This window comes from Biomphalaria glabrata, chromosome 8 (genome assembly GCF_947242115.1).
Source record: "Biomphalaria glabrata chromosome 8, xgBioGlab47.1, whole genome shotgun sequence".
In the NCBI taxonomy this organism is placed as follows: domain Eukaryota; kingdom Metazoa; phylum Mollusca; class Gastropoda; family Planorbidae; genus Biomphalaria; species Biomphalaria glabrata.
The window spans coordinates 31,203,708-31,325,603 of NC_074718.1; the positions used below are offsets into that span (position 1 = coordinate 31,203,708).

The 121,896-nt window shown below is 36.3% G+C and overlaps 2 protein-coding genes across 2 annotated transcripts; both read left to right on the plus strand.

The window, feature by feature from the left end:
* The first annotated feature begins 61,204 nt into the window (after positions 1 to 61,204).
* On the plus strand, positions 61,205 to 118,833 carry LOC106079811 (uncharacterized). Its single transcript, XM_056039351.1, has 4 exons — positions 61,205 to 61,504; positions 75,293 to 79,802; positions 84,911 to 89,381; positions 118,697 to 118,833. The coding sequence occupies exons 2-3, from the start codon at positions 75,504 to 75,506 to the stop codon at positions 89,336 to 89,338; spliced, it is 8,727 nt and encodes a 2,908-aa protein (XP_055895326.1). The 5' UTR covers positions 61,205 to 61,504; positions 75,293 to 75,503; the 3' UTR covers positions 89,339 to 89,381; positions 118,697 to 118,833.
* Positions 115,900 to 119,169, plus strand: LOC106067332 (homeobox protein Hox-A2-like). Its single transcript, XM_013226503.2, has 2 exons — positions 115,900 to 115,945; positions 118,697 to 119,169. The coding sequence occupies exons 1-2, from the start codon at positions 115,900 to 115,902 to the stop codon at positions 119,167 to 119,169; spliced, it is 519 nt and encodes a 172-aa protein (XP_013081957.2).
* Positions 119,170 to 121,896: the final 2,727 nt, after the last annotated feature.

Genomic DNA, 121,896 nt, shown 5'->3' on the forward strand with positions numbered 1-121,896 from the left:
TCAAGTGGGGTTCGGGGCGAAGCCCCGACGACAAAAGCGTTTTCTTGCTTTTTTCACTGCAGAAAAGTATTCTCCTGACATCTACAACTCATTATTTATCAATGGAGTTCGGGGCGAAGCCCCGACGCCAAAAGCGTTTTCTTGCTTTTTTCACTGCAGAAAAGTATTCTCCTGACATTTACAGCTCATTATTCATCAGTGGAGTTCGGGGCGAAGCCCGGCCACCAAAAGCATTTTCTTGCATTCTTCACAGTAAAAACGCATTCTCCTGACATCTACAACTCATTATTTATCAATGGAGTTCGGGGCGAAGCCCCGACGCCAAAAGCGTTTTCTTGCTTTTTTCACTGCAGAAAAGTATTCTCCTGACATTTACAGCTCATTATTCATCAGTGGAGTTCGGGGCGAAGCCCCGACGCCAAAAGCGTTTTTTTGCATTCTTCACTGTAGAAACGCATTCTCCTGACATCTACAACTCATTATTCATCAATGGAGTTCGGGGCGAAGCCCCGCCGCCAAAAGAGTTTTCTTGCATACTTCACAGAAGAAACGTATTCTCCTGACCTAAAACTCATTATTCATACTATTAAAAAAGGACCTTTTGAATAATGTTGTACTGGAAAAATATTCTAATATGAATTTATAGGCCCTTAATACATTGCAAAAAATCCGATTTGTTCCTTGAAAAGATAAGATACCCCACATATTTAGATTTTGGCTTTGAGGATCTCCGCCGAAAAAAAAATTATTCGATAAATAATATTCAATAAAATCAAAGTATAAATTGTGAGCATATAGACTGGCCGATTAAAGAGTCTTATGAAACGAACATTTGTGACTTGCAATTTTGTGTACTTTATTATACAGCATTTATGAGCAGTATAAAAGTTAAGGATTCATATCTATTTCAGTCATAACCTATATAAGTAGTACAATATGTTCACTGGTGTTTTGTTTAATCTCTAAGAATGAAGATCGTGCAATTTTTCATAATTCGGAAATCCGAATACAATAGATATACATGTTTTCAAGCTACATGAAGTTACTTCCTTCGGCCAGTCTATATTTATATATGTCTATGATTGTGAGTTATAGTCCCAAATTTATTTAACTAGAAAAATATCAGATTGAGTAAAGGTTAGAAAAAGGCGACTATGAAAAAATGATTTGGGTTTAGAACTCATCTCAATCGTGACTCTTATACTGAAAAATTTCGTTTGAATTCTAATTTTTTGAATGCAAAGTCTTTCTTAAAATAGTTATGATAAATTCATGTGAAATTACATAATCTCTGTCTGGAAAGGGGAGGGGCGGTAGAGTGAAAACGATTAATCCTCGCTCCTTTAATAATTTCTGCTAAAGATTGTATTTGGCATTAAAGAATAGGGATATAAGAATTTATTTATAGTATATATAAATTATATTAATGACAGATGTTTTTGTTTTGTAATTTCCTAACTGTAATACAAAAAGAAAAAGTATTGGTTTGTCCGATGGGGGAAAGGCGATTGCATGAATCGCCCCTCCCACCTGGTACAACCCTTTTTCATTTAAATTTTACTAATGATATAATTTGAGATTAGAGTCTGGTACGACATAATATACAATGAGTTCACATATCAATATATAGTTTATATTATATAGATATTCAACTAATTTTGTTCACAAACTATGATTTTCCATAAAAATAGGACCGCCCCCCCCCCCACTCAGAGGGCTAGAGTGGGAAGGGCAGTACATGCAATTTCCCACTCCCCCAACCTCACCGAAACGGCCAAGATACAAGAAGGCGAGCGACATAATATAAATCTATATATTAATTCAACTAATTTTGTTCAAAAACTATGATTTCTCCATTAAAGTAGGACCGCCCCCCCCTCAAAAGGTTTAGGTGGGAAGGGCAGTAGAGATAAATTGGCAAACAGGGAACGACATAATACAAAGATCGGTTAAAATATCAATAACAAGTTTTAATCACATAGATATTTAATTGATTCTGTTAGCAAGCTGTGATTTCTACTAATAAATTGGACCGCCCCCCCCCACTCGAAAGTTTATGGTGGGGGGGGCGGGATTGATACCATCGCCCCCTCCCGACCCCACCAAATCGGCCAACATACTAGAGGGGGGGGGGCGAAATAATCTAAAAATAGGTTGAAATATAAATAATTAGTATATATTATTAACATAAGTAATGAATTCGTATACAAATTGTGTGAATTCTATACTAAAATTCGTCCGCCTCCCCCCTTCGGGGGGGGGGGGTCAGCCGAGTGGGGGGGGGGCGATCGCCCCTACCGCCCCCCCCCTGGATCCGCCAGTGATATATATATATATATATATAAAGGCTTGTCTTCGAGTCCGAAGGTTAGTGAGGAATGCAGTATTTCCCTTGGCAACGCAGCCCCAGCCTTGATCTACATATTTTGCCACATGTAGGGCAAGCATAACCATTGTCCGTACCGGTGGTCGATTAAGATTTTATTTTCGCCGACTGCGTCTTTTTCCTCGGCAGCGGATTCTCTTTGGTCTCAAATGTGTATATATATGTAAACGATAGTACTACTTTGCTTAAAATGAGATAACGTTAATTTGTGTCTTTGATCTGTTTTTATGGGTTCAGCGTCGACACCATTCTTGCCTGGGTTTGGGGGGGGGGGGGGGGTTTGGCTGAGTGGTAAATCGTGGGGCTTCCGAATCGAAATTCTCGAATTGGAATACTGAGATTTTTTGATTTTTTTTTTACTTTTAGGACTTTCCTGAGTCCATATAACTCAAATGGGTGCCTGACACTTGTTGGGGAAAGTAAGGGCGGATGGTCGTCGTGCTGGTCACATGACACCCTGCTCGTTAACCCTCTGCCAAGGATACTGATGGTCTTAACATTGTCTGCCCCGTGAACCACAAGGTCTTTAAAGGGGTACTTTACATTTTTTAGCGGCCCCCCAAAGGGGAAAAGACGCTATTAGTTTTGTGTGAAATGTCTGTCCGTCTATCCGTCGCATTTAGATCTCGTAAACTATAAAAGATATTGAAAATCCGACATCATAATATTTTAGTTCATTCAAAGTTCTTATGCAACGGCTACTTTTTTCTTTTCTAAAAGCGAGGTTCACATTTAACTTCACATTCACTTTCACCTATCCTTTGGTTTGCTGGACCGCTGGGGCACCACACTAGATCTGTTAACCTTCTTTTCCATTCTTCTCTGTTGTCTTTGATAGAATTAATTCTCATGTTCTCTCTGAAAATATTGATACCTGCCTTTTTACCTGCCTGGGTGGACAGGGGGCCGATTTTGATTCTATGCCTCCACACAGATTGTCTTTTAGCCTTGTTTGTATTTTACTAAGTTTTTCTAATATTTAAAACTAGTCTGTGTACATAAAACTTATTTCTACCAAATGCGAACTAAAAACTTGCCGCATAAATGTTTCAGATAGAAAACAATCTGTGTATAGAGGATAAAATACTTCATTAGCTTTCTGCAAGAAAAAAAATTGTACGCAAACTTGGTGTATGGCTGTTTTCAAACCCCGAATTCATAATTGATGTCTACTTAGCTAACAAGTCAAAGTAGACAAAGAACAACTACAGAATTTATGTGAGTTTCCAACTGCGTAGCCGTAGAAGATTTAATTGTGTTTTCAAAGTTCATTAAAATCGCACAAGTTTGAAATGTCTAGATCGTAACTCCCAGAATGTCCAATGTTAAAAACGAGCAAAATAAATTTAAAAAAAAACAATTTAAAACACAAAAAGCTTATATAAGGGAAAGAACCACATATTTACGGCTATATATATATATATATATATTATATATATATATATATATATATATATATATATCAATTCTGTAATATTTTCTTCCTTTTTCTATTTAAAACATAATTAATTACCACTAATTAATTAACTAATTGATAAATTAATAATTTTTGTATTTATTCATGTGTTGTCATCGACAACAAATAATTGTGCAAAGTTTCAACTTGATTTGAGAAAGCGAACAAGGAGAAATAACGTGTACAAGATTTGTACCAGACAGATAGACAGACGAAGCGAATTGCGAGCTTCCTATTTTGCCACGTTTGATGAAGACAAAGCCGTTGTCCATAGGGGTCTATGCAAGTTTTCGTCTTCTGTTCCTGTCTTCCGCAAGAACTTGTCTTTAGGTCTCAAAAAGTCTGTTCCGCGACGTTTGTTTGAGCTCTCCAGATGTCTCTTTAAGAAGCCATATACTGCCACCTGTTTTCCTTTATACTGGGGATCGCATAATGGCGCCTGATTTGATCTTGATAGCGCTTTCGTGTACAACTCTGATACGCCTGAACAGCTTTCGTCGCCTACCAACAAAACATAAATGTCTTGAAAGGAATGGTTTTCAGTTTTGTACACTCTACTTTTGTATGGCTCTAAAATCTAGGTACTGTATAGAAGGCATCTCAGATTCCTCGAACGCTTCTACTAAAGGTGCTGTCTCTCCATAAAGGGAATACACTGGCAAGCCTACTGTCGCTACCTGGTTTTTCGTGTAGGTGTAGCGGCGTGGGTGCGTCCGTGTGTTGTAGGTACCTCTTCTGGTACGGCTATGATACTCCTCTTAATGATGTACTTTATTAGACGCACTAGATTTGCGAGTGCGCAACATTACTAGTATATTAAAGTCTCCAATGACACATATAGAATTACTGGTGAACACAGTGGTAGCAGACGTGGAATTTATTATGTATATAGATAAATTACAGAAAATACTGGCGACTTCAGCCGTCACAAAATATACACCAATAAATACTGGCTGTTCATGCCATGTGGAATAAGTAGTCACATCTATGAAATGTTCAAAATACAAGTCCAAAGAAAACTCTCAAGTTAACATTAAATCAAATTCATTAATATTCATTCATATTACAGACAGAGAAAATCGTACATCCACTCTCTGCTGGAGTTCTTCACTAACTAACTTTGACCCTTATTTCAGAGTCCTTTAACTTATTTACATAACCTCGTGCTTGCACGGAATGTTACAATAGGTGACTGCGTGTCACTTCATGTCACAGAGGTTCTAAAACTGGACTGTGACATACGCCCCACACTCCAAAAAGATTTTTGACCAAAAATCTTTGACAAATATATTTTACATTAATATCACTGTACAAATATATATGAGCTTAGTCCATTATTCTATCAAGTGCTGTAAGTTCACTCCAATTGCTCATATCATCTTATATAATCTTGGTAATTATGTATAACATCATATAAATTACTGAGTCCAAAAAATCATTTATATACTTAATTCACTGAGAGCAAAATCACTGAAATGTAACATTAATTGTAATGAAAAGTACCTCCATCAAGTGTTAACAAACTTTATGCATACATTTGTACTTAAAAAAATATTTGTACATGCAATCACATGCTAATGAATATAAAAAAGAGAAAAATATACAAGTTATTCCACATCCAATGTTTTACTATAATTGTAGATGCACAACATTATCAATGTGTATCATTTGACACACTGAGTAAATTTACTCAAAATGATTACAGAAAAAAATTTCATATTTATTTACAACTGTGATGTGCTGTGTCAAAATATTATCCTAAGTTTTGTCATCATCAAGAAAAATAAAAAAAAAGTTTTCAGATACATGTCAATCCAGTTCAAGGTTGACCTTGCATAAGACTACTATAAATAGTCTGAGTGTAGTATTGAAGTACAATAGTAAACAAATTTCCATGTTTACAAACATTCATTGTAGTATTCAGGTGTGTAAAAAATTTTAGACAATATTTACATCTGTGAGTTGTTATGAAAAAAAAGATTCAGGTCAACAGTTCAAGTAGTTCACTGTTGTTTACATCTCATTGTTTACATTGCTGTGCACAATCAGTAATGAAATACAATATATACACACAAAATAAACACATCTGGTACTTGTCATATTACAAGTTGACAATAAAATACAATGAGTAGAAAATAGATGATCTGTTATTGATCATAAGCATAAATGTCATCATGATCCAAAAGAAAAGTGTAACAATAAAGTGTCATGACCTATTTGAATCATGGCAAGAAAAAAATGTCAGGTTGACCTGATTGAAAATGGTTGTTTCTAATTACATTGTGAAGTTAAACATTTTCATATTTCACATTAATATATCTTCCTCTAAATAACTTATTATTGAATGCTTTAATAATTCTATAACAATCTTCTATTGTGTTTAAGTGTACAAATGCAATTTTATGTGATCTATCTTGAGTTCTTATATCTACCCATTTAACATGTGCTACATTGCTGAATTCTCCCATAATTGTTTGCCATCTAGTGTATCTTGATAGATTCTCTACTCTAATAATGTTATCATTAGTTAAGAGGTTTGTAGTGGGACTTGTATCTACTTCACAAATTTCACCCTTTTTTGCTGCCCATTCTATAATTTCTTTTTTACTTAAATCATTTACACCATTAACATTACCAATTATTAAATCTTGTGCTGGTGTATCTAAAATAATAACATCTACTTCTCCAGTTATCCATGGGGTATCTAGGTGTATTCTGGCTGTATCACAAATATCAAATTTCTTTTGATTAGCATATGTAAGTTTGATCTTTTCTGGCAGTTTTTGATCTGGTTTTACTAGTTTTGAATTTATTAATATGGCACTGCTTCCTGTATCTCTGAGGGCTTCTACTTTAATTCCATTTACGTATGCGGGGTATAGGTTCAATTTTGGCTTATTGTAATGCATGTAGGCTGTTAATTCTTCTCTATTGTCATGACTATTATTATTTCTGTGTAGATGGTTATTAGACTGATTGTTGTATGTGTCCCTCCTAGATTGCCTGTTTCTGTTATAGCTATTGTGTTGGTAACTGTTTGCAAAACTTCTTCTTTCATTGGGACTTGCACTCTGGTGTAGTCTATGTGGTCTATTATTGTAGTTATTGTTGTTTTGTTTGTAGCTGTTTGGGTTGTAGAAACTAGTGTAGCTTCTGTATCTGTAATTGTTATTGTAGTTTATAGGAGCTTTGCATTGGTTTTTTACATGACCTTTTCTCCCACAATTGAAACAAGTCTTGGTGTTGGACCATTTGAATTTGTCATTGTTGTTGTTGTTGAATGTTGTTGCTGTGGCTACTAGTTGGTGTAGGTCTCTTTTGTCAATCGTGTGTCCAGGGTGACTGTCTTTAAATAGATTTAGATTCGTTATCAGTTCAGTCTCTGTCTTGATCTTCTTTTCTTTCAGGAAAGTAAAAACTAAGTCTGTCACGTTGTTGAGGACATTGTCAATAAGTAGCATGTCTAGGATTTGTGTCGGGTCCTTGATGTCACATTTTGCTAGCTCTAACCATTTTATCATGTTAGTCCTCATGTCGAATATTATCCTGTTGAAGTCCCCATCTTTTTTCAATTTAGTGTCCCTGAACAACTTACGATAGAAATCTGAATTTTTTCCAAAGTGTTCTAATAATCTAGTCTTTACTGCTGCATAGTCTTTCTTTTGGTCTACAGTTAAAGTGGAAATGATGTTGAGGGGTTCTCCGGACAAATTTGCTAGTAGGTGTTTGGCCATGTCCTCATTGTTAAGACTATAGGTTGAGGCTATATGCTCAAATTGGACTAAATAGTTTTCAAGTGTTTCATCTTTTGCATTATATTTGTGGAATTTAGAGATGAATGGCTTTGTTGTAGCCTGTTGGGTATTGATGTTGGGATTTGTTTTGGCAGCTTCTAGTTCTAGTTCTTTTTGTCTAGTTTCTAGTTCTTTTAATGTTTTCTGATGAGCTCTTTCAGCAGCTCTTTCTTCCCTATCTTTATCCTTTTCAGCCCTATCACTAATTTGTTTCTTTTCTTCCCTTTCTTCCCTTTCTTTCCTTTCTATTCTATCTTTTTCTTTTTCCTCCCTATCTCTTTCTTCCCTTTCTTTCTTTTCTATTTTTGCTAGCTCTCTTTCTATGAATTCCCTCTTTTTATCCCCCTCTAGTTCCATGACTTTCACTAGCTCTAGAATTTTGTCATAGGAAGACATGTTTAATGCTTTGTGTAGTTAATTAAGTGAGAAAGGAATGTACTGTGTTATACTTGTCAATACAGTGTGTGTCAATTATTTAACATGTGTATATTACACAATAATATAAAAATTCAATCAATGGTTACAATGTAATGAAAGAATGTAGTGATAATTGTCCAATGTATAGATCTAGATCAAAATTTACTCAGTTGCTCAATTATAAACTATTCAAATTCAATATTCACAAATATCAATATATGTTATACATGTGTGCTGTTGTGCCAGAGTAAAATAGTAAAAAATGTAAATTAGTAAGAGAAAGAAAAATATATGTACAGTATAAGTAAAAAGGACAAACACAGAAACAATATAGAGAACAACACAGTCTGCTTTTAAAGAAATTAATAAAAAGTAGAAATGTGACAGGAGAAATACAGATATATGGATACAGGACTTTTAAACAAACAACAATATAGATACAGATTAAGTACACTGACAGAAATACAAACAAGACTCAACAGCTAAATAAATATTTTCCCACTATATTCTATGACCTCCGTACCAACAAGGAGAGCCTCAAACGCATTGGGCCTTATAGAGGTTAGAGAACAAATAGGATAGACCCTAATAGATCCTATTGTTATGATAGTTCATACAATAGTCCCTCTCCAGCCACCCTTAAAAAAACACTTAGAAAAATGAAATCAAAATATGGCTCCAAAATGCCAAGAGTTATCAATTACTAACTCTACTAACAACCAAGTTTAATTACTGCTACATCAAGGCAAAATCCATGTACTTTATAATCATATGCATGTATTTAATTTGTTAATAGTGACTTACAGACTCTTTTCTTGTCGACTAGTGTAGTTTAATCCTCTTATAGCTTGGGTGGTTCGATAATAATCCATGTATAGGTAATCCAATTTAAGAATGATAATCCATGTCCATGTATACTATAAGTAATCCAATTTAAGAATAATAATCCATGTATAAGTAATCCAATTTAAGAATACACGTTACTATGAGCATTAAAGTGGTAGAAGAAAAATAATCCAGTTCAATGCCATAAGATGGCTCAAATGCTCAAATGCTCTGTCAAGTAATCCAAAATAATAATCCACGATGATTGGGAAGATCACAAGTAGGTACCATATCAAGGTGCGAGTGTGCCAATGATGAATAGTGGCGAGCACTAGTGATGAAGCGGTGTATCTGTGATTAGTGTCATCAAGCGATGTCTTGACTGGTATGGCTCTTTCTTTCAGACGACATCTGTAGCTCTAGATAGGAATCGAGTCGTCTTCTGTTTCACACCGGACAGGTGTCAGAGGTAGATCTAGGAACAGGGTTGGCGTTGAATGGATCTCAGGATGCAGGTGTTACTTGAATGGATCTTGTGGGCTGGCTGGATTTCGTACTTGTTTAGTTAGCCGCCATCTTGAGAAAAAAGTACCGGTCTAACGTGTAGTCTTGCGCTGTTTACTATAGATGCGATTGAGATCCTTTTAAGACTCCTCTACTGGTCACCAAAGGCCAAATGTCACCTATGTTGTAGGTCCATACTGTTAGTTAACAGCCATACTGGCCACCAAATGTCGCTACCTGGTTTTTCGTGTAGGTGTAGCGGCGTGGGTGCGTCCGTGTGTTGTAGGTACCTCTTCTGGTACGGCTATGATACTCCTCTTAATGATGTACTTTATTAGACGCACTAGATTTGCGAGTGCGCAACATTACTAGTATATTAAAGTCTCCAATGACACATATAGAATTACTGGTGAACACAGTGGTAGCAGACGTGGAATTTATTATGTATATAGATAAATTACAGAAAATACTGGCGACTTCAGCCGTCACAAAATATACACCAATAAATACTGGCTGTTCATGCCATGTGGAATAAGTAGTCACATCTATGAAATGTTCAAAATACAAGTCCAAAGAAAACTCTCAAGTTAACATTAAATCAAATTCATTAATATTCATTCATATTACAGACAGAGAAAATCGTACATCCACTCTCTGCTGGAGTTCTTCACTAACTAACTTTGACCCTTATTTCAGAGTCCTTTAACTTATTTACATAACCTCGTGCTTGCACGGAATGTTACAATAGGTGACTGCGTGTCACTTCATGTCACAGAGGTTCTAAAACTGGACTGTGACACCTACCATGGAAAAAAACCAAGTTCTGCTGGAGGCCAGTGTAGACTGTATAGAAGCCCTACATGCATACAATGTGTCTGACATCTATCTTGCATGGGGGATGACCGCATGCCAAAGGCGTTTTTTTTTTAAGGAAACCTATGCATAATTTTAAATATATTAAATGAGTTTGTTTTTTTTTCTCAACGCTTAAATCAATTGTCTGTCTGGGTGGAATCTTGAAGTGGTCGAAACTTATTTACACACTTTCTGTTACTGTCAAAATGCCATGTGGTATAATAATTTATTTTTTTTTACAAATCTCTGTCTGTTTGTCTGTCTGGTAAAAAGTTTGAACATATTTTTTCCCATGTCCTATCTCGGATCAAGTTGAAACTTTGTACAATTATTTATTGTACCTGAAAGGACATGAATCAAGAAAGAAAATAACCAATAAGCTAATTAATTACTGGTGATTAATTGTTTTGTTTCATATCTAAATAAGCAAATGACTGCTACATAATGAGAGAAGTGGATGTATATAAGTATTAAATCTTTTTTATTACACCTTTTTATTCTCCGTTGAAGTTGAAAATTTGCATTATTATTTATAATCGATGACAATATGGACCAATCGATCCAAAAATTAACCAATTAGTTAATCAATTAGTACTAATTCTTTTATATGGAAGAAAAGAAGCTGAATCTTTACATTTTCATATAAATTGCAGTAATTAGCAGTTCCTTCTCTTAGATAAGCTTATGCTTTTTATTTATTTTCTGCCATTGGGTGTACATTATTCATCACAAATCCATACCACAGTTAAGAGAGTGTAAACGTGATCATTAATAGGTTTAGGAAATGTGTTTATATAATTTAGAAAAAAAATCACGAATAAACAGTATTAGTTATAGAATACTATTCAACATAAGAGGTCCTGCTAATTACGTAATAACTCACTATCCTCACTGGCATTGTTTTTAAATGTCTTAGCTAATGTGTCTTAGATATGTCTTAGCTAATGTGTCATAGATATGTCTTAGCTAATGTGTCATAGATGGTCCTTTCAACAGTGCTTTCATTTTTGAAGTTCATTATTATTATTTTTTTTGTTTTACATTAAATGAAAGATGCACATGCGATTCAGAACTAGCCAGAAAGACACCAACGAATAGAATGCTATATAACAAACAGAGACAGACAGACATCTCATTAAGACACAAGTGTACAGATTAAGACCACAGATCAGGTGGACCCGAATATATTGCATTAACGTACTTAAGGAAGTATGTATAAAATCCACTCTCACTTTGATAGGCTCTCTCTCCTCTCTCTCTTCTCTCTCTTCTCTCTCTCTTCTCTCTCTTCTCTCTCTTCTCCCTCTCTCTTCTGTCTCTCTCACTCTTTCTCTCTTCTCTCTCTCTTCTCTCTTCTCTCTCTCTTCTCTCTCTATCTCTTCTGTCTCTCTCTTCTCTTTCTCTCCTCTCTCTCTCTTCTCTCTCTTCTCTCTCTTCTCTCTCTCTTCTCTCTCCTCTCTCTCTTCTCTCTTCTCTCTCTTCTCTCTCTCTTCTCTCTTCTCTCTCTCTTCTCTCTTCTCTCTCTCTTCTCTCTTTTGTCAGTCTCTCTCTTCTCTCCCGTTCTTCTCTCTCTCTCTTCTCTCTCTCTTCTCTCTCTTCTCTCTCTTTCTTATCTCTCTCCTCTCTCTTTTCTCTGTCTCTTCTCTCTCTTCTCTCTCTTCTCTCTCTCTCTCTCTCTTCTCTCTCTTCTCTCTTTTTCTTATCTCTCTCTCTCTTCTCTCTCTATTTTCTCTCTCTTCTCTCTCTTGTCTCTCTCTTCTCTCTTTTCTCTCTCTCTTCTCTCTCTTCTCAGTCTCTCTCTCTCTTCTCTCTCTCTCTTCTCTCTCTCTTCTCTCTCTCTCTTCTCTCTTCTCTCAATCTCCTCTCTCTCTTCTCTCTTTTTCTCTTCTCATTCTCTCTCTCTTTCTCTTCTCTCTCTCTTTCTTCTCTCTCTCTCTTTTCTCTCTCTTCTATCTCTTTCTTCTCTCTCTCTCTTCTCTCTCTTTTCTCTCTCTCTTCTCTCTCTTCTCTCTCTCTTATCTCTCTTCTCAGTTTCTCTCACTTCTCTCTCTTCTCTCTCTCTCTTCTCTCTCTTCTCTCAATCTCCTCTCTCTCTTCTCTCTTTTTCTCTTCTCAGTATCTCTCTCTTTCTCTTCTCTCTCTCTTCTCTCTCTCTTCTCTCTCTTCTTAGTCTGTCTCTTCACTCTCTCTTTCTATTCTTTATCTCTTCTCAGTTTCTCTCTCTTTTTCTCTTCTCTCTCTCTTCTTCTTTTTCTCTCTCTCTTCTCGCTCTTTCTCTTCTCTCTCTCTTCTCGCTCTTTCTCTTCTCTCTCTCTTCTCTCTCTCTTCTCTTTCTCTTCTCTCTCTTCTCTCTCTTCTCTCTCTCCTCTGCCTTCTCTCTCTCTCCATACATACATAATTAGACAGAGAGACTTGAACAGATGATAGAAAAAGCTTTCTTCTTGGTCGTCTATACTTTCCGAAACAAAATTATATAAACAAGGATATAGAGCTGAATAGAGCGACGCTATGTGTGTTGTTATGGTCTCTGTGTGACGCTGCGAAACTGTAAGTTGCTGTCTCCCTGTGCCGTTACACTAGAGCAGTGTTAACCAAACTGTGTTTAGCGAAACCCTAGTGCTCCGCTAAATACTCAGAATGAGCGAAGTGTTCCGCCAAGGAAAAAGTTTGGGAAACACTGCACTAGAGAATCATTCAAACCACAGATACCCCCTTCCAAGTGACTCGATTCTAGGCAGCTTCACTTAAAGCTATGATTATTTTCTTCACGGTCTCACGAGGTCACTGGTTGGCGAGCATCCATTTTTCCCCCCTTCAGTGGCTTAGCATCCATGGCGCGAAGGGGTTCAATTGAACCCGGGCCCACGACCATTAGGGGCCCACGGCCACAGCAACAATGGCGCAAAGGGACTCTTTGCCCATGGGTCATGAACAGCCGGGACCACCATGAAAACTTGGAGATGACACCAAAGTGAAAAAATAGGCCGAAATGCATTTTAGTAAAAAAAACTATAATAAATAGATTTTAAAAAGCTCTCTTAAAATATACTGAAAGTTGTAGCAAAATGTATATTAATTTCAAAACATTTACCTGTGTTTGAAGCTCTAGTGTAAGGAACTGCTTTCTGTCAGGTGTATTGTAAATTGTAATAGTGGCGAGTCCTAATAGTGCTTCTAATGAGACAATCGCTTCCATATCGTCACATTGTTTTCTTCTCCTTTGTGTTCATAAAAACATTGACAGTAGGCTATTACAGGAATGGGGGAGGGGGGAGAGTTTGGTAAAGAAAATATTACTGTAATGTAAAGGGACAATAATAATTAGGTCAATAGGGATAGTCCTGATAGTCACGAATTCAAATTTAGACACAGCTGCTAATTATTCAATTTTCTCAAAGCATTATCATTTTTATTTTATTTTGTATTTAAAACATGTAAAATCAGTATCTTATATACATGATCGGCAGTTTTAAATCTAATGCTAATGCTAATAAGAGTGAATTCGTAACTGAATTAATAATATGTACAGTAGGCATTGTAAAATAGTGTGTCCTCGGAAATCTTCATCACATTGTTATGTTGTCTTCTGCATTGCGTAAAAATGTTAATGTAATTATTAGAACAGAATTTAAAAAAAAGAAGGTGAAATCTAAATTTAAAAAAAAAAAATGAAACTAACATTAAATATTTAACAAGGCAAAGAAACATCCGAGTGTTACATAGGACTAGTTAAAATTAAACATGCTTGTGCTATAGCAATGAATGAGGAAACCGAACAAAATCTAGAAGATAGACAGATGACTAAATGAATGGAATAGTCATTGTTTCATCTAATGACTTATTTTGGTGTTTGATTGAAACTTGGTTCATGGCTTTTAAAGAAAGTTAGCACCATTATATTTATACAAAAACCTCAGAAATGTGCTAGGAATATTGAAATGTGTCAGGAAAACAAAGCCCCAACATATATTCAATACGAAATAATAGACCTGATGGGCAATGCAGTTCTGGCAAAAGTACCACTACCATAGGATGTCCATTCCGCGCCAATTTTCTCTTTCATTGGTGACAAGACAAATAAAAAGTTGATCAAATTAGTTTTACTTTTTTAAATACTGTTTAGTGATCTCCGATGACAAAACATCCACACACAAAAATAGCAATTCGATTGTCATTTCTATGTTTCCATATTTGTGAGACGCAGACGTCTGCAGAATTTCCTGATCAAATACTCCAAGTAATTAAAAATCCCCATTTATCCTTAAATAAACTTTGAGGCTAAACCAATGATGATGCTTCCAATATGATTGAATACTAGAATAACCTTCGAGCATTGTTTCGTCAAAAGAAGCCGCTTTCGCATTTAGAAATAGATGCACAGGTTTCTTACTTTGCTACTTAGAAGGCCAGAAAAATGTTAGTAAATAAATATTCCATCTATTTACTGTTAAATTATACACAAAGAATTAGATACTAGTTTGTATCCATGTTTCAAAGTTAAAGAACTAGAATTGTTTTAGGAATGTCAATGTGTAGAATGGGAACTATAACTCATAAAACATTTCTTTATACATTTTTTCAATTCTGTTGAAGAATGTGTGCAAACACTGACTTTTAATTTGTGTTGGAGTTTGTATTCCAACATAATAAGATTATTCCATCCTACTTGCATTGGAATGTCTCTCGATAAATATACCGACACATTCAGATTACTCGATGATTTTGTCACACATTACATTTGTCTTATTGGGGGAGGGGGCCCACCAATATATTCTTGAACCCGGGCCCACAGGTACCTTGCTACGCCACTGCGCCCCCCCCCCCCCCATTTTTCCAAGCCTGCCTTTAAAAAAAAACATCCATTCATCTTTGCATAAATTATGTAAAGAAATATTTTGAAATGCAACAAAAGTGTTTTTTAAAAAATCATAGAAAATATTTATATCGTGTCTGCATCTTTCAAAATTCAAGGTCAATATTTTCTAAACAGTCTCTTCTGTCGTGACTAGGCATGAAGTTTCAAGGCGACGTCACTTGTAAGAAAGTTAACATTGAGATGTGACCTTCAACTGTAGGCTTTTTTTTTCTCGGCACGCGGCGATCATTAATTATGCTATTAAATAGATATATGGCTGGATTCTGACTTCTGATGACAGATTGACCTTGATCTTAGGAAACCGTTGGGCGTTCTGGAGATGTTTGGGCGCCTTGACAAAACAAACGAAATTTACAAATGGTTCGCGTGTTTGCTTTTGTTGTTGTTGTTGTTGTTTGTTTCTAAATCCTGTATAAAAAATGAATGAAGAGAGACGGCCAACAGATAATAGGAAGTGCCTCATCGATCCAACAGACTAAGGGATAGGTTAGTGGAAGTGGTTTTAATAAAGGATGAAAAAGCCTAAGCTTCTTAGGATGCTTATGTCTTGTACATTTCTTTCTGTCTTGTTTATCTAGGTCTAGTCATTCAAGGATTTCTATCTTATCTTATCTTATCTTATCTCATATAATACAAACGTTAATTCAAAAAAGAAGATTATTACGTCCTAGGCGTCATGTCTAGTCATGCATGTTAACCAATGATTTAAATTCTGCCAGTTCACTGGTTTTCCTGGCTGACTCGTACAACCTATTACATGCTCTTATAGCACTAGGGAAGAAGGAGCATTTGTAAAACATATGTCTTATTTATCTAGGTCTAGCCATTCAAGGCTTTCTTTCTGTCTTGTTTATCTAGGTCTAGCCATTCAAGGCTTTCTTTCTGTCTTGTTTATCTAGGTCTAGCCATTCAAGGCTTTCTTTCTGTCTTGTTTATCTAGGTCTAGCCATTCAAGGCTTTCTTTCTGTCTTGTTTATCTATGTCTAGCCATTCAAGGCTTTCTTTCTGTCTTGTTTATCTAGGTCTCGTCACTAAACGATTTCTACTTGATTTGCAAAAAGCTCCTTTTGTTCTTATATTTTTTTGTTCTTAAATAGATTTTTTGTTATTTTAGTTTAACGATACACAATTTTATGATAATTATTTTTCGTTAAATATATACAAACTGAATTTTAAAAATGTAAATTTAATATAAACAAGAAAAACATTAAAAATATTTAAAACAACAAAAGAAGTATATATAGTAAGTGTAATAGTATCAATTATTCTTTTCTGTTTTTTTTTCAGTGGAAAAAAGGGGGGAAGTATAATTTTATTATTTTGACTTATTATTGAATAGCACACGAGAAAATTAGTATACAAATTAATATAAAATATAAACTTTTCGTTTTGTTTCTTCGCCATTAAAATTCTAATGACTAAGGACAAATATATTTCTTAACAATAAACTTTGAGAATAAAATTAATTTGGCCACAGTCTTGTAATTGAATGTGACTACAATCTTTAAATAATAAATCTGTGCTATTCTTGGTATTTTTACAATTTCAAATTGTTTCTATATAGGTTTTAGCTGTGACAATTTCAAGATATTTTAAGGTTGGGTGTGAGATAATTTTGTATACAAATCTTTTACATTACAGAGTAACACAAACACGCTTTCAGACTTCTCTTTTGCTTAATAAGGAATATTAACTCTTAGCCTCAAAAGAGCTCTTACAAAGGCAGCAGGGGCACAATTGAAAGGTCAGAAGGCAAACAGAAAATTTCAATCGACCCCCGACTGGGCAAAAGCATTGTTTGAAGACAAATATTCAAACCGCACACTTCGGTAGCAGCAAAATAATTTCTTACTACTAGACATCTTCTACAATGACCATTTCATTTATAATAAAGTATATGTAGATTTTTAAAAAATGCAAATTTAAGAATGCTCTTTGAGGCGGGGTAGTAGCATGGAAATTATGGAAGAAGTTAGGAGGAATTTCCGAGGAAAGTACCTTGTGTATATTTCCAGATAATGCTGACGACTTCTTTTACAGCTGAATACATTGCAGATTCGTCACACACTGCACACAGTGTTATGATTGAACAGTATTATGAAAGATAAACTAATAGTTGTGGACTAGAAGATTAGTTTAAAAACACACACACACACACAAGGCTCAATAATGTCTATCTAGACAATACATTCATAGTTTGAACAAGAGACATAGAAGTAAGTAAAGTTCCCCTTTCAGACCTTGTGGTCTATAGGGCAGATGATGTAAAGGGCATCTGTTTCTGTGGCCTACAGTTAACGAGTTACGGTTACCAATGTCAGGTACCCATTAGATTTGGGAGGACTCAGGGGCACCTAAGGACCCGATATTAAAAATCCCAGTCTCCACCAGGAGGTGCGTTAGCTGTGCGGTAAAGTGCTTGACTTCCGAACCGGTGTTCAGGGTTCGAATCCTGGCCGCTAAAAAAGACTGAATTGAAAGCTTCCTGTTCTGTAACTCATTGCGCAATTAATCTCAGACATAGGATTTCACCTTCACCTTTACCTATCCCTTTGTCCGTTGAACAGTTTGGGCAACTTAAAGAAATGTCAACCGTCTTTCTCCATTTCTATCTGCCCTTTGCCTTGGATAGAATTCCATTCACTGACAAGCCTGTCCATTCTTTGATGTTGTCTTCCCATCGCTTTCTCTGTCTTCCTCTTCTACTTCTTCCTGGTACTGTTCCCTGAAGGAAGGTCTTTGCGAGCCCTGAGGAGTTTGTGATGTAGCCTTAGAGTTTGAGTTAACGTTTTTGGACCGTGGTTAGCATGTCATCGTGGGTTTCCAATAGCCGTATTAATACTGTAGTCCATGGCACAATGCACTTCGGATATAAGACTATTTATATGAATCTCTTGCACCTGAGACACAAAAGAGGTCTATTATACCGAGTCAAGTGAAATAGAGAAAAATCAGCAAATGAGGAAATCATCACAACCCACGCCAACCATCTCGAGTATAAATAAGTCATCCCTCAATGACTTCAACTCGACTCTATGCCTTTCTTCGGAGGTTCATATTTTTGTATTTCCTCATAGTCTTGACCGTAAAGATGTCGAGGTCCAAGCCTAAGTCTGAAGTAAGAATCAAGGAAAACGTGTTAATGACATGTTTTTTTTTTAAATCTCACATTTCTTTTTTTTTTTCTAATGGAGTCTAAAATGCTCCCAAAATTTACGATGCCCGTGACGTCAGAGCACATCGTCTTGTTGGAGTCTGATGCAAAGGTCAAGGAAGTATGTCAGATCTAAGTAAGAGTCACTCCCCCCTGATAAGAGAGAACAATTGTGTCCGAGATATTTTTTCCCCCCTCAGTCATGATGTGCAAGACCTCGAGTTCTATTTCTAGTCAAGTATTTACCAGTATGGAAAAGATGTTCAGCTGTCTTGTCTTTCAACAGCTTTCTTTTAACTTTTTTTTTTTTGTCAGAGGGAACAAAAATGTCTACATAACAGGGGACGTTACTAGGTTTAAGGAAAACCTGACATCTCGTGTTACGATTATTACTTCCCTTGCTTAAACATGGAACAGAAAATCTAAGTGGGACAAAAATAAAGGAAAATAAGATATGCATAGAATGATTTTGTTATTTTATTTATAACACTAAAGTCATGATATCCTCCTCATGATTGAAAATTTGCGGACATTTTATTTTGATGTAAGATTTTCTAACACTAGATAGGTAAATAGGAGTGCTTGTGTAGAGTCGAATTTCTGTCTAGATGGGTCACTGTTATTACATAATGTAAATCTTTACCACTTTAATTGATTGTTCGGCCCCCACGAAAACACAGCCTTTAATAATTGCCTTGGCTGTTAAATCCTACAACTTCTTGCTGTACACTATGTATGCTCTGTATTTATTATTAACTGGGTTGTTTTGTTCCCTCCCCCTACCTCGTATTGCTTTATATTGCTTTCTCTTTTTTTTTTTCTTTTTCCCTCTATATTATTGCTTAACGAATGTAAACCGGATTTCAATTCAAAATGAAAACAAAAAGCAGATTACCATGAATAACTTCCAGCAGGAATATTCCTTACTTAGACTTCAATACTCCCTTCCTTATGGAATTGAAAAAAAATCAACTGTAGTTTTATTTTTAAGCTACACGAAATGCTTGCCAGACCTCGATAGTGACCTAATCCAGGATTCATTGGAGAATTTATTAGGCCCGAGCTTAGGTCAGGTTTAGGGCGCCTTTGAGTCTACCCAGCTCTAATAGGTACCAGACATTAGTTGGGGGAAAAGTAAAGGTGGTTGGTCGTTGTGTTGGCCACATGACACCCTTGTTAACTGTGGGCCACAGAGACAATGACCTATACATTATCTGCCCCATAGACCGCATTGTCTGAGAGGGGGGAACTTACTTCTACCTGTTCTCATCATGATTGTGTGTGAATAACATTTTAATAGCCAAGGGAAACACACAAATATAGGCCCTATGTCTTAGATTAAATTTAAAAAATAACTCATTCTTTTGTGACAATGAAAAAAACATCTAATTTTTTGGGTATTTTTTTTTTAAAGAAGGTCCTTTACAAAGCTTAAGTCTACTTACTTTGTCTGTCTGTCTGTCTGGGGCACAATTTTTCGTACTTGTTATTTCTTCCAACTTTCCATTCTGAAACTTGGTATAATTAATCACTGTCCCTAATAAAGTATGAATAAATAAAACAAATAAGCATTTTATTAATTAATTAGTGTTCATTACTTAATTTTGTTTTATATTGGAAAGGAAAAAAAAATCTTACAGTATTGAGAGGCTTTTTTATATAGCATTTTTAGTGTAATATGGTTGTTTAGAATTATAAAATGAGAACTTCTAAAACTTAAGCTGTAACATACGTCTTGTGTTTCTCAACGTCTAACCTTGTCTCGATGCACATACTGTCATCAAGTTTCATATGTGATTGTGTGTGCGTGCTTGTGCTTGCATATGAATAGTACTAGGCCAGCTGAGTTCCTTTTACTATTAAAACAATATGACCTAATTTTTTAAAATGTAATTGTAATTCGCTTATATTTTAAAGTATTTTCCCTCTAGACACTTCATGAACGCAGCCTAGTGCGATGGGTAGGTTCTCCTGTCGTTACAGTATAAACATTTAAAGACCGCATCTCAAACCAAGAGATTTAAGGGTTATTGCAGCGATTGGACCACATGATGACCTGCTAACTATCGTAAAAAAACGCAGGCTAAAAATCTATGGCTATATTACAAGGTCTTCGGGGCTCGCAAAGACCTTCGTTCGGGGAACAGTACCAGGAAAAAGAAGAACAGGCAGAAAGTGAAAGCGATGGGAAGACAACATAAAAGGATGGACGGGTCTGTCATTGAAAGAGGTTCTAATTAAGAAAAAAGACAGAGAGGAATGGAGAAAGACGTCGACTAGTCTTGCATGGTGCCCCAACGGTCCAACAGACTAAGGGATAGGTAAGGGTAAAGGTGATACAGTATAAACGCGGCTTAAAAGTTTGGTCTCGTATCCTGGGCAGATTGTATGTGAACACGCCTTCGTGAACCCTTGACCGTCTTGTGGTCCACAAAATATACAATATTTAAGTCGGTTCATGTTCCTTCCATTACAATATGAACAGGGGTCACGACTATAGTGTCCAGCGGCAATGTTTATTGGCTGGTTGTATTGATCTCCGCTCTTGATAAACCAGAAATGAGGAATCGAATGACAGATTGACATTTGAAAGACAGGGATTTTTCACTCTCTTGTTCCACCAGTCGCCATTTCTGGATGTCTTGCGAAACATTTAGTTCAGCCATTTGATGGCTTTCTCACATTCAAGAATACAACAGTTGAACAAGTATAGCCCTATGTTCACTACACAGAGGTACTGCTATATATGACTTTCAAAATATTTTTTAAGAATGGTTTAATTAAATAAAACTAGTTTGCATGCGACATTATATATATATATATATATATATATATATATATATATATATATATATATATATATATATATATATAAATCACTTTCAGATACATATCAGAAGGGCAATGGTATCTCGATACAGGCCATTGTGAAATAGGATATTCATAAGCCCATTTCGTTTTTTTTTTAACCTTTACGCTATACTGATGACAGGAACATTGACAAATGGCGTCAGTAAATTATAAGATAAGGTAAACATTTGCAGATTTGGTGATTTGAAAAAAATTGATACTAAATAAACCATCGTCTTTTACGTTTGCGTTTTTCTTGCTGGAAATTCAAACTCCATGCGCCCCAGTGGGCCAGTGCAGAAGAAACAAATGATATGAACGAAAAGGTTGCATAGTGTTGACATCTTGGTATTTCGTACAAAATTAGCGATGGCCGTAAGTGCACTATTCATCTCCCTTGCAAACTGTGTGCTGTTTCTAAATTACTAGTTGTTTCCCCTACATGTTCCAGGCAATGTATATCTTGTGTTACTTGTTAATACAGCCTACCGACAAGAAATAAACGTTCTTTCCTTAACAACACGTTCACTTCGGTCACCGTGTGACATACGTTTAAAACTTAAGCCTGGGTTGAGAGAACCTATTCCCTAAGCAAGGTATACTTGGTCTATGATCTGAAAATCCAGTTCTATGTCTCCAATTTGTTTGCTGTTTACTTGAGGGCCTACTCTTTTTTTCTCCTTCACTTAAAGTTGAGACCTTTTCTTGCATATCCTGTAGTCTGTGTGATAATAAGGCTATGTCATCAGAAAACTAACAAGAGACCGTGGAGAGTGGCATGTTTTTACTGAGGCCTTATGTTCCATGAGGAACTAGCAAGAGACCGTGGAGAGTGGCATGTTTTTACTGAGGCCTTATGTTCCATGAGGAACTAGCAAAAGACCGTGGAGAGTGGCATGTTTTTACTGAGGCCTTATGTTCCATGAGGAACGCAAAGGAAAGATGATGAGATGATGATGATGATTTTGTAAATAAATATCCACATCGTCTCTGATTCCATTTTATTGATCTTTTCATAGATTGTGAATAGCTTGTGAGTTTAACCTTATACACTGACTATTAATCTTATTAATCGCATTGTTAGATGTTCACTTAAAAGCCTACTTTTACAAAACCTCTATTCAAGTCACTCCTTCATGGAGGGTGTGCGAACGCTGATGTCAAAAAATGGCTCTAATGATTATCCTAGAAATATAACAGTTGATATATATCGCTGAGAAAAGAATTACTGGCCACATGGGGAAATCTTTAGTTTGACCGTTATAAGACTGAAACTAGGTCTAGATCAGTGATGCTCAAATTACGGCCCGCGGGCCAGATCCGGCCCGCGACGTGGTTCCATCCGGCCCGCCGAACTGTTGGCATAAAGTGTAGAAAATCCGTCATCCAAAAAAATGTTGACTTGTGTATCTTTACCTACGTTTGGGCCTCAATTTTTCTTTAATTAATTGGTACCATGACCTTTAATATTTGTACGCTTATTAAATGTAGGCCTAGAATCTACCAGAAAAAGTTAACAGACCTTTACTTTTTGTGGAACATGATAATAAGCCAACATATTTGATTTGTAAAAAAAAAATGCGTCTGTTTTAAAAAAAACAACATGAAGACCGAGTTAGAAAACAAATATGGCGACAATCTTGATTTAAGCAGCGAATAAAAGATAGTTTAACTACGCCTACAGATCGGAGGATCGATGGGAATATTTGCTCAAAAGAGAAAATGAGTCTTTGTTAAGCTCGTGAAAAAAAGATAACTTCAAATATCCAATTCATTAATGTTAGTACTAGATCCAATGGTTTCAAATCAAATATTTTCAAATTCAAGTCAATTTCCATTCGTTACGTTTTCGTTCATGTGGCCCGCGAAACGAGTGTCGGGAATTAAAATGGCCCGCAGGGCGAATTAGTTTGAGCATCACTGGTCTAGATCCTTCATCAGTTTTGAAAGTCTAGATCTAAATGCTTATCATTTCGAATATTAAAAGGTGTAACTAGATGTATACATTCTGTCTCTCTCTCTGTCACTCTGTCTCTATTTCTCTGTAACTCTATGTCTCTCTCTCTGTCTCTCAATCTGTCTCTCTCTCTGTGTCTCTCTCTGTGTCTCTAGGTAGTTGTGTTTCTCTCTGTCTCTTTCTGTCTCTGTCTCTCTCTGTCTCTCTCTCTCTGTCTCTGTGTTTCTCTCTCTGTCTCTCTCTCTGTCTCCCTATCTCTGTAACTCTCTGTCTCTGTCTCTCTGTAACTCTCAGTCTCTCTCTGTCTCTCTGTAACTCTCAGTCTCTCTCTGTCTCTCTTTCTGTCTCTCTCTGTCTCTCTATGTGTTTCTCTCTGTCTTTCTCTCTCCCTGTCTCTGTGTGTGTCTCTCTGTCTCTCTCTGTGTCTCTAGGTAGCTGTGTTTCTCTTTGTCTCTCTCTCTGTCTCTCTCTATCTCTCTCTGTGTCTCTCTGTGTTTCTCTCTGTCTCTCTCTGTCTCTCTTTCTCTGTAACTCTCTGTCTCTCTCTCTCTGTCTCTCTTTCTGTCTCTCTATCTCTGTCTCACTCTTTGTCTCTCTCTCTCTCTCTGTGTCTGTGTTTCTCCGTGTCTTTCTCTCTCTGTCTCTCTCTGTATCTCTCTCTGTGTCTCTCTGTCTGTCTCTGTCCCTCTCTGTCTCTCTGTCTCTCTCTGTGTTTCTCTCTGTCCCACTCTGTCTCTCTGTCTCTCTCTGTGTCTATCTCTGTGTCTCTCTCTGTGTCTCTCTCTGTGTCTCTCACTCTCTCTCTGTCTCTCTTCAAATTTTTTACTTATTTAGGCTCCTAGTACCGTCAAACAAATAAAACGACCTTGTAGAACATAACTCTATGTCATGCTGCTGTAAACTTCTGTAATTAATTTCTACTTTTAAAATTTTACTTAAACTTTTTTTTCCCCTTCAAAAGGTAAAAAGCTACTAGAGGATTGGGCATGCGGCAGTGGAGGGTCTGAAACATATGTGTTTGTGGGGTGGTGATGGCGGAGATAGCAGAAATATAGGAGAGGAGGGGTGAGGACCAGGAGGGGGAGGGGCGGAACACACGCATGAAGTATAAATGATTTCGGTGATTAATGGGCAGGACTGGCCCACATGTCCCGGTAATTGTGGCGCACGGGTTGGCGAAGATGTTGGAACGTAAGCAAGAGGACAATAACCCCATGCAACCTTAGGTAACAGTTTCTTTGGTCAAATATTTTTAGCCCATTATGTTTTTCTTTTACGTTTATACATTGTTTGGCTGCTTGTTTTCAACACAAGTAGCCTTATGTTCGGTAACTCCACGGGTTTTTTATTATGATTGTCTGCCCCTAGGCAACACAGTGCTATACCCGGACTAGGCATTAAATAGAGAACATGATAAGTTTGATAACTTTGTAACAAAACATATGACCATATGCAGGGCCGGTCCTACAGATTGCGAGGCTCTATGCGAAACGGATTGCGCGGGGCCTATTCTGAGTTGTGATAAGAATAATAAATGAAAATTAAGATTTTGTATTAGCAAATAAATTCGTCTTTGCATTTTATTCATACTTTACTAAGTACAAAATCACTGTCAAATTAGCTTTACGAGCCATCTACATTAGATAGTAATTTTCCAAAAAACTACTAATAAACATTCAGATTTGGCTTTATAGATTTTCTATCGACTATCAAAATATCGCTTTTTTTATTTAAGAGGTCGAGATAGATTTAGATCTATATTTGTATGCCAGTGACTATTAAAGTAAATTAAGTATTTGAACTTCTTGTTTTGGTTAAAATTCGCCTTATTATAACATTGTTATTAAATGAAAACTGACAATGCCGTGTTTTTTTTTATTGCTAGTAGGATCATATTGACTGACACCCAGAAATAACAAATTTTGTCTGTTTTTAAGGAGAATCGCATCAGTTTTCAGAAGATTTTAATAATTTCAGGAGATTTTCTTGACTTTTCGTATATTTTACAATTTCAGGAGAATTCCAGAAACCCTTTAATAATAAGTTAAAATGGTTTATTTTAATAATTTACACCTAGAATTCGCGCGGGGGCCTATGAAAGTGCAGGGCCCACTGCGGCCGCATAGATTGCAGTGGCCTAAGACTGGCCCTGACCATATGCATCATACTATAAGTTTTTGTTTGTGGGGTGGGGGGTGGAGGGTAATAGTTATCATGAAGTCAACAACATCATCAGGATGGGTGCCTGGTCGTGCGGTATGCGTGTTGGACTGTCGTTCGGTTTTCTTGAAGGTCCCTGGTTCATACCGCTGCCATCCCCCGAGGTTTGGACTAGGAAGTAGATAAGCTTCATCTCTGAAGAAGGAACATCCGAAATATATAAAATAAAAATACAAACAAATATTCTTATTTTTTCCTTGAGGCGCTTGAGGGCCTTAAGCCTTTGGTATGTTTCAAAGTCTTCGAGACAAACCAAAGCTAATAGGGACCGAAAATTAAATTGGAAGGTTAAGAAACCGGCAACAAGCATTTAGAGCCCTAATAGGGGCAGGGTGGCCGAGTGGCCAGTAGCTTGGCTTACGAACCAAAGGTTTTCAAGTTCGCTTCATTCCAATAGGTACGTGACATAAGTTGGGCAAAGGAAAGACAGTTTGTTGTTGGCCTGACCACATGATAGCCACGTCCCTATGACAACGCCAGCTTAGAAACAGAGGCGTTTCCCATCATCTGCTCCATGGATAGCAAGGTCTGAGATAAAATGTTAAGCTTGTCTGCCTCTGTTGTGTCTTGACACTGTTTAAATATATGCAGACTGGGAGATATTTCAAGAAAAGCAAGATTACTATAAGAACGAGACATATGACCATATATAGCACACTAAGAATTTTTTTGATGAGGGGAAGTAAGTCTTTTTTTATTATTACGTCTGACCTTTCAGACCTTACGGTTTATAGGGCAGACGATGTAAAGTTTCTACGGCCGACGATTTACGAGGACGTCTACCAACCGGCTTTACTTCCCCCAACTAATGTCAGGTACGCATTAGAGTTGGGAGGACTTCAACTTATTTTTACAATTCTTTGAATTGCAAATTCCAGTCTTAGATGAGATTCAAACCTGAGATAATTCGGTTCCAAAGCCAAGCACTTTACCACTTAGCCTCTCCTACCTTCTGAAGAAATTTGAAGAAATTCATTTTTGTAATTATTCTTTTTTATTCGTAGAAAACAACAAACAGGTATGGGTCCAAAGTTCCAAACATTGTCACTTCTCTTCATGGCTTGAATTTTATTTGCACGAAGGTAGAGAGGAATGTGTCCATCAACAGGAAATGACGTCATGAGCCTACGTCTTCCTGGTCCGCAAGCTGAAATTTGAATGAAAATGTTGGCTGTCGTTTGGTCTCTCTGAACCTTGAACCCTTAGATTGAATATGTTTGACGGTCCTACTTTCACTTTCATCAGTTATATCTAACGTTTGAACGTTTCTGAGAACCTTTTTTTGTTACATTGTCCCTTCCGTTTCTTACTGTAATACTGGACACATAAATACATGTCCTATAATGTACTGTAATACTGGACACATAAATACATGTCCTATAATGTACTGTAATACTGGACACATAAATACATGTCCTATAATGTACTGTAATACTGAACACATAAATACATGTCCTCTAATGTACTAATATTGTTAAATCTGTCCAATCAAATTATGATTTACGACTCGGTTGAAAGCAATTTTCTTTATACAATTACAACAGGTTAAGGTGACATGCGCTTTTAAGTTAGAGGAGCCAACCATTTTTTGTTTCGCACTCTTTTCTTCCAGAGCTGAGGCCAAACCTTTTTCGCTGTCCCTATCTTTCTTGGTCACCATTTCTCTCCAAGAAGTGCGGTCTGGGGCTGTGTCTTCCCAGTAGTCTTCATTAATGTCCAGCCGTTTGATTACATCCACGTATCGAAGGTGGGGGCGACTAGTTTTTCTTGAATCTGTCGCGAGTTGTCCATAAACGATGACTTACATCATGTGATCGTCCTCCATCCTGCGGACATGATCAAGCTAGCGCAGACCCGGCGTTGTCTGAGGTTCTAAAGATGTTGGGAAAACCTGTTCGAACCAGTTTCTCAGTGTTAATAGTCTTTCTTGCCATGTGATTGTCAGGATCTTTGAAGGTAGCGCAAGGAAAATGAATTTAGTTTAGTTTTCTCTCTTGCTTTGCTTAGGTAGTCCATGACTCACAGCCATACAGTATGTACATACAATACAGACATTTACTTATACAAAGAAACAAAGGACCACATAACAATAAACACATACAAACTTGCATATATATGAATACAAAAAATCCCAATTTTATATATTGGTCATTTGTAACAAAAATATGTTTCTTGATGTTGTTATGCATTGACGTTTGCATAAAAAAAGGTCATGGAAGTAAAGAGGTCACAGGTCAAAGTGGACACATGTTGACAGGAAAGGAGGGATTGCCAAAGGGGTTGTTTTGTTTTCTCCAGACGTCAGAAATGGATGATTTTTTCACTGATATCAAACAAAAACAGAGGCAGATATACAGACATCGAGAGAGAAAGAGAGAGAGCGAGAGAGAGAGAGAGAGAGCGAAAGACCAGAAAGAAGAAATATAAAGTGAAAAAGTGCGCACATTTTAAGAGAGAGAAAAAAGAAATGGTGAAATAGAAAGAGAGATAAAAAGAATAAGTAAGTGAGAAACAGAAAGAAAGAGATAATGGGATAGACAGAGAGATAGAAAACGTTGGGCTGGAAGAGCTTCAACTAAATATAGACTCTGTATATCGGAAGTGATACAGTACAGCTATTTACAAGTGTTAAATCGGTCATTGTGTACAGGAACAAAACAAAGTTAATTAACAGGCGAGCAGCAAATAGTTGACTTTTACGACTTCTAAAAGACATGAAGAAATCAAGGAACAACCTGACCCCTACAGTCACGTGATACAAGCAGTTGTTTATTTACCCTACCACTGCATCTTCTAAAAAGAAAAGAAAATATTCTGTGATATTTCTCAACATAGATTTTCGTAATATATATGTCACCGGAAAAGTGTGAGATCCGGCATTCTAAAGAATACCTAGGCATTCCTTGAAGGGAACTTGGAAAGCATCTTTGTGGCTTATGTGCTGGCCTCGCAGAAAGAAAAGTAGTGTATGGAGTCATCAGACTATTGATGTATATAAATAAAGTTATACGTTTTTTAGGAAAGAGAGCTTTTGTTTTTCTTTTAAGGAGTTAGTTCGAACCCAGAGTTTTCTACTTTATATTTGACAATTGTTCTCCATTCTAGAACATATTTCAAATCCCTTAAGCCTTGTTAGAGTAAATAAAATTTGAAAGCCCATTTCTAAAAGGCTCCGCCATAGTGTAATCCCATTGCGTGAAATATAAGGCACTTTTTTGAATTCGATCACTCAAACTCCACACAATGTTCTGCTATTTCACAGCACACGCATGAGTGTGAGTAATACTACTCACGTATATGACTCACTCCAGTCGGTTGACTTTTATATATTACAATATTCGTACTTTAGAATGTGGCCAAGAAAACATATTTATATGAAAAAAACCTGCCGCACGAGTTTTGTAAACAAAATGTGTCATCTGAAACATGTTTAGGAATTAATGCTTTGTCCCCCGAGTGCAAAAAGAATACTGACTCGTTTTAGACTTGTATAATTAATTTGAGATTTTGGCTATTTGTCCAAATACAGTCAGCCCATTTTTAACTGTTGTCGCTTCTAAGTATAAATGATTGTTTCTATAAAGATGATTAAAGAGGCACATGACAATTTTTTTTATTTTTTTTTCCAGTTCTTTAAGAGACTTTAAATTCCTAGATACTTAAATTTTATAAATTTTAAAATTAATAGTCCATTTGTTTTTTATTAAGAACTGACAAACAGCTTTTAATTTACCATTAGGCTTAATTAATCATCAGAATAATAAAAAAATTAATTAGAATATATGAAATATGTCACCAGAGAATGAAGTCTTTGATGTCGCAAGAGAATGAAAGAGTTTTCATCAGAAACAAGTTAAAAAGATCTGGAGAAAGATGGAGGTCCTTAGACTTTTTCCGATTTGGTTGTTTAGAAGTATTAAGTTATCTGTTAAAGGGCTTTGATAACATCAATTATGTTTTTATCTATGTAGAGTCCCGTCATCATTGGCCATTATGTCAAACCCAGTCAAAAGCTTTTTTAGTTTGCTTTTGTTTTAGTTATTCCAAAGAATAAATTGACCACTCTCTTGCTTACATTGGGAAGAATAAATTGACCACTCTTTTGCTTACATTGGAAGAATAAATTGACCAGTCTCTTGCTTATATTGAAAAAATAAATTGACCACTCTCTTGCTTACATTGGAAGGTGTGGTGTGGGGAATGAGTAGTTCAGCGCTCGGTTTCCAAACCTGGAGTCATGAGTTTGAATCACGGTTAAGACTGAAATTTTTAGAGTCCACCCAAATCTAATGGGTACCTGCCTTTAGTTGGGGAAAGTTGTGCTGGCCACATGATAACCTGCTCGTTAACCATTTGCCATAGAAACAAATGACCTTAATATTATCGCAAGGTCTGAAAGGGAAACTTTTCACATTCCACAGACGTCCTTTTTTTCCTATTTAGACATATTTGTATTTAGTAAGGCTGCAACGACTAAACTTTATCAAATTTAATCTATTTCAAACAAACAAAAAAAAGGTTTCGGGGCAGTATTTTCCCTAGTTGCGATTCAGGTTAGCGCCTTTACCTTACTTCTTTAAGTTGACTTGAAACAAAATGCATTTGGCATGCGTCCATCCTGAGAGTGGAGAAAAAACAACAAATGGAGATAATTAACTAGCTCAGACTTCAGCTTACTCTTATTGGTATAGAGCCGAGACCATTCATTATAGAAGGCCTCACCATTGACCTATGACGTCACAACCTGTGAGCTGGGAGACCAATAGCTCATTATCTCTTCGTACAGGCCTGTAACGTGGCAACACGCTATTGGTGTAAACTGCCCACAGGTCGCGACGTTGCAAGTCAGTGTTTAGACCTTCTATGACGATTGGTTTTGATAGAGCAGGGATGCACAACCTTTTTGGACCTTGGGGCCAAATAAATGCTCAAAACACACGCCTTATTACCACAACAAGATGGTCGAATCCAATGGAACCAAACCACTGCTGACATTATGTGGACAGACATATCAAGGAGCCTGGTAGCACCACCACACTGACTGGAAACAGCTATTCTTTCATAGTGAAAATCCCCTGTCAGCGATTGGTCTCAGAAACATAAAGAGGGAGAACGTTTATAAAGACCTCAGAACGAATTCAAAAGATTCAACAGAAAGCTTGCCTCCGTCGAAAAAATTGCGCAAAAGACGCTTTAAAAAAAAATTGATTTCGACCTAGGCGAACTACGTCATCTTGTGTATCGGATGTGACAAAATATATAGGTCACAGATGGGTCTACGTATCCATATCGCACACTTATTTAACCTTGAACTAGAAAACATTATTATTATTACGAGGCCTCTATAGTTTGCTCAGTACGCTATGTCTAAACTCTTTTGATAACATCTAGTAGGAAGGGGGTATATAGGTATAGGTTTCTGTGCTGCGTTGATGCGCTCAAAAGATTACGGCTCAACTCGACTAAAACATTTCTATTCCTCTATCGCGATTCAAACTCAAGCCTCCTCGTATAGGTAACTAAGTGTTTTCATCATCATAGCCCTCATGGGCTCATGAAAATTCAATGTACGGGTGGCGTGGGACGCAATGGGTATCACATGATGAGGAGCATCAACCCCCTACCCTCCCCCAGTGTCTAGTAACCCGAGATCAACATTTTTCGGTCTGCGTGTAGAGAGACTATTCCCAATTTTTATCGCTCTCCATAAATGGTTACTTATTGAAAAATCTTGCACCCCGTGGCTTTGGCAGCACTTGTGGTTAAAAAAGAATTAGAATCATGGAAAAGTCTTGAGTTGGTGAAATTACTAAATTATTACCCACTGAAATTAATAAGTAATTACCCACTGAAATTTATAAGTAATTACCCACTGAAATTAATAAGTAATTACCCACTGAAATTATTAAGTAATTACCCACTGAAATTATTAAGTAATTACCCACTGAAATTAATAAGTAATTACCCACTGAAATTAATAAGTAATTACCCACTGAAATTAATAAGTAATTACCCACTGAAATTACTAAGTAATTACCCACTGAAACACTGAAATTACTAAGTAATTACCCACTGAAATTACTAAGTTATTACCCACTAAAATTACCAAGTAATTACCCACTGAAATTACTAAGTAATTACCCACTGAAATTAATAAGTAATTACCCACTGAAATTACTAAGTAATTACCCACTGAAATTACTAAGTAATTACCCACTGAAATTAATAAGTAATTACCCACTGAAATCAATAAGTAATTACCCACTGAATATAATAAGTAATAACCCAATGGTAGATTGGAAAGAGAGAAACACTAATAACTATTTATTTGTACGGGAGTGTCACCAGTAAATGTTGAAGAAGCCCTGTAGTGCGAAAAACAGGTTGTTTTAACTGGAAAAAAATGTCTCAAGGAGCTGTCACACTGAATATCAAATACCATAGGTACGCCACTGTTCAGATATGCCCCCACATAAAAAGTTTGAATATATACCTATTAGTGTACACTTATCTCCCTTGATTAAAACTTTGCTTACCCGCATCATTCCAGTTATTTATAGCTTAAAGTGCAAATCTGGAAAATAGGCTTAAAACCTTTCCTCTTTTTAAATATCTATTATGATAATTATTTCCATGACAAGTCAGTGTCTGCTTCCTTTAATGACATTGCCGTGCAGTCAAACATGAATTTGTTCCACTGACCTTATGACTAGTTCAATGACCATTACCAGACTTCGATCTATTTTTTTTTTAATTCAACAAAATCACTCCCACTCTTTCTCCCTCTCTCTCTCTCTCTCGCTCGCTCTCTCTCTCTGGCCTCTAGATAAACACGTTTATTCCACTATTGATTTTTTTTTTCAAATTATCCCTTAAAGAGAGCATAGTTTTTTTGTTTTAATGGAACCTACAGTACATCCACTTTTAGTGACGGTGAATTAACTGATGTGGAACGGAGTTTTGTTGTTTTTTTTTCCCTTGATTTGCTGTGTTTTTTTGTTTTTTAATGCGCATGCTAATTGAGGTCAAATAAAGACAAACATTTTTTTGTCATGCAATAACCAGACATAGAGATGATGTCTATATGTGATGTCTAGATTCTGTACAGATGTTCTAGTTGATGTGTGCATGTCAAGATGATGTCTAGATGACTCATGATGATTTGATAACGAGTACTTATCTATCTTATCTTATAAATTAATGACGTTTCGTCAAAAGAGAAGATACGTCGTAGGCGTGTATATCTAGACGTTCATGCCAATTAAGACTTTACCTCTGTTTAGTCATTGGTTTGCCTGGCTAATTCAAGCAACCCGTTCCATGCTTCAATGGCACCAAGAAAGAATGAGAACTTGTTTGGCACAAGAAATGTACCAGTAACATTGTATTTCTTTGAGAATTATTGTATGTCATGCTATGGATCTGTGGTATTGCTATTTAATTTTTTGTCTTTTCTTAATGATACGTTAATAAATTTAGTGAATTGATTAATGGTCTTACTCTAGTGACAGTGGTCAAATGTGAACATTCGTTTGTTTTATATAAATATCACGGCTTTATTTTGTGTCTGTTCTAATGTGTTTATGTTCTCTTGAGGTAAGGGGTACCCTAACAGAGGTTCAATATTCTAATATTTGTACTTATAGAATTTGATTTATCTAGTCCCCAAAAAGGGTGCACGGTGGCTGACGTTTCTCGAGCGGCACTTTTCATTTGACGTTTGACACCTCTGATCAGGGTCGGATTCAATGGAGGGCAGGTGGGGCTACAACTCCACGGCTTCTACAAGAAAGAAGCCTTCACAAAAGAGATAAAAATATAACGGAATTTCTACTGGTCAGAAAATGTTAATTCTTTTTCTAACATTTTTTTTTTCGTATTTTTACGTCTGGCAAAAATGTTGTGATTAAAGAAGTGTACTCTGTTAGCGTGGTCAGAATAAGTAAATACAACTCCGTGTTAATGGCAGTGTCTACCAAGAGCCTTACCCTCCACAAACTAAAACATATACACTTTTTAAAATTAAAGTATGCATATTAAATATGTTTTTAAATATCAAAGTCAGTTAAATTAACAAGAATTCTATTTCTTTCTTATAAAATATCGCATGCATTTAGATCTAAGTATTTTCATTCATAAGTGGATCTTTATTATAGCTTTCGAAAAAGTGTAGGGGCCTCCAAACAAAATAAACTGCCCCGGGCCTCCACATATTTAAATCCTGCCCTGCCTATGCTTTAGAGACCATCCAGTCAAATCCAGTCCACTTACAACGCAGATGTCATTTCATTTGGTGGTTGAGGAATAGTCATTTTTCTTTAGGCTCTCTATTCTTTCAGACCTGAGCTTGTTAAATAAGATCAAGGTTCACAAGAAATCAACAACTCCCATTAGCGTCAGGGTGGATAACAAATTTATTCTCCTGAAGGAGTGCACCTTTGCGCACCATATCAATATATCATTCCTTTTTCGCTCTCCAATGCACCTGAGATGAACTTCAATTGGGAACAGAGTGGGAAGGGCTAATCCTTCCGTAGTACTCTGTCAAGAAAATGGGCCGTACGGCGTAATGCCTCGTAGCCACCATTTCTCCTCTGATGTAGTTCTGTTATTTAAAACAACAACTTTGGTTTTAGATATTTGTGGCTGTGTTTGGAGGTGGTTGAAGACTGTAAACGTACCATAGTTTTATACACACAAATTGTACGCTATTCTAAACTATATACGAGACGAATTATTCATTTTCAAGAACAGACCACGATATTACGAAATCTCGACAGACAGCACCATCTTCCATCACAACTTCGAGGTGTCCATTATTTCACCCTCGTTCTGGTTGTAGCTTATTTACGGAGTTATGGTTGTCGTGAACTGACTTCATGAACAGTCTTGACATACACACACGCACAAATTATACTTTCACATATACACTAACTTACAATTTCTTTTTGTTTTATTAACATGTGTGAAATAAGATAACCTTTAAATTATGCAACCAAGAAGTTATATTTAACTCACATACTTTATAGGCAATCTTTTATTATCGCGTGTCAGGCTGAGACTAGGTAACGAGTGTGAGGCCATACATTAAGTCAAGAATATAGCACACTTAACGTCAGGACCTCACAGATCTTTGGTCTTTCTTAGAGCAGATTTGCTCTTTTTACACTCCAGGTCTGGGTTGTCTAGTAAACATTCCCGATGTGGTCTGAGAATTTAGGGTTGTCTTTTTGAAACTTCCGATTTGACCTTTGCCTTAAAGTAAATCCTGCAAACCCAATGTGGCCATTTCCTTAAAGTAAATGTTGCAAACCCGATGTGACCTTTGCCTTAAAGTATATGTTGCAAACCCGATGTGACCTTTGCCTTAAAGTATATGTTGCAAACCCGATGTGGCCTTAACTCAATCAGTGCGGAGCGTCTATCCCATAGACGGTCTGTCTACCCTAAACTCACGGAACGTCTATCCCATAGAAGAGTTCTTACCCTACCTTTGTTTTGTTGCATTTTTAAATTAAATTTTTTAACTAACAACAGTGGAACTATTTTTACTTTATAAAAGAGTTCTTCGTCCTTTGTTTACATAGAAATAAGAAGGTTAGAAGCTTTTGGCTTTATTTAGACATTTATTTATTACTTTTTTTACAATGTAAAAAAATGTCGCCATGACTACACTAGTCCAAGACACACCCACAATGTTTACTACTGAAGAAACTTTATAATTATTCTAAAATTTATCACAAATAAATAGTAGTAATGAGGAATTTGATATAGATATATACATTAGATCCAGGTAGGTCTAAATTTAGCGGATCTAGATCTAAATCTATTATTGTCAGTAGGCTAGGTGTAGAGTGTAGTCTGTAGATCGAGATTGACTAGATCTAGATCTAAGCTTTTATCTCTAGACTTGGACTCTAGATCTAGATAAAAGATATATCTCTAGATTTAAGCTTATGATAAATAAAAAGAAAGGAAATGTTAGATATCTAGTATAATAATCTAGATGTAGGCCTACATCAAATAATCATCCACTTTTTTGCCCATTTTTTTTTTTAGTATTGTTTATTTGTAAAAATCTAAAACATGGCTATGCTTGTCCAAGACACACCCACAATGGACAATGTTTACTACTGAAGAAGCTTTATTATTGTTTTATTTATACTTCTATGAATTGTAATGATTAAGATTTAGATTTTGATCAAGATTTAGCATAGAATGAAGCAGACTTGGACATTATTAGCATTTAGATTTAGATCTAGTATTGCCTTATGCTTAGGCCTTAGCCTTAGACTAGGGCTAGGTCTTGAATGTAGATCAAGGTTGACTAGATCTATGCTTTTATCTTTACACCTGGGTAGATTCCTATAGATCTAAGCCTAAGATAAATGAAAAAAACAGAAATAGCAGATCTAAATCCAATATTCATCCACCGTGCTGGGCCTTTTCTTGTTATATTTTCTAGCAATTTTTTTAGTTTTGTTTTTTGGTAATAATCATCACCATCACTATACTGGTGGTTCAAGTTGCACTCCAAAAGGTTTACTACTACATAAAAGTAAAATATAAAACTATTCTAAATCCATAATTTATCACAAAGGAACAGTAATAATGATCTATTTGATGTCTAAATCTTAGGTAAAATGAATTAGGATTTTTATTGTCCTTCAGCTAGTTAGAGATTTAGGCTTTGATCTCTCGCTAGTCTATATCTTGCACTGGTCTAGTATTAGAATGAAAGATGTTCTAGGCAAATAAAAAGAAGACAAATCTAGATCTAGATCTATATCCCATATATTCAAATGTACATAATATTTGAGTCTATTTGTTTGATAGATTTAGTACTGGTATCTATTGTTATTGGTAGTAATGAAAAGCGCTATAATTTTCACTTTTTTCTGACTAAAAAGCCAGGTAAAAATAATAATATAATCAATAATTCATCATCTTTTATTGACTGTTTTATCACTTTTCTTTTTGAAAATGCTGTAAATAGTCTAAATATGCTGTTTCAACAGTAATGCAAAGAACAAAATCTATATTTAGGTCTCAGAAGTTCTAAAGCTGGCAACCATTTTTTTTTTCTGAGGGTCATATTATTTAGATTATAATTTGTATCTTATATTTAAATAGAAAGCTGTTTACATTTTCACATTCTCCATTCATTTACCTTTACTTTGATACCTAATATGTTACTGTCGCATCATTGGTACTTTAATAATAAATTTTTGTTTTAGCCATGTTTGGAAATTTTCTTTTTTTTTTTTAAAGTAGCATTTAAAAAAAAAACAAACACCGCAGTTAAAGGAAATATTGCAAACCCAATGTGGCCTTTGCTTTAAAGTGAATGTTGTAAACCCAACATGGGCTGGGTCTTTAAATAAATGCTGTATTTTAAAAAGTTTCATGTGGGCTGATTGTTAACGATAGTTTTTTACTTTCCATATGCTGTTTGGGCCCTAAATGTTTTCTTTGCACTTCAAGCATGGGCTGGACTCTGAAAGTTGCTTTGGTATCCTCCATATGTTATCCGAACCTTAAAGGTTGTCATTCTGCACTCTAAGTCTGGGCTGGCCTTTTAAAAGTGTCTTTTTGCACTTATGATGAGGGTTGAATCCTGAAGTTTTATTTCTTCTTTACTTTACTACATCACCTCTGACGTCAATGTGTTTCAATTGTATTAGGTTAACCTAATGTAAATAAACAAACCATTTGTGTCCCAAAATGCGAATTGAAATTTCTGTTGTGTAGGTTTACAAGAATTTGCACATAATATGAGATATTTGTACATGATTTGTTCAGCTTGGCATTTTCTGGATTTTGAATTTTTGACACGGTGGGCACATACGTGAATAATATATGATCAGTTCTCCCTTCTTGATCAGCAGCAGATAAAGCTTCGAATGTAATTTGATGTACTACATGTTTTGGATGTTCCTTTAGAATGGAAAATAATTGCTTTATTGTCAAAACCTACCGGTGGGGGATGGCGGTGGGCAGAGTTCAAATCCGGGACCATTGAGACGGAGCGCATATCACACGTTGGGGCAGCCTTCTAGCCACTGCCTAACTCCACACCTTGCTATTTTTTTTTCTCATAAGTTAAATGTGAAATATAATGAGATAGTAGCTTTTTTTTTTCTGAAATGGAATCAATGCCCGTGTGATATCCAAGAAATTTCATTGTATCACACCTTTTATACTAATGACGTTCCATCAAAAGAGAGGATTACGTCCTACGCGCATCTATGTGTTAATCTAGTCGTCCATGTGAATCAGAGTCATTGGTTTTCCTGGCTTATTCAGGCAACCCAAGCCATGCTCTATTGGCACTAGGGAAGAAGGAGCACTTATACAAATTTGTTTTAACATATATAATAAGAAATATGTCTTTACCTTTTTGTCTTTTATTGTAAGTTATACTTTTTTTATTTGTAAGTTATGTTTTAGTGTTTCATGTATTTATTCTTGTTTGTATTCGTGATGTTTGAATTTAGTGAATTTATTAATGACGTTATTCCAAATTTAGTGATTATAGTAATGGTTTTGTAAAAGTGAATATTTGTTTGTTATTTTGCTTTTCATCTAATTTCTTAATATTTTTAATTCAAGACAAGACTATTAAAAATGTGTCATTTCCAACGTTTTAAACGTTAGTCGTGGCATCCAGACACACTTTGTAAATGTATTCCTCAATCTCTAACTGCTCCTCTGTTATTAACGTATCGAAGGAAGGAATTTCTAATGCAAATAAAATAATTGAATTAATTAATTCATTTTATAATCGTATATTACGTGAAATATGCCCAAGGTTAATGTGTTGCCAAATGTTTATTTACTTAAACAAAGAAAGGAAGTGTGTATACGCGAAGCGGGTGCCTTTAATTTCCTTAACATTTTACACCTTTACGCCCCTGACTGTCATAAATCATGAACAAAACTTTGATGTTTTTTTTTCTTTGTTAAGTTAAAAAGTTGTTACAGGGAAGGGGGAATGCTAAGGGAGCAGCGAGAACAAAAAGTGCTTGGTGAAAATTCAGTTGTGATGTCACTAATGTCGCTCAAAGTCGTTGTTGTTACGATGTTCTATTTGATATCAACATTTGTAACCAGCCACGCCTACAGGTGAAACAATGTCAATAAAGCAGGTCAAGGTGGCTTTTTTGTCTCGACCATTGAACTCACCTCGTCTGCTCCCCAAACAAACGTGTCAGCTAACGTGCAGAAGTACTTGATGAAAAGTTTCTATCTATTTATCTATCTAGCTAGCTAGCTATCTATGTATCTCTCTCTCTCTTTATATATATATATATATATATATATATTCCTCTGTCTCTCTGTGTCTAATGTGTGTGTGTGTGTGTGTGATAGATAGACAGAGAAAGACAGAGAGAAAGACAGAGAGAAAGATAGAGAGAGAGAGAGAGAAAGCTTGTTTTCAAACCCAAACATAAAGATGGGTAAAGTATTTCACGTGGCTACGCCAATCTACTGAATCTTCATTGTTTCCTAAATAAACTCTGACGCTGGTCAATGCCCAGAGTCCTTTCAACAATAAGCGACCATAAAATGTTAGAAGGGGAAAGTGTACTTCTGAATATATGCTGATATTCCTCTTCCTGCCTAAATAAGTGATAAGATCATTTCCCTAATGTGTTAGAACCTTTCCAAGTTGACATCAAACATTTCCTTGGTGACTTTATAAAATAGACCTTTGAAAAATTGTCTCGAGCATCATTGAAAATTAAATGAAAAGGTTTTAAACGAGAAGTCTGAAGGTTTTTGTATAATGATGAAATAATAAAAAGTATGTAATTTTGTAATAGCTTCATGTTCAACACATTTGTTTATTTCAATAGTGTTGTTTATTGTAGCCTTGATCAGACTTGATGTCAGAAGTGAAAGGATTTTTTGGGGGACTTGATTCAGAAGTGGGAGAATATTTTTTTAGCCTTAATTTAAAGGTGGAAAACTATTTTTAGCCTTAATTCAGAAGTGGTGGCTGAGCGGTAAACCACATGGTTTTTGAACCGGGGTCCGGGGTTCGAATCCTGGTGAAGACTTGATTTTTAAGTTCGTGCTCTTCTGGCACTTCTGAGTCCATCCAGTTCTATCGGTTACATGACATTAGTTGGGGAAAAGTAAAGGCGGGTGGTCGTTGTGCTGGCCACAGGACTCCGTTAACCGTGAGCCACAGAAACAGATGACCTTTACATCATCTGCCCTATAGACCACAAGGTCTGAAAGGAAAACTTTCCTTTATTTAGAAGTGGAATGATATTTGTTAGCCTTGATGACTGAATGGGTAGAAAAATTGTATTTTTTTTAACCTTGAAAAATTGTTTTTAATTCCTATGAAACTAGGAAATAGCGTGATGGTCAAACGAGCTTACTGGTGTAATGTTACTACTGCAATTGACGAAAACACAAATTACATAGTTGAAGGTCTTCGGCTCATAGAAGAAGCCCTACTGTTTGTTCAGGAAACCCCTGTACGTAACAATGGCAAGCTAAATGTTTTAAGAGTGACCAATAGTTAGTAACTACGATTCGAGGCCATTAACTTCTTTTTAACAGGGTTGATTTTCATCACACTATATGTACCTTTCAGAAGTTTTATAACTGGCTTATTATTATTATTATTATTATTGTAATATTGTTTATAAAATAGCATTTGTATATATTTCAAAGCGTATAAGTAAGTTTAAAAAATACGTGCCTGACAAGTTTTATAGGCACACGCAATTGTGTGTAACAGTGCCGGAGATAAGTAAAATGAGGCGCAGGGCAGTATTTTTGTGGAAGTCCAAACCTTTTTCAAAAGGCAAAATAAATACACTCAAATATACTAATAAATCTCATAGTATGTCATATTTGTGAAGAAAGATGGAATACTTATTCATTGAATGTCAGTCCCATTTTTTTTTTTAATTTTAATAATGCAAATTTTCTTTTAAATAAATCTATATTTGAAATGTGGAGGCCATTTAAAAGAATCATGGGCAACTGTGCTGACATAATCTAGTCCTTGTGTGCAATTAGCCAGTTTTAGACTACACTGATGGCTACCTGACATGGTTACGTTAAATTTATGAAAAGCTCTAGTTCCCTATACATTAATACTTCTTAGTCTGCCCAATATTTGTTGCTTTATCTCTTCGGATGATTGAGTAAAATATATGTTACATGACTTACTCCAGACTCAAACGACTCAGTGAACGCCTCAGTGAACAAGATCACTTGCTTACAAGAGATTACAGGTTCTTCTATGGGGCCTATATTCTTGACCACATTCGTCTTCTAACAGTTATCTTCTCACTGTCCCTTGGATACCTTCAGTTCAACCGTTAGTTGATCACTGTTTGCCGAACAAATCATTAACATTTCCATTCTGTATTGATTTCATTCATTTGCTTAGTTCGGCGCCATTATTTCTTTTCAAACAGGAGAACGAGACAGAAATCAAACTGGAAAGAAGACAAAGAAAAAAAAAAAAAAGGAAACATCAGGTGTTTGAGTAGTTTTTTACTCTGGGTTTTAAAACTTAAAAGCTAGGTTTTCTTATTCATTCATACTTTTCTTTTATATGTACAGATAGTTCACAATGTATAATTCATTGCTTATAATGCATAAGTCATTGTTTAGACATGGAGTCTATGCAGTGAATTAGTGGCGGGACATTCAAAATTAAAGTTTGTTTATTACAAAGTTGATATCAACTTACTCTTGTCTGTTTGTCTGGTCCAATATTTGTACTCGTCATTTCTTCCTCACCCAACTTTGGATCAAGCTGAAAGTTTGGCACAATTATTTCTTTTACTTGACAACACAAGAATCGATATAAAAAAATAACCCATTAGTTTATTAATTAATTGTAGTTAATTATTTTGTTTGGTATCTCAAACAAGGGAAAGAATTTTAACTTGACTGGAGTGTGGTATAAGCTGAATTAGTCCACTATAAAGCCCGTAGTCTGAGTCTTAGTGAACACAACATGAGAAATAGAACGAGACTAGAGAAACTCTACTTTCTTTCGTGTTCATAGGTTTTCCACTAGCAGAGTGGTTATGGTGTTGGCTTTAGAAGCCTGAGAAATCTTGAGTCAGGAGTTCCCCTCTTTTTTTTTTTCATTTTCTAAATTGCTTTTTCATTATTAGACTATCTCTTTAACAAATTTAATCACATGACTGATCCAAACTAATTGATATAAGCTTTGTTTTTTTTTTCTAAAGTATTTTTATGTTGTTTCTTTTTTTTTTTGTTGTTAAAAGTATTTAATCCTTAAACAAAGCAATAATTACATTTGAATGACGTAGTTCTTGAGTGTCAACACAACATGTCAGACTCAGTTAAATACTATACACTATTCAGTTCCTTTCTGTAACGAACGTCTCAACAGAAGAGGCTATTATGTTATGTATAAAATGTTATGTATAAAATGTTATGTATGAAATGTTATGTATGAAATGTTATGTATGAAATGTTATATATAAAAAGTTATGTATGAAATTTTATGTATAAAATGTTATGTATGAAATAGTATGTATAAAATGTTATGTATAAAGTGTTATGTTTAAAATGGTCCTTAGAGTATGTAGACATTACGCATTATTTACCCTCCGTTCCAGTTCCAGTCAGAGCGATTCCATATCTGGTGGGTCATTGCAGTCCAGCCAATACTTTTACAACGGAGTCTTGGTTCTATGGGAACAAAAGCTGCAGACCGTGACGCCACTGCTAAGAAACATTCGATCTCCCCCCCCCCTTCCCATTGATCGCTTTGATTCTCACATTGCTGTCTCTGACCTGCACTGAGCCCATTGTGTGGTTATTGCTTTCTGACGTCATGCAAACACATTAAAACAAAACGGAAAAGAAACAAAAAAAAAACCCACCTGAGCCATTTTAAGATATCCCGGCATGATGCTGAGATACTGTAAGATGTGAGTAGCTCCACCTTTACAGCTTAGACACGTGAAACTTGTAATAGAGATGTCATTTTCAGAAGTTTCGAAAGGGAGATAATGCAATGTGTTCACAAATAGTTTCTGCCCAGTTACTTAAGGTAACACTTGATTGACTTTTGAAACAATAGGATTTAAAATGTTTGTATATGTTTTCAATGTCTCTTTTTGTTTAGGTTGTTTTAAAGAAGCAAATCATTTCGTAATCCTATACTCTTAAGTGAGCAATTCCTGTATGTATGTATATATATTTATATATATATATATATATATATATATATATATAAATTTTATTTCAGAAACTTCCATAGCGGTAATCTTTAAAATTTCAAGGTATGTGCATATTAGTGAGAAAAAAATTCTCAACTCATTGGCCACATCGGGAAAACTCGAGGTCGACCGTTATATCGGTTTGAAAATGCCTCATTATCGAAAAATTAATTTTGGCTAGAATGTTTTATGAATGAAAAATTTCCATGACGTAAACGGGAAAAACGCTGCTTACGTCACTAGGCTTACCGCAGTATACTAAAATATTTCTTTGCAAACAAGAACAAGTTTTAAAGAACCATTAGACCTAATGATACATTTGCGAACCATCTTACTGTAGATTGATTTATTATAGAACTATGAAAGAAAAGTAATGAAATTAAATGTGCCGATATATGATTAGTTATTGTGTTTTAAGTGCTTGATAAGTTGTTTACACTTTAATTGTGTAGAGCGGTGTACATACCTTTTACTTTTTTTTTTTTTTTTGCTGGTGACCTCCAGCTGTCTCGTCCTGAGGCCCCATGCAATCAGGTGCTCTCTTCTATGTCAGCTAAGTCAAGTTTGCGCCATAAGCTGGTCTTTTAAGGGTTTCGGTGTTACGTCGACCACTTTTTAGCTCACCAAAAAAGACTGCCTTTGGCATGCGTTCGTCTGAGATTCGTCTCCCATACAGGATACTGCTCTGTCCAGCGTAACTGTCGGACTTAAAGAATTCCCTCTATACAAAGGCCGCGGATACACATTTGAGACCAAAAGAAAATTTGCTGCCGAGGACAGACGCAGACGCTAAAAGAAAATCTTAATCGAGCACCGCGGACAATGGTTATGCTTGCCCTGGATGTGGCAAGATATGTAGATCACAGCTGCAATCCTCATTAATTTTCGGACTCTAAGACAAGCCTTATTATTATTATTATTTTGCTGGTGAATTATTACCATGTGTTCATGCTTCAGTGTCTACCTCTCCTGTACCAAAACAAAGGAAATGGTCATAACACAGCTTCTTTACGCCTTACTTGCTCACACTAAACATGATATCTAGCGAGCGGTCAACGAGTTTGCGTACACTGCAGCCTCTTTTGATTTAACTATAAACCTCGGTAAAAAGCTTGGAGTTAGGGCCAGGAGAGATCTGAATGGATGGATGTGTAAAAGCAGGCCATAGCACCACTAGGAGGGATGGATGGTAAAAGCCGGTATGAACTTCCTTTAGTCCGACAGTCAGGCTGGGCAGGGCACGTATCCCGTATGGGTAACGAGCATATTGTTTGGCGTAACAGAGGTTCCCCACGGAAACGTTTCTTTAGAAAACTAATGCCATGATTTAAGTCTAATAAGAAAAAATGAGCCATTTTACTTTGTCACTAAGTGCATGTTTTACCATATAACGTAGAGAAGTTACATTGCAAAGACTTTCTTCCAAGCCAATAATAGTAAGCCTACAATAGTTTTACGCAAAAGATGGATTGTAAAACTATAAGACGGACGTGAGCTGTAGTTTGTCTAGACTGTAGGAGGACTTAAAAGACTTTAAATTTAATCGACATGTACAATTAGGCCTACAATTAGAACTAACAGAACAGATTAGTAGTCTTTATCCGATCGTTCATTTTCGTAATTACAAGAATATTCCCAAAATGATTTCGGGTATATAACCTTCCAAAATTATTTAACAGAGCGAGGTTCGGACACCTGGTACAAAAATATTCTCAAAATGACTTCGGGTATATATCCTTCCTTAACAAATTATTCATCCGAGCGAGGCTCGGTCACCTGATATTTTAAATGAACATGCTTAACATTCTCTTTATATCTAGATAGAAATGCAATTTAAGGATAGGAATCGCTAAAATTCCCGATATGCATCTATTCAATAGGAGATTACGGATTCCTACCGTAGAGATATCTCTAGCGTTATTGCCTATCTAACTTTGTTCATGTACTGTTATAGTAGCCTGTTTGAGATGACTAACCTTTATGAACATAATTTATGTAGTCAAAAAATCTTGATGTATCGGACCGGGTTGTGAGAGGTAGCAAGAACTGAAAACCTAGAAACAAACCCAGTGAGATCTGGTACGCCGTATGTCATGCTAACCTTTTGATCATTTATATCTGTCATTGAAACCCAAGTCTGTTTTTTAGTTTTCTTGAAATTAATTGTGTGTCAACTGTCTAATTAAATGTGTCTTTCTTAAATAATTTTTTTTTTAGGTTGTTAATAATGTAACGAAAAAAAAAGTGTAAATCAATTTCTACTTTATGAAGCTGTTAGTGGTCTTTGAGTTCTTATTGTAGTCATTTTTTTTCATGATAGCTGCACGCTTTCTGCAGCAAACTTCGCACAATAATTAAATAATAATCTCTATCTAGTGCAGCATTTTATATTTGTGTATTTTAAAGCATTCTTACACTTCAATACGACGATGCGCAAAAAGTCCAGGCACGTCTATTTCTTTCTTCCACTCCATATTGAGTACAAATAAACATTCGAGTCGTGTGCGGGAATTCCCGCTGAAGCCGTGTGACATAATCAGTCCAGTGTAAATATATTTCGTATAGAAGTATGTGAAATTTTATTTGAAGATGATTAAATTATTCGGAAACATTGTAAAGGTTAAACTGGAGTTTTTAATTGTGGCTAATCCGTGTGACATAATCAGTCCAGAGCAAACATTTTTGTATAGAAGTATGTGAAATTTTATTTGAAGATGATTAAATAATTCGAAAACATTGTAAAGGTTAAACTGGAGTTTTTAATTGTGGCTAATAACTTTTTTTTTCCAAAAAGATAGAAATGAACTGTAAATGTTTAGGAATAGCGTTAAAGATATTTTCCACATACAAGAATTTGTTTTTTGTCTTTTTCCTTTCAAAAGTTTCTTTTCCGTTTTTAGTCCACAAATCCATGAAAGGAGTCCAGGAATAGAGAGAGAGAGAAAAAAGAGAGAGAGAGAAAGGAAGAGAGAGAAAGATAGAAAGATAGATATAGAGAAAGAAAGAGAGAAAAAAAACAGAGAAAGAAAGAGAATGAGAGAGAGAATAAAGAGAGAAAGAGAGAGAAGGGAAAAAATAAAGAAACCAGTTGGAGAAAGAGAGTTAATCAATGGTTTCTTATCCACTACCATAAGTCGTCCAATATAATATCCTGTCAATTTTTATTCAATGTTAACAAAGTGCTAACCACGCGATAATCTCTTCTGACCATCGTACCACAGTTGTTTTATTTTTGAAAAAATACGTCAATTATTAAACATTACACGCAGGCTTCAATATTTTCAGAAAGAACATCCAAATGAAATTATATCAAAGACAAATGAGAGATAAGAATGGAGAAAGAAGGTTAACAGATCTTGTGTAGTGCCCAAACGGTACAGCAGATCAAAGGATAGGTGCAAGTGAATGCAAAGTTAGATGTGAACCTGGCCTAACTAGTTCCCCTTTCAGACCTTGTGGTCTATAGGGCAGATAATGTAAAGTTCATCTGTTTTTGTGGCCTACGGTTAACGAGGGTGTCATGTAGCCAGCACAACGACCAACCGCCTTTACTTTTCCCCAACTAATATCAGGTACCCATTGGAGCTGGTTGGACTCAGAGGCACCTAAAGATTCCGAAGTTGAAAATCCCAGTCTTCACCAGGATTCGAACCCGGGGCCCCCGGTTTGAAGCCAAGCGCTTTACCGCTCAGCCACCGCGCCTCTCCTGGCCTAACTGAAGTCTTATAATAGATTTAATTGTTTTGAAAAAGGATCAATCTCTTATTCGAATGCTCAAAAAAAAAAAAAAGGAACTATTTCCGCAATAAAAAAAAGTTCACGAAAATGACGTTTACAAGATTACTATTCTTTTTAATTTAGGTCTAACTTATGCATACTAATTAGCTTTTTCTCTTTAAAAAACTGCTTGCATAACTGATTTTAAAAATTAGATTTTTTCGCTTTCAGAAAAAAAAAGTAGCCGTTGCATCAGAACTTTGAATGGTCTAAAATATTGTGATTTCGGATTTTCAATATCTTTTCTAGTTTACAGGATCTAAATGGGACAGACGTACAGACATTTCGCACAAAACTAATAGCGTCTTTTCCCCTTTCGGGGGCCGCTAAAAAACAGATGTCATTTGTAATTTGATTCATGAGGTGTGGACAATAAAAGGATTCGAGATTCAAACTCATTTCCAATAACTGGTCAGTAGTGTCATAAGTACATATCAAGATTTATTTACCACAGGTAAGAAGATTATAGACTAGATTTGAAACCACATTTTACACCAGGATTAAAGCCCAGGGCTTAGACAAAACCTTGATTTTTCAGAACTGAATCACGAATACTACTCTGTGTGCGTCTTTTTGTATTTATTCAAATACTTTCCTGCAGTTGCAAGCATCAATAAGATCAGGTACCTCATTACTAGAATCAATTCATCAGAAATCAATACGTTTCTTGTACATCAGCCCACACGATCTTCCAGGCTGTAATTCTGGTTTTGAGTAGCTCAACTTCGGAGCCACCAAGTTTTCTTTTTTTTTTTTTTGTCATCCTCTTCAAGCGTCACGCTGTGGGGTCAGGTCACGTGACCATAATAATCCCACTGACAATCAATAGTCTGCTGTTTCCGCTGACCTGGTACTTCCACCCCCCTCCCCTTTTATTCCCTCACTTTTTACACACACAAACCTTAAAAAAAAAGCACAAGATATTATGTATGTGTTTTAAACGCAGCTTTTATTTTCTAAGCACTTAATTTCTTTTAACTTTTTTTTTCATTTCTTGCTTTACCCTACACACACACACACAATACCCCACCACGCCTGTCAATCATCAATGTCGTTCGGTGATGCAATGAATTATCGAACTATTGATTGCATCTATTTTTACCACCAAATAATTTTAAAAGGTAGTCGGAATGTAGAATTTCTAAAAAGTAGGTTCTTCATTTATATTTTATAAAATATATGAGTGTGTTATTTAGGTTGGATAGAAATGTCCTTATTTCTAATCATGCTATATATTAAATAATTTAGTTGACCACTCTACAATGTACTCGTTATGTTCTGGCAATCGACTCGGGGATAGATCTAGTGAACTGTGTCTTTCTCTCATATTGCAGTTAACTGTCTCTGTTTCACACTCAAAATTAACTTGGTTTTAGTTAGATCATTTGAAAGGTGTATTTCTATTATACGATGTGAACTACTGTTTGTGTTTTTAGGTATTTTGATGCAACTTTAACTTTGAAGCTACTCCGGGTTGTTTACTATAAAATGTCTTTGGTAACCGTAATGGAGTCGCCTGTATTTGATCTGGACGTTCGTCGGTGTGTTACGAATGACCAGTCTCTACATTACGAAATACAAATATTCAAACCTTTTTAGGACCTAATCTAGACTTATTGCTATAAGTAGTCTGAGAATAGAAAGTCCAAATATTCAACCCTCTTTATGACCTAATCTAGACTTATTGCTATAAGTAGTCTGAGAATAGAAAGTCCAAATATTCAAACCTCTTTAGGGCCTAATCTAGACTTGGTTCCATAAGTTGTTTGAAATTATCTCTCACCCTTGGTCTGACTCTTATTCCCACTCCTCAAAGACTCTGAGAAAACTATGAGCAGGCAAGCTGCAATCAGATTAATGTGGTTGATCTTTGGTCTAGAAACAGCGGCACTCATGCCTTTACTTACTCTTGCTGAGGATGGGACACTGATACTGAGACGTCAATGATGAATAAATGTTTCAGGGAATCTTTAAGTTCAAGGATTGGACCATTTGAAATCTCTCATCATTAATACATGAAGTATGTATTGGAAGATTATTTAGATAGATAGATAGATAGATAGATAGATAGATAGATAGACAGACAGACAGACAGACAGACAGACAGACAGACAGACAGAAAGATAGATAGATAGATAGATAGATAGATAGATAGATAGATAGATAGATAGATAGATAGATAGATAGATAGATAGATAGATAGAAAGACAGATAGATACATACATACATACATACATACATACATAATGGTAATAAATGTGACAACACAAATAGTATAGTACCTAGATCTAGACTACTTGGAAGTAATCTGTCTGTATAAATTATGTAACACATATCATCATTTTAAGAAAACTAGGTCACATTTTATTTCTGAGATTAAATGACATAAGATGACATGACTGACTTCATGGTCTACTAGATTTTACGTAACTTTGGTCGTAAGGTGTGACAAGAAAAAAACAAAACTTTGTGGCCCAGATTTCAATCACATTTTAGTGACACACAAGTGATAGGTCAGTGCAAGCAAAGGGGGAGGGCAGAACGGGGGGGGGGGGGGGGAGGGGGGGTAAAATTCAAATATTTGATACAGTGCACAGGTCTCTAGCGCTCATTGCTGACAATGCTGAGGTGAGAAACTTTTATTTTTATTTTTTGCTTTGTAAATATTGTCTATATTACTGACGATCATTAGATTGAAACAAATGTCTACGATCAGAAAGTTTGCCATCTTGAGACTGGCACTATTGCATACTATTGTATATCTTTCTAGATCTCAAATAGATAAGTCAGTCTGTAAATGTCTGATTTGAAACATTAAGTTAGTCAATTACTATTTTCATTGAATTAAAAATGGTATTAATTTTTTTCGCTACTTTTATTTTTTCTAAAGCCAGTAATTTAAAAAAAAAATGTATTTTTTAAATTTTTGCCCGCTTTGAATCGACGTGGCTGACATTAATTAGTGTTTAAGTTTGTTTTGTTTCCGATTCTATTTTTAATAACTACTTTTTTTTTGTATCTTCTTTGTCCATAACTCACAATGCCGGCTGGTCCTTTGAGAAGGGGAGATATTAGAAACACAAAATTATGTCGTATACAAAAATTATTATTATTTTAAAAATTCTTATTAACTATACTATTTCTCAGGAATTTAATGAAGACTTTTATTACAACGATGCTCTTAAATACTATATCAGCATCAGTTCCTTCTTCCCACTCAAAAAGAGAAAAATAAATTCCAATTTTATGGGAGAGTGTGTCTGTTTAGTTAGGGGGAGATGGTAGCTCTCGTTTGACTATAACAACTCTCCTCTGGCGAAAACAACAAAGAAAAACAAAAACCTTTATTCTTGTTATTATATATGTTACTCCTTACATTATTTGGGAAGGTCAAGGCGGTTGGTCGTTTTGCTGGTCACATAACACCACCGTAAACCGTCGGACATAGAAACAGACCTTTATATCATCTGAGGTAAAGATGGCAATGTGTGAAATGGGTGCTTAGCTTTTACAAGTCAATCGGTTTTGTATCTGAAAAATGATCGGGGCAGCAAGCTGGTCTTTTGGACTTGTTCTTTTCATTTCACTACATCCCTGTTGAAACCTGGCTGTAACAAATGGTATTTGCAGTGGCGCCACGTTCCGGTACAGTTCGTGTCCCTCTCATTCCGAATGTTAAGTAGCCTTGAAAGCCCCACCCATCCATCCACCTCCACCCCCCACCGTACAACCCAGCCACGATTTAACTTAAAACAATCTCGATGCAGTGCGTAGCACGTGCATACAAAGAACGTCACTCACTCGGACGAAATAAAAAAAAAAAAAAGGTCCGCCCTAACCATATGTCCGTATGACATCACAACGTTGCTGGGACCTGCTCTGTGTATTAATTAATCATATTTTAATGTCATAATGACTCAACACGAGAAGAGTTTAGGGTTAGAGTGCACTCTGGGGGGAATGGGGGGGGGAGAGTTGGTTTCGAAATGAGCGCCCCAAGTATGAGGTGTTTGAAAGGATAGATGCACATTTTATACAGACCCATTTTCGCACCCTAGAGGGCTTTTAGAGATATCAGGGAAAAAACACGTTTACATCTGGCGATTGCTCCCCCCCCCTTTCCCCCCCCCCCCCAATTCTTGTTTCTCCTCTTGTTTTGTTTTTTCCCTCATAATTTTCTCAAACTTTCATTTTCATCCACCCACTCTCTCTCTCTCTCTCTCATTCTCTCTCATTCTCTCTCATACTGACAGTAATTCTCTTCTCACTAATCTATAAAGTTCTTTTGCTTTTGTTGTTCCAAGTTGGATCAATATTTGAACCAGTCGAGTCGCTGTCTATGTTGGACTTTGCTTCTCTGGGTGAGTGCTTTCTTTAAGTGCTATTAACTTTAATATGTGATTCATAGGCAGTAATTGAACTGAAAAAGATTTAACAAATACACCGTATCGGTGCATCATTTTAGCCAATATCCAGTCTTTTGAAAAAAATCGATGATATGTTTTTATTTTCAAACGAAACAAACCTATGTATATACGCATCGGGTATTTCTAGGTAATGTCATCGATCAGTATAACATAGCGGCCTCTATTCCAGGCACTGAGCCAAGATTGCAGACTTAGGAAAATCGGTTAGAAATATAAATTTAGATCGCTTTTACACGATACTTCCACAGTTCTCGTGTTGCTCTTATTAAAAATATAACACTTGAATAAGGATTGCATTGTTTGAGATCCTAACTAAAAGTAAAGAATCAAATACAAAGTATAGAGGAACATATTGCACATACATTTACGAATAACCGAATAGATGTTTTCAGTTGATATAACAGAGCAATCAATTATTGGATAAAGAGAAAGCTGCAACGTAGATACAGCTTTATATACAAGTACATATATATATATATATATATATATATATATATAATAATATTATAGATATATAAACAGTGCTTTTTTTAAAAAAAAATAGGTGCCGGTACTCAGTGATGGATTGCCTACCTTTTAACTACTAATAAATTAATAAAACACAATAAAAGTAATAATTGTTTTCCCCACATTAAAAAAGGTGCTGGTACGCCGTGCCGGTGTCAACCGTCACAAAAAGCACTATATATATATATTGTGATAGACCATCATCATGGGCCTGAGTCTCTGTCCGTAATATAAAGTGACCCCTTCGAAGTCCTAACACCAACTGACAATAATAATATAAATAATCTAGAACCCTACGAATCTGTGACGTCATTAAATGTAGCGCTAGACATTTAATTAGTATTGTTAGACTAGTACTAAGCATAAAGACGCACAATAGTTGACAGACTTTGAACGCGACATTTAGTGGCGTCACAGATTAGTTGGGTTCTAGAGAGATGAATTCACGTGGTGGCCTAATAGCAGTAGTTCGTGGAACACCTATGGTTCAGCGGTGTATATATATCTATAGGAAGAAAGAAAAATACCATGGTTCAGCGGTGTGTATATATCTATAGGAAGAGAGAAAAATACTATGGTTCAGCGGTGTATATATATAGGAAGAGAGAAAAATACTATGGTTCAGCGGTGTATATATATAGGAAGAGAGAAAAATACTATGGTTCAGCGGTGTATATATATAGGAAGAGAGAAAAATACTATTGTTCAGCGGTGTATATATATAGGAAGAGAGAAAAATACCATGGTTCAGCGGTGTATATATATCTATAGGAAGAGAGAAAAATACTATGGTTCAGCGGTGTGTATATATATAGGAAGAGAGAAAAATACTATGGTTCAGCGGTGTATATATATCTATATATATAGGAGGAGAAAAGGACAGAGAGAGAAAAAAAAGAAGAAATAGGAAGAGAAAAGGGCAAACGTGGGGAAGTATAGAAGACTATTTCTTGCAGTCACATAGTACCCGTGGTCCAGGGGTTCAAAAATAGGCTGCCCTCAACCGCTTTCTCCAGTGAAACTAGAAGAATGATGTCTCCGAAGATTGAATCATCCTATTTGTATCAGTGCATTTAGAAAACCCAGTCTAATGTATTTACTATCTTTAATAATGTCAAGACACTCAAATCTTGGGGGTCTTCTTTAAAAAGTAAGAATTCACTTTCAACGGCCCCTGAGAAACCCTTATAGTCATTGGCCCGCTCGCAATGAACCCCTTCTCCGCACAGTGGATGCTACATCACTGAGCTCTTGGTACACGATTGAGCGTTTCCACTCGAATTGATAGTTCAACACTTCGTGTCGCCCGTTCTATCTTATCTTATCTTATCTTATCTTATCTATTACAGGCGTTACCTAAAAAAAAAGAAGATTGTTACGTTCTAAAATTTATTCGGCATTAATTTTAAACCATTATAGTCAAATATGTTGACAATGTTTGTTCAATTTTTATACTTCGACATCTATTTGTTATAATTAGTAAAATAAAGAACTTAATTTTTTTTTTAACAAAGGTTGTATCAACTCACTCTATCTGTCTGGGTGGAAACTTGTACATGTTATTTCTCCCACTTCCCATTCTCAGATCAAGTTGAAACTTTGCACAATTAGTCATTCTCGATGGCAACACATGTATCAATTAAAATTATTCAAATAGTTAATCAATTAGTTGTAATCATTTTTTTATATTATTTTTATTTTTATTTTTGAGTGATAGATAGATAGATAGATGGATAGATAGATAGATAGATAGATAGATAGATAGATAGATAGATAGATAGATAGATAGATAGATAGATAGATAGAGATAGATTGATAGATAGATAGATAGATAGATAGATAGATAGATAGATAGATAGATAGATAGATAGATAGATAGATAGATAGATAGATAGATAGATAGATTTAGATATATAGGGTGTGATCAACTTGGGGTTTACTAGAGTTAGCGTTTTTAAAGTATAGCGCTCCACACTCATCAATTCTGGATCCGCCCCTGGAATGGACCAGGGAAGAGGAAAGAAAAAAAGTGGGAGTTTGAGAGTGAAAGTGTGTCAAGAGGTTAAACTTATGATTTATGCTTTAAAATGTCATGCAAATGAGGGCAATGTTTTCTTTCTAGACCGCTTGAAGACCCAGTTACTGAATGCATCTATCTGTTTTGTATTGGTAGCAGCTTTCTCTATGTAAACATTTTATAATAAGAAGACTTCAACTATCGCCCGGTGGGATGCACTTTTTATTCTCCGTACCAAAAATAAAAGTACAGATTGACATCCCTACGATGTTGAAGTATATCATCTGTCAATCAAAGTGAAGTTGAAGACACGCCTTGACCAGGGGTGAAGTCTGTCACATCAATTCCACAACAAATGATGGGGTGGTGGTGAGTGTTGAAAGGAAATACTTTTTTGTCGGTATCTTCAAACGGATACAAGCAAGCCTGGTTAAGCCTGGCCAACTTGGTCATCCTGGTCAAGCCTGGTCAGCCTTTTAGTTCGTGCGATGTTGGAGTCGATTAGAACAGATGCTGCCCTCTCGCAAAGGAATCATTAATGTCGCTGTAATTGTAGCCAATCAAAAGCAAGACAACCACTCCTGAGACATCCATACTTAAGATAACCACAATTCAGGGATAAAAAAATTAGAGATGGGAAACGAACCGAACCCGAACCGAACGAACCGAAACTCAAACATCAATTACGACCTAACCGAACCGAACCCGAACTTTAAAAGTTGGGTCCGATTCCCATCTCTAACAAAAATCCTCTTTTATTTTTTTAAATCTAACATTCATTAGTTATTAACACAAAAAAAATCGCTCTATAAGTTCTATAAAAGAGATTGTCTTTAAAAAATATTTTTTTAAAAGTATTTTTAGCGGCCCCCGTAAGGGGAAAAAGCCGCTATTAGGTTTGTGCAAAATGTCCGTCTGTCCGTCTGTCAGTCTGTCCGTCTGTCACACTCAGATCTCGAAAACTAGAAGAGATATGAAAAATATTATTTCATCATTAAATCCGGCTTGAAAAGTTTAGGTGCAACGGCTACTTTTGGTTTTCTAAAAGCAAACCGTTTAATTTATAAAATTAATTATGCAAGCGATTTTTTCATAAAAATACACCAATTCTAAAACAATTACGTAAATTTAAGGGAGGCAATGTTACAATATGCTAACAAAGATGGACAATTTATGTGTATTTTCAGTATCACTAAGTCAAATATATTTTTAAAATGTACAGGAAATGTTTACAACAAATACAAATAATAGTTAAAGACGTTTTTTCTGGTCAACTAGCTGCTAAAATTAAAAGAAAACATTTCTGTTTGTTTATAAAGGCTAATAATGCACTTTGTATGTAAATATCACGCACATTTTTTTTAATGGACTTTTTATGCAGCGATTTTCGTGCAGTAGCGTAACGTCGCAACATGATCAGGTGCTAAACCAATTCCTTAAACTTTTTTTAAAAATCAGATTTTATTTATTTTTTGTTTAGTGCCCCCATCCGAATAAAAGAAGCTTATTTTTGTGCGTTTTGTCTGTTAATCGGTCTGTCCGTCACGATTAGATTTAAAAAACTAGAACTCTAAAAGCTATTGAAAATCTGATTTACCCTTTAATGTTCCTCCCATAACATCTCAATAGTTTTAAGTATCTAAAATTGATTGTTCCGGATTTTTTTGTGCAAAACTAATCAACGCCAACAAATGTTTGTTTGCTCTTCTAACTTATATTACATTCAATTTCCATGCTTAAACGTTGCAAAAACACATTATCAATAATATGTTGTTCCGTTTTTTATGTAAATAGCATATTAATGCTAAATCATAATCTCTATACTGACTTATATTTCATTAAGTGTAAAAATGTTCCGGATATTGTTTTATAAAACATGAATTATGCCTAATGATTGTTTGAAATCGCATAAAACTTTTAAAAAAAGTAATTTACTATAATTGATTACTGAAAATTACTTTTTAGACATTTAATTTTCTTGTAAAACATAACATAGAAGTTTTGTAATCGATAAAGAAAGTTACGGATTTTGTTTCTTAGAAATCGTCGCCAGAAATTTCCGAATTTATTTAAAAATCTACTAACGCCAAATAATTGTTTGAACTCCCTCTTCTAATTAATAAACAAATAATCTTCTCATTTACGAAATAATGTTTTTACGGATTTTTATGAAAAATATTTTAACTCACTACTCTCTTACAGTACATTTAACTTTCTACCTAAAACATTAAAAAAATCTAATTATCGTTAATATTATGTTCCGATTTTTAAGGAAAACAGAATCCAAACACCAAAGTAAGGTATGAAAATCTCTCCACGTGGCTGTAGTACATCTAATTTTTATACGAGACCATCCAAAAAATTTAATTAACGGTATTACATTTATCTGAAATTCTCTTTTTCTTTTACTATTTATACAAACATCCGGAACAATCTATTATATAAACTTTTCAATTGTGTTCATACCTAAAAATTATTGCGATGTTTTGAAACGTAAAATAAAGGTTAATCAATTTTTAATAACTTTTAGTTGTTTTTTTTATATCAAGATAACGGACAGACCGACTGACAGACAAAACGCAAAAACAATGTGGCTTTGATCCTTTTTAAATAATATCTATTAGAACTCAGTGCACAAATGTCTATGAACCCTCGTTAAATATCTCGTGTAAATAAAGACATTTTTTTTTATGGTACCGGTACTAGCCTATTGTGAGGTAATGGAATTTTTTTTCTTTGACGTCATATGAATGGACTCTTTAAATATAATGTTAAAAGAACGCACTCGGTGCACCAATGTCTATTAACCCTCGAAAAAATTGCTTGTATTAAATAAAACATATTTTAGTCTAACTAAGCCGTGTGACGTAGTGTTTTTTTTTTTCCTTTGACGTCACATGGAATGAATTCTTTAAATGAAATGCTAAAAGAACGCACTCGGTGCACCAATGTCTATGAACACTCGATAAAAGGCTCGTAATGATGAAGGCGATTTTTATTCTAGCTAGGCCGTGTGACGTAGTGTTTTTTTTTCCTTTGACGTCATATGGAATGAATTCTTTAAATGAAATGTTAAAAGAACGCACTCGGTGCACCAATGTCTATTAACCCTCGAAAAAATTGCTTGTATTAAATAAAACATATTTTAGTCTAACTAAGCCGTGTGACGTAGTGTTGTTTTTTTTTCCTTTGACGTCACATGGAATGAATTCTTTAAATGAAATGCTAAAAGAACGCACTCGGTGCACCAATGTCTATGAACACTCGAGAAATGGCTCGTGTTGATAAAGGTGATTTTTAGTCTAGCTAGGCCTTGTGACGTAGTGTTTTTTTTTCCTTTGACGTCATATGGAATGAATTCTTTAAATGTAATGTTAAAAGAACGCACTCGGTGCACCAATGTCTATTAACCCTCGAAAAAATTGCTTGTATTAAATAAAACATATTTTAGTCTAACTAAGCCGTGTGACGTAGTGTTGTTTTTTTTTCCTTTGACGTCACATGGAATGAATTCTTTAAATGAAATGCTAAAAGAACGCACTCGGTGCACCAATGTCTATGAACACTCGAGAAATGGCTCGTGTTGATAAAGGTGATTTTTAGTCTAGCTAGGCCTTGTGACGTAGTGTTTTTTTTTCCTTTGACGTCATATGGAATGAATTCTTTAAATGAAATGCTTAAAGAACGCACTCGGTGCACCAAAGTATATGAACACTCGATAAATGGCTCTTATAGATGAAGGCGATTTTTAGTCTAGCTAGGCCGTGTGACGTAGTGTTTTTTTTTTCCCTCTGACGTTATATGGAATTAATTCTTCAAATGAAATGAAAAAAGAACTCGGTATAGTAATGTTTATTAAGCCTCGTTATGTGACTCGCGTTTAAAAAAGGAATGATATCTTGATTTAGATCTAATCTAGATTTTTTAAACTAGATCTAGATTTTTATTACAGTATATCTAGATCTGGATTTATATTCTAATTAAAATTATTTTGGAGTCTAGATCTAGAATTTCTAGATCTAGTTTAGACTAAAATAGACTAGATTAAGATGTAGAATTTCAATTTCTAAACTTAAAGTGTAAAAAAAAAGTGTAGATTTTCATTTCCAAACGTTTTGATCAATATTGTAATATTTTAATATACTAAAACTAATCTACTATTTTTTTTATTAAATTTAAATTTAAATTTACGGCAAATGAATCTTTGAAACATTATTACTTTTGACCATCGGATGGCTGCCTGGTCGTGCGGTTTGCGCGCTGGACTGTCGTTCAGATTTATGGATGGCCCAGGGTTCAAACCCTGCCCGCTCCCATCCCCCGTCGTCCTGCGGGAGGTTTGGACTAGGAAGTAATTATCTTCAACTCTGAAGGAACATCCGAAACGTGTAAAACATTTTACATCAAAATTAAATCACCTCTTGAATATTATTTGCGAATATGCAGATCCGACAGGGATCCGACTTCGACGGGGGACGCCTCTGAGTTTGTGTAACACAAACTCTCTTTGTAATCTTGTTTAAAGTTTCTCTTGTTCTGTAAATGCAAGTAAAGTGAAAGAAAGTTCTTTCATTCTAGTCTAATTTGGTGTAAAGATAAAACAAGAGAAACATAAAAGGGAAAGAACTCCGCACTTACAAACTATATCTTAATAATGAAGAAGTTATATCCCTTTTTCGATATCACCGAAATAATTAATTAACAATAATTAATTGGCTTATTGGTTAATTTTTTCATTGATTCATGTTTTAAGGTACAATAAATAAATGATTAATGTTTAACACTTGATCCCACAAGTTCAGTCATGTAACGGGACGAAACCCTAAATATTTATACGTATCTGAAGGATTAATTTACTTTGTTGATATGAAACAAAATAATTATTTACCAGTAACTATTAGACAATTTTTTTTTATTAATTCGTGTCTTGTCTATGCCAATGAATAATTGTGCAACATTTTATTTTGATCCGAAAATGGGTGTGGGAGAAATAATGTGTACAAACGTTGACCAGAGAGACAGACATATAGACAGACAGACTGATTGAGTTAATATAAGCTTGTTTGTTTCTAAAATGTTTTAATTGTTTCGGATGTTCCTTCAGAGCTGAAGAGAATTTACTTCCTAGTCCAAACATCCCACTGGACCTCGGGGGATGGGAGCGGGCAGGATTTGAACTCTGGACCATCGATAAGTCCAAACGACAGTCCAGCGCACAAACCGCACAACCAGGCAGCCATCTTTGTAATAATTAAAGACAATAGCTCCTTTAAGATACTGATGACTTTTCGTAAGAGTGATTATTTAACTCTTAATAACGAACGATAGATAGAGCAATGTTTATCTAGAACATTCTAGGTCACACACACGTCGGAGGGTATTCCTTCTTGTTCAATAAATAAATACACTTTCAGAAACATTTTGCGCACCATCTTCTAAGTCTGCCACGCTCAGATCTAAATCTGATTCCATGATGCTTTGCAGCTCGTAGCAACGGCTACTTTTTGGTTTCTGTAATAGAAACATTTTTGCATTTTGAAATTATTTATGCATGCCGGTTTTATATATATAATATATATCTCTAAACATATATATATGAAAACAAATTACCCTGTAATATTGAAATACGCCAATGAAAATAAAATATCCTGCTGATAAAATACAAATTCCGTTTACTTTAGAAAAAATTACCTCCCTTTCACCGGATAGTCTTGTTTTCTACTTTTTTTTATTTTTTTTTCAACGTCAAATAACAATTAAATCTTCTTGATAACTTTTGTATTTTAAAGGCTTATTTTTGTTTCTAAGAGAGAAGCTGCATTTTTGTTTCTATTATTTTCAAACGTTGTGTGATTTGTTTCAGAAATACAAGCAAAGTTTGGGGGCTATTCTGTACTTGTATTTTCTCTTCTCAATTGTAACATGACGGCTCCTTTGAAGGGGCGACCCGGTGATAACCTTTCCTCGATCAATGAGTGCACGTGACGTGTCATGTGTCATGTATTATTCAACGTTACACGCCATCTATAGTGAATGTATTGTTGACCTTTCAAGTATATAGTAATAGTATGTAGGAGTAGTGGTTTCGACAAGCATCAGAGTAGGGCAGAAAATACCACCATTCGATCATACAGCTTTCACGCAGCAGCGTCGCTAGGGTCGGTGTCACTCGGTCCGGTAAGATCATGGGGTCCACCTATTTCTCTGCCGTCCCAAAATATTAAACTTGTTCATTTCTTGCTTTTTATCGTATTACATTTTTTTCAGCAATAATTGAAAATAATGACCTATTGACCTACATTACATTTTTTTTTTCAAAAATTGTAATTTGAGTTGATTTTATAAACGTTTGCTATTTGTGATAGTAAATTAACAGTAATTATTAAAATTTAGTTTATTAAATCTATAAAAATGTTTGTTGGTTTAGAAAAGCACCTTCTCCAAACCACTTTAAATTAATGTGCCACCAGTTTAAGAAAGAAAAGGGTTATCTGGGTGGATTTTACTGTAATTAGGCTTTAGAAGCATTTACAACAAAAGAAGGGAACAACCTGAATTTCAACTGTGGCTCACTCTTCCTAGGGCCGACGTGCTAACCACTCTGCTATTGAGGTACTTATGACTAGCAAGGATTGTTTAATTGTATATTGTTTGTTCAAATTTAAAGCGCCGACCTACAAAGGGGACTAATTCAGCTTATATCACCACTTCAGTCAAGTACGATTTCTTTCCCTTGTTTCGAGATACCAAACAATATAATTAATTACCAATAGTTAGTAAACTAATTGTTTTTTGTTTTTTTTTTATTGATTCTTGTGTTGTCAGATGAAAGATATGATTGTGCAAAATTTCAGCTAATCCGAGATTGGGTGTCTTGTTTTATAATAAAGATCTAAAAAATCAGCCACTGTCAGAATAAATAACATATTTTAGAGGCCCATCTAAAAAGCCCATGTCATAATAAACCCATTTTATTTTCAAATGCCTACTCCAAATAAGATCGTATCAAGTTTATTTTTAAAAGCCGTCTTTAAAAAAAAACCAAGACATAAAAACCCAACTTGTAAAAACCTTTCTCAAAATAAGCCCATGCCATAATGAACCCATGGATACCTTGATAGAATTAACAAACACCCTTCAAATTAATAACATCGGACGCTGTAATGTTTTTCTCAAATTCAAAACTTTAAAACATGTTGACTCTATTCATTGTTTTAAGCGCACCTACGGAGCGGCAATCATTCACCATAAAGCTTTCTGTTCTGATATTTTGACTTTGTAGATCTTGCCAGGAAAGCATTTTTTTTTCATATGCCGTATAGATCTAGATAGCTATACTTTAGTTCAGTTTTATATGTTCTTTGGACAAAGTAATTGGAGACAGTTCATATACTGTCTATGTCTATTATCGCGTTTGTGCGCGTTGACCTGGTCCATTATTAAAACTAGATCTAGCATCAGTGTTGAAATAGGTACCCCGGATTCAAGTCAGAGCAAGCAGCGGTCAAAGATGGCGGCGCCCCTATTGTCACCATGAAAGCTACACGCACGCTTGGCCGTCCGCCCCGCCTACCCATCTATATCTCTTTACCTACAGCGTTCCGCTTCCCTTAAAAGTATCTACCATTGTCACGGCGGGCTTACTATTTGAGACTCAGTAAATAAGAAGACACGCTCAGCTTGGCGAAGACGTCGCCGGTAATCGTCACTACTGCTACCTCTCTACATCGCTCTCTCTTTTTCTCCCTCTCTTTCTTTCTCTCCCCCCTCCCTCCCTCCCTTTGTCTCAGTATCTCTCACTACCTCTTTCCCTCTCTCCCTCTCCCTCCTTCCCATATACTTTCTTTCACCCTCCTGGCAAATTACTTATTTTTGAAATGTACAGTAAATCTTCTAACATATTCCACATTAAATAAATGAGAGCTAATAACAGGAGGGTTACCGTAACTCTCACAGCGAGAGATGTTAGACAATAGTGTATTTTTTTTTTCCTCACTAGACATTATTTTAAAAGCAGTTGACAGGACTATCTTAGCTTCCACCAGCTTTGTTTTAGCCAACTCAATCATATGTGTGTCCGTGTGCGTCGCGAAAAAAAATTTATATATATATATATGTAAACGTTTACAGTATTAATTTGGTTCGGGAAAAAGTCTGTTTCATTTATTTTTAAAACAGTGCTTTGATTGAATTGTGTGATATTGTGAATTTCAGACGATACTCTTGAACAAAGTGTTTCGAGATGAAGGTTAGCTGGACATAGAACATAGATTGTAGATGTCTTCATTTCTCTTTCTCTCTCTCTCTCTCCGTCAACCTGTCCCTTTCTCTCTCTCTCTCGCTCTCTCTCTCTCCCTCTATCTTTCTGTCTTTCAATACATTTCTTTCTCTCTTTCGTTGTTTCTCCTTCCCTCCGTTTCTCTCTCTCTCTCTCTCTCTCTCTCTCTCTCTCTCTCTCTCTCCCTAATGATGTCTCACATACACTCTGTTCAACCCCAGGGGGTCCAGCGTTTCGAGGATCTAAAATATTTTTGTAGCCAGCCTGCCTTAATCCAAGCGACCTTATAATCTTTCTCAATAAGCCTTTCTCACTCTCTCTCTTTTTCTGTTCGGCTATTGCTAGATACGTCATTGATGGCTTAAAACCAGTTTGCTAAGGGGATTGGAGTCCAGGGGCCGTAGCTTGGCATCACCAAGTAAATACGAAATAATCTGTCAATGATTACTTTTGTTTTGTTTTTGTTTTGCTTTTATTTTCTGTGGTCATGTAGGAAGATATACTATATCCGTTCTTAGAACTCCTGCTCTGCTATAAAACAGCAGTGTGTAGTAGAATGGAAGGTTGCGTTCCTAATGGTGCAATAACAAAAAAGAAAGACGGACACACGATCAGAAAAAAACCAATAGCAGCTTTCACAACTAATAAACAATAGAATAAAAAAAAATATATTCTCTCTTTCTCCTTCCCCCTCTCTCTCTCTCTCTCTCTCTCTAATATTATTGTGACGACATCTTAATGTCTAGTTTTACTTGATTTCGTTCATTTATTTTAATTTTAGCACCGAATCTTTTTATATTTTTATTGTAAAATATATTTCTACCAAAGTTTTTCATTAAGACCATTCCTCCTCTAAAATCTTATATTCTTCCTTCGGCTTGTTTTCCCTATTACAAAGCTTGGTGGCTGAGTAGTACAGCGCTTGGCTTCTCAACCAAGGGGTCTCGGGTTTGGTAAAGACTGGGATTCGCCATATCTTTAGGACGTCTCCGAGTCCACACAATTCTGACGGGGTACCTGACATTAACTGGGAAAATGTAAAGGCTGTTGGTTGATGTGCTGGCCACATGACACTCTCGTTAACCGTGGGCTACAGAAACAGATGACCTTTACATCATCTGCCCTAGAAATTGTAAGGTCTGTTACGGTGAAATGGGAATTTTACTTTTTACCTTTTTTTTAAATTTTTTTTTAAATTATTCACTCAGTTGACTCGTAAATGTAGCTATTAACATTACTAGTACATAAACCCGTCGTTTTATAAATTGATCAGTTTTTATTGGCACAATTCCAGATTTCACATGTTGGTAACTTAAATAAACCTTCTTAAATGTTTTAGATTTTAAGTTCAGCTCCTTAGAGAAAAAAAGTTGCTGTGGAGATTTTCTTACATAGCAGAAAAACTATAAATAGCTAGTTTTTTTGGTGTATCCGGTCATTCCGGTGTACAAAAAAGAAAAAGTAATAATCAGACCTTAATTCTGTTTGATTTAGTTGGCAGCGGTGAAGCGTCTTTCACACTATTTAGTTCAGCGTGAACAACTCCAAAGTCATGACTAATATAAATAGAAAAATTTTCGCTGTTTCCAAGGTACTAAATACTCTCTGTTTTTAAAAATTACATGGTCATTTTTTTTTTTTGCAATTTTAGCACAGAAGATTATCTTTTAAAGCTACTCCCATACTAGTTTTTTTTTTTTTTTTTTTTAATAGTTGGCATTTTTGAAGCTCAGTAAAGTGATCACAGACCTATATATATATATTATATCTAGACTGGACATGGAGATCACAGACCTATATATATTATATCTAGACTGGACATGGAGATCACAGACCTATATATATTATATCTAGACTGGAGATGGAGATCACAGACCTATATATATTATATCTAGACTGGACATGGAGTTCTTTCAACTTTACAAAAAAAATGTAGTGGAAAGCTTTTTAAAAAGTTGAAACAAGGCGTTATTTTGTAAAGTATTTATAAGAAATAAAGTTTTTTTTTTCAACCTTAACCTATGTAATATATAATTTAATGTATAGATCTAGATCTAGTAGGCTAATTAAACATAGAAAATAAGATTACTCTCGTCTCATAATTATTATTTTACAATTTTTAGCTACATAAAAACAAAATCAATCTATTTAAATGTACATAAGATGACTAAAATCAATAGACATGAATTACTTCGATCTAGGATTTCAAAACATTATCTTAATGGAAACTAACAGGAAATGACTTTATTTCATGAATTTGCGTGAATATATAGTTCTGTGATTAATACATAACAATCTCTCTATATATAGGTCTGTGTTTCCGTTTTACAGTCTAAATATAATATATATATATAGGTCCGTGAGAGTGATATTTTTTTAGTTTAGTTGCAGATCAGTACTTCATTCGATGATCGCAAATTGCGTTAATTTCATCTTTATACACCAAGTTTCTCAAAAAAAACAAAACAACAACAACATTCTAATTCAGCTGTGTCATTGTTTGTATTACATTCGAACATCCATTGTCTCTGCACAAAGCTTCATGTTTGTAACCGTTAACCGTAAGTAGTTGATACATGGAACAATGTTTGCTAACAGCCATCGTTACCAACTCCTATAGAGACCAGAACCCCCCCCCCCCCCCAATAGAAAAAAAAAGAAAGAAAAAAAAACTGTTGATTAATGTGCGTAGTTAAGGACATAGAAAGTTAGATTATGTCAGATGATTAATTGCTGGGCTATTTAAGTGATCAGCTGTTTTGCTTCGTTGTTACTTTGTTTCTCTTGTTTTTTTTTATTTAAATCACTGTTTGGTTGTGGTTCGGAAATAACAAATATTTAGGTCAAAGGATGAACTAAGGATATCCATTTTAAACACAGTTTTCTATTCTATCTATCTATCTATCTATCTATCTATCTATCTATCTATCTATCTATCTATCTATCTATCTATCTATCTATCTATCTATCTATCTATCTATCCATCCATCCATCCATCCATCCATCCATCCATCCATCCATCCATCCTTCTTTCTATCTATCTATCTATCTATCTATCTATCTATCTATCTATCTATCTATCTATCTATCTATCTATCTATCTATCTATCTATCTATCTATCTATCTATCTATCTATCTATCTGTCAGTCTGTCTGTCTGTCAGTCTATCTGTCTGTCTTTTTCAATTAACTGATTGTCTAATCAACTATTTGAGATATACTTTGACACTATAATGCTGAAATCGTTTACAAAATAATAAAATGTGTGTGTGGTACCGCATTCAGTCTCTGTTCACTCACACTCCAATGTACACACATTCTTACTCTCTCTTCAATCTTCCTACCTCCTCTCTTCATCTATTTTGTACCTCTCTCTCTCTCTCTCTCTCTCCCTCTCTCTCTCTCTCTCACTCCCCTCACTCAGTTTAGTTGATTTATTCTCCGAATGGGATGGAGATATTCTAAGATATGCATAGCCGTGGGTATAAAGTATTGTAGTATGACCTACTATTTTTTAAGTTTGTAAGTCAACATGTTTGACTAATGCAATTATTTCCAGAACAGAACTTTATCGGGTAGTAACAGTAAAACATGAATATCTCTCATTCAAGTGTGTAACCTGTACATTAAAGTTGGGTCAGGGCTGGCCTTAGATAATTGGAGGCCCTACGAAGCTACCTAGTTTGCCTATGCTTAAGGCCGGCCTTGATTTCTATCCTTTAATTATTATATAGCTTTCTATCTAAGTTGTTTGTAATTTTTCAAAATTGTTATTTTTTTTAAGCGATGAATGTTTAAATTGAAAGAAACAAAAAATAAAACTTGCATTTTATTCGGGCCATAGACTTAAAGATCTACTACTAGACTGGAAACAGGAAATACATTCTTATCCGCGACTGATCGCTCGTGAACATTGTGTAGAAAGTTGGATCAAGGCGTTGTTTTGTCAAGTAGTTCAAAGAAGTCAAGTTGTTGTGTTTTTTTTTCAACCCTAACCTATGTAACATTTTATTTTTTAGATCTAGATCTAGTAATTGATTATCAAAAATACACAAAAAATCACAATTGTTGCATTCAGTCTTTTGATAAAGAAGATTATGTATCTAAAAATTGCAAAATAATAATTATGAGACGAGAGTACTCTTGATTTCGATGTTCATTTACTACATCTAGATTTAAAAATTAAATTATATGTTGCAAAGGTTAGGGTTGAAAAAACTAACCTATACTTCTTTTAACTACTTTACAAAACAACGCCTTGATCCAACTTTCTACAAAATTTTCGCGACATTTTTTGTAGTGTTAAAAAGTCTTCATGTCCAGTCTAGATATAGTATATATAAGTCTATGATTCGCGCATTAAAAAAACAACTCTTGCAACAAAATGTTTGCGGCTAGTCTCCCATGGAAACTGTTTTTATTTCTCATAGAACATAGTGTCGTGTTTAACGTCCAACTCTACATTGATTCATCTCATAGATTAAAATGACTTCCTCTGTAAGCTCTACATAGTGGAACTAATGTGTCTAAACAACAGATGAAAGCAACAAAGATTTAATGTCATAAAACTTGGATTAGATCGAAATATAAAAATGGAAGTTTGGACAAAATTGGGTTTAGACTAGAGAGAAGTTCAAATTAATCTTTTTTTTATCATAAGTATCGACTGTCACCCGGTGACTCTGTGTCATTAGTGCTGCTATTTTCTTTTCTTCCTATTGATTGTGTGTTTTTTGTGTTTAGTGTATCTGTCGTATGAATGGCAGACATGTGACAAGTGTTTAGGGAAGTCATGATTCTTGTCCATGTCTTGAGATGAATGGTCATTTATGCTCATCTTTTGTGTTCATCAATTTCTGTCTTTCATTGCTTCTTGTCCTAATGATTTTTATCTTCCTCTTTAGTTTTGTAATATTTTTTTTTTTGTTCCCGCGCTCTCTTTCACTCTCTCACTGCTCTCTATCTCTCTCTCACTGCTCTCTTTCACTCTCTCACTGCTCTCTATCTCTCTCTCACTGCTCTCTATCTCTCTCTCACTGCTCTCTTTCACTCTCTCACTGCTCTCTATCTCTCTCTCACTGCTCTCTATCTCTCTCATTCTTCTCCCCCCATGTTTCTCACTCAGGTTTTCATTTTTTCTCTTTCTCTTTCTCTCTTTCTCTCTCTCTTTCTTGCTTTTCTTTACACTTCTTCTCTTCTTATCTCTCTATTTCACTCTCTACCTTTTCGTTTATCTCTCATTTACATTTAAAAAAAGGTGAACGTCCTGAATTCGAATACGAGGGCTAAAGCCTTCTTAGCCTCTTCAAGCCAATATACTAACCACTGTGCCAGGAAAGTGCTTATGAAAAGCGAAGGTTTTATACTAATCTATTATTTGTTCAAACCATTTTTTTTCTCTAAAACAAATATAAAGGGGACTAATTCAACATCTAGCTAAACATCTAGCTTAACATCTAGCTAAACATCTAGCTTAACATCTAGCTAAACATCTAGCTAAACATCTAGCCAAACATCTACCTAAACATCTAGCTAAACATGTAGTTAAACATCTAGCTGAACATCTAGCCAAAAATCTATCTAAACATCTAGCTAAACATCTAGCTAAACATCTAGCTAAAATTTCGTTTTACTTAAAGAATTTTAAACTCAGAAAACTTGAAGCCTATATTGTTGAAGAAAGTCGTTATTAGAACACGTTTTCAATGACTTTTAGCACTGCAGAAGAACAGAACACCAGTACATATGTATCGACTGTCTGAGCACTATACAATTTAATAACAGAACACCAGTACATATGTATCGACTGTCTGAACACTATACAATTTAACAAAAAGGACTTTCCTGGCCTAAAAAATCCATTTTCGTTTCGGAGACCATTGGATTTTTTTAAAATTTTCTTTCATCATATGTCATGGATGTATCAACACTGTTGTTTTGTTTACAAGTGAGGCATTGGGATGTAGTGCTTATGAACGACACGGTGACACTGCTAATGAGACAGGCTTGTTTATTGCAATTTGAATTCTATGTTTCAAAACATATTGAAAACTTGAATTTCGTCATTGTATATGAATTTGTTATTTTAAATTATTATTGCAAAACATGTGGCGGGCAGGATAAAACTTCTTCGTTGGGTCGGACTTCGCTGGCGTATACCTCCCCAGCAGAGGCGTAGTGAGCAAAACGTGCGCCCTGGGCAAGGCACATTATTGGCTTCCCCCACCCATTTTTCCCATGAAAATAACAAAAATTAATATAGGTTGCGTGTGGCGCCCCCCTGAAAGTGGCGCCCGGGGTATCGTGCCCCCCTCACTGCGCCTCTGCTTTACAGTAGTCATAATCGATGTTTATATATATATATAAGTCAAAGCCCAGACGAACGTATTTCTCACTGCCACTTGAATTTTCTTACTTGCCCTTTGAACTAATTATCTTGCAAGTAAAACCACTCTCTACACACGCATCATAATAATACTATCTAGTACATTCTAGTCACAATGAACAGTATAGCACCGTTTGGCAAATCTCAATGTTCTAACCAAACGACCCTGAAACGGGAGGCTCGAACTAACAGCACTCAAACTCTGTGACACTCGGGTGATTAAGGGCGGTCTGGACTTTGTCTGTGTGGGATGGGAAAACAGGGAGGTGGCGCCCTTCGATTACGCTGTATATTAAATACCTATATGATAATGCCTAACAACAGGTCTGAATATGTTTTGGTCTATTGTAGTCACTTAACATAAAACACTAGAACACGTAAATGTGTGTACATATATATAGTTTGTTTGCTGCGTATTGTACGATATTGTGTTTGTTTGGAATCTCTACTTATAGAGCCAGTCAGTATCAGCTCACCGTGAGACATTACGTCACTTCCTGTTACCTGCACACGTCTGCATCACACACATGCATATACACACACAAACACATACATGCACACACACTCACGGGCACACATACACACACCCACATTCAAAGGATGTTATATAAACTTGAAGATTAAATAAAGAGAACTACATCCGACAAGTTTAAAAAAAAAGAAATATGAAGATAGAGAAGTGTCAGACTTATGTCTTGTGCGGCACTCAATGTTCAACACCCGACACACAGACAATATATGCTCAGCTTTGTGCAGGGAGGGAAATAATCTCTTGAAATGTTTCGTGTCTCAGGTAAAATAACATTTCTTGACTTGATACAAATCAGTCTTAGTGTACTATTTTAACCAATATAATGCTACATAGAATCGAATGATTGAAGCGGGAAAAAAATTCATTGTAGGCGACAGCTTATCCAACCGGCAATGTTCTTTCTGTGTAACATTTACTAGGTTTCATTTTGATTCTCCCGTGTGTTCAATACCCAATCACATGCTTTGATAACCTGGGCCCCACGTGATTCTTCACTACTGTCATAACGAACGAATTTTTAAAGCCTGCCAATGTAAAAGACACTTCCACCCCATAATCGATCTTTTGCACTTAACAATTAATCAACAGTACGATACCATCGATACACCCAAACACCGATGGTATCGGATGTGTTCTTTTTTGTCAGTTACATTCCACGCACAGTTGCACATCGTGACCAGATCTAAGGCTTAAACTCAAGGTCAGTTCAATACCTCTCTTCCCCTGCACACTATTACACCGCTTTCTCAAAGGCATTGGCCGTTTCTCTTTTCCCTCGACCTCCTCTTCCAGACAAGATAGTTTGCTATTGATTGTACATACCCGAGGATGGCGCCGGAACCATTGATTCAGTCTGGAGATAAGTGCCCCTCTCCCAAGGCGTTAGTTAGAACATAGATAAAATATTGATGCTGTCTTAAGTAAGGTCAATCTATTCGCCTGTTACAGAGAGTCACTATGAGTTTCACCAAAATCCGGATTACTCTAATTCAATAATTGTATAAGTGTATTGTCAAAGATTTGTATTATCGCTGTCAAGAATATATATATATATATATTTTTTTGGATTGGGATTAGTTGTGGATATCGTATCTGTCGTAATAGAGCATGTCCACTTTGGTCCAATCTCTTTTGTTGAAATGTGGGGGAAGGAGGTATCTGGACGTTTCAGGCGCTGTCCTTAGACGATCAGCAAATACAGGACAGCCTTAGTCGGGACTCGAACTCAAGCTCGCTTTATAGGTAGCAAATCGGTTTACCTCACTCAGCCTAACTGTTGGCTTGTGTTATCGTGTTGGTTTGTATTCAACAAACACAAGTCTCTCGTAACCTTCACCTCTGACATTATGAGTGTTGTTTTTTTTACATTAAATATTAAATATTAATCAAAATGCAGGGGCTCCCAAAGAAGTCAAGCCCTCTGGGCCCCCAAATGATGGCAAATTCCTAGCTACGCCACTGGTTTGTGGGTGATCTGCTCCTGGAGTCTATAACAAAGGTTATACTCCTATTGGACCTTGTCTATAAGTTATACAAATTGTGTGTTCCAATATTGATGCTTATTACAGAGCATGTAGAAAGGTAGCGGGAATATAAATAGATTCCCACCTCCCCGGACGGACGACGGCTTTGTCTGCATAATTTGTGTCAAAATATGTAGAGCGCAGCTGGGTCTGAGTATTCGACTCTAATACTGCACTCATCCTTAATCTTTTTACTTGAATTCAATGCCTATTATTAATTTGTATTCTTATTATTCTTTATTCTTGTTATTATAAAGCTTATATCAACTCACTCTGTCTGTCTGTCTGGTTAAAGGTTTCTTTGCGTTATTTATCCGACATCTAATCTCGTATCAATATGAAGTTTTGCACTATTATTTCTTTTACCTCACAGCACAAGAATCAATAAATCAAAACTTAAACGATTAGTTAACTAACTATTGGCAATTGATTATTCTGTTTGGTATCTCGAACAAGGGAAAGAAATAGTACTTGACTGAAGTGGTGGTATAAGCTGAGGTAGTCTCCTTTATATGTCGCCGCTCTAATTTGAAAGTTATTAAAGCCAATTACGGTAAAATGCACCCAGATCTCCCTTTCTTTCTACCCTCTCCCCCCTCCATTTTCTCAACTGGTCCAGACAAGTGATAGGATCATAGCGTAGTGAGAAATCTAAAAGCATGAAATAGCGCTAGTCAAAATAGAAATATGAAAAAATACAGATTAAATTGTCCTCGGTCTTGCGCTAAATGTTTCAAAAAATTTACATGACTAAACTGATTCGATGTATACACAATGAATGTCGTATGTTGTTTTGGTCTTCTTCTGACTATTATTATGTTAGAAACAAACGAATATTCATTCTCTTATTATTATTATTGATTCATGTTCTTTTGCTAGAAAACTTTAAAATGTGATGAATCTTTTTTGTCTTATGTGCTTATTTTTTTTCTTTCTTGTCCTGGTTGTTTTGGAAAGTTGAGATGCAATAGGGGGGGGGGGGCTCTAAGAGGTCGTTTTCATTAAATTTGATAGGGTTTAAGAATGACTCCATCAATAGTTTAAAACCAGGTCTCTATTTTGAACCACGTGCTATTGTTGCAAACGTAAAAGAAAAAGAATGCTGCCCCTCATTTTTTAAAAACTTTTTCTTTTCGCCACTCATTGGGTCTCCTTTGCCGCCCCAGAATTTTATCCCTCCAGTGGGCGGACACCCAGTGCTACGCGACAGTAAGAAAAACGTAAAGTTCACCCTTCAGACTTTGCGATCTATAAGGCAGATGATGTTTCTTTGGTCAGCAGGGTGTCATGTGGATAGCACAATGACTAACAACCTTTACTTTCCCCTACATTAAAGTTGGGTGGGGCCCTAAAAATCCAGAAATTCAAAATCTCAGTCTTCACTGAGATTTGAACCTAAGACCTCTGGATCAGAAGCCAACTGCGTAACCACTCAGCCACTATCCCCCGTTACGTAGAATTTGAAAGAAATTTATAGCACTATTAGTTCATTAATGATGTATTAATAATTAATCTGACTATTCTCCTCTAGTAAGCACTTGTAACTTTCAGTTTATATCAAAGATCAATGAATACATACGATGTGGAGGGGGTGTTTGGGTGTTATGAGTTTGTGTGTAAGGTCTATGAGTGTGTGGGTGTCTGAAGAGAGTGTGAATGTAAATGGAGAGTTTGTCGGAAGGGTGCGTGCGTACGTGTGTGAGGTAGGTATATGTATGTCTGTTGATTTGAAATGAATGATATGTGTTTGAGTTTGTATAGTATTACAGCGTATGAAGATATCTTGGTAGAAAAGTTTCTCTTACATGTAATCAACTCTAAAATGGTTTGTTTCAGTTCTATGTATTCTCCCATTGAGCTGGGCAAGCAGTCAGCAAACTCTGAATCAATTGTTTCTAACTATAAGAGGAGTACCAATCATTGTCAACATTCAGTTGAAGTTTTATTGTTGTAGCTTGTGATAGAGTTACGGGCACTTATTCCAGTTGAAGTACGGTGCATACGAGAGCCATGAGTAAACATTAGGAGCGATAGAAAAATGGTATTTTCAGTTGTTAATAAAATATACTTTACATTTGTTTCTAGTTTCTACACACTACAGATTCTAGACTCTTAAGTTTTTAATTCGCAGTCATGTTATGGATATGATTTGAAATTGGCATATAAAAGGAATATGTCCCATTTATAACAAAATATTTTAGGATTTCAGTTGCTCTGTCTGTTAAAGATTCATATCAGAAAACTAAACTAAATAATCATTCATTTCTTATTGGAACATCCCTTTTGATCACTCGTGAGTTTTAAAAAATGTTTACATTTGTAAAGGACTTAGGATGGCTAATGACATTTCCATAAAGAAGTACTTAAAACATTTCCCTTTACTTCATGTGTATAATCCTAGTTGTTGGACCGTACAAACTTGTAAATATAAATCCTGGAGTATCTACACTACTTACTTCTATCGTTTAGCTGAGAAATATTTAACTCTCTCTGGACGCATCAATGAACGTGTGTAGACCGGGGGGCTGGGACGATATCTTTCAAATTTTGATATATTTAAGTTCCGACTTGTCTTCCATGTATCCACTTATATTGGCTCAAACATTTTGTTGTCTCTCTTAGTGGCGCTCAAGTGTAACCAACACCAACTATCTTCTGTGTTCATTGATTAGTCTGCTGTCTAAACTGTTTGATTCTCAACGTTTTAAAGTGTTCTAAGATTGATATAGATGTTGACATCATGTTGTACTATTCAGTTTTTGGATCCTCTGTTGGAAACACAACAAAGCTTTCTAGCATGCACTTGATTTATCGGTCAGCTTGGAGTGCACATCTTTCTGCAATGTTACAGATTGCGTAAAACCATAGCCAGTAAAACATTAATTTTGGCAAGAGAAGGTCAGTTGAGACTTAGACAAGGCAAATGTACATCTCTCTTTGCAACTGGACAGCTTCAACGTGTTATGATCTGTGTCATATATATATATATATATATATATATATATATATATATATATATATATATATATATATATATATATATGTTGACCAGAGCCATAAAACTTGTTAACTTAGTTAACTTACCCTATTTCAGAAATAGGTGCGACAAAATGACAGGTAGACTTACCTTAGTTCTAGACTCGGTTCCTCTCACACGTTTGGATGCAGGTAGACTTACCTTAGTTCTAGACTCGGTTCCTCTCACACGTTTGGATGCAGGTAGACTTACCTTAGTTCTAGACTCGGTTCCTCTCACACGTTTGGATGCAGGTAGACTTATTTTAGTTCTAGACTCGGTTCCTCTCACAATTTGGATGCATTGAGCGACAAGGTGCCTCCTAAGAACTCAGAGTCTCCAGCAGTGTCCGCCTCCTCTTTGCATCTGCTAGCCACTGTCCAGAGGTCCTCCATGAAAGCGCGGTCTCAAGATAACTAATAACAGAATAGCGAAAGTGCAACCAGTACAATAATAAATTGAAAATTGCATTCTCTACTTCACTAGAAAACTAATAAAAGGTTTATAATAATTTGAATGAGTCAACGTCTGTGACGTTTTAGATCATCTATTGTATTTATTTATGTGGGAAGCGTGGTCGAGAGGTTAAGTGCGAGCTTGGCTTGGCTTGGCTACCTAGAAGGGGGCTCGGGCAGAGTTGTGTTTACCGAGCGCCTAAAGGCAGCACGGAAAACCAACTCCTAGATACCCTCTCCCCCACTGGTCCACAAATGAGATTGGACCAAAGCGCTCTGAGCATGCTATAAGCATGAAAGTAGCGCTATATAAAAGTTATACATAAATATATATATATATATATATATATATATATATCCCTTTGTTCTTGCCAACGTCATTTTCCTAAGTTTGAAATACTAATTGAGTTTTTACTTACTATACGCTTCAGTCTTAAGTCAATCTTTGTACTGAATACCCTGAAATGTTGCCAATTTTTGATTGAATGCTCACATTATGTCAATACTTGCATTATGTCAATACTTGCATTATGTCAATACTTGCATTATGTCAATACTTGCATTATGTCAATACTTGCATTATGTCAATGCTCACATTATGTCGACATAATGCATTACCTGCCAACCATTGTGTTGACAAACGTGTGTCTCAAACCAGATTCCCTAAACTCTAGCAGAACTCCAATGTTGGTCTTACAATGTCTCAGAATAGTCCCTGAAGGTTTTGACTGTGATGATGGATTGGAGCAAAGATTCCAACATATCTCAAGCATTTACATCTCAGCGCAAGTCTAAGAATTTCTCGTGAATTATTTCATTGAAATAGTGATAATCACGTAACCATGTAGACATATAATTTTATGTAAGATATTGTCTGTTTGTGGTATTTTACATATTCTATAATTAATAAATCCCTTTGCAAGAGGTTAATCATTGATACACCTCCATGATCATTGGTAATCACCAGAAGCTGCAGGTGTATCAGATATCACTACTTTGCAAACCCCTCGTGCCACAGTAACACTCTGTCGCCTCGTGCCACATATTCTTTTCGATTGCTCCAGATTTGAAGTCGTTCTGGACATGTCTGGGAAGTCACAACTTCTTGACCTGTACGATGACATTAAGAACAACAACAGGGCTTCCGCCCAGGTCTTTTGCAAAAGGGGATTTGAACCTCACTCAAACGGAGTTTACGATTAAGATGTTGGTGACGTATCACTAAGTACGCACTTCCTCGTCGTAAATTATTGGTCAACAATTTGGCTGTTGTGCTTTGTCTTTGACGTAAATATTCTTTGTTGTTTGTTTTCTTATGCTTCCTTCAGGTTGAAATATTAATACATTCTAGCCAAAACTTACGCAGGACTGTATGGAATGGCGGCTGGCGGGGTTCGAACCCGGATGGTTTAGAGCACATACCACACGACCATGCAGTCATATGCTCTCTTAAGAAACATAACATAATATCATTTTTCTGAAAACTTTTGAATGCTGGTAAAGATTTCAACATGCCTAACCCATGTCTTAACCCATGTCTTAACACATGTCTTAACTAACACACACGAACATCAACGTTCCGAATTGTGTATTCGCCCGAATATTTATAGTCATTGATAAAAAAAAATTACTTGATTTAAAAACTACATGCAGCCATTTAGCTAACACTAAGCGAATCCGTAATCTTTACAGCCAATCAGTGCAAACTCTTCACCGTTTAGTCTATCATTAACTGAGCGATTTACATTGACACACTATGATTATAGATTATCTCAATTTCTAGTTGTTGTTCTCTTGTTTACTTGTAGTGTTTTTATGGTGGAAGCTAAGATTTGGTCTTTTGTTAGATTTTTTACAAAGCTATCAAGCTGCAAAAAGATATTTCCTTCATGTTTGATAGGATTCGATAAACGATCTATTTAAAAGAAAACAAAAAAACAACATGATAACAGTGTTAGATGAAGTCGTTAATTCTTACACAAAACTTGACTAGACAGCCAATAAGACAATCAAGGAAAATGGCATCACGTTCTATAAAGGCAAGACTTATCCACTAAAATGTTTCAATTGCGGTGTTACATCAGCGTCGTGGTTTTTATTGTTATTTCAATCTTCGGACCAGGAGACTCCTCACAAGGATTGGAGAAAACTTATTTTCAGAACAACCCACTCAATACGCCCAAAGCCCACCAAAACAGAATAAAAAAGGGGCTTACATCTAGGCCAGAAGGCTTCACTCGGCGACCCAATTTGGTTGAAAATGATTTGAAATTGAGGAATCCTGCTGGAAACCAAGTGACCCCCAAAGAAACACTCTTTTCCTATAATAGAAGTTTTCAAGATTCAATTTGGCGCTATGTCGACGAATTCACTCCAACATTGACAAAGAATGATTACATCTCCATTACAGTTCAGCCAGGGGGAGCTTATCAATGTCTAGGCATGACTTCATTCATGTATCAAGCCCAAAGATCAATTGTCACAAAAACCATTCCAACCCTTCAGGAAACGAGGACAAATGTTTCTATAAGTATTGACCACAGAGCGTCGTGCAACAACGTATCGCTAATACACGTCTCGAGAATAACTTTTCTAAACATTTCTGTGGAAACTTGCTGCATTACGAAATGTCTACACACAAGTGAAATCACTGTCAGAGAAAACCAGCATATACTTCTGAATTTCACCTCCTTCAACATCCCAGGTTTGAACCTGCTGGTCAATGAGACCTCCGAGGAGTGCTCAGAGTCACTAGACGTCGAGGTGGATGTCCCGGACAAGAATACCCCCAACAGATCTATTACTCATAAGATGGGAAGCTTCTGTGGGATGAAGGAGCCGAAGGCCATATTCATTGACTACAGCAAAGTCAAGCTAAAGCTGCGGCTTCGTGACAATAAACAGTGTATTGACAAAATGAGCTTTGCGGTAAACATAATACCTTGTGAGGTTCTGGAATACAAGTCTTGCAATGCTTCGGAATATGTTCACTTCGGGAAAACGAGCGGATTCATTATATCACCAGGTAGAGACAAGCAACAGAATTATCCTAACAATTTAGACTGTAAGTGGAGCATTCAAGTGCCCGACGAAAAGCTAATACTATTGGATGTAGACATTTATGAACCACTCGGAGAAGGAGACTTCATTGAAATCCGTATAGATGAAGGACACGGGTTAGAATTTCCTAACGTATTAAGATCCACTAGTTTCCATTTTAGGTGGCCTGTTGTTTTGCCACGTAATTACTGCACAGTCGAATTTCATTCCGACAGTATAAAATCAGGAGCTGGATTTAACATATCCTACAAAGCAGTTGACAAACAGAATTTCATAGAGCTGTATTCCAACTTCACTATGAACTGTACTAACATAACAGTCATCCCCCGAACAACTAAATGCAACTTTTATGAAGAATGCGCAGGTGGTGAAGATGAGATCAATTGCAAGTATAAGGATGACAAATGTTGGCCCAGTGGAGTCTACTTCGAGAAGTCATGCTACTATCCTGTAAGAGACAAGTCCCGAATGTCGTGGACCATGGCTCAAGAATACTGCGAGCGTACGTTTAATGCGCATCTTTTAACTATAAAGATAGAGAAAGTAGAAGATTTTGTGAACAAATTTAGGACGTTTTTGGGGAAAAAATTCGACGTGTCCTTTTTGGGACTACGAAGAATGCGTATGCAGCAGGTCAGTCAACTATATCGACGCATGTGGCAGTGGATTGATGGACATACGGCGTTTTACCTGCCCAAAGAATATCGATTCCAGGATTGGTCAAGGTGCTCTTTACTCCACTTGGATTACTTTCACTCTACGGAATGCGGCAGGAAAATGGACAATGTCTCGTTTATTTGCGAAAAGCAAATTGAACCACTGCACGTTATGCTGGCCAATATTAGCATAGGCAAAGACCGCCATAAAGAAACATTCCCTATGTTCAAATGCACAAGTGAGGAGTTGATCTTTGAAGAACAGAGGTGTGACAAGGTGGATAACTGTTTCGATCACAGCGATGAGATGAACTGTGACTATGCGAAGAACGAACACACGATGTTCACCTGCGGAACTTCCGCGCTTTTACCTTATTCCTTCGTGTGTGACGGAGTTAGCGGATGCCCGGATGAGAGTGATGAGAACCACTGCAAAATTCCATCAAAAAGTAGTTTAGGTGCATCGTTGTCTGTCTGCAATGACGGTATGGTTTTAGATCGAAACAAGGTCTGCGATGGCAGAGAGGATTGCCTCGATGGCTCGGACGAGATGGACTGCACGGAATGTTTCGGAGATATGTACCTATGCCCAATGATAGCGTGCCTACCAAAACATTGGATCACTGATTCTGAGATTGACTGCCCCATTCGTGATTTAAAAGGTAGAGAAGCGGGTGAAATATTTAAAGAGAATGTGTTTAAATACCCCAATACCCCAGGTGTTGTCTATCCTGACGGTTTTGGAAAATTTAACATAACTAAAAGAGATAAATGTCCTGAAACTCATTTCAGATGTACTCATGGGTATTGCATTCCCTTATACATGTGGTGCAACGGTATGATCGACTGTCCGTTCGGAGAAGACGAGAACTGGGCCAATTGTAAACAACTTTGTAAAGGATTGTATAAGTGCAAATACTCTCGTGTTTGCGTACACAACGATAACATCTGCGACAATGTCTACCACTGCCCTTACCACGATGACGAACTTCTGTGCAGCGCCAGAAACATCACCTGCCCCGAACACTGCGAGTGTAAAAGGATGGAATACACCTGCACTGCAGTGCCCGTCTTCAACTCCTCCACTCTTCAACCTCTTCGCTACCTGCGTCTCTTTAATGCCATCCTGCCCAACCTACAGCTCAACGGAATAGCCACCTATAGCCTAATATATCTCAACGTGTCGCACTCCAACGTTCAGTTTATATTTGAGGAGAACTTTCGTTACTTAAATCTTCGAATACTTGACGCCAGCTTCAATCAGATAGAATTTCTCAACAACGAGACCTTTAAATCATGCCCGGTATTGAAAACTTTGATCCTGGCCAATAATAAATTCCATAACGCCATTTTTGGATTTTTACAACACACAAGAGAACTTTCCAGACTTGACCTTTCCTACAACACAAAGAACGAACTGGAGGCTGACTGCTTCCACGGGGCCTCAAATCTGCAGGATTTGATTCTGCGTTCTATGAACATACTAAAAATTAATAAAAACGCGTTTATCAACCTTACTGGGCTTAAAACTATAGACCTTCAAGGGAACGTTTTCTTGGATGTGTCCGATCCAATCTTCCACTCACAGTTAAACCTGAGAGAAATCGCCACTGACAACTATCGACTGTGTTGTGATCTTATTAAGCCCGCCTCTGTGACGTACACGAACTGCAAAGCTCCCTACGATGAAATATCATCTTGCGCGGACATTTTGCGGACCTTGCTTCTGAGAGCGGCGTTGTGGATCATGGCTATACTGACGGTCTTTGGCAACACTGGCGTTATCTTTTACAGAATAGTCGTGGATCGTGGGATGAAACAAAGCTTTAGAATCATCATTACCTCTCTCAGTATCTCTGACCTTCTCATGGGCGTCTACCTTGTCATTATAGGCATTGCGGACGCACATTACCGCGGAAATTATCAGCTGTACGAAAAGGAATGGACGAACAGTGTGTTCTGTCAAATGGCTGGATTTTTGTGCCTTTTGTCCAGCGAAACATCTGCCCTATTCATACTTCTGGTGACGCTGGACAGACTCCTGGCTATAGCGCTTCCAATGAATAAACATTTCCATTTTAACGGAAGATCGGCGGCGAAAGCTTGTGGTCTGGTCTGGGTCATAGGCTTTTGTATGGCTTCAATTCCTTTGTTGCCTCCATTTCAACACTGGCGGCTCTATTCACAGAACGCTTTGGGGGTACCACTTCCCATAACCAGGTCGTCAATCCCCGGAAACGATTACGCCTTTGCGATTTTCATCGTTTTTAACCTGGTCGTGTTCATTTTGGTAGGCCTGGGTCAGCTGATGATCTACTTATCCGTTCGGCTGATGACCTACCCAAAAGCTTCCAAAGTGAGGGTTCGCCAAGACACCGCCATAGCCAAACGACTCATTCTCGTCGTGCTTACAGACTGCCTGTGCTGGTTCCCTATCACTGTGATGGGGATGGCAGCCAGGGCCGGGCTCCCCGTGCCCGGGGAGATGAACGTGGTGGCCACAGTCTTTCTTCTGCCTGCCAACTCGGCCTTCAACCCATTCCTCTACACCGCCAACGCCATTCTGATGGCCAGGAAATTGCGACGGAAAAAGAAGTCTTTTGACTCGGACGCAGCGGCCATGAGGCCACTTTCGTCCTCTTAAATGTTTCATGATGAGACACCAGGACAGTGATGTAAGTTCTATTTTAAAATCATTTGACACTTTCTCTAATTTGGAAACTAGCTGTGCTAACTCTGTTTAATAATGAGTCTCCTACTAAGTCATGTTTCTAGTTTCTTTTTTTTTTCTTTATTTATTACGCAAATCAAAAGGTGCATCAAATAATCATTTTTGTAACACATCATTGATATCAAATTATCTAACTAGTATTTTGTTTTTGCGCTAATTATTATCCTTGTTATGTAACACTGGTACTTTCTACCTACGGCTATGTCGCTGAGGAGTGACCCTAAAAGAGTTCAATTGTATATTATAAGCAAACCATCATAATCCACATAAGTACAGTGACTTTTAGAACATACTTGTCTTGAAATAGACCTGGTTCTTCTTTTATGTTCCTGAACGATGTAGGTTAGTATAGTACAATTCCTCTTGTTAGCTTGCAAATTCATGGGTGGAACTTGGAGTGGTCCTGTAGCCTCTAGCTGGGTGGACACGGATCTCGAAAACGGATTTAAAGCTTTTCCTTGAAATTTTAAGAAAAAAAAATTCTAAGTTGTTTGATCTTTATTATTTTTTAAATTAATAGTCTTCGTAAAATTAAATTTACTTCTATTTGGAAAACACGCCAGTGGGAAATCCCGAATGTTTTCAGGAAAGAGGTAACAACAATGGACGCTTAAGAACATTTGGCGCCGTCTTGTGTAGAAATTCAAAGCGCGACTGCTAGAATCAATGTCTGAGAATATCTATATCTATTTAATACTTATAAAATTTTTCAATACATAAATCAATACTCTATCACCGAACTATAATCGCATATGTAATATCCTCAGTCATTATCATAGTCTAGACTACAGTCTTCTGTTTGTAAGTCTGATTCTATATCGACGAACTAGAATATTCAATACTCTGGGTGGATTTATACTTGAGTGCAAAGTGGATTTTCATCTACTTGGAGGGGAGATAAGGCGGGCTAAGGCTAAAAGTGTTTGTTTTTTCCCTGTTTTTTTAATTTATTGTAATAAGTTATGAATTAGTTATTAAGAGCGAAGTAATCGCTCTTACAAAAATATAACAGCTTCGGTAAAAAGAAATTTGTTTACTGTGTTTGTTGTTGTTTTTATGTTACTTGGTTCAATACTGTAGTAGTGTAGTTCATTGAATGTTTGAGAATAGAGAATGGAGAACAAGATATTTGAATTACTAGAATTTGATATCTTAAATACTGAAATGCATTTATTGTTCTTACTAAGAAATCTTGAATCTTGATGCTGATCTAAGCGAGGCCAGTCGTTATAGAAGCCCTCAACACTAGCCAGCGACGTCGCAACCTGTGGGCAATGGAGACTAACAGCTCGTTGCCACGTCGTACAGACCTCTGACTGGCTCTGACTTGGCAACGAGCTATTGGTCTAAACTGCCCACAGGTTGTGACGTTGCAGATCAGTGTTCAGGCCTCCTATGGCGATTGGTCACGATCCAGGCGAGTGTGGATGTTGGGGGCCCGTATGTACATACTTTGTGTGAACAATAAATAGTTATATCTCAATCATACATGCTCCCCATTGCACGTGTCTTTAATTGTCAATGTTAGATTCAATCATTAGTAAATATAAAATGAAGAAAGGGCGTTACTTGTTTAAGAATTGTTAATAAACCGCCTCCCTTTGTATTCCTGTCGCGAAGAAAAAGAAAATGGAGATAGACAATTCAAGCTGATTCGTTTTGGGAGGGATGGGAAACTCTCAAACTCAATTGTTCATTTAGCAGATAGAAGGTTTTTATTTTTCGGGATTAATTTTAAAAAATTGACAAGATAACAATTTTGACTTTTACAAAGCCAAGTTATAAAAACAAAAACAAACAAATATTAATAACCAGGATTGATGATAGTTTTATCCTAGCCCTAATTTTCCTCAGGGTGGTGGGGGATAGCGGCAGGTAGGGTTCGAACCTTGGATTATCGAACGTCTATTGTGCATACCACACGACCAGGCAGCCACACAAAAGTTACCTAAATAATGTAACAACTGAATGCAACGCTAACATTTTTGTTATACATCGGAAACCATTAAAACTTTAAGGGAAGAATGGTTTGTTAATCCAATTGTTGGATATCAAGTCTGTGGTTAGAATGACTTTAATGATTATGTACAAATGATGTTAGTTTTTCTTTTTAAAGTCTTACAATTAAGTTCACATTTTTTTTCATAGTCAAACTTAAATAAAAGAGAAAAAACACAAAGAAAAACGTTTGGGCCAATTTTCATTATCCCATTAAGCTGAAATGTCTCACATAAAATTGTGCTGCGTGAAAACACATTTTATTAACATTTCAGTAAGATCATTTCATTAATGAGCTCATGAAAATTACTTTTTTACATTATGTGTATAATTGTAAAAAAAAATAATTAATAAAATTGGCGGCCATATTACTTTCCTCGTCATTTACTATCTGGATATGACCCGCTGCCTGCGGACCTTAGTTTGGGTATTACTGATCTAATGGATTGATTTTAGATCTTTGTCAAACTTGGAGAATGTTCCTTTCACAATTATTTTTTTTTTTTTTTGCCACGGAAATAAAAGTAGAGTGTGAAAACGGGTTTACCCCATTTGTTAAAAAGTTTCGATTTTTCATAGAGATACAATTAAGTACTTCTATTTTTAGAGCCCTCCGGTTGTAGGAGAGACCATTAAACCTAAACCACAGTCTCAGCCATGATCTAAGGAACATTTATGCCAAGTTTTATCAAGATTGGTCAAACGGTTTTGATTTCTATGCGGGACATACATACATACGCCTTACTTTGTGCTTTATAGTATAGATTTATAGATATAGTTCTATATATAAGTTTGACCTTTTGAAGTATGACCGGATTGGTAGATTTTAGAGCTTTGTGCTAATATAGAGAATGTCGTGGGATTGATCCTCATGCTGACCATTAGTTTTTTTTCTCTTTAGTTTTCAATGACAAATAAAACATGACTAGTCTAGTAGTTAAATATAAAATAGGAATTTTTCTTTGTAATGCAAAAAGCTGTAGTTTTCCTTCACCCATGATTAGTTTGTTTTGTTGACGATAAATTAGAAAGGGGGGGGGAGGTGCGGCCAACCGTAATTCTTACGTTTTCTGTTTAAGTAGAAAAACAAATGAACGTGATGTGAATGACTAGAGATCAAAACCTGTCTCCCCTCAAACAGACACGTCTTGTAATGGTTCAGGAAGAACGATGTATTTTGACATTCCTCTTTGCAACCTAGCAAACAAGATACGAAATGATGTTTCTGTTGTTGAAAGTGGACGAGAATGTCATGTGACCAGAACGAAATACGTTGTTGTTGTTTTCTATGTAAATGAAAATATCTATGCACCCCTTAAATTTTCTATTTCTTTTTCTTCTTCTTCTCTCTGTCTGTCTGTCTCTCTCTGTCTCTGTCTGTCATTCCAGGAGTGCTGCCTGGTCGTGCCGTATGCGCGCTTGACTGTCGTTCGGACTTCCTCGATGGTCCCGAGTTCATACCCTGCTCTTAGCTGCTATCTCCCGTCGCCCTGAAGGAACATTCGAAACATATAAAACATTTTTACAAACAAACATTTTTACTAACAAACATTCTGTTTTTCCCCTTTCTCTCTCTCTCTCTCTCTCTCTCCGTTCCCTATATATCTATTTAGTTCAACAATATCTATTTTCCTTTATCCGAATATATTATCGATTTACTATATTACGTTCCGTGTAAACGAAAGTCAAGCTGCAGGTATACATTGTTTAGACTCACATTCACCTTGACCTTTGAATCATCCTGATTTAAATAATCCTGCTCTCCCCAGGACTCGAACTAGCTGTCCTTTCTCACCTATCCAGGTTATTCATTGTAGCCTTATTTGAAACAGATCATGTGACCCAGTTGATTCCCAATGCTCGCTTGTGGTAGAAACAACGCGTTGTCCCAGATAGTGTTTGTATATTTATATAGATTTAAAAAGACGCAATACCTAATAGATACATATCAATGACTGTGTAAAATGACACGAGACAAGGCTTTTATACCTGACTTTTATACCTGACTTTTCTCTCACCTGTCTCATATCTTGCTTTGAGCTGTATTAATCAAATATTAATAAGTCTTATTAAACTTTTGAAAGTGCTTGGTTTTGCTGTAGCTTAATTTTCTGAATTTATTCCTGTCTTTATATTCTTTAGTTTTATTCTTTATGGAGATGGGGGGGGGCGACTACTTGACCTACATTTGCTCAGAAACTAGAGATTTGTGACTAAGAAAAAATTATTCGTTACCATATATGTTCATACAAAATGTTCAGGACTTGAGGTCGATGGGTCAGAAGTTCATGCGTTTATGGCCGGCAGTTAAGTAGGATGTCATGTAACCAGCACAGCGCACAACCATGTTTGATTTCCCAAACCATTAAGGTTGGAATGACATATGGATCCCTAAATTTTCAATTCTTTGCCGCCACTTGGATTTCCACTCGTGATCCACACTACGAATGCCAAGATACTAACCTCTCGGTCACCTCGCACCCTTAAAATATGAGCACTTATACAAGTGGAACAAAAAATGATACTACCTACCTACAAAAAGTTTCATAATTAATGGTCAATTATCTGATTGACAATAAATAACACTAAGGTAATGAAGATAGAAAAAGTTGCTTTAAAACTTGCAAAAACTTTTCCAATCTTAGAATATATTTTACAACGTTGACTTATAAAGGGAAAACTGATTAGGATCTACGCATGTCCATGATTTAAAATAGTTGATCACGTTGGAAATCGATTGGACTAGTTCTAAAGTAGTGCTTTACCTGGCTTATGTAGTCCCTCAGATCACGTACTACTTGGAATATATACTTGGCTCAGTTGCGTGAGAAGTTTTATAGTATGTAACATTTGTTAGTTATATGTTTTAGATGTGACTAATGCATTTTTGTATCTTATCTAGGTACGCATAATATAACTGACTAATTAAATATATGGAGACTCTTGTTGGTTATCTCATGAAAACGTGGCAAGATATTTAGCCTAATGAGTTAAACAGGATGTTTAGCCCAATCAGTTGAACAGGAAGTTTAGTCCAGTCAGTTAAACAGGATGAGTTAAACAACGCAAAGACGTATCCATTTCATCAGAAAATGAGGATTTCTGATGTATCATGTATGTGCATCATCACAGCAATATTGCATCTATGTCCCATTGATGCTGTTTCGTTGAAGGATTCAGAAGTATTGGAACATAAACTTGTGAATGATGAATCATATAATGGAGAAAAGCTTCCAACGGAAGTAGATGTTAGGACTCCCGATGATGACGTCAATATTTATCACGTGCTGCACAAGAAATCTACGGCGCAATCTACGATACCAAAGAAGAAAAATGGCTATCACCCGAAGAGCACGGCGCGAGCCCATATCATTAACCGGACTCCTCGCATGACGCACAAGTCTTATGGGACTTTGGTATTTGACGAGTCCGAAGAATCGAACGGCAGGTCACTGCAGCCCATACAGAACGCATCCGTGAAAGCTCGTGAAGATGGGAGCTACGAGTGCTTCGGAATGACCCGTTTCATGTATGAAGCAAAGAAGCCTTTCCATTCGGAAACTATCCCTCCATTTAACGCTACCAGAGTGAACGCGTCGGTCGTAATAGAGAACAAGGCTGCCTGTAACAACGTGTCCTATTTTAATGTAAAACAGGTCACTGTTCTCAACGTCACAGTTGAAACTTGCTGCATCACCAACTGCGTTCACGTCATAGATGTCACCGTCTCCAAGAGTGACCATATACTTCTCAACTTTCTGAAATTCAACGTACCCGGTCTGAGCCTTCTGCGTAACGAGGCTTTCGGTGAATGCGTCGAGTCTTTGGATGTCAACGTGGAAATCCCGGACAAGAAACGCCCTGACCTCAAAACTTCCTACAGGCTGGGCCACTTTTGCGGCATTAAGGCGCCCACAGACGTGTTTGTCGAATACAACAAAGTAAAGCTGATGTTGAGACTGTTGGACAATAAGCAGTGCGTTGACAAGATGAATTACGTTGTGGAGATTGTTCCTTGCCGGAAGATTCCGTATAAAACATGCAGTTCTTCCGACTACGTCAGCTTTAAGGAGGATCACGGCTACATCTCTTCCCCGGGGATGAACAATGGTCTGAATTATCCCAATGAATTAGAATGTGAATGGAAAATCTCCGTCCCAGAAGGGAAGTTCATACTTCTGAAAGCTGAAAGGATACTTCTGAAAGAAGGGGATAAGATTGAGATTTATCCCGAGCATCACAACACGACTCAGTTTCCCAAAACCTTGAATTTCTCTGATTTTGAATTTCGACGTCCGGTCGTGTTGCCTAGTAACAAATGCACGGTTAAGTTCCACTCTGACAGTCTGAAGTCTGGGATAGGGTTCAACATCTCCTACCTCGCCGTCAGCAAGAACAACTTCATTCCGATGTTTTCAAACAATTCTCTCGACTGCTCGGGTATCACCGCCTTGCCGGAAGCTATTCGCTGCGACTATTATAAGGATTGTGTTGGGGAGGAGGACGAGGTGGATTGCTCGTACATACAAAAAGAATGCCCTGGGGGATACGTGTACAAAGGTCATTGCTACCAGTTGATACCCAACCAGGTCAACATATCATGGACGAAAGCGGAAGAGCTCTGCGAGCGGAACCTGGGAGCTCACCTTGTCACTATCAACACGGTCGAGGAGAGCAACTTTTTAAAGTACTTCCGGAAGTACAAAGAGATGGATGAGTCGACGACGTTTCTGGGACTTAGGCGCATGCGCATGCAGCAGGTAAAACAGGTGTACAAGCGCATGTGGCAGTGGACGGACGGAAGTACCGCCTTTTATCTGCCAAGTGAATACAGATACGAAGCATGGGCCAGGTGCACATTGTTTCATTCGGATTATTTCTACTCCACTGAGTGTGGGGCTGTCATGGAGAACATTTCCTTCATTTGCGAGAAAACAATAAGCGAAGAAGAAAACACAAAGATATCTGACAGCGCTCTAGATAATCGACATTTGACCTGGACCCACAAGATTGAGGTGTTCAAGTGTCAAAGTGGTGAGTATATTTCCTACGAACAGAAGTGCGACGGGGTTGAGCAGTGCTTCGACCACAGCGACGAGTCACAGTGCAAACCCGTCGACAAAAACGACTCCATATTTCTTTGCGGTGGGACCGGGCCACTTCCGTATTCGTTTGTTTGCGACGGGATAGAGGACTGCCCAGATTCCTCCGACGAAACAGGCTGTAGGATTCCTGACAAAGAGATTTTAGGGTCAAGCGTGTCCATTTGTACGGATGGCATGTATCTAAGCACGTCAAGGGTCTGTGATGGGCTAGAAGACTGTCGCGATGCTTCAGATGAGGAGGACTGCACCGAATGCTTTTCGGGAAGCACCCTTTGTCCCTTGATTGCTTGCCTACCCCAGAAGTGGATTAACGATTCAGAGATAGACTGCCCCATTCGAGATCTCAAAGGCATTCAAGCTCTGGAGTCCGAATTCAAAGAAAACTATTTTAAAACCAAACCCCCTCCTGGAATCATATACCCTGACGGCTACGGGAAGTTTGAGATTAAGAAAATCTCCAAGAATGACAGTTGTCCAGATACTCACGCGCAGTGCTACAAGGGCTACTGTATCCCTGTCTATCTATGGTGTAACCACATCCGAGATTGTCCTTACGGCGAGGACGAGGATTCGGTCAGGTGCGAGAAACTTTGCAAAGGCTTATATAAATGCAAGCACTCGTCTGTCTGCGTCCACGAGGATCACCTGTGCGATGGTCACTATCACTGCCCGTACCACGACGACGAAACGCTGTGCGTCTTCAACAGCATCACTTGTCCTCACAACTGTCAGTGCAAGAGGTACGAGTTTATCTGCTCCTCCCCGCCTGTCTTCAACTCCTCCACGCCACTGCCAGTGCGCTCGCTGGAGCTACGCAACTACACCGATTTAGAGCATCTCCAGTTCAGCGGCATCGCCTACTACAGCCTTATCTATCTCAACGTATCTCACAGCGGGGTCAAGCACATCTCGGACGACTTCTTGCGTTTTTCTAACCTTCGCATACTAGATGCCAGTCATAACCAAATTGAGAATCTCGGCAACGATACGTTTAAAAACTGCCCCGTCCTGAAAACACTAGATCTGTCCAGCAATAAACTTCACAACAAAAACTACGCCTTCTTGTTAAATACCAAAGAACTTTCCAGACTCGACTTATCGTACAACATCAAATTTAGATTGGAAGATGATTGCTTTCAAGGGGCATCAGACTTGGAATGTTTAATTTTGGAATACATGAATATTAAAGTTATTGAAGAAAATGCCTTCAGGAACCTTGTCGCCCTCAAACAGATTTACCTGAGAGGAAATGATGTTTTGATTTTCTCGGATAAAATATTTCATTTCCAGCATACTCTAAGAGCTATTTACACGGATAATTATCGCCTGTGCTGCGATTCTGTTAAACCACCTTCTGTGCAGCACACGATGTGCGATGCTCCTTTTGACGAAATATCTTCGTGTTCGGATATTTTGCGAACACTGTTACTCAGAGCAGCGCTTTGGATCATGGCTATCCTGACTTTAACAGGGAACCTTAGTGTTATCATCTACAGAATTTTTATAGACAGGGGTCTGAAGGAAAGTTTTCGGATCATTATCACGTGCCTAAGCACGTCAGATCTCCTTATGGGAATCTACTTGGTCATCATAGGCGCAGCGGACGCTAAGTACCGAGACCGCTATCAGTTGAACGAAACGGAATGGAAAAGCAGCGCCCCTTGCCAAGCGGCTGGATTTCTGTGTCTCCTCTCCAGCGAAACGTCGGCTCTTTTCATTCTGCTGGTCACCATAGACCGACTCTTGGCCATAGCGTTCCCGCTAAATTCGCACCTTCACTTCAACGCTAAGTCAGCTGCGCTGGCGTGCGTCATCGTTTGGGTCATCGGCATAGTCATGGCTTCGATTCCTCTGCTGCCCCCATTTCAAGACTGGCAGCTCTACACGCAAAAAGCTGTAGGCGTTCCTTTGCCCATCACCAGGTCTGTATTTCCAGGATACGAGTATGCCTTCGCGATATTGATAGTTTTCAATATGGTGGTTTTTATACTTGTAGCCGTCGGGCAGCTTCTGATCTACCTGTCCGTCCGGCTCCAGAATGTACCGCAAGTGTCGGAGCTGAGACTCCGACAGGACACAATCATTGCCAAGCGCCTGGCCTTGGTGATCATAACCGACTGCCTCTGCTGGTTCCCCATTACAGTGATGGGCCTGGCCGCGCGCTCTGGATACCCAGTCCCGGGTGAGATGTACGTCGTTGCCACTGTCTTTCTGTTGCCAGCCAACTCTGCCTTTAACCCTTTCCTGTACACCGCCAACGCCATTCTGCTAGCCAGGAGAATGAGAAAAAAGAAACAATGCATTGAAATAGATATAGGACTCCGACAGCTCTCTACGACATAAAATCTTCATAGGAACTAAACCGGTGTCTAGCTCTTGAAAACATGTAAGTTATTTTCATATATTGTTAACACTGATTTCATTTTTGTTAGTAACCAATCTAGAGCATACCATAACTACTTGTTCGTTTAAAACAAATTTGTTTGATCTTATATCTTTAGCTTCTCAAGCTGTAGACACTCTGGATAGATTTCTAGTATTGAAACTCAGGTCTCCCTTGTTTTTAAATCATATTTCTCTTATATACAATAGTAGTACCTACTTTAAACAGAGACCGATACACCGAATGTGAAATTCACTGATAAAATAAGCTAAAAATAGTTTCCCATTGTGACCCGAGAATTATGTTTTAGAATATGTGCAGACCCCAACCCATTGAATGTCTACAGATCCAGCCCTTGTAATGTAAGCAGACTCCAACAATAAAAATGTTTGAAGACCCAGTCCTTGGACTGTAATAGAAATCTAACAACTAGCATACTGGCATATACAAATAGGATCAGTTGGAATATAGGCACTTAAACAGAAACCATTTAACTTCTATGAATATGCTTAAAAATTGAGCATTAAATTTATAGTTATATTATATTATATATATATGTATGCATTGCTTTAAGAGAAGTTTACTTCGAGGTAAATTGTAAGTATAATGAACTTCTTTTTTTTAGAAGCTACACATATCGCTATTGACGTCATCAGTTTAAAATGCTATCTTGCAATATTTCATAACTACATTTCATCTTCTCGTTCGTCAGCCTCTACCTAGCCTCTCTGCTACTTTATCTTTTAATGAATTATACAATATATAACAGTTTAACATTTTGTACGAGCCTTTATGTAATACAAGCATTACCCACCGGATAAGCCCGTTGATTTGTTCCCAGGTTATTGTTAATTTTGCCGTGAAACCCTTTCTTTTTATAAAGCTTATATAAACTCTCATTCTGTTTGGTAAAAAGTTTCTACACATTATTTCTCCCACACCCAATCTCGGATCAAACTGAAATTATATTTCTTTTACTTGACAAAACAAAATTCGATTAAAAAAAATAACCAATGTTTTGTTAATTCAGTTATTTTGTTTGATATTGAAGATATTGAACAAGGGAAAGAAATTGTACTTGACAGGTGTGGCGGTACAAGTTAAATTAGTACCATTGTACTTTGTAGAGAGAAATAGGTTGTGCTTAAAAGTTTAAATCTAGCAATAGATAACTCTGAAACCTTCTATTCTCCATAAGCACTTCCCTGGCAAAGTGATTGGTATATGTACTCAAGGAGGTTTGAGGAAGGCTCGAGCCATTTGATGAAAGACTTATGAAAAGGTTTTATAGTTATATATTGTTAGATTCAAATTTTTAGGTGACAACCTAATTCTAAACACAATGCTTTTATTCCTTTGGCTAGTATGGTTACTCATATCTATATTATTAATTAATTACGACTAATTGGTAAAATAACTGGTTTAGATTGATTAATGTGGTGTTAGGGACAATGAATAATTGTGCAAAGTTTTAACTTGATTCAGAATTGAAGTGGGAGAAATACATTTTACAAAATTGCACCAGCGTTAGTTATATCAGCTTATTAAATAAGAAAAAAACAGTTTAAAATACTTTTAAAAAAAACATATACGAAGCGTAATCGTATCAATTAGTTTGAACCAGTCATGTCATTCAATTAGTAATAGATCTAGACCAACAACAATACATCTTTGCGATGAATATTTTTACCAATTGTTTTTTGTTTAGCGCTACTTCATGCTTTTTAGCTTTCTTAATACGCTATGATCCTATCACTTGTCTGGACTAGTTAAGAAAATGGGGGTGGGAGGGATATCTGGTTGGATTTTTACCGTAATTTGTTTTTAAAAGCATTTACCAAAAAAGAAAAGTGAACGACCTGAGCTCGAGCTCCTGACTCACGCCTCCTCGGGCCGACATGCTACCCCCCCCCCTTTCTAGTGCGTTACTTATAATTACAGTAGATTGTATAGTTATATATTGTTTGTTTTCAATTTAGTGCGACCTATAACGGGGACTAATTCAGCTTATACCACCACTTCAGTCAATATGCAGAGGCAGAAGGTCAAACGCAACAGGTGCCAGTGGGTTAATGAAACTTACGTCTATTCACTAAATATGTCAATCCTTTATCTAACCAGACATCTTTAAAAGCCTGTGACAAGAGCCATGACTGATACTAATATCATCATCATCATCATCATCTTTCCTTTGAGTTCCTCATGGAGCATATGGCCTCCGTAAAAAAAACAAAACATTCCACTCTCCACGGTGTCTTGCTAGTTCCTCATGGAACATAGGGCCTCCGTAAAAAAACACGACACTCTCCTGCTAGTCTCTTGCTAGTTCCTCATGGAACATAGGGCCTCCTTAAAAAAAAACACGACACTCTCCACGGCCACTCTCCACGGCCACTCTCCACGGCCACTCTCCACGGCCACTCTCCTGCTAGTCTCTTGCTAGTTTTTTAATGTTTTCCTTGCTCGTTCCAATCCTCTCGGCTTCCTCTAGAATACTGCGTCGCCATGTTCTTTTTGGTTTTCCTCTACGTCCTGTTCCCTTGGGGGTTCTACTCTAAGGCCTGCCTAGCTCTGTTACTGGTATCTTTTCTCAGGATGTGACCAACATAGCTCCACTTCCTCTCTAATATCTGCACCTCTATATTTTTCTGCCCACTCATCTCCCACAGTTTGGTGTTTTCTACTTTGTTGTACCAGTGTATTTTTAGGATATTTCTCAGACATCTGTTGATGAAGGTCTACTGATACGCTTAATGTAAATTGAGTGGCCCCTGCCCAATTTGGAGCAATCGGTTAAATCTATCTAAGGCGGCCCTGTATATTCATTCATTATGAATTACCACCCAATCTTCCTTTTTAAAAAATGTTCTTATGTTTATTTTTCTTCTTTAGTTTCCCTTATATCCCCATATCCCAATTCTATACATCCCTCTCTTTCTTTTCTTATTCTATTATGCTACATATAATGAGGCCTGATGTTATATTACTGTGCTTAAAATGTATCCTAGAAATTTCCACCATCGGGTAAAAAATAGAGTAAATTCCTTGTCTGGAAAATTAATTTTATGCTAACTCCCCTCGACACCTACGCGTGCCCCTCATTTGGTCATCCCTTTTGTTTACATTGCATATTTTAAGGCACATAAACGCCTTCATAAAACTATAGTGTCAGTATTACACCGATGTGTCCATAAACTTGAGTTGTATTAAAGTACAGTCTTGTTTGCTGCGATCTTTTTTCGCGTGCCTATACATGAAAATATTTTTTTTTAATGTAAATTTATGAAATATAAATCATCCCAAGTGTCTAGTATGACAACATAGGCCTATTCTATTTCCATTCTTGCAGATAAAAAACGTTATAGCTTATAGTTATTAAAACGCTCACGAAGGAATTGAAACGAATTGCTCCCTGTCCAACTATGCACTCTTTGTTATATTTGGCCTGAGATCGCCCTGGTTAGAGTGCATTCTCGGATACATTTTAGACAATTTCTTGGCTTAAACTTAACCTAATTCAAAAAAAAAAAAATATGCTTGTTTCTTTTGGAGGAAAAAAAATTATAATGTTTTTAATCAATGTGTTTTACAAATACTGCTATTCCGTTGGACACATACATTTAAGATGAGTGGCTATAACTACAAGCCAGTAATGCCACGGCCCGCGTGCCAAGTCTGACCCTTCGGAACGTCTGTCCACAGTGTAAATTGAAGTCGATGTTGCTCGTTTTCATTGGTTTTGACGACTTTTTCTTTTTGGCGGTGTTGAATCTTACAATGTCTTTGTTCGAAATGTATATGGCTCCCCTAAACAAGAAAAAAAATTTGCACCATTTTATGTGGATAATAGAGCCGGTCTTAGGTAATTGGAGACCCTAGCCGAAAAAAAATATATGGCTAATTTCTGAGTCGTGTGCGAGGCCATCACCAATCGCAGGCCTTAGGCGGCTGCCTAGTTTGCATATTCAAAAGGCCGTCCTTAGGTGGTAGATCATTTTTCAGTGTAGTTATCAATGAAGCATGCTGAATGCAAATCAGTCAGCAAATGTTAGCTATGCTATTGCTGCTTTGTAAAACGATTATAGAAGAATTAGTCTCTTGATCAACCGACAGAGTCAATGCCTCTATTGGGTAGTGCATTTCACAAATTTTCGACAAGGAAGTGAAGTCCAAACTACTATTTGGCCACTCGACACTTCTGGAAAAAGTTCATAATGACCTTTAAAGACCGAATGACAAACGAAGAAAATAGAAACAGAATCACAATAGTAATGGGGTCCCACGATGACCTGCTAGTCACTGTCAAAAAACGCAAAGGGTCCTCAAAGCGATAGTAAGGCAAGATTAAAGAATGGACGGGCCTGTCAATGAAAGAGATTCTATCCAATGCAAAAGACAGAGAGCAATGCATATAGACGGTTGCCAGATCATGTGTGGTACCCCAACAGTTCAACAGACTAAGGGATAGGTGAAAGTGGTAAAGGTGAAGACGCTAGATTTCATTATCAAATTCACGATTTCTTGGTCCAGGTCCAAAACAGCTTTAAGTTTTTTGAACCATGCAGCACAAGGTCCTGAAAATACACTTTACTTACTTTGCACTAAAAAAAAAGCATAATTTGTATTTCTTCTTCACAAACTAAATAGTACATTTTGTTTTCTCTGAATTTTGGCTTGTAATATCAAATCAAAACAAATATTTGATAAGTATTTATTCCTAATGATAATAATAGGCACAAACGTTTGAAGACTCTGCTTTCAATATCCTATTAAAAGTCCACAATGTTCAATAGGAAGACTGCACTATCCAAAGCGAAAATATTAGACATAGAGGCCTATGAGACCCTCAAGGGAGCTAATTACTCTAGAAACTCCAGCCCAATGCCATAAGCACGACGGATGGTTCCAGAAATGCGAACCAACTTTATTGATCTTTTCTTGATTATTGCTGACTGGTCTTGAAGAACTACATCTTTCTTGTGTTAGTAAGGGGCTATGAAGTCAAGTGGAAAGCAAGTCTAGAGTTAACTACGTCCTACAACAGTTGAGTTTTGAGATCCAATATTTTGAATAAGTGACTGTTTGAGGACCATTTGTAAACAAAAAATTGAGCTAGTGTCTGCATGGAGTGGTGTGAAATCAACACTTTTCTTGCTTAGCATCCTTAAGATGACCACTGACCATAAAAGACGTGACAAGAGAGTGTCAAGGATTTGAGCATACATAAGGAAGAAAAAAAGGCAATGAATTTTGAAATGTAATACTAGAAATATTCCCCTTGTCTCCCCAATCTCTTCATTGTATTATCCCTGTAAACTGCTAACATATATCTAGGAGTATAGTTGTTACCGGCAAAATAGGAAATCCTGCAACATATGCACCCTTAAGATTCCATTAGATACGTTGTGGGTTGTTGTTTTTAAAACAAATTATCTTTTCTTGTGGGTGATTTTTTTTTTCACAATTAAAGATTGTTTAGGTCTTTAGTATATAATTATATGCTTGGTTGAGCGAGCATGCGTGTTTTATTTTTTATTATTATTTTTTTACATAATAATCATTTATTGGTTAAATGTGTTTCCTTTGCATTCAATAATTATTTGACTAACGTCAATTTAGCGGTGGTTAGAGTCAGTACAAGATTCAACAAGTTTTAAGCGTGTTTTTTTTTAGTGAAATAAAAAATAAACAGAATACGTCGCTTGGGTAACGCTAAGAAAGTAAAAACAGGATTTTAAACTAAACAAAACTAGAAAAGATTTCAGTTCGTTTTGAATTAGTCACACACACTGAACGGCGAACGTCCAATGATCTCACAGCAACCAACAACTAGATCTATATTAACAAGTCGCAATCAAAAATAGACCTTTTTTAAGCATTCTCTTGTCCTCGCAGTGTTATGAAAAAACTCTTAAATTATACTTTTATAAATAGATAAAGTTGTGTTCTGTTAGGAGCAGACAGCCATCAAGACATAAGTCTTTCCTGTCTCATCCCGGTCTCTCAAAGTATTTATCACTCCATCCTGACAATTCGCCTCAACCGACTTTTTTTTAGGTGTGTACACAGGAGTTGGCCCGCGGGTCGAAAATAGCCCGTCTGTCATCCGAACATTCCTGCACGGTTGACTTGCTTCAAAATGTGTCCGCATTAGTCTTACGTAAAAACTAAAAAAAAACGACAATTAATAAAGGTGAGTGTGTGACACAGAACGTGTACTGAGTTGTGGGCTGCACGGCCTGTAACCGTAGACCAGGTCATCAGCCTTTTGACAGTCGAGGAATACAAAAAGTCTCCTGAGAGAGAGAGAGAGAGAGAGAGAGAAAGAGAGAGCGAGAGAGAGAACGAGAGAGAGGAAAAATGTGTATACAGTTGCTTACCGAGGGTGCCAAACGCAAGTTCTGTCTGGCGCCCTCTCCTTTTCCACCACTAATATATGTAATCTGTATTTGAATTACAAGTAAGCAATAGAAAACGAAGTTATATAATATGGCTTCCTTCAGTCGTGAGAATACTTTTGATCAGCCCAAGGAAATGAGATGAATGCCTGGTTTTAGCCATGGTCAGAATATACAAGTAACAAAAAAAAATACCTCGTTCAGACTTTGCGATCTGTGTGGAAAGATGAAGTAAAGCTTATCTATCGCTATGCCAGACGGTAAAAGAGGGTATCATGTGGCCAGCACAACGTCCATCCGCTTTTAGTTCCCTGCCATTAAATTTGGTGGATTCAAGAACGTTCTAAAAATGTCCAGTTTTAACTGCGATTTGAGCTCGAAAATCTCCGGAGTGCAAGCGCATCGCCATCCATTTATGTAATACACTTGTATTAGTGACGGCTTTTCTTTACTACTCTTTGGCTACTGTATTTCAAATGTTTTAGCACACAAAGCACACACGCAAACTGTCAATAGAGTAAATTATTAAACCATGCTTTTGTCTTCTTATTCAAGAGTAATGATTGAGAAAGATAATTAACTAGCTAGGCCCTACATTTTATTACTGTGTATCTTCAGAAGCATGTTGTTGTAGCTTTTTTTTTTTTAATTGTAAATAGAAAAAGGAAACGTTTAATTTGTTAACAAGTTTTTACCTCAAATAAATGCAACTAGATTGGATGAAAATTGATATTTGATATTTTGGGTTTTTGGCTTATCGGCACAATTTAGGCCAGGTCGTGCTCCTAATCCCTCAAGGTTATAGCTCAAGAGCTAAATGTTATACAGCTATGTTATTAAAATTAAGGTCCATTCATAGCTCAAATAGTAAAAATTTATAAAATTTAATAAAAATATTAGTAAAGAAATTAAGAAAGCCATTTTATTTCATGTTGTCTTCCCATCGCTTTCTCTTCTTTTTTTGTTCCTGGTATTGTTCCCTGATGTAATCTCTTTGCGAGCTCTGAGGACCTTGTGTTATGGCCATAAAGGTTACTGTAGTTAGAAGGTGCCCAATCGCCGTTGTGATCCTTTTTTTTAATGTCTTCGTTTGTGATACACATGCAAAGGTCTATGTAGGCTACAGAGTTTGCCAAATATTTAATCATAAATGTACGAAAAACCTGGCTGTTCAATATTGATCCATGCCTTTTTGGATCTTACCTGGAGACGTGAATAAAACACTAAGTTCTTTGTTTTCAATACATATTGTATTATATTTTTTTTAAATCATAAAATACATTATTTTTTTTATTTTTTTTTTAAATTAAATTGAAGTGATATTTTTCAGAATTTAGTGAAAATGAATAAATAATTATTAAAGCTAATGGATGGCCAAGTTTTTGGTAAAGAATTGTGGATGCTTACAAAACCTCATCAACGTAAGAAAAATATAAGAACAAATTAACAAAAAAATAGTTTTAGTAAAATGAAAATATGTAATGAGGCAATAAAAGGGAGATGGGTTAGGAGCGAGAAACGAAGAGAGAGAGGGAGAGAAAGAGAAAGTGAGAAAGATAGACACATAGATATAGAGAGAGATACAGCGACAGAGACCAGGCATAGGTAGAGAGAGAAAGAGTAAAAGAGAGAGAGAGATTGGTAGAGAGACACATACAGATAGAAAAAATGAGAGATAGAGAAATGTAAAGGAGAGATAGAGAAGGAGAGAGACAGACAGAGACAGAGAGACGGAGAAAGAGATTTAGATTGATAGAGACAGAGAGAAAGAGAGAGACAGAGAGAGATGGATAGAGAAACAGCCTAAGAAGGGACAAGACACGAGTAATGAATACAAGTCTATAGGCCAGAGACTAATTGCTTCAATACCTTGTGTCATATCAACTACATGAACATCTTTTAACAACCTTTATCAACAGACAGACATATACACATATAGATAGGTAGACAGATAGATAGGTACTAGATAGATAGATAGATAGATAGATAGATAGATAGATAGATAGATAGATAGATAGATAGATAGATAAGATAAGATAAGATAAGATAAGATAAGATAGATATAAGGATAGATAAGATAAGCTAGATATAAGGATAGATAGATAGATAGATAGATAGATAGATGGATGGATGGATGGATGGATGGATGGATGGATGGATGGATGGATGGATAGATAGATAGATAGATAGATAGATAGATAGATAGATAGATAGATAGATAGATAGATAGAGATAGATAGATAGATAGATAGATAGATAGATAGATAGATAGATAGATAGATAGATAGATAGATAGATAGATAGGTCAAAGTCTTCAAACTAATCACAGCCAGTATTGCATATTCATTTAATTTATAAAGCGCTGTTAACAGCCATAATGTAGGCTTAAGGCTCTAGGACAGCGGTTCTCAACCTTTTAAGCTGGCGACCCCTTTTTACAATCTCCTACTCTGACGCGACCCCCCCCCCCCTCACACACACACACACACACACTCATACAGCAATAGAAGAGTAGACCATATTTTGATGGTCTTAGGCGACCCCTGGCAAATGGTCAATCGACCCCCAAGGGGGTCGCGACCCACAGGTTGAGAACCCCTGCTCTAGGATAACATAACAGACATAAGCGCGACAGTTAAAATGACTAACTAAGCTAACGAAAAAAAATTTACCAGATACGTCTTAATGTTTTTGTTGAATGTAGTGAAGCATGCTGTTTGCCTGAGCTTAATTGGGAGCGAGTTCCAAACCTTTGGTCCCTAAATAAACTGGATAGATGTATTTCTCTACTGACCAGCTCATTCTTCTGTACTACGCCCCGAACATTGAAAAGTTGTTGATCTCAAAAGGGTTAGGATAAATTAAAACAAACAAAAAATGTATAAAACTAAAAACAAAACAGAAAAATAAAACAAAAGACTTTGCCAGTGATTAACGATGTTCATCTGTCTCCGTTGTTGTTTGTCTAATAGATATATCAGCGTTTGCTGAAGTAAAGACTTCTCTAAACTAGGTTGTTGGAAGATATATCAATGTTTGCAGAAGTATAGACTGCACCAAACTATGTTGCCTGCCTGGAGAATTAAAGTTATTGTCTTCCTATACTTTAAAAATTATAACGGTCAAACTAGAGTTTTCCCAATGTGGCCAACGAGCTAGTAATTCTTTTCTCAGCGATATACATCAACTGTCAACTTTTAAGGAAACTCTTTTGAACCGTTTTCGAGATTCCTCCCAAGTTCCTCCCAGATGGTTTTTGTTTCCACGAAGGTACGAATTGAATAGAGGTATTGTAATTAATCAATAAATCGAATTAATTAAATCTTGCAGTATCGGTATAAGTATGACAGTAATTGTGCAGTTCTTCCCCATTTTAAACCTTTGATTTTATTATATATATATTTTTTTAAACATATTTTTGCTTGTTTTTTTACTTGTCCTTTTTAAGAAGGTAACTCCACGAGAGCCTTTTTCACAAGACCGAAAGTCACTTAGATTGCGGGAGGGGGAAATGTGAGGAGTGAAAGAACAGAAGGTGATAAACCTTGGATAGCTCTGCGTGCGAAACATAAGCCCATCACATTTGTCCACGTCAGGCTTTTGACCACTAGCCAGCAGGACAGAGAAGAAAGCAAAACCTTCTCGCGGGGAATCAAAAGATATGGCGACACAGAAGAGTTGTAGTCAACCGTTAAAAGGTGTGGACCGGATGTCAGGCTTAAACTTATTAACTCTTATGATGGCTAGTTTTTTTTTTAATAAGAGGGCTTTGCCTTAACTATATCCGGCACTGCTGTATCAAACAACATGTGTAAAGTAAAATTAAAAGTGAAGTTTCCGCATTTCTTTAGAAAAAAAGTTATTGTCATTTAAGCAGTTTGTTTATGCATCTTATTAAATACGGGAGTAGTAAATAGTTAGGGCTCCTGGCTTGGCAAGAGTGCTTTACAATTGCTGTGAAATGGTTTTGCTTTGAAGGATTGAGTCCCATAGGGTAAATTAAGTAACGTGCGCTCATTTCTGTGAACACAATTGAAGATGTCAGGCACCTACCATTAAGTTATTAGTCAGAATATAGTAGCTTCATTTTAAAAATAAGGTTAGGTGGCTGAGTAGTAAACGCTTGAGTTCTGAAGGTTTCGGGCTCGAATTCCGAAGTAGACTTACATTTTAAGGACGCTTCTGAGTCCACCTGAGACAAATCGTCATAAGGCCTGAACACTGACCTGGCACGTCGCAACCTGTGGGCAGTGAAGACCAATAGTTCGTAGTCATGTCACAGGTCTGTACGGCGTGGTAACGAGCTATTGGTCTCCACTGCCCACAGGTTGTGACGTGCCAGGTCAGTGTTTAGGCCTTCAATTACCAGGGCCGGCCTTTACGATTGCGGGGCTCTATGCGAAACGGATAGCGAGTTGGCCCAGTTTGGGTAGGGATAAGAATAATAAGGGAAAATTAACATTTTGTATTAGAAAATAAATTCGTCTTTGCGTTTTATTAATTCTTTACTGAGTACTAAATAACGACCAAATAGACTTCAGCGAAGTCATGCAGTATATCATCAAAGTTCTGTTTCCTACATAGATGACGCTCAATAGCAAGAATTACCAAATGTTTCAATCTATCTTCGAGAATAGTTGACCTCAAGTAATTCTTGCTTAGTTTGAGGCGCGTGAAGCTTCGTTCACCAGACGCCACAGTTGCGAGTATTGTATAATGCCGTTTTTTTTTAATTGCGCGTAGGATTTGTGTTTTCCATATTGAAAGACAACCCAAACTGACAATTTTGTCTATATTTCATGAGATTTTAATAATTTTAAGAGATTTCCAGGAGCTCCTTGAAAATCAAGAGGCCGCGGAAACACTGTTATAAGTTTTAATATAGTAATTTACACCTAAAATTGGCATGGGGCCTATGAAAGTGCGGGGCTCACTGCGGTCGTATAGATTGCAGAGGCCTAAACCGGCCCTATTTATAACAGTTGGCCTTGTCCACCTATTTGTAATGGCTACTTGATATTAAAGGTGGTGGACTGTCCTTGTCACACAATACCCTTGTTAACCACCAATCACAGAAAACAAATAGTCTTACATACAATCTAAGATTATTCTTCGGCTTTTCAGCTCTATATTGAAATATTTGATGAGCTCTGTGTTGCTTTTTGTCTGGAACCTTGCACCCAGACCATCTTCACAATCTTCCACGTTGTCATTTGGTCTCTATATTGTATGACCCCGGAACAAAGAAAAAAAAAAAGTAGTAGTCATATACACATTTCGTTGTTATAACTTGGTATACACTACACACAAACACACACACATTTATGCAGCTCTTTCGTATTTTTTAAATTTAAAAAAAATCATATATACGCGCCAGTGCTAATAAAAAGAATGGAAATATAATGTGTGCCTTCGTTGGTTTGAGCAGTATTGATTTTCTCTATATGAGTCTATCAGGCCTCTCCGCTAATCGCCAACTTTCTTTTTCTAAAATGATATCATAAAAATTTAATCCAACGGATGAAACAAGTGTTGATTTAGTATCTGAGGGGTAGGGTAGTTAGCCATTGATGTCAAGTCTTAATAGTTTAAAAAAAAAATATTTTGCTAGCGCGGCGGGAGAAAGAGAGGTGCTCACGTTGGAGTCTACATTTATAGGTTAGATTCACATATTTTGTGTGTGTGTGTACAGATAGACCATAGATGTTTTGGTCATTATGAAAATATCAATGATTGCGTTTAACTTAAATCCGTGAGATTGATAACAATTTTACACAAACATTAGACTAGACTTGACTAGACTAACACCATTAGTCAACATAAGTATCAATAGAGACTCTGCAGGACCAGGAAACTCAATGACTTAACACAGCTTGGTCTCTCATTAGCATAGGTTTCTCGGTCAACACATTGATAAGCGTAAGGCGTAATTCTCTTTTTTTTTAAAAGAACATCTGAAATGTATATGATAAGAATTAATATGTATATATTATATTATATTTTAATATATGTTTTTGAATGGCATGCAAATGTACAATAACTAAGATTATTGGTGGCAGAGGGGTGGGGACGCGCACATTGGAAGAACCTATTTTGATCGTCTCTGTGAAGTGCTCACACTTTAGATCAACAGTGGTTAAGCACGTGTAGGCTTCTAAGCCCCCCCCCCCTCCTTTCCATCCTTCAAGAACCTACACGGATAAGAGATTAAAGGCAACTGCAAGCCTAGATATGAGGCGTATACACTATATGGCTTCTTTAAAGCGTCTTCGTGCACAGACACACACACACGCGCGCAAACACACACACACACACGCAGAAAACACGCTCACTAATCTGATAGAGTTTAGACGTCTTAAGCCTCTTTACAACGAGTTTGTGTCACCGGTAGGTCGACCTGTCTTCGTCATAGCCCGGAGAGAGAGTCGACAGAGAAAGAGGGAGAGAGAAAGTCAGTCACTTCGGCATAAACAACCTACACCCAAAGTTAAAACAATGACACGAGGAAGGCCGCCTAATTGTTCAAGTTGTTTGCTGTTTGCAGGGTGACGTGTGCATAGTGGTATCATTCATTGGGTTGAAAGGTCTAGATCTATTTCATTGAAAAGAACGTGGCTGGACGCAATGCGGTTGTTAATGGCCTAAATCTAGAAGCAACAATAGAGGAAGGTGGAAATTGAAAGGGGGGGGGGAGAGATGTACAGTGTTTGTGAGAGAGGGGAAGTGTAAAATAGAAAGATAGAGAGAGGGGGGGGGAGAAAACGAAGAAAAGAAAAAAGAGAGAAAGATTAAAAAAAAAGAAAAAAGTGAAGCAAGAGAAAGGAAAAGGGAAAAAAGAGGGAGACAAAGAGAGAGAGAGAGAGAGAGAAAAGAAAGGAGAGAAAGAAAGAGAGAGAGAAGAAAAAAAAGACAGAAGAATAAGACAGAAAAGATTAAAAAAGGAGAGAGTGAAAGATAAAGAGATAGAGAAAGTAGGAAAGGAAGATAGAGTGAAAGAGATCAAAATAGAGAATCAAAGAGAGAGAGAGAGAGAGAGAGAAAGGATGAAATTAATGATAAAGATAAGGGAGAAAGAGATTATTACTAAATCAGAATCATATATATACTTTTAGAGCCAACGATGCCACCAGAAAGTTTTCTTTTTCAAACTAGTATAAATATGCATGAAACTTACAAAGTTTGTCCTTCAATAACCCGAACCAAACACGGGTTTCAATTCAATACAAAGTTTGTCCTTCAATAACCCGAGAACCAAACACGGGTTTCAATTCAATACAAAGTTTGTCCTTCAATAACCCGAACCAAACACGGGTTTCAATTCAATACAAAGTTTGTCCTTCAATAACCCGAACCAAACACGGGTTTCAATTCAAAACAAAGTTTGTCCTTCAATAACCCGAACCAAACACGGGTTTCAATTCAAAACAAAGTTTGTCCTTCAATAACCCGAACCAAACACGGGTTTCAATTCAATACAAAGTTTGTCCTTCAATAACCCGAACCAAACACGGGTTTCAATTCAAAACAAAGTACGTAAATAGAGCGAGAATTCAAATTAACAAAATGTCAACGACGATTGGATGAGAGTTTCAGGGCGGGACGCTTGAAGTAATCTGCTAGAGCCTGACTGTTCGTATTTTTCCAACCACTGGTTTAAAAAGAAAAGCTCTAAGAAATTATGTTTTGTTTGTACTAAGTAATATTTATGATTTCTATTTAACCTGTGCATTTATTGGAATATTTCTCGCTTCTAGACGTACGTTTCAAAACAGTATTTAATACGATACATGCAACATTGACGTGACGTGTAAAGATTTAGAGAGGAACGGGGCCCCTAGCACTAGATCAAATCAACTTCAACGGCATTGTAGCTATAATGGGAGGTCTGAAGTCGAGGCCCTTAATTCCAAAATTAATGTCGTATTAAACGAAGTAGAGCTTGAACGCGATGCAGGTTTGAAATGAGACTTTGGAACGCTGGCGACGAAACGATAATATCAACTTAAATGATTTTGAAGACAATGTCAAATTGTATAATATAAATAAACACAGCAGCTTCTTTGAGCGTAGAGTGTTTTTTTTTGTTCAAAAAACGGAGTAGATCTACTCAATTGACCTATTGATCTGAGGAACATTAATGCCAAGTTTTATTAATTGGTCAAACGGTTTTGATTTCTATGCGGGACACACATACTTACACCTTACTTTCTTCTTTATATATTAGATGTAGCATGCTTAATTTGATCTTAAAGACTTCTTGTGGCGATTTGACTAAATGTTTGTAAAATGTTTCGAGGTGTTCCTTCAGAGTTAAAGGTAATTTACTTCCAAGCCCAAAACTTCCCACAAGACGACGGGGCATAGCAGCAGGCAGGGTATGAACCCAAAACCATCGACAGCTCCAAACGACAGTCCAGCGCGCAAACAGCACGACCATGCATCTCAAGATTGTAACAACTGTTTCCTACCCTCCTTCGTGAACCTTTTTTTTTCCTGCCATTGTTTTGAAACATTTTCGCCCTCACAACTCGCATGTACATAGTGACAGAAGAATGCCACATATCCTTGAAAAGTTTGGGCTAAAAATAGAATTTCTCCATCACGTCTGGTCCATCCAGGGGTGACCGCTGAGACGATACAGGTGCTCTTGTCAGCGACTTTCTTTGTTCCACAACGTAACGGCTCGCTCATCTGACATGACAGTTTTGGTTTGGTCAGTGATGTATGGAGGTAAGGTCTTGACCTCTGGTCATAACATACGAATGTCTAGTCCAACATCGTAAGCGCTCTGTGCTGCAATGTAATGAATGTAACACGAGCTAGGTCAGTGCTTCCCAAACTTGCTATTAAAAGGAACTCTTCATACATTCGAAAGATTTTTGCAAAATGCCTTGCTTACTTTTTATTATTACAAAGCTTATATCAACTCACTCTGTCTGTCTGGTCAAAAGTATGTACACGTTATTTCTCCGACACCCAATCTCGGATCAAGCTGAAATTTTGCGCAATTATTTCTTTACCCAAGAATCAGTAATGAAAAAATTAACCAATTAGTTAATTAACTATTGGTAATTAATTATTTTGTTTGGTATCAAAAATAAAGGAAAGAAATAGTACTTGACTGAAGTGGTGGTATAAGCTGAATTAATCCCCTTTTTAGGTCGCAGCTTAAAAGTAAGTTTGAAACAAAAATACATAACTATACAATCTTCTATAGTCATAAGAACCTCGCTAGCAGAGTGCTTAGTGTGTCGGCTTGATGGAAGCGTGAGCCATGAGTTCGATTTAAGGTCACGCTCATTTTTTTTTTACTGGTTTCAAAAACCGATTTCGTGAACTTTCAACCAGTTATCCCCCTTCTTTCTCTTAGCGCTAAAGAAAACCAAGTGATAAAAATATTTCTAAACGCACAGATTTATTTGTTGTTGATCTAGAACTGCAGATTTATTACAAATTTAATTACATGACAGATCCAAACTAATTTAATTACATGACAGATCCATACTAATTTAATTATATGACAGATTTAAACTAATTTAATTACATGACAGACTAATTTCACTTCGTATAAGTTTTATTCTTTTTAAAGTTTTTCTTGTTAAGCTAAATTTTTTCTGTTTAAATAAATAAAAATAATCATAATTAAATCATATTATAAATTAAGCATTTTTTAATTATTTTTATGTATAAAACTTTATTAAAATACCTATATGCGCTTCGGACTACGGTGGTCAATCATTAGGGCCGTGCCTGTGTATAAAAAAAAAGACATAAAAAAGTTTTAACAACTTAGCTCCGAAAAATAATAAATTTAATTTTTATACTTTTTTTCCTGGTTCTGGCTTTGTAGGAGCGCCAATGACTTATTTTAGAATCGTCAAGAGCTAACCGAGACGCACCAGTAGGCTCTTGCATTAGCCTTCTTCTCAACTTAGTTGACCAGGCCTTCAAACAAATCATGAGCACAGCAGACATGTGACCTTAGGATACCAGGGCATGCCCTTCAAAATAAATCTTCATAATTACTTTTTTTTTTTTGGTCGTGAGTGGTAGGGGAGAGGTGAGGGGATAGGGGAGAGGTGAGGGGATAGGGGAGAGGTGAGGGGATAGGGGAGGAGTGTGGTGGAAATGTGTCGGCCCCCCAGTCATACACAGTTACATTTTTTTTTTATTTGTTCTATTCTTAGTTGACGTGTGACACAGCTGAGTGGCCTCCCCCTTTGTCAAATTCTTGGGAGTCACTTAAGTAGGCTTGTAACGGTTGAACCAACGTACTTCGCAGACGGACACTGCTATTTTTAGACCACAGTGGTAAGAAATGATCCATCTGAGCCCGTCCGTCTCTCTTGATTTAATCTACCTCGCGCCCTTGGCATTGTCATTACCACAGTTATTTAGGTCACTGTTTATGTAAATAATTTTTTTTTTGGGGGGGGGGAGGGGTTGTTTCACTTAGACTAATTAACGAAAGATGTGGATGAAAATGCTTACAATATAGAGATGTGTAACTTATCAGAAATGTACATTCACAATTGAATAGATTTAGAATATTAGAAAAAAAATCTATAAAATTGGAGCCAGTCCAGGGCAGCAGAATAGTCTATATAGTAAAATTAGAATATTACATAAAACAATGAATACAAATACAAAAAAAACGCAATCTACTAATATATTCAGAAAGACACAAAGATAAAAGCAAAATTCTAATTACATATTTGTCTGTGCTCTTTCTTTCCCTAGTGCAGTTTGAGCATGTTACGGGTTGCATTAATCAGCAAGTATGTAAGACCAAGGACTTTTGTCGTCAAGGCGCTTCCTTACATATCTACTATTGTATCTTTTGACTTAAAGCAAGTGTTGAATATATTCATCTCCAGATAGCTAATCCAATCTCAATTCTAGGCGTGCGTGAAATTTCAAATTTGAACCAATTCAAATCCAAGTTTAAAAAATCCATTTTGAAATTAAATAAACATTTTAAGAAGTAAATAGAAAAAAAAAATTAGTGTGCTAATGTAGTACTGCGGAATCAATTTTTTAAGTTCTTCCCTGGTAGAATAACAAAGCTTCCATGAACCCACTTCGTCTGTATGTCTGGGACGAGTCGTTTACACGCTTTTACTATCAGTTCCTATTCTTGGATCAAGTTGAAATTTCGCACAATTATTCTTAGTCGATGGCAATACACGAATCAATCAAAAAATTAACAAATTTAATAATCTATTAGTATTAAATAAAGAATTTTGTTTTATATGGGAAAAGGGTGATAAAACTTTCAGTATTGAAAATGTTTTAGTGATTTTTTGGTGCTTTCAATTAGATTAGTTGGCAACGGTGATTTTCGTATAGCTTATTTCGACTCACTCTGTCTGTCCGTCTGTCTGTCTTTCTATTAAAATTTTTAGCACGTTATTTCTCCCACAACCATTCTCGGACCAAGCTGAAACTTTACACAATTACTTATTATACCTAACAAGACGTGAATTAATAGGAAAAAAATGAACTAATATATTATGTTGATATCCAAAAAGGGAAATAATTCCTTCAGGATTAAGATATATTGCTAAATATGTGGTGTTTTGTCCACTTTCATAGGTTTCCACATTATTTCTCCCACACCCATTCTCGGATCACGTTGAGACTTAACATACTTATTAATTGTACAAAACATGAAACAATAAAAAAAAAAAAAAAGGTTACAAAGACAGTTTGTGTGGAAACACAAATTCAAAATCGGCCCCCGAAGTGGTCTACATTGTGCTCCGTAATAAGTAAGGCTGGCCCAGGACCACAGGTTACATTTGTTGAAATAAGAAATTATCTTACAAGTGTAATATTTTAACAATTATAAATGTATTAAGATACACCCTATAATATTCTTTTGTTTTTATATAGCTCTTACTCTTCAATCTACAGCACTTTTGTAACCCAATTATAAGTTTGTTTTGTTTGACATGTTTCGCATGTTCCATCAGAATTAAATATTGCTACAACCCAGCCCTCCCACAAGACCAGGCAGTTCAACCCGTTTCATTGTCTTTATATTTCTAAACCTTTGCGTGCTTCCCAAAAGTACGTAGCATTTCATGAATTAAAACAAAAAAAAAGTGCTTCAAGTGATATTGGGTTAAATCAGGCCGTGGTTATCCTTGACATCCAAATTTTTTATTAAGTTAAATATCTTAGCTTTTAAATAGCGTCCGGGCATGTGCTCATTGGAAGACTGATCATCTCGTTCTATGTTATACGGTTTCCTAGGAAACGTTTCAAGTTTATTTTCCATTTGTTTCCACTTCGAATTTTAAATTAGCTCTGAACTCTTATTGGCGCCATTTTTTTTTGGCACTAGATCTAGACATTTTCCAAACACTGGGTAAACATGAGGTCAACTAGAGTTACATTTCAAAGACATTCATTGTCTGTTTTCCAAGTTTTTCTGATGTTAGAATATAAAGCAGAAGTAATCATTGAGGATTTCCATATAATTACATTTTGTCAAATTGATTAAAACAGGAAACTTACTTTGCCAAAAGAAAATCTATAAGGCTGGTGAATAAGAGTTCAACCATAGACTTATATATACTATATCCAGACTGAACATGGAGATTTTTTAACATTACAAAAAATGTCGTGAACATTTTTTTAGAAAGTTGGATCAAGGCGTTGTTTTGTAAAGTAGTTCAAAGAAATAAAGGTTGTTGTTTTTTTCAACCCTAACCTATGTAACATATAATTTTATTTTTTAGATCTAGATCTAGTAATTGAACATAAAAAATAAGAGTACTCTCGTCTCATAATTATTATTTTGCAATTTTTAGATACATAATCTAGACAGATCTAGGTAATCAATCTATGTAAATGTACATAAGATGATTTAAATCAACATGAATCATTTTTTGGATTTTTGAAACCATAGACATATATATATAGACTGGACGATAAAGTAAAAATTATTATGGGTAAGATTTGGGAAAAGATAAGTTTGTATGAGTTATACAGCAGTTATGAGCAGTGTAAAATTAAAAGTATTTATAGTTTTTTTTTCAGCCATAACCTATATAATTGATAGAACCCCTTCTGTATTATTATATCTCTAATCTTGCCTACCAAATGTATTAAATTTATATAATTAAAATAATTATAAATAGTTTTAAATACTAGATTTAGATCTAGTCTATATAAATACTATAGTAAAAAAATACTACCTACTACTAGTACTATACTACTATACTATAAACTATAATTGTAATCTGTATAGTCTAGTCTATAGTTAGTATATAAATAGTCTAGGACTAGATTGTCACTAGATCTATAATCTATACTTATACTAGATCTAGTCTATAGTCTGCATGCATAGATGATAGACTGACTAATTTAATAGTTAGTAGTAATAAGTATGAAAAGTATTAGACCTAGTTATTACAAATATTAGTCATATTTATTAGATTTAGATCTATCAATATTAAATTAGTGACAGTCACAGTCACAGTGATACTGAATTATTCTGACTGAAAGTTACTGTGTATAATATTCAATTTTTTTCAACCTTTAGAATTTATCCTTGGCCTATCGTACTACGAACATTAGAGCACATTCTGCTCATTTTCTTTGACTTTTTTTGACTAAAAACTAATTCAAACAATTTGAATCGATAAGACGTCCGCCATACATTAATAAAGAAGCCATGTCAACAAACATAGATCCACATCACAAACCTATATATATTTGCCTATGTCTATGATTATGAAACAAAGGCAAAATATTGGGAATTTGGCAGTTTTGTACTTTATAGCTCAATTGCCGCCATTTTTTTTTTCACATAGATATGGTACATAAAACATATTTGACTTCCCCCAAATAAAAATAACTTCCTACTTCCAGTCTATATTTATTTATGTCTATGTTTGAAACATTATCTCAATGGAAACAAGCAGGAAATGGCTTTGTTTCATATATTTGCGTGAATATCCGAGAAATGATTTTGCATTATTTGTAAACTTTAAAAACTAAAGATCATTACTTTTCTAAGAAAGAGCCTGAAAAAAGAGATTACGTACATAAAGATCTATATATGTACAGGTCTGTGAATCGATCAGTTTTGAATAAGAATTTATTTCGTGTTTCCAGTCTAGATATAATATATAAGTTTAATATAAGTCTATGGTTTCAACCATTTTTGGGGCTAGAGCTTAAGACTCATCGTTTCAGAAGCCAAGCGCTTTCTATATGCGCACAGAATAGCATTCACTTATTTCATTGTGTCTATTCACTGGACTTCTTTGACATTTCAGCCTCTTATTTTTTCAGTTTCATTACTGCTATATTGAGCCTCTGCCTACTTGCAAATTTTTAAAACTTATTTAATGCGTTACGATTTATTTTTTTGTTTATTATTAGTAAAGGGAAGAAACTCACAGAGAAAAAAACTCTATGAGAAGAATACAAAGACAGGGAATAAGGAAATATATTTAAAAAGAGAACAAGAAATAAAACAGAATGAAGACATTAGTGTTAATGTTCTAGACTAGTGGGTAAATGTCAGAGACCTTACTTGTTCCTAAAATAAAAACACATTAGATTCCTCGACGGCCAATTAAACTCGGCATGAAGCCAGCGCGGAGTTTAACGAGAGCTGATGAGGTTCTTTCAGGGGGTGGCGAAATGTCCCGCTGCGTATCAAAGGCGAATACACACACAATGAAACAGGAGACTCTTTACACAGGCTCTTGTCTTAACAACTTGACCGCCGGCCCTCAGGGTCGAGAAGAATACTTAGCGGACAGCTACGTAGGGGGCAAACAATGGGTCCCTCAGTTCCCTCAAGAAATATCTCCTCGAGGCAGACCCCTGGACTGGTGGTCAGATTCGGACATACGGTCACATCTTAAAAAGATGGGACCTGGGGGGAGGAGGGGTGAAGGCGTAGCATCGTCACCTCGTAAACACTGACCAACGTCCAGTTCCGTCTCCGACACGGCCATTTATCTCTGCTGGATGCGGACGAGACGGGCGTAGCCCTCACCTTCGTACTAATTGGCCGCGTAAAATTAACGATGGGAGGCAACTGGACAACACGCCTGCGGGATCCAATGACCAGTTGATGCCACGTTTTAAAGTGCCCAAGGGCAATAAAATGACCATATTGAACAGGGCAACGTGACGAGCTGGTCTGTCGTTTCGGGATGCGGCTTTCATTGCATTCAATATCCGGAAACAATATTTGATTTGGAGATGTGAGCAATGACGTAGGACAGACCCCGATTTTGTTTCATAATGGAGAAAAAAAATTTTTTGATATATTTTCACAGACCTATGTATGACCATAGTCATACCATACTTTTGTAGCTATTCGCCTTCATAGGAAAGTCTTAATACTATATTATATTTGGATAAAGCTCATTTGGAGTATTAAACTCTGACGAAAATAAATACGTATTTACATAATGTCATTAGTAAAATACTAATAATGATGAATATTTATGTATCTTATTTTTTAAACTTACTAAGTTGAAGCATTAACATTAGATTGAAATGATTGAAAGTTAAAAGAATCCTTACAATTTTCTATACAGACCTTGACAGGAGAAAAAAAAGATCGTTCATATTATATTTATTTATTTTTTTTCGAACGCAGTAGCGACATGATTTTCAAATAATTCTGAGATACTATTAGAAAAGAGTGTTCTTCTCTTACAGAAGTAACACATTATACATCCTAATAGGTCTTAGGTCGAGGAATCTTATACTTACGTTTGCTCGTTGCGTTCCTCTTACTTGCAATATACATTTACTTGTAGGAAATCAAATGTCGAAATAGTTAGAAATGAAATGAAAAAAATACATTTGTTTTAATATTTAAAAGTCGAAATTTTCATACATTTATTAACAACAGCAAATCATTGGTTAGTAATTTCAAGAATCAGTGTCCAGTGTATTAGTGCTCTTCTAACATTGAGACCTAACATTGTATTGTTGTAATATATTGTGTACTGTTAACTCTTTCTCTCCTAATTGAAGATACCATCGTTGATTTGACCCGATTAAATTAAACTAATGTTTAATTTTGTAAACGTTATTGTGTCTTATATAAAAGAGATCATGCATTTCCCTTCAATTCGATAGTAAATAAAACATTTTCTGATAACAAACCACAAAGCTATTGAAGCTTTAACATAACAGGGGAGTGAAGTAGTATTGAGCGAAATGAACAAATCCGTCGAAACGTGGAAAAAATAATTACGACGAGATAGCGAAAATTCATAATTCTTTCTTATTAATAACATTTAAGATACCAATTAAATGTATTACAATACTTGTACCAAGAAGAACTTGTAAGGGTTTTTTATAGTCATAATAAATCAAAAGATCTGCCAATACTTGAGCTGAGATCTTCATGACAAACACGGATATATAGAGTTAAAACAACTGTGAACCTTCTCATTACATATGAACAATTTTTACTTCTTTGGAGAGTAGATGAAAGATAACAAGTTGTATGTTGTTTGTTTGTATTTTTTAAAAATCTTATTTTATCCTATCTTATATAATACAGACGTTACTTCAAAAAAGAAGATGATTTCGTCCTACGCCTCATACATTTAGTCATGCATATTAACCAATGACTTAAATTCTGCCTAGCCACTGGTTTTCCTGGCTGCCTCAGGCAACCCATTCCATGCTCTAATAGCACTAGGGAAGAAGGAGCATTTGTACAAATCAGTTCCTACTGATACTTTAACTAATATAGTAAAGTTAACTATCAGTTTCATGGCGTCAAATCCACGATATTTTTTTTCGAGGTGTGAGGTAATTTGTAATTGTAGGGAATCGTTAAAACTACAAACTACTAAGATGGACGTAGGTTCACATTTACAGCCATACACTTTTTGCAGCTGACACCAAAAATAAACGATACATTTGAATAATGAACAGTTCTTGTAACTGGAACCTCACGTCCGCTTTTGTTACAATGGTCACTAAATATTTGTTTCTCTTACAAACTTGCATACAGCCTCATAAAAATGAGTGTATTGCTAAGATTTACGGTTGCGACACCTGGTCACCAGGCAACTGTAGGATCTATTTTAGGGAAGATTTATTTTATTTTATTGCAGTTAAAAAAATTGTACACTCGTATTAATTTTCATCTTTTTTTTTCTCTCTCTCATATCCGCCTCGTGTATTGTACTATGGCCGATAGCTTAATCCTTTTAATAATGAAACTATAGTGATAATAATAATAAAGTGCCACTATCTCATAAAATAAAAAAAAATGAACATGAAAAAAAGAGAGTAGATATGAAAACCTAGGCCAGAAGTCATGAGACTATAGAAGTTACTTGAAACTACAACATGCCCAAGTGATTGGTGACAACTGACCCATCAAATAGTTTATTCAACTCTGAATATTCCGCCAGGGTTGGTAATGCTACAGACCTATCATATCACCAGAAAATTTCTTTGTGGAACTTGTTAAGGGGAGACTACAAGGATATCTACATTCTCCTCGCAAATTTTAATCTTGGCAGTGCCAGAGATGACTATAACTTAATTAATATAATAATGATAATAAAAATACTGACAATACTAATAATAATAATCATTATTATTATTTTGATTATTAGTATTTTAAAGTGTTCAACTCAATAAGGAAGTATAGATGGAGGTTTAAGGTGAAAAAGATCAATCATTCTATAAGATTTTCTCACAAACAATACTGTCATCATCATCTCAGAACATTGTACATCTTTTTTTCATTTCCGGCACTATTTTAATCGTAGTAAAGATTATTAACGAAATTTTGAAAAATTTTATATACTTTCTTTCTTCAAGCAATAGGAAAAAAATTAATGAAAACCAGATACTGTTGGAAACGGTTGAAAAAAAAAATGAATTGTTACCTGTCACTTTCTACGCGATCCAAGGCCAGATTTACACTTCATAATGCCCAACGTTGAGCCGGATATTGCCAAATACGATCTATGTGATACTAAACGGGTTTACGCTCATATACTATTAAGAAATTATACATATAGAAATAATACTTCGATAGTTTAAAATCATTATTATTTTCATTATTATTCGTACAAAACTCTTCCAGAAAAGAAGAAAACTGGAGCCCGATGTGATAGCTTGTGTAGCTTATACGTGATTCTAATAGGCCTACTGATGCAATGTGTTAGAGGCTGGGAGCTTCCCGATGATAACGCAGCTGAAATTGAGTCCAAATAATGACATAGACCAGTCTTTCTCAAACTTCAAACGGAACGCTTCTCGCGGAACGTTTTTGCTTATTTTATTAGAGAGATTAATTCAGGTGGTGCCCTTCTAGTTAACTATTCCAGAAGTTCGTGAAACACCTATTCAGGTGTCGCGGAACACTAGGGTGTCGCGAAACATAGTTTGAGAAACACTGACATAGACGAAAACCTCTTCTTATAACTAAACCCTTTTTCTGAATTTCGTAGAAAGTAGAAAATTGTATCAATGTCGATAGTGAGACAAGGGAGGCAATCAAATACAATGTATTGCAGTATTAAAGGAGTTGTCTGCCTCAAAAATATGACCATGGATATAGTAAAGTAAGTAAAGTTCCCCTTTCAGGCCTAGCAATCTATAGGGCAGATGATGTAAAGGTCATCTGTATCTGTGGCTCATGGTTAACGATTGTTTCATGTGGCCAGCATAACGATCAAACACCTTTACTTTTCCCCAACTAATGTCAGGTATCCATTGGAGCTATTGTATTTAGAGGCGCCTTAAAGATCCTGAAATAAAAAAAAATTCAGACTTCACCAGGATTCGAACCCGGACACACCGGTTCGTACGCCAAGCTCCTTAAACTCAGTTACCGTGCCTCCAATAATTGCTATAAGGTATACATATACGTGTTTTAAATATTTAAACTCTTGCAACTTATTACATTTTAAGCGGTCCCCGAAAGGGGAAAAGACGCTATTAGTTTTGTGTGGCCTGTCTGTCCGTCCGTCCGTCCCGTTTAGATATCAGAAACTAGAAGAGAAAATGAAAATCGGACATCATGGTATTTTAGATCTTTCAAAATTCTAATTCAACGGCTACTTTTTTCTTTTCCGAAAGTGAACCATTTATTTTTTAAAATTATCTTAGCAAGCAGATTTTTCCAAAAAATACACCACTTTTAAATGAAAAACTTCAGGTCACAAACTTCTTCTTTAATAACCCAAGCCTCATACATAGATTCGAGCATTGGTACAAAAAAAATTGCATCTAAGGTCTTAATGGAAAAAGTTTCAATGGATCATTATAAAATGTATTTTCTATTTATTAACTAACTCATGAAATAGAATACTGATTCAAATGTTGTTTTTAAAAATAATTTTAATACGAACTTCGTTTTAGTTAGAAGTTTAAAAAAAAAACGAACTACATTTATAGCTCTTAATTTTGACATATATCCATGATACACTTGACAACAATCTAAACTAGACTCAATAGAGGCCAGATGAAGATCTAGATTTAGATTTAAACGTATTAAACAATTTGAACAAAATTTACATCTATAAACTATCAAGGAAAAAGTTTATCTTCTTACAGTTTAGGGATTTATTTATTATGTAAACATTAGTATCACATTAAGAAGTGAATGTGATGCGAACAGCACAGTGCATTATTATCCAGTAGTAGGCCTACTAGATCTATATCTAATTCTGATCATAATATTAGCCTAACTCTAGGTCTAGTAATTTTAAGATTTTAAGTCATACGAATTCTATTCTAGATTTAGATTATATATCTAGATTTTAGGTCTAGTCTAGATTCTTGTCTAGATTTTAGATATAGCCTGATTCTAGATTTAGTTCAAGACTATGGCTTAAATATTCCTGGTCCATTGGTCCATTGGTGACTTCAATGGGGGACCGTCTCTGAGTTTGTGTGATAATCTTGTTTTCTCTTAAACCATTGTGAGTATAAATTTCAAATATTTCAATATGGATGTACACTACACTCATCTTCTTCACTGTATAATAGATGCATCTTTACACTATACAATGAATATTAACATACCCATAGTCACAACATTACAATGCCAATAAAAAACACAATAACACCTATATTAATCCTCTAAATTACGGTCTTTAAAAATGACTCCACTCCCTCACATATCAACGCGTACTAAGATTCATACAGGTATTTACACACGATCACTAGAACTCATATTCATTCAGTCACTCACTTGTTCTATCACATAAAATGAGTTACATTTAAAATTACACCTCCTAAAAATTTTTTCGCAGAGATTATACATAATATTTCTTTCTATCTTTCTGTCTATGACTCTTTCTCTCTATTGTCTCTCCCTTTGCCTCTCTGTCTCTATATCTTTTGTTCTTCTGTTTATCATGTCTCTTTCTCTCTCCGCTCTCTCCATTGCATTCTTTCCTCTTCACACTCTTTCACTTCATTTTTCTTTTTCTCTATAGTTTCCTCTTTCCTTTCCTTTATTCTTCCTCTCCCCCCCCCCCCATGTTTCTATTTTTTTGTACCCTCTTCTTTCTTCTCATTATCCTACTCGCAGCCTTTAACGAATTCATTCGTCCTTTTGATCATTTCATTTCAATTCTATGTGCATCACGTCATCAAGCGCTAAAAAAAAAAGGTTTCAAAGTGTATGTGTGATTCATTATCTGAAGTCATTAGAACCCAAACCCTTCAAGGAAACAAATATTATTCTACTCCTTTGTCTTGATGCATTTTTTTTAATGTGGTGTCAACTGTCACACTGATGTCACTTAGCCCGTATCAGTCAAGTCCGAATACACGTGAGTGTCATCTATGTGTGGTTGTTGGATAGTCTTGACATGTAACTCTCATATGAACCAGTTGTAAGACAAAACTACAAGATTTAATTTATACCATGCGTTAGACTAAGATCGTATGGATATGAATCAGTTTCTTTAGATTTTTGCATACACGAAACGTATTACAAACTCTTTCTAAACCTTTAGCAGCAATTGGTAATTAGTATTTCAATAGCCGCAATCAAGCCACAAACTGATCACAAATATATATATATATGTATATAACAAAGCTTTTATTAAGCACTCCAAAATGCAATAGTAAGGATCACTCATGTAATTAAATTTGTAATACATTTAGACTCAACATTTTTGTTCACCTTTTTTCTTTGCTTTATTTTGCAGGATTAGATCACGAGTGTGCTTTTTTTTTTCTCTTTAATACAAAGGGAGATAATTCATTTGCTTAACCTTCGTTTTGTTCTTAGGTTGTCTCTCTTTGATATTTACACAATAGATACGGTTTTTTTTTTTTTATTGACACCATGTCAAATATGTCATGTGAGTGAAGACAACACCCTTTTTTTTTCCCACACTAACTTGTCTTCTAACCTCGTAATATATGTAGGTAATGTAATTGGACGGAAGATCCAGTCCAGATGGAGAGTGAATTTAAGTTTACTGTTTCAACGTTATATTTATGTTTTTCTATATCTTACCTTCGTATATATGTATATACATGAGAGAGAAAGAGAGAGAGAGAGAGAATAGTAATAATAATTAATAATAATAAGGCGTGTCTTCGAGTCTGAAAATTAATGAGGAATGCAGTATTTCCCGTGGCTAAGCAGCCCCAGCTTCACCTCTCCGTTGGACCGTTGGGCCACCACATAGGAAATGGCCGTCTTTCTCCATTTCTCTGTCTTTTGCCTTGGATAGAATCTCTTTCAATGACAGACCTGTCCATTATTTTATGTTGTCTTCCCATCTCTTTCTCTGTCTGCCTCTTTTATGTTGTCTTCCCATCTCTTTCTCTGTCTGCCTCTTTTATATTGTCTTCCCATCTCTTTCTCTGTCTGCCTCTTTTTTCTTTTCCCTTGTATGTATTTATTCTTTCAATATCTAGAATTTTGCTTATTTGCACTAATGTATGTGTCTTCATAGTTTAGAATTTATAAGAACTTACACAGCATATATGTGTTGTTGTTGTTTTTTTGTTTTGTATTTTTGTTTATGTTTTTTTTTTATTTATTAATATAGTTTCATATTTTAGTAAAATTAATATTTTTTTTTCGGTATACAGTTTTTGACACTCTCTAATTAGTATATCAATATTTATATTTTCATTTCAATTATGTGCGAATCCTAAGTATCTGTTTCTGTCTTTAGTTATGTTAACCTTTGCTGCAGACGAAATCAACCGACCAGTAGAGAATGGATTTTGCTGTCGTTCTATTGGCTAATTCCGTTATAGTTCGTCCAGTTTGGTTCGATGCTAACCACTTTTTTTTTCCATCCAGGGGGCTGAGGGCTTTGCACTGGGGTTTTGTGCCTCGTCATGTGGTGAGCCCGGATTGTTCGGCTGATCATTGGGAACTGGTGATATTGGTCTTGCTTTTTTTCTCTGACGCTTTTCTTCTGCTAGCGCTGTTCTCTTGTCCTCTGCAATTTGTGCACCAGCTTTCACGGCGCGACGCCATGATGCTTTACCATGTGCTTCTTTCTCCCATGTGGCTGGGTCAATGCTAAAGGCTTTCAGAGAATCTTTGAGAGTGTCCCTGAAGCGTTTTCTTTGTCCACCATTTGAGTGCTTGCCTTCCCTTAACTGGCCATACATGAGTCGTTTAGGGATGCGAGGTCTTCCAGTCTGCAGTTAAGTTACAGTTGGATCTGCGTTGCCACATGAATTACTTCACCCTTCCATTATTATCAAATCGAAGATAAGACTTTATTTTATCTCAACTCTTGAATTAGAGCATTGTTTTGTGCACATCTAGGCATTCCAATGAAATGAACAAGTGAACGAGTCTTATGCACTTTGAACTTTATCAATGATTTTTTACTTTCTCTCTATCAAACCAATGTTCACTATGTTTCACTTTGACTGACTTCTGCTTTTCTTTTGTTTCTCTTCCACCAACAGGAGCTCAGTTTTCTCTGGAAGATGAGAACAAAAGAACTAGGACCGCCTACACGAGAGGGCAACTCCTTGAGCTGGAGAAAGAGTTCCACTTCAACAAGTACATCTCTCGGCCCCGTCGCATCGAGCTGGCCGCCATGCTGAGCCTGACCGAGCGACACATCAAAATCTGGTTCCAGAACCGGCGGATGAAGTGGAAGAAGGACGAAGCCAAAAGACGACCGCTCCCCAATCCGGCGTCTGAAGGGGGGGATTCCCCCGGCACTCCCCCGTCCCTGGGCGACGAGTTGGAAGCGGAGGAGTCGAAAGACGGCGTCAAAGTGAAATGCGTCCCCGGGACGGACGAGAAATGCCGGAATTCCTCCAGCGGGGGAAGCAAGTCAGGGAGTTCCAGTGATAATTCTAGGGTAAAGACAAACTTTAATCAACAAGTAATTAAAACAGATCCAGGTAGACTTGAATTTAGTGGTAAATAACTAGTTCTAGGTTTTAATTTTATTTCGAAAGATCTACTGACCTGGGCTTTCTCTGTCATGGTGCTTATTTCTTTCAAACTAAAGAGGAACGAAGAGATAAAAGAGGAATGAAGAGACACAAGAGGAATGGTGAGATACAGACAAAGAGTTCATTTTGCTTTCTCTAAAGGTAGTCAGAGGCGGCTTCTCACCAAAGAAAGAAGTAGAGCAAGGTGTGTCTGAGGAGGAGGGGGCGCCTCAGATTAGGACATTTCCTTTGTCAAGTAATGCATTATTTATGTCATATAGTGCAGACTTATCTTTGAAGTGCAATTTAAAGACACTACAACCTTGTTAACTGCTAGCATATACAAAATGACACTAGACCAAAATCCTTTAAAGCAAAGAAATTTGTTTCTCAAAAAGATAAAGGCGAGACTATATGTGCAATGTGAAGCAAGGAACGTGAATATTTTTAAACTTTTAATTTTAAAAAAGCACGTTATTAATATGAATCATACATATAGTATTTTTTTTTTATTTAAAGATTTTTTTTCAAGTATAAATTGATACCTTATTATATTATTAATATATTTATTTAAATTCTAAAATATGTCAATAATGTGTTGAAAGCAGAACAGTTAGTAACTGTTGCTAACACCTCCCCTAGTGTGCATCTGGTTTATCTACAACATAAAGCACCAAATGGCAATATTGTAAATGGTCAGTGATAATTAATGTGTACTTTTAGATCTGAAGAGTCAAATTTATAAATTTCGTTCGTTTTTAGCACAAAATCATAGCAATAGATGTTTTTTCCATGACAACGGCTCTACTAAACACGATTTTTATGGTAGGCTCTACTAAACAAGATTTTTATGGTAGGCTCTACTAAACAAGATTTTTATGGTAGGCTCTACTAAACATGATTTTTATGGTAGGCTCTACTAAACACGATTTTTATGGTAGGCTCTACTAAACACGATTTTAGTGGTAGGCTCTACTAAACATGATTTTTATGGTAGGCTCTACTAAACATGATTTTTATGGTAGGCTCTACTAAACAAGATTTTTATGGTAGGCTCTACTAAACAAGATTTTTATGGTAGGCTCTACTAAACAAGATTTTTATGGTAGGCTCTACTAAACATGATTTTTATGGTAGGCTCTACTAAACACGATTTTAGTGGTAGGCTCTACTAAACAAGATTTTTATGGTAGGCTCTACTAAACACGATTTTTATGGTAGGCTCTACTAAACAAGATTTAAGTGGTAGGCTCTACTAAACATGATTTTAGTGGTAGGCGCTACTAAACAGGAATTTAGTTGTAGGCGCTACTAAACACGTTTGTTTACAGGTAATAAGGCAGAGTTGAAAAGAATATCAAGGGCTACTCCTCTTGAGATATTTAATTGACAAAAGTGATCTTTGAATTCTACGTCCTTGACATAGCTAACTGTATTTATCTATATCAAGATCTATCACCATTCCTCATGTGACATTTTCATAAGTGTTTCTTAAAGTTCTCTTATAGATCAGTTGGCCCTATATTTCTCCTGATCGTTTTCACTTCTTTATCTAATGTGACTGTACGCTGTTTACTATGTAGACAAAACGTAAAGGAAGAGCAGATGACTGTGTCTGTGATTAGCAATAATCGTGGGAATTCCCAATAGATGCACAATGAATGGAGCATTGTTTCATTATAAGTTTAATTATCATCGCACTATTTTCTTTTGCGTAAGATGAAAGTAGAATAAACATCAAAGACACTCTGGCATCATCACTACACTAATTATTCTTATATCTCTATTTTATTACACAACTATTCACTGCTATGATTCATCAAAGTCTACAAAAGGAAAGAATACACTGTAGGACTTTATGGTCTCCAAAAATATAGTTTGTGATGTGGAAAATGATACAAAATGGTCAATCGATGCTGTTCTGTTCAACTCCTTTCAAAAGTTTTGCTTTTTATTAAAAACATCTTTTTAAAAGTGACAACTTTCCTTGACAAGATGGCTGCCTGGTCATGTGACAGGCACTCTACAGGAGCTTTGGGCAAGAGTGATATAATTCTATTGTCTCAATTCAGCTCAAAATATTGAAAGGAAGTAGCTCAAAATATTGAAAGGAAGTAGCTAAAAATATTGAAAGGAAGTAGCTCAAAATATTGAAAGGAAGTAGCTCAAAATATTGAAAGGAAGTAGCTCAAAATATTGAAAGGAAGTAGCTAAAAATATTGAAAGGAAGTAGCTAAAAATATTGAAAGGAAGTAGCTAAAAATATTGAAAGGAAGTAGCTCAAAATATTGAAAGGAAGTAGCTCAAAATATTGAAAGGAAGTAGCTAAAAATATTGAAAGGAAGTAGCTAAAAATATTGAAAGGAAGTAGCTAAAAATATTGAAAGGAAGTAGCTCAAAATATTGAAAGGAAGTAGCTAAAAATATTGAAAGGAAGTAGCTAAAAATATTGAAAGGAAGTAGCTCAAAATATTGAAAGGAAGTAGCTCATATTGCTAAGGCGAAGTAGCTAAAAAAAAAGTTGAAGAATTATTAAACGGTTGAAAAAAAAATACAAATTTTGTGTCAATATTAACAAACTATTGATTAGTAATACCATGCTAGGTAGGACAGCTCCCTCCCCCATCGGCCCAGAGAACAAAGCGTATCTCAAGTATTACCTATCCAGAAGCCGGCCACATAAACTGCCTCCATCTCGAGAGTCACACACCAGTCCCAGT

Bases quoted from the DNA above. Each gene is read 5' to 3' on its own strand.
- LOC106079811 (XM_056039351.1), top strand. From the start codon at position 75,504: ATGTTTCAATTGCGGTGTTACATCAGCGTCGTGGTTTTTATTGTTATT. The intron at 79,803-84,910 runs TAAATGTTTCAT...CCAATCAGTTGA, and splicing joins TGAGGCCACTTTCGTCCTCT to ACAGGAAGTTTAGTCCAGTC.
- LOC106067332 (XM_013226503.2), top strand. From the start codon at position 115,900: ATGACTCCACTCCCTCACATATCAACGCGTACTAAGATTCATACAG. The intron at 115,946-118,696 runs GTATTTACACAC...TTCCACCAACAG, and splicing joins GCGTACTAAGATTCATACAG to GAGCTCAGTTTTCTCTGGAA.